General features: G+C 38.6%; 7 protein-coding genes, 4 long non-coding RNA genes and 3 other non-coding genes across 20 annotated transcripts; 9 read left to right on the forward strand and 5 right to left on the reverse strand.

Annotated features, from left to right (window-relative positions):
* Window positions 1-21181: 21181 nt before the first annotated feature.
* TRNAV-CAC (transfer RNA valine (anticodon CAC)) lies at window positions 21182-21254 on the forward strand. Its single transcript has one exon. It is a non-coding gene; the product is annotated as a tRNA-Val (tRNA).
* Window positions 21255-21319: 65 nt separating this feature from the next.
* On the forward strand, window positions 21320-21392 carry TRNAV-CAC (transfer RNA valine (anticodon CAC)). Its single transcript has one exon. It is a non-coding gene; the product is annotated as a tRNA-Val (tRNA).
* A 14138-nt stretch (window positions 21393-35530) lies between these two features.
* Window positions 35531-97955, forward strand: LOC149589743 (glutamate receptor ionotropic, NMDA 2A-like). Of its 2 annotated transcripts, none has more exons than XM_089861781.1 (6): window positions 35531-35692; window positions 49065-49225; window positions 93981-94162; window positions 94691-94926; window positions 95612-95832; window positions 97249-97955. In XM_089861781.1, the coding sequence occupies exons 1-6, from the start codon at window positions 35573-35575 to the stop codon at window positions 97361-97363; spliced, it is 1035 nt and encodes a 344-aa protein (XP_089717907.1). In that variant the 5' UTR covers window positions 35531-35572; the 3' UTR covers window positions 97364-97955. The 2 variants fall into 2 exon arrangements, with proteins under 2 accessions (XP_089717907.1, XP_089717906.1); XM_089861780.1 differs by having other exon boundaries at window positions 97228-97953.
* LOC149589744 (uncharacterized) lies at window positions 56079-59391 on the forward strand. Of its 3 annotated transcripts, none has more exons than XM_089861763.1 (9): window positions 56079-57091; window positions 57152-57338; window positions 57415-57787; window positions 57928-58092; window positions 58162-58348; window positions 58409-58654; window positions 58722-58887; window positions 58956-59104; window positions 59173-59391. In XM_089861763.1, exons 1-9 carry the CDS (start codon window positions 56482-56484, stop codon window positions 59361-59363), a joined length of 2274 nt encoding a protein of 757 aa, XP_089717889.1. In that variant the 5' UTR covers window positions 56079-56481; the 3' UTR covers window positions 59364-59391. The 3 variants fall into 3 exon arrangements, with proteins under 3 accessions (XP_089717889.1, XP_089717890.1, XP_089717891.1); XM_089861764.1 differs by having other exon boundaries at window positions 56951-57091; window positions 57423-57787; XM_089861765.1 differs by lacking the exon at window positions 56079-57091 and having other exon boundaries at window positions 57109-57338; window positions 57423-57787.
* On the reverse strand, window positions 59360-59869 carry LOC149589745 (uncharacterized). The gene is made up of 2 exons (XR_016379550.1): window positions 59737-59869; window positions 59360-59668 (listed from the first exon to the last, which is right to left on the reverse strand). It is a non-coding gene; the product is annotated as an uncharacterized LOC149589745 (long non-coding RNA).
* LOC149589746 (uncharacterized) lies at window positions 60090-60925 on the reverse strand. Its single transcript, XM_089861769.1, has 3 exons — window positions 60871-60925; window positions 60380-60755; window positions 60090-60312 (listed from the first exon to the last, which is right to left on the reverse strand). Exons 2-3 carry the CDS (start codon window positions 60643-60645, stop codon window positions 60090-60092), a joined length of 489 nt encoding a protein of 162 aa, XP_089717895.1. The 5' UTR covers window positions 60646-60755; window positions 60871-60925.
* Window positions 62311-65733, forward strand: LOC149589747 (uncharacterized). 2 transcript variants are annotated; one of them, XR_016379560.1, is made up of 3 exons: window positions 62329-62897; window positions 62967-64694; window positions 64773-65733. It is a non-coding gene; the product is annotated as an uncharacterized LOC149589747 (long non-coding RNA). The 2 variants fall into 2 exon arrangements; XR_016379559.1 differs by having other exon boundaries at window positions 62311-64694.
* On the forward strand, window positions 78515-80819 carry LOC149589748 (uncharacterized). 3 transcript variants are annotated; one of them, XR_016379563.1, is made up of 4 exons: window positions 78515-79226; window positions 79296-80266; window positions 80345-80582; window positions 80679-80819. It is a non-coding gene; the product is annotated as an uncharacterized LOC149589748 (long non-coding RNA). The 3 variants fall into 3 exon arrangements; XR_016379562.1 differs by having other exon boundaries at window positions 78515-78950; window positions 79049-79226; window positions 79296-80582; XR_016379561.1 differs by having other exon boundaries at window positions 79296-80582.
* LOC149589749 (uncharacterized) lies at window positions 79966-80914 on the reverse strand. The gene is made up of 2 exons (XM_089861773.1): window positions 80689-80914; window positions 79966-80614 (listed from the first exon to the last, which is right to left on the reverse strand). Exons 1-2 carry the CDS (start codon window positions 80912-80914, stop codon window positions 80058-80060), a joined length of 783 nt encoding a protein of 260 aa, XP_089717899.1. The 3' UTR covers window positions 79966-80057.
* LOC149589750 (uncharacterized) lies at window positions 85174-86509 on the reverse strand. Its single transcript, XR_016379564.1, has 2 exons — window positions 85751-86509; window positions 85174-85657 (listed from the first exon to the last, which is right to left on the reverse strand). It is a non-coding gene; the product is annotated as an uncharacterized LOC149589750 (long non-coding RNA).
* A 7736-nt stretch (window positions 97956-105691) lies between the features above and the next one.
* Window positions 105692-110812, reverse strand: LOC149589751 (uncharacterized). The gene has a single exon (XM_089861784.1). The coding sequence runs from the start codon at window positions 110810-110812 to the stop codon at window positions 105692-105694; it is 5121 nt and encodes a 1706-aa protein (XP_089717910.1).
* An 18740-nt stretch (window positions 110813-129552) lies between these two features.
* On the forward strand, window positions 129553-129625 carry TRNAV-UAC (transfer RNA valine (anticodon UAC)). The gene has a single exon. It is a non-coding gene; the product is annotated as a tRNA-Val (tRNA).
* Window positions 129626-140032: 10407 nt separating this feature from the next.
* Window positions 140033-141081, forward strand: LOC149589753 (uncharacterized). The gene is made up of 3 exons (XM_089861785.1): window positions 140033-140384; window positions 140438-140596; window positions 140717-141081. Exons 1-3 carry the CDS (start codon window positions 140033-140035, stop codon window positions 141079-141081), a joined length of 876 nt encoding a protein of 291 aa, XP_089717911.1.
* Window positions 141082-141096: 15 nt separating this feature from the next.
* LOC149589754 (uncharacterized) lies at window positions 141097-142203 on the forward strand. Its single transcript, XM_089861786.1, has 2 exons — window positions 141097-141656; window positions 141843-142203. Exons 1-2 carry the CDS (start codon window positions 141097-141099, stop codon window positions 142201-142203), a joined length of 921 nt encoding a protein of 306 aa, XP_089717912.1.
* The last annotated feature ends 1420 nt before the right edge of the window (window positions 142204-143623 follow it).

Here is a 143623-nt window from a genome sequence, read left to right on the forward strand (position 1 = left end):
AGGTATTTGTAGGTACTTGTGGGTGCTTGTAGGTACTTGTTGGTACTTTTGGGTGCTTGTAGGTACTTGTGGGTGCTTGTAGGTACTTGTAGGTATTTGAAGGTACTTGTGGGTGCTTGTAGGTACTTATGGGTACTTGTGGGTGCTTGTAGGTATTGTGGGTATTTGTAGGTACTTGTAGGTACTTGTAGGTATTTGTAGGTACTTGTGGGTGGTTGTAGGTACTTGTGGGTGGTTGTAGTACTTGTGGGTGCTTGTAGGTACTTGTGGGTACTTGTGGGTGCTTGTAGGTACTTGTGGGTGCTTGTAGGTACTTGTAGGTACTTGTGGGTTCATGTAGGTTCATGTAGGTACTTGTGGGTGCTTGCAGGTACTTGTGGGTGCTTGCCCCGGGTATTTGTGGGTGCTTGCCCCGGGTACTTGTGGGTGCTTGCCCCGGGTACTTGTGGGTGCTTGCCCCGGGTACTTGTGGGTGCTTGCCCCGGGTACTTGTGGGTGCTTGCCCCGGGTACTTGTGGGTGCTTGCTCCGAGTACTTGTAGGTACTTGTGGGTGCTTTTAGGTGCTTGTGGGTGCTTGTAGATACTTGTGGGTGCTTGTAGGTACTTGTGGGTACTTGTGGGTGCTTGTAAGTACTTGTGGGTACTTATGGGTGCTTGTAGGTACTTATGGGTGCTTGTAGGTACTTATGGGTACTTGTGGGTGCTTGTAGGTACTTGTGGGTACTTGTGGGTGCTTGTAGGTACTTGTGGGTGCTTGTAGGTACTTGTAGGTACTTGTGGGTTCATGTAGGTTCATGTAGGTACTTGTGGGTGCTTGTAGGTACTTGTGGGTGCTTGCCCCGGGTACTTGTGGGTGCTTGCCCCGGGTACTTGTGGGTGCTTGCCCCGGGTACTTGTGGGTGCTTGCCCCGGGTACTTGTGGGTGCTTGCTCCGAGTACTTGTAGGTACTTGTGGGTGCTTTTAGGTGCTTGTGGGTGCTTGTAGATACTTGTGGGTGCTTGTAGGTACTTGTGGGTACTTGTGGGTGCTTGTAAGTACTTGTGGGTACTTATGGGTGCTTGTAGGTACTTATGGGTGCTTGTAGGTACTTATGGGTACTTGTGGGTGCTTGTAGGTACTTATGGGTACTTGTGGGTGCTTGTAGGTATTGTGGGTATTTGTAGGTACTTGTAGGTATTTGTAGGTACTTGTGGGTGCTTGTAGGTACTTGTAGGTACTTGTGGGTGCTTGTAGGTACTTGTGGGTGCTTGTAGGTACTTGTAGGTATTTGAAGGTGCTTATTGGTACTTGTAGGTGCTTGTGGGTACTTGTAGGTGCTTGTGGGTGCTTGTGGGTGTTTGTAGGTACTTGTGGGTGCTTGTAGGTACTTGTGGGTATTTGTAGGTACTTGTAGGTATTTGTAGGTACTTGTGGGTGCTTGTAGGTACTTGTAGGTACTTTTGGGTGCTTGTAGGTACTTGTGGGTGCTTGTAGGTACTTGTAGGTATTTGAAGGTACTTGTGGGTGCTTGTAGGTACTTATGGGTACTTGTGGGTGCTTGTAGGTATTGTGGGTATTTGTAGGTACTTGTAGGTACTTGTAGGTATTTGTAGGTACTTGTGGGTGGTTGTAGGTACTTGTGGGTGGTTGTAGTACTTGTGGGTGCTTGTAGGTACTTGTGGGTACTTGTGGGTGCTTGTAGGTACTTGTGGGTGCTTGTAGGTACTTGTAGGTACTTGTGGGTTCATGTAGGTTCATGTAGGTACTTGTGGGTGCTTGCAGGTACTTGTGGGTGCTTGCCCCGGGTATTTGTGGGTGCTTGCCCCGGGTACTTGTGGGTGCTTGCCCCGGGTACTTGTGGGTGCTTGCCCCGGGTACTTGTGGGTGCTTGCCCCGGGTACTTGTGGGTGCTTGCCCCGGGTACTTGTGGGTGCTTGCTCCGAGTACTTGTAGGTACTTGTGGGTGCTTTTAGGTGCTTGTGGGTGCTTGTAGATACTTGTGGGTGCTTGTAGGTACTTGTGGGTACTTGTGGGTGCTTGTAAGTACTTGTGGGTACTTATGGGTGCTTGTAGGTACTTATGGGTGCTTGTAGGTACTTATGGGTACTTGTGGGTGCTTGTAGGTACTTGTGGGTACTTGTGGGTGCTTGTAGGTACTTGTGGGTGCTTGTAGGTACTTGTAGGTACTTGTGGGTTCATGTAGGTTCATGTAGGTACTTGTGGGTGCTTGTAGGTACTTGTGGGTGCTTGCCCCGGGTACTTGTGGGTGCTTGCCCCGGGTACTTGTGGGTGCATGCCCCGGGTACTTGTGGGTGCTTGCCCCGGGTACTTGTGGGTGCTTGCTCCGAGTACTTGTAGGTACTTGTGGGTGCTTTTAGGTGCTTGTGGGTGCTTGTAGATACTTGTGGGTGCTTGTAGGTACTTGTGGGTACTTGTAAGTACTTGTGGGTACTTATGGGTGCTTGTAGGTACTTATGGGTGCTTGTAGGTACTTATGGGTACTTGTGGGTGCTTGTAGGTACTTATGGGTACTTGTGGGTGCTTGTAGGTATTGTGGGTATTTGTAGGTACTTGTAGGTATTTGTAGGTACTTGTGGGTGCTTGTAGGTACTTGTAGGTACTTGTGGGTGCTTGTAGGTACTTGTGGGTGCTTGTAGGTACTTGTAGGTATTTGAAGGTGCTTATTGGTACTTGTAGGTGCTTGTGGGTACTTGTAGGTGCTTGTGGGTGCTTGTGGGTGTTTGTAGGTACTTGTGGGTGCTTGTAGGTACTTGTGGGTATTTGTAGGTACTTGTAGGTATTTGTAGGTACTGGTGGGTGCTTGTAGGTACTTGTAGGTACTTTTGGGTGCTTGTAGGTACTTGTGGGTGCTTGTAGGTACTTGTAGGTATTTGAAGGTACTTGTGGGTGCTTGTAGGTACTTATGGGTACTTGTGGGTGCTTGTAGGTATTGTGGGTATTTGTAGGTACTTGTAGGTACTTGTAGGTATTTGTAGGTACTTGTGGGTGGTTGTAGGTACTTGTGGGTGGTTGTAGTACTTGTGGGTGCTTGTAGGTACTTGTGGGTACTTGTGGGTGCTTGTAGGTACTTGTGGGTGCTTGTAGGTACTTGTAGGTACTTGTGGGTTCATGTAGGTTCATGTAGGTACTTGTGGGTGCTTGCAGGTACTTGTGGGTGCTTGCCCCGGGTATTTGTGGGTGCTTGCCCCGGGTACTTGTGGGTGCTTGCCCCGGGTACTTGTGGGTGCTTTCCCCGGGTACTTGTGGGTGCTTGCCCTGGGTACTTGTGGGTGCTTGCTCCGAGTACTTGTAGGTACTTGTGGGTGCTTTTAGGTGCTTGTGGGTGCTTGTAGATACTTGTGGGTGCTTGTAGGTACTTGTGGGTACTTGTGGGTGCTTGTAAGTACTTGTGGGTACTTATGGGTGCTTGTAGGTACTTATGGGTGCTTGTAGGTACTTATGGGTACTTGTGGGTGCTTGTAGGTACTTATGGGTACTTGTGGGTGCTTGTAGGTATTGTGGGTATTTGTAGATACTTGTAGGTATTTGTAGGTACTTGTGGGTGCTTGTAGGTACTTGTAGGTACTTGTGGGTGCTTGTAGGTACTTGTGGGTGCTTGTAGGTACTTGTAGGTATTTGAAGGTGCTTATTGGTACTTGTAGGTGCTTGTGGGTACTTGTAGGTGCTTGTGGGTGCTTGTGGGTGTTTGTAGGTACTTGTGGGTGCTTGTAGGTACTTGTGGGTGCTTGTAGGTACTTGTGGGTGCTTGTAGGTACTTGTGGGTTCTTGTAGGTACTTGTGGGTTCATGTAGGTACATGTGGGTGTTTGTAGGTACTTGTGGGTGTTTGTAGGTACTTGTGGGTACTTGTGAGTGCTTGTAGGTATTGTGGGTATTTGTAGGTACTTGTAGGTATTTGTAGGTACTTGTGGGTGCTTGTAGGTACTTGTAGGTACTTGTGGGTGCTTGTAGGTACTTGTGGGTGCTTGTAGGTACTTGTAGGTATTTGAAGGTGCTTATTGGTACTTGTAGGTGCTTGTGGGTACTTGTAGGTGCTTGTGGGTGCTTCTGGGTGTTTGTAGGTACTTGTGGGTGCTTGTAGGTACTTGTTGGTATTTGTAGGTACTTGTAGGTATTTGTAGGTACTTGTGGGTGCTTGTAGGTACTTGTAGGTACTTTTGGGTGCTTGTAGGTACTTGTGGGTGCTTGTAGGTACTTGTAGGTATTTGACGGTACTTGTGGGTGCTTGTAGGTACTTATGGGTACTTGTGGGTGCTTGTAGGTATTGTGGGTATTTGTAGGTACTTGTAGGTACTTGTAGGTATTTGTAGGTACTTGTGGGTGGTTGTAGGTACTTGTGGGTGGTTTTAGTACTTGTGGGTGCTTGTAGGTACTTGTGGGTACTTGTGGGTGCTTGTAGGTACTTGTGGGTGCTTGTAGGTACTTGTAGGTACTTGTGGGTTCATGTAGGTTCATGTAGGTACTTGTGGGTGCTTGCAGGTACTTGTGGGTGCTTGCCCCGGGTATTTGTGGGTGCTTGCCCCGGGTACTTGTGGGTGCTTGCCCCGGGTACTTGTGGGTGCTTGCCCCGGGTACTTGTGGGTGCTTGCCCCGGGTACTTGTGGGTGCTTGCTCCGAGTACTTGTAGGTACTTGTGGGTGCTTTTAGGTGCTTGTGGGTGCTTGTAGATACTTGTGGGTGCTTGTAGGTACTTGTGGGTACTTGTGGGTGCTTGTAAGTACTTGTGGGTACTTATGGGTGCTTGTAGGTACTTATGGGTGCTTGTAGGTACTTATGGGTACTTGTGGGTGCTTGTAGGTACTTATGGGTACTTGTGGGTGCTTGTAGGTATTGTGGGTATTTGTAGGTACTTGTAGGTATTTGTAGGTACTTGTGGGTGCTTGTAGGTACTTGTAGGTACTTGTGGGTGCTTGTAGGTACTTGTGGGTGCTTGTAGGTACTTGTAGGTATTTGAAGGTGCTTATTGGTACTTGTAGGTGCTTGTGGGTACTTGTAGGTGCTTGTGGGTGCTTGTGGGTGTTTGTAGGTACTTGTGGGTGCTTGTAGGTACTTGTGGGTGCTTGTAGGTACTTGTGGGTGCTTGTAGGTACTTGTGGGTTCTTGTAGGTACTTGTGGGTTCATGTAGGTACATGTGGGTGTTTGTAGGTACTTGTGGGTGTTTGTAGGTACTTGTTAGTACTTGTGAGTGCTTGTAGGTACTTGTGGGTGCTTGTAGGTACTTGTGGGTGCTTGTATGTACTTGTGGGTGCTTGCCCCGAGTACTTGTGGGGGCTTGCCCCGGGTACTTGTGGGGGTTTGCCCCGGGTACTTGTGGGGGCTTGCCCCGGGTACTTGTGGGGGCTTGCCCCGAGTACTTGTAGGTGCTTGTGGGTGTTTGTAGGTGCTTGTGGGTGTTTGTAGGTGCTTGTGGGTGTTTGTAGGTGCTTGTGGGTGCTTGTAGGTACTTGTAGGTATTTGAAGGTACTTGTGGGTGCTTGTAGGTACTTATGGGTACTTGTGGGTGCTTGTAGGTATTGTGGGTATTTGTAGGTACTTGTAGGTACTTGTAGGTATTTGTAGGTACTTGTGGGTGGTTGTAGGTACTTGTGGGTGGTTGTAGTACTTGTGGGTGCTTGTAGGTACTTGTGGGTACTTGTGGGTGCTTGTAGGTACTTGTGGGTGCTTGTAGGTACTTGTAGGTACTTGTGGGTTCATGTAGGTTCATGTAGGTACTTGTGGGTGCTTGTAGGTACTTGTGGGTGCTTGCCCCGGGTACTTGTGGGTGCTTGCCCCGGGTACTTGTGGGTGCTTGCCCCGGGTACTTGTGGGTGCTTGCCCCGGGTACTTGTGGGTGCTTGCCCCGGGTACTTGTGGGTGCTTGCTCCGAGTACTTGTAGGTACTTGTGGGTGCTTTTAGGTGCTTGTGGGTGCTTGTAGATACTTGTGGGTGCTTGTGGGTGCTTGTAGGTACTTGTGGGTACTTGTGGGTGCTTGTAAGTACTTGTGGGTACTTATGGGTGCTTGTAGGTACTTATGGGTGCTTGTAGGTACTTATGGGTACTTGTGGGTGCTTGTAGGTACTTATGGGTACTTGTGGGTGCTTGTAGGTATTGTGGGTATTTGTAGGTACTTGTAGGTATTTGTAGGTACTTGTGGGTGCTTGTAGGTACTTGTAGGTACTTGTGGGTGCTTGTAGGTACTTGTGGGTGCTTGTAGGTACTTGTAGGTATTTGAAGGTGCTTATTGGTACTTGTAGGTGCTTGTGGGTACTTGTAGGTGCTTGTGGGTGCTTGTGGGTGTTTGTAGGTACTTGTGGGTGCTTGTAGGTACTTGTGGGTATTTGTAGGTACTTGTAGGTATTTGTAGGTACTTGTGGGTGCTTGTAGGTACTTGTAGGTACTTTTGGGTGCTTGTAGGTACTTGTGGGTGCTTGTAGGTACTTGTAGGTATTTGAAGGTACTTGTGGGTGCTTGTAGGTACTTATGGGTACTTGTGGGTGCTTGTAGGTATTGTGGGTATTTGTAGGTACTTGTAGGTACTTGTAGGTATTTGTAGGTACTTGTGGGTGGTTGTAGGTACTTGTGGGTGGTTGTAGTACTTGTGGGTGCTTGTAGGTACTTGTGGGTACTTGTGGGTGCTTGTAGGTACTTGTGGGTGCTTGTAGGTACTTGTAGGTACTTGTGGGTTCATGTAGGTTCATGTAGGTACTTGTGGGTGCTTGCAGGTACTTGTGGGTGCTTGCCCCGGGTACTTGTGGGTGCTTGCCCCGGGTACTTGTGGGTGCTTGCCCCGGGTACTTGTGGGTGCTTGCCCCGGGTACTTGTGGGTGCTTGCCCCGGGTACTTGTGGGTGCTTGCTCCGAGTACTTGTAGGTACTTGTGGGTGCTTGTAGGTACTTGTGGGTACTTGTGGGTGCTTGTAAGTACTTGTGGGTACTTATGGGTGCTTGTAGGTACTTATGGGTGCTTCTAGGTACTTATGGGTACTTGTGGGTGCTTGTAGGTACTTATGGGTACTTGTGGGTGCTTGTAGGTATTGTGGGTATTTGTAGGTACTTGTAGGTATTTGTAGGTACTTGTGGGTGCTTGTAGGTACTTGTAGGTACTTGTGGGTGCTTGTAGGTACTTGTGGGTGCTTGTAGGTACTTGTAGGTATTTGAAGGTGCTTATTGGTACTTGTAGGTGCTTGTGGGTACTTGTAGGTGCTTGTGGGTGCTTGTGGGTGTTTGTAGGTACTTGTGGGTGCTTGTAGGTACTTGTGGGTGCTTGTAGGTACTTGTGGGTGCTTGTAGGTACTTGTGGGTTCTTGTAGGTACTTGTGGGTTCATGTAGGTACATGTGGGTGTTTGTAGGTACTTGTGGGTGTTTGTAGGTACTTGTGGGTACTTGTGAGTGCTTGTAGGTACTTGTGGGTGCTTGTAGGTACTTGTGGGTGCTTGTATGTACTTGTGGGTGCTTGCCCCGAGTACTTGTGGGGGCTTGCCCCGGGTACTTGTGGGGGCTTGCCCCGGGTACTTGTGGGGGCTTGCCCCGGGTACTTGTGGGGGCTTGCCCCGAGTACTTGTAGGTGCTTGTGGGTGTTTGTAGGTGCTTGTGGGTGTTTGTAGGTGCTTGTGGGTGTTTGTAGGTGCTTGTAGGTGCTTGTTGGTGCTTGTGGATGCTTGTTGGTGCTTGTGGGTGCTTGTTGGTGCTTGTGGGTACTTGTAGGTGCTTATTGGTACTTGTAGGTGCTTGTGGGTACTTGTAGGTGCTTGTGGGTGCTTGTGGGTGTTTGTAGGTACTTGTGGGTGCTTGTAGGTACTTGTGGGTTCATGTAGGTTCATGTAGGTACTTGTGGGTGCTTGCAGGTACTTGTGGGTGCTTGCCCCGGGTACTTGTGGGTGCTTGCCCCGGGTACTTGTGGGTGCTTGCCCCGGGTACTTGTGGGTGCTTGCCCCGGGTACTTGTGGGTGCTTGCCCCGGGTACTTGTGGGTGCTTGCTCCGAGTACTTGTAGGTACTTGTGGGTGCTTTTAGGTGCTTGTGGGTGTTTGTAGGTACGTGTGGGTGCTTGTAGGTACTTGTGGGTATTTGTAGGTACTTGTAGGTATTTGTAGGTACTTGTGGGTGCTTGTAGGTACTTGTAGGTACTTTTGGGTGCTTGTAGGTACTTGTGGGTGCTTGTAGGTACTTGTAGGTATTTGAAGGTACTTGTGGGTGCTTGTAGGTACTTATGGGTACTTGTGGGTGCTTGTAGGTATTGTGGGTATTTGTAGGTACTTGTAGGTACTTGTAGGTATTTGTAGGTACTTGTGGGTGGTTGTAGGTACTTGTGGGTGGTTGTAGTACTTGTGGGTGCTTGTAGGTACTTGTGGGTACTTGTGGGTGCTTGTAGGTACTTGTGGGTGCTTGTAGGTACTTGTAGGTACTTGTGGGTTCATGTAGGTTCATGTAGGTACTTGTGGGTGCTTGCAGGTACTTGTGGGTGCTTGCCCCGGGTACTTGTGGGTGCTTGCCCCGGGTACTTGTGGGTGCTTGCCCCGGGTACTTGTGGGTGCTTGCCCCGGGTACTTGTGGGTGCTTGCCCCGGGTACTTGTGGGTGCTTGCTCCGAGTACTTGTAGGTACTTGTGGGTGCTTGTAGGTACTTGTGGGTACTTGTGGGTGCTTGTAAGTACTTGTGGGTACTTATGGGTGCTTGTAGGTACTTATGGGTGCTTGTAGGTACTTATGGGTACTTGTGGGTGCTTGTAGGTACTTATGGGTACTTGTGGGTGCTTGTAGGTATTGTGGGTATTTGTAGGTACTTGTAGGTATTTGTAGGTACTTGTGGGTGCTTGTAGGTACTTGTAGGTACTTGTGGGTGCTTGTAGGTACTTGTGGGTGCTTGTAGGTACTTGTAGGTATTTGAAGGTGCTTATTGGTACTTGTAGGTGCTTGTGGGTACTTGTAGGTGCTTGTGGGTGCTTGTGGGTGTTTGTAGGTACTTGTGGGTGCTTGTAGGTACTTGTGGGTGCTTGTAGGTACTTGTGGGTGCTTGTAGGTACTTGTGGGTTCTTGTAGGTACTTGTGGGTTCATGTAGGTACATGTGGGTGTTTGTAGGTACTTGTGGGTGTTTGTAGGTACTTGTGGGTACTTGTGAGTGCTTGTAGGTACTTGTGGGTGCTTGTAGGTACTTGTGGGTGCTTGTATGTACTTGTGGGTGCTTGCCCCGAGTACTTGTGGGGGCTTGCCCCGGGTACTTGTGGGGGCTTGCCCCGGGTACTTGTGGGGGCTTGCCCCGGGTACTTGTGGGGGCTTGCCCCGAGTACTTGTAGGTGCTTGTGGGTGTTTGTAGGTGCTTGTGGGTGTTTGTAGGTGCTTGTGGGTGTTTGTAGGTGCTTGTAGGTGCTTGTTGGTGCTTGTGGATGCTTGTTGGTGCTTGTGGGTGCTTGTTGGTGCTTGTGGGTACTTGTAGGTGCTTATTGGTACTTGTAGGTGCTTGTGGGTACTTGTAGGTGCTTGTGGGTGCTTGTGGGTGTTTGTAGGTACTTGTGGGTGCTTGTAGGTACTTGTGGGTTCATGTAGGTTCATGTAGGTACTTGTGGGTGCTTGCAGGTACTTGTGGGTGCTTGCCCCGGGTACTTGTGGGTGCTTGCCCCGGGTACTTGTGGGTGCTTGCCCCGGGTACTTGTGGGTGCTTGCCCCGGGTACTTGTGGGTGCTTGCCCCGGGTACTTGTGGGTGCTTGCTCCGAGTACTTGTAGGTACTTGTGGGTGCTTTTAGGTGCTTGTGGGTGCTTGTAGATACTTGTGGGTACTTGTGGGTGCTTGTAAGTACTTGTGGGTACTTATGGGTGCTTGTAGGTACTTATGGGTGCTTGTAGGTACTTATGGGTACTTGTGGGTGCTTGTAGGTACTTATGGGTACTTGTGGGTGTTTGTAGGTATTGTGGGTATTTGTAGGTACTTGTAGGTATTTGTAGGTACTTGTGGGTGCTTGTAGGTACTTGTAGGTACTTGTGGGTGCTTGTAGGTACTTGTGGGTGCTTGTAGGTACTTGTAGGTATTTGAAGGTGCTTATTGGTACTTGTAGGTGCTTGTGGGTACTTGTAGGTGCTTGTGGGTGCTTGTGGGTGTTTGTAGGTACTTGTGGGTGCTTGTAGGTACTTGTGGGTGCTTGTAGGTACTTGTGGGTGCTTGTAGGTACTTGTGGGTTCTTGTAGGTACTTGTGGGTTCATGTAGGTACTTGTGGGTGTTTGTAGGTACTTGTGGGTGTTTGTAGGTACTTGTGGGTACTTGTGAGTGCTTGTAGGTACTTGTGGGTGCTTGTATGTACTTGTGGGTGCTTGCCCCGAGTACTTGTGGGGGCTTGCCCCGGGTACTTGTGGGGGCTTGCCCCGGGTACTTGTGGGGGCTTGCCCCGGGTACTTGTGGGGGCTTGCCCCGGGTACTTGTGGGGGCTTGCCCCGAGTACTTGTAGGTGCTTGTGGGTGTTTGTAGGTGCTTGTGGGTGTTTGTAGGTGCTTGTGGGTGTTTGTAGGTGCTTGTGGGTGTTTGTAGGTGCTTGTAGGTGCTTGTTGGTGCTTGTGGATGCTTGTTGGTGCTTGTGGGTGCTTGTTGGTGCTTGTGGGTACTTGTAGGTGCTTATTGGTACTTGTAGGTGCTTGTGGGTACTTGTAGGTGCTTGTGGGTGCTTGTGGGTGTTTGTAGGTACTTGTGGGTGCTTGTAGGTACTTGTGGGTGCTTGTAGGTACTTGTGGGTGCTTGTAGGTACTTGTGGGTTCATGTAGGTACTTGTGGGTGTTTGTAGGTACTTGTGGGTGTTTGTAGGTACTTGTGGGTGCTTGTAGGTACTTGTGGGTGCTTGTAGGTACTTGTGGGTGCTTGTAGGTACTTGTGGGTTCATGTAGGTACTTGTGGGTGTTTGTAGGTACTTGTGGGTGTTTGTAGGTACTTGTGGGTACTTGTGAGTGCTTGTAGGTACTTGTGGGTGCTTGTAGGTACTTGTGGGTGCTTGTATGTACTTGTGGGTGCTTGCCCCGGGTACTTGTGGGTGCTTGCCCCGGGTACTTGTGGGTGCTTGCCCCGAGTACTTGTGGGGGCTTGCCCCGGGTACTTGTGGGTGCTTGCCCCGAGTACTTGTGGGGGCTTGCCCCGAGTACTTGTAGGTGCTTGTGGGTGTTTGTAAGGGCTTGCCCCGGGTACTTGTGGGTGCTTGCCCCGAGTACTTGTTGGTGCTTGTGTATGTTTGCAGGTGCTTGTGGGTGTTTGTAGGTACTTGTGGGTGCTTGTAGGTACTTGTGGGTACTTGTGGGTGCTTTTAGGTACTTGTGGGTGCTTGTAGGTACTTGTAGGTTCTTGTGGGTTCATGTAGGTTCATGTAGGTACTTGTGGGTGCTTGCCCCGGGTACTTGTGGGTGCTTGCCCCGGGTACTTGTGGGTGCTTGCCCCGGGTACTTGTGGGTGCTTGCCCCGGGTACTTGTGGGTGCTTGCTCCGAGTACTTGTAGGTACTTGTGGGTGCTTTTAGGTGCTTGTGGGTGCTTGTAGATACTTGTGGGTGCTTGTAGGTACTTGTGGGTACTTGTGGGTGCTTGTAAGTACTTGTGGGTACTTATGGGTGCTTGTAGGTACTTATGGGTGCTTGTAGGTACTTATGGGTACTTGTGGGTGCTTGTAGGTACTTATGGGTACTTGTGAGTGCTTGTAGGTATTGTGGGTATTTGTAGGTACTTGTAGGTATTTGTAGGTACTTGTGGGTGCTTGTAGGTACTTGTAGGTACTTGTGGGTGCTTGTAGGTACTTGTGGGTGCTTGTAGGTACTTGTGGGTGCTTGTAGGTACTTGTAGGTATTTGAAGGTGCTTATTGGTACTTGTAGGTGCTTGTGGGTACTTGTAGGTGCTTGTGGGTGCTTGTGGGTGTTTGTAGGTACTTGTGGGTGCTTGTAGGTACTTGTGGGTGCTTGTAGGTACTTGTGGGTGCTTGTAGGTACTTGTGGGTTCTTGTAGGTACTTGTGGGTTCATGTAGGTACTTGTGGGTGTTTGTAGGTACTTGTGGGTGTTTGTAGGTACTTGTGGGTACTTGTGAGTGCTTGTAGGTACTTGTGGGTGCTTGTAGGTACTTGTGGGTGCTTGTGGGTACTTGTAGGTGCTTGTGGGTGCTTGTGGGTGTTTGTAGGTACTTGTGGGTGCTTGTAGGTACTTGTGGGTGCTTGTAGGTACTTGTGGGTGCTTGTAGGTACTTGTGGGTGCTTGTAGGTACTTGTGGGTGCTTGTAGGTACTTGTGGGTGCTTGTAGGTACTTGTGGGTTCATGTAGGTACTTGTGGGTGTTTGTAGGTACTTGTGGGTGTTTGTAGGTACTTGTGGGTACTTGTGAGTGCTTGTAGGTACTTGTGGGTGCTTGTAGGTACTTGTGGGTGCTTGTATGTACTTGTGGGTGCTTGCCCCGGGTACTTGTGGGTGCTTGCCCCGGGTACTTGTGGGTGCTTGCCCCGAGTACTTGTGGGGGCTTGCCCCGGGTACTTGTGGGTGCTTGCCCCGAGTACTTGTGGGGGCTTGCCCCGAGTACTTGTAGGTGCTTGTGGGTGTTTGTAAGGGCTTGCCCCGGGTACTTGTGGGTGCTTGCCCCGAGTACTTGTTGGTGCTTGTGTATGTTTGCAGGTGCTTGTGGGTGTTTGTAGGTACTTGTGGGTGCTTGTAGGTACTTGTGGGTACTTGTGGGTGCTTTTAGGTACTTGTGGGTGCTTGTAGGTACTTGTAGGTTCTTGTGGGTTCATGTAGGTTCATGTAGGTACTTGTGGGTGCTTGCCCCGGGTACTTGTGGGTGCTTGCCCCGGGTACTTGTGGGTGCTTGCCCCGGGTACTTGTGGGTGCTTGCCCCGGGTACTTGTGGGTGCTTGCTCCGAGTACTTGTAGGTACTTGTGGGTGCTTTTAGGTGCTTGTGGGTGCTTGTAGATACTTGTGGGTGCTTGTAGGTACTTGTGGGTACTTGTGGGTGCTTGTAAGTACTTGTGGGTACTTATGGGTGCTTGTAGGTACTTATGGGTGCTTGTAGGTACTTATGGGTACTTGTGGGTGCTTGTAGGTACTTATGGGTACTTGTGAGTGCTTGTAGGTATTGTGGGTATTTGTAGGTACTTGTAGGTATTTGTAGGTACTTGTGGGTGCTTGTAGGTACTTGTAGGTACTTGTGGGTGCTTGTAGGTACTTGTGGGTGCTTGTAGGTACTTGTGGGTGCTTGTAGGTACTTGTAGGTATTTGAAGGTGCTTATTGGTACTTGTAGGTGCTTGTGGGTACTTGTAGGTGCTTGTGGGTGCTTGTGGGTGTTTGTAGGTACTTGTGGGTGCTTGTAGGTACTTGTGGGTGCTTGTAGGTACTTGTGGGTGCTTGTAGGTACTTGTGGGTTCTTGTAGGTACTTGTGGGTTCATGTAGGTACTTGTGGGTGTTTGTAGGTACTTGTGGGTGTTTGTAGGTACTTGTGGGTACTTGTGAGTGCTTGTAGGTACTTGTGGGTGCTTGTAGGTACTTGTGGGTGCTTGTATGTACTTGTGGGTGCTTGCCCCGAGTACTTGTGGGGGCTTGCCCCGGGTACTTGTGGGGGCTTGCCCCGGGTACTTGTGGGGGCTTGCCCCGGGTACTTGTGGGGGCTTGCCCCGGGTACTTGTGGGGGCTTGCCCCGAGTACTTGTAGGTGCTTGTGGGTGTTTGTAGGTGCTTGTGGGTGTTTGTAGGTGCTTGTAGGTGCTTGTGGGTGCTTGTGGATGCTTGTTGGTGCTTGTGGGTGCTTGTTGGTGCTTGTGGGTACTTGTAGGTGCTTATTGGTACTTGTAGGTGCTTGTGGGTACTTGTAGGTGCTTGTGGGTGCTTGTGGGTGTTTGTAGGTACTTGTGGGTGCTTGTAGGTACTTGTGGGTGCTTGTAGGTACTTGTGGGTGCTTGTAGGTACTTGTGGGTTCATGTAGGTACTTGTGGGTGTTTGTAGGTACTTGTGGGTGTTTGTAGGTACTTGTGGGTGCTTGTAGGTACTTGTGGGTGCTTGTAGGTACTTGTGGGTGCTTGTAGGTACTTGTGGGTTCATGTAGGTACTTGTGGGTGTTTGTAGGTACTTGTGGGTGTTTGTAGGTACTTGTGGGTACTTGTGAGTGCTTGTAGGTACTTGTGGGTGCTTGTAGGTACTTGTGGGTGCTTGTAGGTACTTATGGGTACTTGTGGGTGCTTGTAGGTACTGTGGGTATTTGTAGGTACTTGTGATATTTGTAGGTACTTGTGGGTGGTTGTAGGTACTTGTGGGTGCTTGTAGTACTTGTGGGTGCTTGTAGGTACTTGTGGGTGCTTGAAGGTACTTGTGGGTGCTTGAAGGTACTTGTGGGTGCTTGTAGGTACTTGTGGGTGCTTGTAGGTAATTGTGGGTGCTTGCCCCGGGTACTTGTGGGTGCTTGCCCCGGGTACTTGTGGGTGCTTGCCTCGAGTACTTGTGGGGGCTTGCCCCGGGTACTTGTGGGTGCTTGCCCCGAGTACTTGTGTGGGCTTGCCCCGGGTACTTGTGGGTGCTTGCCCCGAGTACTTGTAGGTGCTTGTGGGTGTTTGTGGGGGCTTGCCCCGGGTACTTGTGGGTGCTTGCCCCGAGTACTTGTAGGTGCTTGTGGGTGCTTGCCCCGAGTACTTGTAGGTAGGGTGCTTGCCCCGGGTAATTGTGGGTGCTTGCCCCGGGTACTTGTGGGTGCTTGCCCCGGGTACTTGTGGGTGCTTGCCCCGGGTACTAGTAGGTACTTGTGGGTGCTTTTAGGTGCTTGTGGGTGCTTGTAGGTACTTGTGGGTGCTTGTAGGTACTTGTGGGTACTTGTGGGTGCTTGTAAGTACTTGTGGGTACTTATGGGTGCTTGTAGGTACTTATGGGTGCTTGTAGGTACTTATGGGTACTTGTGGGTGCTTGTAGGTATTGTGGGTATTTGTAGGTACTTGTAGGTATTTGTAGGTACTTGTGGGTGCTTGTAGGTACTTGTAGGTACTTGTGGGTGCTTGTAGGTACTTGTGGGTGCTTGTAGGTACTTGTAGGTATTTGAAGGTACTTGTGGGTGCTTGTAGATACTTATGGGTACTTGTGGGTGCTTGTAGGTATTGTGGGTATTTGTAGGTACTTGTAGGTATTTGTAGGTACTTGTGGGTGGTTGTAGGTACTTGTGGGTGGTTGTAGGTACTTGTGGGTGCTTGTAGGTACTTGTGGGTGCTTGAAGGTACTTGTGGGTGCTTGAAGGTACTTGTGGGTGCTTGAAGGTACTTGTGGGTGCTTGAAGGTACTTGTGGGTGCTTGTAGGTACTTGTGGGTGCTTGTAGGTACTTGTGGGTGCTTGTAGGTACTTGTGGGTGCTTGTAGGTACTTGTGGGTACTAGTAGGTACTTGTGGGTACTTGTGGGTGCTTGTGGGTACTTGTGGGTGCTTGTAGGTACTTGTGGTGCTTGTAGGTACTTGTGGGTACTTTTGGGTAGGTGCTTCGCCCGGGTGCTTGTAGGTGCTTGAGGGTAGGTGCTTTGCCCGGGTGCGTGTAGGTGCTTGTGGGTACTTGTAGGTGCTTGTGGGTGCTTGTTGGTGCTTGTGGGTACTTGTAGGTGCTTGTGGGTACTTGTGGGTGTTAGTAGGTACTTGTGGGTTCTTGTGGGTGCTTGTAGGTACTTGTGGGTTCTTGTGGGTGCTTGTGGGTGTTAGTAGGTACTTGTGGGTTCTTGTGGGTGCTTGTAGGTACTTGTGGGTTCTTGTGAATGCTTGTGGGTGCTTGTAGGTACTTGTGGGTGCTTGTAGGTACTTGTGGGTACTTGTAAATGCTTGTGGGTATTTGTGGGTTCTTGTGGGTGCTTGTGGGTGTTTTTAGGTACTTGTGGGTGTTTTTAGGTACTTGTGGGTGCTTGTAGGTACTTGTGGGTGCTTGTAGATACTTGTGGGTGCTTGTAGGTACTTGTAGGTGCTTGTGAATGCTTGTAGGTACTAGCCCCGGGTAATTGTAGATACTTTGCCTCCTCCATAGGATTAACATTACACTAAATTTTGAAAGCTCGTAACTCCGGTTATATTAGAGATACGGTGACATCCTTTGACTATGTAATAGTCCAATTTGCTCCTTCCCTCCTTCGTTAACATTTGCTCCATAGGATACTTCATATACGGGAAAAACCTGGAAAACTCAGGGAAGTATATGTGGAAAAGCCTGGAAATCTGAGGGAAATTTGTTTTCCAAAAGTTATATGAACCTTGTTATGGAACATATCATATAAACTTATGGTTTTAGTTATATAAAGTTTTACCAAGAAGCGATATCTAGTTTACTAGGGAGAAGGTATAAGATGCCTAAGTATTCGCGCGCCATAGTCCCAGTCCCAATTTCAAAATACAAGGGGGGACATAAAAAGGCTAGGCTATATCGCCTCTCCTCAGTCGGAAAATACGTAGTTTTTGTCATTCGCGTCGCGTTTACGTCAGTTTTCTGGACCGTGACCAAATAAGAATTTTTTAAACTGGAGATTAGGCCAGCGACTTTCCTGGCTTGGAATAAATAAACTGGTCCGTGACCATTGACCAGAGCACGTCGTCTGCTAAACTAAAGAAGTGGAGAATTAAAATATTAAAATTTTAATGTGTGGGGTCTGGTTACCCTTGAACTTTCTTAGTAGTCTCGTGGACCACTGACCCCCCCTCCGATTTTATTTTTGAACTGGACGAGGCAATTTTAAAACTGGTCATTTGCCCTGTGTCACCGCCTTATTTCCCACGCTGGCGCGAGTTGCTTTGCGTTGTCGAGTGCGTGATGGAGTCGGCTATGCCTGGAGTCCCAACCTTGAAGGAGAGAGGAATGGAGTGGAAACCCCCATACCTATAGCGTTGCCTGTGTACCCCCACCTACGGCACCATAGTCCTCCCAGCATCCTCAGCGTACTGGACGAAATTGTAAAGGGCTCTCCCTCTATCTTAAAAATAGAAGCTAGTTCTCATACAAATAAAATGGGGCTACGCGGCAGCACTTAGCAATCGCCTACCGAAGAGTAGGGGCTTGCGCGAGGTACATTGGGAGAGATACGGTGCCGCAGGTCGCCCATCATCATTTCCAATCCATCTCAACTCCCTTATCCCTGTCCCAACCCCCGCGACTTCCAACCACTAGCATAGCCCACTCGATCACGCTCTCTTTTCCCCAGATGGCACTTTTTAGGCGTATTAACAATCTTGGATCATCTTTGTGAACTTTAAGGGTAGCCCTGACTATATTTTGTTTAAGGTTTTAAGCTTAAATTCAAAAAGACGTTAGTTTATGCTACAAAATAGTTTGAAATTGACAATCTCGGATCGTCTTTGTGAAGTTTTAAGGATATCCGAATTTCATATTGGGCTTATGACAATTTTGAGCTAAATGTTAAACGGACATAAATCAGCATTTTAAAGAATTTTCTAAAATTGTCAATTTGGTTCTATTTCAGGAATTTTTAGGGGGGCGCCTCGCGTATCAATAAATGATTGTAAAATTATATTATTCTAATTACAATAAGAATACAAACTTTTAATGATTTACGTTTTATTTTTGAAGTATCATTATAAATAAATGTCTGATTTAGCTAAAGTTATGGTCCCCTTTATATATGTTTCTGCTTAGTGCAGATTTTGAAAATGTAAAACAGTTTCTTAACATTCTTAATTAAAATGAAGACTGAAGGAACAGATATTAATCAAAAATGTCTTGATTAGAATCAAGACCTAAAAAGTATCGATAAGACTGAGGTTATCACTTGTCTGAATGATCAGATATTAATTTTTCTTTTTAATTGAAACTTAAATGCATGCTTGAGAAAAAACAACGTTCCATTACCGTTTTCCGTTGAAATAAATTATTTTACTGGTAATCAATTTCAAAAATTTACTTATCTCGGCTTTTCGACCACAATTCCATTCCCCGAAAACATTTTATCTTTACATTAATTACTTTTGGGAGATAACGTGTCAAAATAGCCTATAAAAGAATAAAAAACTGTAATAGCGGTCTGTTTAGCCACGATAACAACCATTTAAAAGTTGCAAGCACTATATAACCCTTTCGAGACTAACTGGACCTGAGAAAACTATAGCTTAACCTGCTACTAGTACGACCAGATAGAATTCATGTAATCTGGAGTTGAAATTTCATCATGTGCGACCTGCGGCCCTGAAACTCTCCCATAGTCCCAATGTGTGTAGAACATAATTTTTTCGCTGTTATCTACCAAAATCAATCTTTCTAGGTAGTGCCGCCTCCTCACTTGAATTTTTCATGATATAATAAGGTTTGAATGAACAAAATTCTAGATTACTATTTTCACTACTATGTCCCTCTGCTAACTTGAAGCAAACTTTCCTCTCTTTCTGCTGCTCATTACCGGTGCCATTCCCTTGACTTTCTGTTCGTTATAACTACTATCATGAATTTATTTATTTCAAACCAAAATATAAAAAAAAGGATTCTTTTACCTTTTGTGCTACTTAGAATTTTCAAATGTATATAATGTTGTGCCGTGCCATATCAAATAGTCTCTAACCATTGTTAGAAACTAGAGAGAGAAATTGGGCAGTAACACTGATCATGCCCTGAACTATGAGAAAGAACAATACGACGGTTGACTAAAGTACACTTGATATTACATCATTTTGCAAAACCGCGAGTAAAAATCTTACTGTCCCTATTGAATTTGGGGCCATTGGTTTTAGAATAATTAAAATGTTCCACTGCGAAGCGTGCCGGTCACAAATGGGGATGTAACGTCTTTAGGAACCTTTTAAAACGCAAAACCATACACGTACTCTCCCAAAAGTAATTAATGTAATGATAAAATGTTTTCGGGGAATGGAATTGTGGTCGAAAAGCCGAGATAAGTAAATTTTTGAAATTGATTACCAGTAAAATAATTTATTTCAACGGAAAACGGTAATGGAACGTTGTTTTTTCTTAAGCATGCATTTAAGTTTCAATTAAAAAGAAAAATTAATATCTGATCATTCAGACAAGTGATAACCTCAGTCTTATCGATACTTTTTAGGTCTTGATTCTAATCAAGACATTTTTGATTAATAAAATAATTGATCTGTTCATTCTCTACATCGAACTTCTGTTTTACTACAAAATTTTTCATCAAATATTTTTCAATTTCTAATAGTTTTAACTGTTTGATATGATGTGTTCTTATTAAGCTTTGAATATGTTATCATAACTTTGTGTTCACGAATAAATACATATAAATTATCTAATTACCTGATTATGTTGTGAGAAGTAAGTTTTTTTAGAACATAACCTCCCTCTACAGTGTTTGGGAAAGGGCACTTTATATAGTTAATCGCATAGTTGAACAAAAGTGTGCAAAGATGAAAAGCGTCATTCTTATGTTATGACGTTAGATGGCGAACTTATAATTGAGGCCAACTCTGGCAATTCGCGTTACCGTCCGGTAGGGGAATGGCAGCAAAGAGAATAAAGGGAGGAGTGGAAGCTCCACCGATCCGCAGAGTAAATTAATTTGTTGCCCCTAAAAGTCTTAAAAATAGAACTGAAGGTACGAGAGTGTTTCTGGCTTGCTCGATTTTGATTTGTTTACCTACGATCAATGTGTTTGACGTCATAAAAGGAGACTCCAAACCACTGCACCGTGCGATAAAAAGGGAAACAAAATTTTTCCGATTTTCGACTCTCTGATGGTAGAAGGGTTGTAGCAGCTACTGCTTCTAGCGGACTCCAGTTGTCTTACGGAACGTAATTAGATCTTCGGGGGCAAGGGACTACTTCCTTCACTGTTAATATCTGCCCCCTCCCCCAATTTCCGAACGACAAAAAAAGGGTTGCGTTTCAAAAATCGGCTTGCACAGCCGAGAGACAGAGTAGGCTATCCATTCTTTATCCATGGGGAAATCATTTGGGCAATCCTGAGTGACTGGTTCAAAACCAATCTATAGACGAGTTCCATTACAGTCTTAGAATCGTAACTATATATATGATAGGTAGGTAGGCCTATATATCTGCAATTTCTAACACACGATTTCGTTGTTTTAAATTTTCGTCCTCCATGCTTTGGTACGGACAACGTTTAAGTTAAAGCATGGTTTTCACTTGTTTTAAATTACGACTTTCTGCCCGACCTCAAGCGACAACCGATAATAAAAATGGTCACGCTGGACCGAAATTAAGTTGAGTGTAGCGATATTAGCTTTCTATTTTTTTTCGGCCGCATTCAACGTTAACGCTCTGCCCGAACCAATCAACAATAAGCTTGAGTCGTGGTGTCATTTTCGGACCTTGCGTGTTCGGAAAGGAACGTCCGCGGCCCGCCATATTTTTATTAATTTAGTTTCTAATCGAGTCAGTTACTAGTACAAATCCCTGAGAATTCCTAAGTTCAATACTGAAAGTTTGATTGCAGAGGTTAGGAATATCTTTATGATATTAGACAAAGATTGCAATGACTAAAATAAGAAAGACCGCAATTGGTGCAATGTTCAGTTCATCTGGTAAGCCTTGGTTCCATTATTTGCGGGAACTACGCTAAATGAAAACGCTATAACGCTGGGCGACAACGTAAAAACAAATATGACGTTTGACATCTAGCTGCAAAGTAGTTTTTTTTCGGACAAGTGAAAACTATGCTTTAGGAACTCAATCTGACACTTAGACCCTTTTGAAAAGAGGGGACGCAGTATTGTCTGCTCGATTTTAGAGTATATCCATAGACGTTACGTAAGAGCTTCAAAGTTACCAGTCCACCAAAGTACTCTTGTTTGAAGCCATCTAACGTCTTTGTTTTTAAATTACCGAATGATCGGCATTAAGAAGAAATGTGCTCAAACACAGTCCATTTTAACCTATCTTAATTTTGCCAATGTAACCTTTACCTTGCGTCTGATTTATATTCTACAGGGCCGGTAGGCCCTTGTAGATATGACTTGATACCGTTTTGTAACGTTAAAGTAATATTCACCCGCTTTTGCTAATTTCCTATGGAGATTAACATGGGTTTTTCGTGATTTTTCCCCACCGATAACTTAAAAACTACAGCGAAGATACTTTTCGGAATTATCTTAAATTAACAATTATATATTCAGGTGTGCTATCGGCCAGCTTGATCAAAACAATTAAGTCTAAGTATGTTAATTTTACTTAATTACAGAAGTACGGCTTTGACCATCGTGATTGGACATAATAATTAGCTAGATATCTCTTGGAAAACTCAGTGTCAATACGTATCTGTAGTGTGGTGGTTATCACGTCCGCTTCACACGCGGAAGGTCCCAGGTTCAAGCCCTGGTAGATACATGTTTTGACCATCGTGATTGGGCAAAAGAATTAGCTAGATCTCTTGGAAAACTCAGTATTACCACGTTTCTATGGTGTAGTGGTTATCACGTCCGCTTCACACGCGGAAAGTCCCAGGTTCGAGCCCAGGTAGGGACATGTTTTAACCATCTTGATTGGACGTAATAATTAGTTAGATCTCTTGGAAAACTTGGACTTGTGGTGTAGTGGTTATAATATATATTTAACAATTATTTCACTTCACTTGGTTTAATAAGGTGACATAGGTAGCGTACTTTTTCCCTACTTTTAAAACCATTAAACTAAGTAATATTAGAAGTTCAATAGATTGTCTAAAAAAGATGGTAAAAGCCACTGTAAATGGTGCATAAATGCTTAATATTTCCTTAATACTTGCAAATAATATTAGTAAATGGCGCGAATTGATCATAGAAATGGGGTTAAAGTACACCCTAAATGATGTCTTTTATGGCACTGGAAAAAACAGCATATATGGTGTTTGAATGCACCATTATATTTTAGAGTGCAAATGTATGACGGTAAAGCAAACATTATTATTCAAAATTTAATTACATTAAGACTGAAGTACAGATATTATATAAAAACGTCTTGGTTTGGACCAAGGCCGAAAAAACAAACGATATGTGTGAGGTTTATCAATTGACTGAAGTTTCAGATATTGAAATATTTTTCTAGTTTTTTTTATCCACTCAATCCTTAATCAATATTTAATTCAATCAACTGATTTTACTGTTAATCGATCTAGTCCCTCTAAATTAATTGAAAAAATTACATATCTACCCTTTTTCAAGAACAATTAATTTCATGATAAAATGTTTTCGAAAATGTAATTGTTCTTGAAAAAGCGTAGATATGTAATTTTTTCAATTAATTTAGAGGGACTAGATCGATTAACAGTAAAATCAGTTGATTGAATTAAATATTGATTAAGGATTGAGTGGATAAAAAAAACTAGAAAAAAATTTCAATATCTGAAACTTCAGTCAATTGATAAACCTCACACATATCGTTTGTTTTTTCGGCCTTGGTCCAAACCAAGACGTTTTTATATAATTCAGTTAGCACTATTGTAGTTGAAATTCTACATTATTGTTTTGGTAGGGAATTTCGCAACAATAGGAAATTCTTATGAATCTTATCATTGCCGCGCAAGAGCAATTTGCAACTACTATATTCCTATTTCATCGAAGTAGCATATAAATTTTAAATTTCATGAAATCCGAATTTCACATGAATTTGCAACTCAAAGAGGTTAAGCTTTAGAGTTCAAGAGCGGTTTGCAACCATTAAATTTTCATCAAATGCGAATACCATACAAGCTACCATAAACAACACTCGCGGTATTTTAAGTTTTGCGAACTACTCTTGAAGGTCTATGGAAAATACTCTTTATATCTCCCACTTGCATTGTTGGAGTTTCAATATCTTTTAACATCCATTGTTTTGACAAAATTATAATAAGTATCAACAACGGATATTTAACAGCGACAAACTGAAACAAATTTTTCTAATCAATAAATAAATTAGGTTACTTAAATATAAATTAAAACTTGCATGCTTTCATAGCTTTTCAATAATAATGTAAATTTTTTAACACTATTAAATAGATATTTTTTAAATTTCAATTTCGAGAAAAAATTTGTAAAAATTCCCAAACAAAATAATTATTTCTTGATTAATTCAAATTCTTATTACTTAAGAGAAAAAACTATTAATTAGATATTTTTAAATTTAAATTACGAGAAAAATTCAGTAAAAATTCCCAAACAAAATAATTATTTCTTGATTAATTCAAATTCTTATTACTTAAGAGAAAAAGCTATTAAAAAAGCAACATTAAAAGTAAATTTTAATTCATGTTTATTTAAACAAGAAATTTATTTACATTCAAAAGCATTTGAACAAAATATTTCGAACAATTAAAGTTGTAAATTACATATCTTAAGAGGTTGAATATTACGAAACAAATATAAAGAAGAAATAATTAATCACATTTAGTGTATTATTGAAAACAATTTTAAACGTTTTAACTTCAAAAATAAAAAATCAGCTTAAACGTTATTTTCCTTGCCTTCTTCAAGAATGTTTTTCGCGAACATATCGAAAATGCTTTTGAATAACCTCTTGGTAATGTCTGGTTGCAACTCCTTATAGAAATCTGAGGCTAATACATCATCCCAATGGGCAGCCACAAACTCATGGCTGCTTTTTGCAAAGTGTTTGATTCGTATATTACCGCCGATTGAAGTACGTAAGCGGCGTTCTCCACGGATATAATTGGCACTATGCTTTCAACACACATGGCCTTCAAATCGCCTAAAAGACAGAGGTGGGCGGCTTCGAGCAATCCAAAATGGTTGTCACCAATGTTGGGTGGTTTTTGACCGGTGTAGAGGAAATGCAACAAGTCCTTGACCACTGAGGCGTCAAATACCTCAGTCCAGTCGACGCAGTTAGTTTGACTTTCCTTCATATTCGTTTGAAACATTTTCATGAAATACTCGGAATGCGACGCCAAGACGAACTTGTGACAAGGAAATTCCGCATCGTTAGTTTTGATGATCGTGTCTCTTAAAATTCCGTCGTCCAACCAGGCCAGTTGCTTTTCGAAAAACGTATTTTCGTCGCACGAAGCAATGGTCAGAATGATTTCAATTTCTCTGTCATATCCATAAGAACCTTGATAACCGAGGTGGAAAATGAAGGGAAAGTCAAATCCATTGAACCTTGGGCCTTTCGTGTACCCCTTGCGAATCGTTGATTTTTCTTCGTTCATGAATATGTCTACTTGGCAATAACATCTTTCGTAACACAGGTTTCCATTGAGTGCAGAACCACTCAAATTCAGGAACCATTCATAATCCTTGCGAGTGTACGAACTGTTCATTTTCCACTTGTGTAATTGATCTCCATGTTCATCATGTCCTTCAACATTAACCGTCCATTCATCAGTACCTTTTATTCTTTTGCGAAACGTTTGTTTTCTAATATGAAAGATTCTTTTTGTTGACGTGGCTTCAACGGTGGACATAATTACCTCTCCGAGTGACGTATGTCACGAAGAGGTTCTAATTTCGACGTGTCTGTCTGTGTGTGTGTCTGTCTGTGTGTCTGTCTGTTGTTATTGATTTACACCCCAGGGGACCGCGTTCGCAGTTTTCAAATCGGAGCAAACGTTTTCCCAAATACCGCACCGCATTGACAGTTCCCGGAAATTTGGAAAATTGTATTCCACTTACCATAGCTATTATCCATTACCTGTCTAACACCACCATCCTCTGGCCATTTGTCCATCTCATATGGACACCAGTCTTTACTCACTGGCTTCTATAGTCCACCATCATTGGGGCTCTTTTTCCATGCCACATGGACACCAGTCTGTACACACTGGCTTCTACACACCACCATTTTCTGGTCTTTGTCCATCCCACTTGGACACCAGTCTGTACACACTGGCTTCTACACACCACCATCTTCTGGTCTTTGTCCATCCCACATGGACACCAGTCTGTAAACACTGGCTTCTAATCCCCACCATCTTCTGGTCTTTATCCATCCCACATGGACACCAGTCTGTACACACTGGTTTCTACACACCACCATCTTCTGGTTATTGTTTTTGTCCATCCCACATGGACACCAGTCTGCACACCTGGCTTCTACTCCATCATCATCCTTAAGGTTAAGACATACTCGGCGATCGGCCAGGGTTACGAGAAACGTCCGGCCTCCCTAAGGCGGGGCTTCCACCAAAGGTTCACGCAATTGCGCTGTTCTTATCCATAGCTGCGATTCGAAACCCTTATATACTACCTATTTGAGTAAGGCGAAGCAACCGGCGTATGCTTCATTTCAAACGCCAATATTAGTCAAGTCTCTCAAGAATGTTTAATTGTTCTTTTTTAAAACGATGTAACGTTCAATAAGGCGAATATCTGACGAAGAAAATATTAAATATTGATTATATTTATTTTAATATTTAAGATAATCTTGTTTCTCAAATCAAAATTAATACGGAAAGAGTTAAAAAGCAGTCTATGTTTTTGTCTGTGTGTGTCCGTCCGTTGTTACACTAGTGCGCTGCGTTAGAAGTTCGTTTTGTTTTGATGTGTAAAGAAATCCTACAGAACGATAATATTCCCTTTATCCTTAATATAAAGTGAATATGTGGAAATATTTTTCGTAATTATGATGCATTTAGTACTTTTGTAGCTTTAAAGCTCTGTTTCATTTTGATTTTCCAAAGATTTTTCTTAATATTATTATTTGAAATGGCTGTTTATATATTACTTAAGCTGTACTACATCTGTATATAGAATAATCCTTAGTTTAGTGATTTCATGAAGAAAGCTAAGATCTAAACTTCGGCGGTTATGTCTAGTATCACCCGCAATAGGCTTAGTGAAATAAAGAGTAAATAATTGAGGCCTGAGGTGAAGTAAACTTTGGGTTTTGATTTTCGTGTCTGAAATGAAGAGACATCAACGGTTCAGAGTGAGCCGAAAGTTAAATACACTCTTAAATAATCAGGTTAAGATTTTATAATAGAAGAAAAGATCATGGTGGCAATTAGATTAGTAGGGCTAAGCTACAGAGTTTTTATTCTCTTTATGGTGCTCATTGACTATCAGTGCGTCTAGCTACAATTTAGCTTTGGTATTATTTAACGTTAACACTCATGTTGGCAAACTAAGAATATTGTCGAGGTGAGACGAGACGATAGTGTTTACACTGCTAACCAGTTGTGAATGTAGCTTTCAGAATATAGGGTAAACAGCTGAAGAGTAGACTTCATTTCCTGTTCTTTTTGCCATTGACTGATTTCCATGTGTCCAAGATTTATCCTTATTGGATGTAAAATGTCGTCTGCTTTACTGTATATTCGCTATGCTTGGAATACTGCTTCAATATTTCGTAAATTTTACTTCAAAAAAGAGAAATAATTCCATATCTAGGTAAATAACTTTGTAGTAGTAGACCTCTTGACTCGGAGAGGTAATATTTTGGTTTTCCCAACTTGTTCGATCTTGACCTTAACCTTAACGTCTTCAAACAACCTCTTTCAGTGAATTAATAGCGCCTATTTGTTTTACCAACCGTACAAGTGCAGTAGTAAACTTATTCTGAGCAGGCTAGGCAGGTTTTGACGAGATTTTATGAGGCTTTATTTTTTTCCCCCCAAAGAGTAAAGATTACGGACTAGAAACATTGCCTTCGGTGTAATTTCATGGTATATTAAAGTCTAAGAATGTTTATATCGAGTCCATGAAAATGTAATCTATTTTGAAATCACTGCATCAAGCTAGTAACATCGGAAGTAATGCGACATCGATTTAATAGCTTTTAATATTAGGCATTTTGTGGGAGTACTTTATATTCCTTAAACTCTTTTCTTTGTTGAAAATTTTCCACTGCCCGATTGTTGACTTCATGGCGAGTCTACACCCCCACAGTGGGAGAATGGGGGGTCGAAAGCTGTTAATTTGGTTCTTTCTTGTCACATCGGTTACTGCAAAGGGGTATAAAGGGGAACTCCTCGGGGGAACCTTCAACCTCAATAATTGGCGCAAAAAACGTGGGGGCCGTTGTTTAAGTTACAAAGTATAAATAAAACGTTATCCAGACTAACATTTGTGCAAAGTTCAAATATAATGCCACAATATTTTTTAAGAAATGAAACATTTGCGGTAAATTTTGGATAATATTTGCGTAAAAAACTGAACGAGTTTTAACGAGTATACTCACTACACGTGGGAGGCTAGCTAACTGGCTCTTCCTCTGAACGAGTTTTTGTGATCTTTTTGGGTCATAAATAATTGTCATTTTTACTAGAAAAGTTCACACGTAGCTACTTTCAAACCGATTTGAATCTGAATAGCTAATGCTTTATTAATTTTTCACGGTCATAATTTAAAATTTTAATTATCGATCTCTAAGGTTGAAAGCAAAATTTTGCATTTCAACATTTCTTAAAACTTTGATAAGGGTTTTCAAATGTCTTGTGTAAATCCGGCTTATTTAGTGCATTAGGAAATAATTTTTCCATGAAACTTTTTGTTTTCCCCTCTTCTCTGATGTCGGGGGGGGGGGGGTATACCAAGGAGAGCAACATTAAAAGTAAATTTTAATTCATGTTTATTTAAACACGAAATTTAATTACATTCAAAGCTTTTGAACAAAATATTTCGAACAATTAAAGTTGTAAATTACATATCTTAAGAGGATGAATATTACGAAACAAATATAAAGAAGAAATAATCAATGACATTTAGGGTCTTATAGAAAATAATTTGAAACGTTTTAACTTCAAAAATAAAAAATCAGCTTAAACATTTTCCTTGCCTTCGTCAAGAATATTTTTCCTGAACATATCGAAAATAGTTTTGAACAATCTCTTAGTAATGTCTGGTTGCAAGTCCTTATAAAAATCTGAAGCTAATACTTCATCCCAATGGGCAGCCACAAACTTCATGGCTGCTTTTTGCAAAGTGTTTGATTCGTATATTACCGCCGACTGAAGTACGTAAGCGGCGTACTCCACGGAAATAATTGGCACTATGCTTTCAACACACATGGACTTCAAATCGCCTAAAAGACAGAGGTGGGCGGCTTGTAGCAATCCAAAATGACTTTTGTGAATATTGGGTGGATTTTGACCCGTGTAGAGGAAATGCAACAAATCCTTGACCACTGAGGCGTCGAATACGCCAGTCCAGTCGACGCAGTTAGTTTGACTTTCCTTCATATCGGTTTGGAACATTTTCTTGAAATATTCGGAGTTCGACGCCAACACGAACTTGTGACAAGGAAATTCCTGATCCTTGGTTTTGATGATCGTGTCTGTTAAAATTCCTTCGTCCAACCAAGTCTTTTGCTTTTCGAAAAAGGTATTTCCTTCGCATGAAGCAATGGTGAGAAAGATTTCTATTTCTTTGTTATATCCATAAGAACTTTGATAACCGAGGTAGAAAATGTTGGGAAAGTAAAAGCCATTGAACATTGGGCCTTTCATGTACCCCTTGCTAATGGTTAATTTTACTCTGTTTATGAATACGTCTATTTGGCAATAACATCTCTTGTAATTCAGGTTTCCATTAAGTGCGGAACCACTCAAATTCAGGAACCAATCATAATCCTTGCGAGTGTACGAACTGTTCATTTTCCACGTGTGTAATTGATCGCCATGTTGATCATGTCCTTCAACATTAACCGTCCATTCATCAGTACCTTTTATTTTTTTGCGAAACGTTTGTTTTTTAATATGAAAGATTCTTTTTGTTTAGGTGGCTTCGACGGTCGACATAATTTCCAAACTCTTTCAGTCAACTAAAGGCGCCTTTTCGTTTTATCAACCGTACAAGTTCAGTAGTAAACTTATTCTGAGCAAGCTAGGTAGATTTTGACGAAGTCTTTCGAAACTTTATTTTTTCTCCCAAAGAGTAAAGGTTACGGACTAGAAACACTACCCTCCGTGTAATTTCATGGTATATTAAAGGTTAACAATGTTTATATCAAGTATCTATTTTGAAATCACTGCATCAAGCTAGTAACATCGGATGTAATAAGACATTAATTTAATAGCTTTTAATATTAGGCTTTTTGTTTGAGTACTTTTTATTCCTAAAACTCTTTTCTTTGATGAGAATTTTCCACTGCCCGACTCATGGCCAGTCTACAATCCCATAGTGGCAGAAAGGGCGTTGATTGGTACCTTCTTGCCACGTGGTTACTGCAAAGAGGGTATAAAGAAGTAGAGTTTAAGCTAGGAGGGTACCGTTTATCAAAGCATTTTAAGAGTTGTCTATCTTCTTTTTTATTTATTGTTTTATATTTTTCTTCTAATATCCGGTTCACCGCATTTCAACCAATAAGAGGGCCGAGAAATTTGCGCGCGTACACCGAAAGCTTTGAGGTAAACTTTCAAAGCGAGAACACTCCAGCCAAACCTTCTACTCCGCCTCTGTATACCCTCTTTGGTTACTTGTCTGTTACCATGCAGAGCTACTATTTTTGCGCCCTCTCTCCAACACAAGCTGCACCATTTTAAAAACGTCGCGTACTAAGGATTCTCACTAGAGGGCAGTTTATAGTGTCAACTGTGATGCCGCGGGGGTTTTCAACATCCTCGTTTGTTCCGCTGTGTGAGCTAGAATTTTCGGTTGTCAGTCTAAATAGCGTGTTTAAATCCTCTCCTTTTATACTCCTAACTGTATGCGTTAGTTTATAGCGTTTTCCATTGGTATTTTACATGGAGTAAGTTTATTAGAGTGGAAATTAACTTTTCCTATTACAGCTAGCTCTACTTAAAATTTCTCCATGATGGGCAAATACAAGCAGTAAATTAAGAACGGCATTACTAAGCAAGTTTCGGCTCATTTTTATTTATATTTAACAATTACATTCTTACTAAACTATTACTATGATACGGAAAAAACGAAATAAGATTATTTAAATTTATTTTAAACATGAATCCAAAGTTACGACATATATTCAAAGCTTCCGAACAAAACATTTCATTATTATTTCACTTTTTATTTTGACATTTTGAAAACTTTATTCATTTAAAATTCGTAAAAACTGAGTAGTAATAATTTTCTCAAGATAATTTCCGAGTACTTGAAAAACATCGCTAAGCAGTCTCGACTTCAAACTGGCACGAATTTCTCGGTATGAGTCCGTCTCCAATACTAGTTCGTAGTTAGCAGCCACAAACTTAATTGCAATTGCTTTCAAATCTTCCAATTCGCAAATCTTTGACATTTCAAGCACTCGACCAACGTTGTTCACATCTATATCTTCCCGAATTTTGTTGGCGCAGATGTCTTTTAACTTTGGTAACAGACAAAGATGTGCGGCTACCAGTAACTCAAATTTATTTTCCCCAATATTGGGTGGGGTTTGACCGGTGTAGACAAAATGCAATAGATCCTTGACCACGCTGGCTTCAAATACATCAGTCCACTCGAGAGGAGCTCGTCCGTTTTTCTTTCATGTCGGATTGAAACAACGCCCGGAAATATTCGGATTCCGCTGCCAAGATTACTTTATGGCAAGGGAATTCTTGTTTCTTGGTTTTGATCACCATGTCCGTTAGGATAGCTTGATCCAGCATGGCCTTTAGTTGTTCCATTGATTTCGGCTTATTACTGGTGAACGAAGCGATGGTGATACAGATCTCCATTTTGCACATTGTACTGCAAAGTTCACAACTGAGGTTAACATACGTAAAGTCAAATTCATTGAACATCGGGCCTTTCAAATCTTTCTTAATGATAATTTCTTTGTCTTTTCCATTTCGACAGATTTCCACTTTGCAGTAGCACCTTTCGTACCTCACATTTTTATCGACTGCGGAACCGCTTAAATTTACGAACCAATTATTAGTCGATACGTCGTCGTCTTGATCTCCGTCGTCGTCCTGATCTATTTTTACGCAATTATACGAGATATCCATTGTCCACGAGAACACTTCCTCTCCATGTTGATCATGCGCTTCAATATTGAGATTCAGTTCTTCAAATTCGAATAATTTTTGACGAAATGTTTGTTTCCTAATCTTGAAAATTCTTTGGTCTTGCATAATTTGACCTTAAATCTTAACTTCAAAGAATTACTTCTAGCCTCTTAGTAAAGAAATAACTGCGGTACTTTCTCCCACCGTTCCTTTCTCGAGTCGGATTCAATCTGAATGCCAAAGTTGACTTATAATATTTATGATTTCGAGCTACAACATGTTTTAAAAGAAGCCGAAATTTTCATTCAATGATTAAAAATCAATGAATGGAAATTTCGACTTCTTTTAAAACATATTACATATTATTTGGAAGCCTTAGAACTCATATTCAATTAGACTTTAGAAGTGAACGGTGGGAGAAAGTACCGCAGTTATATCTTCACTAAGAGGCTAGAAGTAATTCTTAGGAGTTAAAATTTAAGGTCAAATTATGCAAGACCAAAGAATTTTCAAGATTAGGAAACAAACGTTTCGTCAAAAATTATTAGAGTTAGATGATTTGAATCTCAATATTCAAGCGCATGATCAATATGGAGAGGAATTGTTCACGTGGAGATTGAAGAGTTCTCATTATAGTTGCGTAAAAGCGGCTTTCGTAGATCAGTACGATGAAGGATTGCCTTTATATTGGTTCGTAGATTTAAGCGGTTCCGCAGTCGAAAAAAATGTACAGTACGAAAGGTGCTACTGCAAAGTTGAACTATGCAGAATTGGAAAAGACAAAGTCACTGTCACTGTCCGTAAAGAAGATTTGAAAGGCCCGATGTTCAATGAATTTGACTTTACGTATGTTAACCTCGGTTGTGGACGTTACCGTAGAATGTGCAAAAAATTGAGATCTGTATCACCATCGCTTCGTGCACCAGTAATAAGCCGAAATCAATTGAACCGCAAAAGACCATGCTGGACCGAGCTATCCTAACGGACATGGTGATCAAAACCAAGGAACAAGACTTCCCTTGCCACAAAGTAATCTTGGCAGCGGAATCCGAATATTTCCGGGCCATGTTTCAATCCGACATGAAGGAAAAACTTACGAGCGTCGTCGAGTGGACTGATGTATTTGAAGCAAGTTTGGTCAAGGATTTATTACACTTTATCTACACCGGACTAACACCACCCCATACTGGGGAAAATATGTTTCAATTACTTGCAGCCGCGCATCTTTGGCAGTTACCAAAGTTGAAAGACATCTGTGCCAACAAAATTCGGGAAGATATAGGTGTGAACAACGTTGGTCTAGTGCTTGAAATGTCAGAGATTTACGAATTGGAAGATTTGAAAGCAATTGCAATTAAGTTTGTGGCTGCTAACTACCGACTTGTATCGGAGACAGATGCTTACCAAGAAATTGATGCCAGTGTGAAGTCGAGACTGCTAAGCGATGTTTTTAATGTACTCGGACATTAGTAATATAATATTAAATTCATAAAATTTAGCATAAGCATTGGTAATTTCACTTCTAGATAATTAATTAAATAGTAAGCCTTCATACTAATTAAAATGATTTAAGGCTTTTATTGTATTTCATAACCTTGCATGTTTTGAAGTGAATTATTGAAATCTTTCATTCGGAAGCTTTGTATTTATTTAAAATTTTCGGATTCAAGTGTAAAATAAATTTAAATTATCTTATTACGTCTTTTCAGTATCATTCATTCACATAGCTTAATATGAATGTAGGTGTTAAATATAAATAAAAATTAGCAGAAACATGTTACGTAATTTACTGCTTGCAATTACCCATCAAGAAAACGTTACGTTTTACCAGTTTTACTCTAATAAAATTAGGTATGTAAAATACCAATGGAAAACGCCAAAACCTTCTACATCCAATCAGGAGGAGTAGACTGCCAACCGAAAATTTTAACCCCAACAACGTGACAAGCATGGACAAAGCAAAACTAAAGTACTGATAGCAGAGGGAAAAAGTTGAAAAATACTTGTTAATTCGCCTTCTAGCGGCTGATAGTAGCAAACCGGATAGTGGGGTCATATGGGGGTATAAACGTTCTAGAGAGGGAAGCAACTAACGTCTTACTTTGTCTTGATGGCGCTAGCTTTTTACGGGACTTGACTCAGTATTTTTCATAACCACCTTTCAATTTGGTGCTGGAAAGTGTAAAATCCAGTGATTCTTCAGTACGAAAAGTACATTTTGATGTTAATATGTGTTAATTCAGAGCCAATATAAACCAAGTCGTGAGGTTTTTCATATTTTAGCGCTACGTTAAAAGCGACTTATTAAATGAATACCATTGAGCTGTCCAAAATTTGTATTAAAAATTTATTTTAATTACTTTATGTAAAATTAGTAATATAAGAGATATTTTTACCTCTCCGAGTGACGTATGTCACGGAGAGGCTCTAATTTCGACGTGTCTGTGTGTCTGTCTGTTGTTACACCCACGTGACCGCGTTCACAGTTTCCAAATCGGAGCAAACGTGTTCGCCATTTCCGAACTGCTTTCACAGTCACAGAAATGGCTTCTCTACTTGAGTTTTCACACCACCATCTTCTGGCCTTTGTCCATCCCACACGGACACCAGTTTGTACTTACGGGCTTCTAATCACCACCATCTCTTTGTCTTCGACCATCCCACATAGACACCAGTCTGTATATACTGGCTTCTAATCACCACCATCTTCTGGTCTTCGTCCATCCCATTTGGACACCAGTTTGTACATACTGGCTTCTAAACACCACCATCTTCTGGTCTTTGTCCATCCCACTTGGACACCAGTTTGTACATACTGGCTTCTAAACACCACCATCTTCTGGTCTTTGTCCATCCCACTTGGACACCAGTCTGTACATACGGGCTTCTAAACACCACCATCTACTGGTCTTCCGTCTATTCTACATAGACACCAATCTGTCTCATTGGCTTCTAACTCCATCGTCATCGTTTGGTTTAAGACATTCGCGGCGATCAGCTAGGGTTACGAGAAACGTCTAGCCTCCCTAGGGTGGGTTGTCCACCAAAGGTTTTCGCAATTGCGGTTGTTCTTGCTTTAAAGAGTAGTTCGACACCCTTATATACTACCTATTTGAGTAAGGCGAAGCAACCGGCGTATGCTTCATTTCAAACGCCAATATTAGTCAAGTCTCTCGAGAATGTTTAATTGTTCTTTATCAAAACGATGTAACGCTCAATAAGGCAAACAACTGACGAAGAAAATATTTAATATTAATTATATTTATTTTAATATTTAAGATAATTTTGTTTCTCAATTCAAAATTAATACGGAAAGAGTTAAAAAGCAGCTTATGTTTTTGTCTGTGTGTGTCCGTCCATTGTTACACTAGTGCGTCGCGTTAGCAGTTAGCCTTGTGTTGATGTGTTAAGAAATCATACAGAACCTTAATATTCCCTTTTTCCATAATATAAAGTGAATATGTGGAAGTATTTTTCGTAATTATGATGTATTTAGTACTTTTGTAGCTTTATAGCTCTGTTTCATTTTGATATTCCAAAGATATTTTTTAATATTGTTATTTGAAATGGCTGTTTATATATTGCTTAAGCTATACTACATCTGTATATAGAATAATCCTTGGTTTAGTGACTTCATGAAGAAAACTAAGACCTAGACTCCGGCGGGTGTAACAAGTAATATCCGCAATAGGCATAGTGAAATAGAGTGTAAATAATTGAGGCCTAAGGTGAAGTAAACTTTTGGCTTTGATTTTCGTGCCTGAAATGAAGAGACATTAACGGTTCAGAGTGAGCCGAAAGTTAAATACACTCTTAAATAATCAGGTGAAGATTTTATAATAGAAGAAAACACTGTGGTGGCAATTAGATTAGTAAAAGGGCTGATGCTAAACGGGTAGTAACTACAGACTTATTTTTCTCTTTATGGTGCGCATTGACTATTAGTGCGTCTAGCTACAATTTAGCTTTGGTGTTATTTAACGTTAACATTCATGTTGGCAAACTAAGAATATTGTTGAGGTGAGACGAGACGATAGTGTTTACACTGCAAACCAGTTGTGAATGTAGCTATCAGAATACAGGGTAAACAGCTGAAGCGTAGACTTCATTTCCTGTTCTTTTCCCCATTGACTGATTTCCATGTGTCCAAGATTTATCCTTATTGGATGTAAAATGTCGTCTGCTTTACTGTACATTCGCTATGTTTGGAATACTGCTTCAATATTTCGTAAATTTTTACTTCCAAAAAGTGAAATAATTCCATATCTAGGTAAATAAGTTTGTAGTAGTAGACCTTTTGACTCGGAGAGGTAATATTTTGGTTTTCCCAACTTGTTCTTTTTTACTTTGCAGAACCTTTCGATACGTTATCATGGCTAATGATTTTATTGGTCAGCATTCACGCCGCTGCTTTCATTATTTTCTTCTTCGAGTGGTTGAGTCCAGCTGGGCTGGACATGAGATCTAAAGCACCTAAAGGTCAGTATTACGTAAGAATCGTGTGTATCCAATTCTCGCGTCGTTCTGGAACTAGATTTCATAATTATAGAAAGTGTCGTACTTATAGAACACATATTATAAACTCATGGTAAATAATTTTTTTATTGTAAAGCACACATCTACTCTAATGTTATCACAAGGTCAAACTTTTAAATCAAATAGGTCAAGCCTAAAAAAGTTGTTGCTAGACGCTAGTACTTCTTTAGCACTAACATTTGCGAGTGTGTCTTTTATGGTAACAGACCATCGTTTCTCGGTGTGTCGCGCTAACTGGTTGGTTTGGACTCTGCTCTTCGGCGCCGCGGTCAACCTCGACTGTCCGAGGGGTTTCACAGCCCGGTTCATGTCCAATGTCTGGGGATTCTTTTCCGTCATATTCTTGGCCATCTACACTGCCAATTTGGCCACTTTCATGATCACGAGGGAAGAGTTCTACGAGCTAACTGGCATTGAAGACAAACTGGTACGTTACTTAATTATAAATACAGTGCTTTTGTCCTTGGCACGCCATGTTTTTCTTATATAGGAGAAAGTGGTTTGTTATGCACAGTCACAATTCATTAGCAAATTAGATCAAACTGCGTGGTTGGTATGAGCAGGGATCCATGTAAAGGCTCTTTCAGACGATCCAACTTTTTGACTCAGCTTGATGGGTCAACTCGCGTTGAATCAACTAGTTGGATCGTGTGAATAGACGCTGGATGAGTTGAGTGACCAAAAAAGTAGGCTAGGAAAAATTGGATCAGTGATCCAATTTTTGCTGACTCAACTCTTTAAGTTCATTTCTCCAGGCAATCAAAATGAATTACAAAAAAGCCTTTTTCGCGGGTTATTTCGTAAGTGCCAAGGTAGGTGGCGCTTAAAAAGTTCCATTTGGCGGTGAAAGTTTAGTCGTGTGAAAAGGAAGGATTTACTTTACTTTTCCCTTCAAAAGTTGGGCAAGTTGATACAACTTTTTGACCCATCGAGCTGAGTCAAAAAGTTGGATCGTCTTAAAGAGCCCTAAGTTTAGAAGCTGGAGTAGAGAACGGTTAGCCTCTCCTTCAGTCCGACTCATGACCCAGTATAGAGCTCCTCCCTTCAACGCGGAACGAAAATTTTAAATGATCTTATTGGCTCACTTAAACTACGTTTTGATGACGTTGCTGACGGGGACGGCGAAAAATACGTAGTTCCTTTTTACCTCTGTAGCTATGACCCGCCTCTTATTTCATACCCCTTCGTCCATGGGAAGAAGGTCCCAAATTCCACTGTTCTCTATTCCTGCTTCTAAAATTACGTGGATTCCTAGTATGAGTAACTCTAGTAAAAGCCTTTTAGAATTGGTATGGTCATGGATATGAATGAATACTAACGTATTATGCGTTATTTTGATTAACCCTAAAGTGTTATTAAGTTTCATTGAAATGAAAGGTTAATTTCTTAGAGACCAACATCATGACAATTGATGACAGAAATATCAGAAACGCCCTGTAGAGCGTGCTACAGGAATTTCGCTAATAAGAAAGCACTGCGTTTCGCGATTGGTCAGAGGTGCTAATTTCAAATTATCAATATGAAATCTCAAACTAATTTTAATTCGAAAATCATTCGAAGGTATTTCCTATGCAGATTGATCTAATAATTAGTACCAGAATCGATTAAAAATCGCTTGATTTTCCTTTTCATCCTCCCTTTAACATACTTGATTCTTACTTACTGTTATTTTATTTAGTATAATAACTGAAATATGCTAGATGAAAATTAATCAAGATGCAATTACTTACATCTATTTTCTCTTACTCGGTAAAAGTAGGCAAACAGCATCAGCCAAGAGCAATTAGCTCGCTCGTAAAACAGTAAAACAATCTCTTGCTCTCCTTCAAGCTCATAAAGCCAAATTTGTCTGACCCCTTTTCGTCCTACAGGCAGTTTGAAATCTATTATATCCCATCTCTTGGACGGACGGTAGCAAACTGTTTCCAACTCCACGTTAATTCTATTTATAATAATAATAACAAACCCTCCATCACTTGCCATTCATCTGACTCTTTCCATCTCTTTTAAATTTCTAGAAAAGTAAATTCACTCAAAGCTATTTCTGATCGCAAGCTTGACAGATATTCTCTCTAACAAGCTTTATCTACTTTTGACTTTATGATATGGACTAGGAATACACAGATTTTTGTCTCTTGTAATCTTTAAAGGCCGACTTTCAGCGAAAAGGGTTCTAGCGAACTGAAAACCGAGCATCGAGACTAACAATGCCGCAACCGTGCCGATTTTACCGAATCCCCGCTGGGGCAAAAGTTGGAAACGTTCTATCTAACTGAAAGCCGTGTAAGGTGGTTCTAGCGAACAGAAGATAAACAATAGAATTCCTTTTTCCTCCCAAATTATTGGGTCTTCTCTGAAGGACATTCTCCATTGTTCATCTTCAGTTCGCTAGAACCATTTAGCACGGTTTTCATATAACTATAAGCCTTCCAACTTTTGCCCCATACAGCGGGGATTTGAAAATCGGCACGGTCGCTCCATTGTTAGTCTCGATGCTCAGTTTTCAGTTCGCTAGAACCCTTTTAATTGGAAGTCGGCCTTTAAATTGCCATTTTCTCGGCAAACCAAAAGCATTGCCTTCTGTGATTGTGACAGTACCCGTAACTGAATGTTTTCACGAAGATGGCGCTGTATTCTCTTTAATTTAGACTCATGGACAATGCTGATACTAAAGCCACCAGGCATAGACACACTAATGTATTATAGGGTTATGGAAGTACTCATTTGTAATCGTAACAAACTAACGTAAATAGGAAACTGGGTCAAACAGACTTAGTTTATGCAATAGATAAACAGGTTATCGGCGTGAAGTACTTAATATGAATTTAGTTACAAATGTTTGTTCCTTCCGTATTTCACTGATTTTATCATTTATCCAGCACTTTCCAGCATTTGAATTTATACAATTTTAGAAGTATGTTATTTCGACATTATCAAAACCACGATAATTCAAAACATTCTAAAAGGTTACTGGTATTAGTTAGTATAGGGCGCTGTGTTTAGTTGTGGCATAGTCTAGCCACCACCTCTTTATGCATTGTAAAGGGAACCACATGTAAATAAGTCCAAGGCTTAGTGTGGATATTGTAACAATAATTTATTTGACCTCCCTAAAAATCAATGTAAATATCGCGTTAGATGTTTTTTTAATATGTTAGCAAAACAAACTAACCCTTTATGAAGGGCCCCTTTTTTTACTGGTTCTGGTCGCGTTTGGTTTTTTACCTGGTCTCGCGAAATCACACTCGCGACGTTAAAACGCGGGCACGAAAAAACTATAAACCTCGCGAAATCACATTGGTGACGTCAAAACGCGGGAACGAAAAAACTATAAAAGGAGGGGGCACACAATGGCTCTCTCTCTCTTGCTCTGCTCGCTGCCGCCACGCCGACCGATGACCATCGCTCCAGGACCCGAACTCTAAGGACGTTAGCCGCAAGGCCCCGGGATGACCCGAGACGATCCAGCCGCCCAAGGAAGGATCATGTTGGCGCCAAGACTTCAACGCTGCTAGTGCGCGCAAAATACTTTAAATATCGTGTCGAACAAAGGGTCCGGTAGGCCTGGAAATTTAACGCGCGGGACAACTATGTCGGAACGACGGGCAACGCCTCTGCAAGAAACCATGGTATCGTACTTTCGATTTACTTAACATAAGAGCTCTTCGCGATTATTGACCAGAACCAAACCAAACGTTTATAGTGAATATTTTAGTAGTACTATGTTAAACTGTAACTTCTTAATTTTATCAATGCTGACACTGTTAAATATTAAATACTAATTCCCCTAGACAAACGACCAAAGTATTCTTATTATTAAACTTATATCCATGCATAGAAATAGTGTCGCATTATGGGGGTCCGTCCGGGATCAATAATTGAACCCCATTTTAATTTTAAACGTAACGCAAAGATTAATGTTTTGTAGAAGGAAAGCTAGATAGCATGTTTTAAAATAGTAATTTGAAGTGATGCCCCTATTCATAATTTTTTTTGTTGTTAGTTAAATTACGTGGTTAACGTAGGATTTATTTTATACGTGGTTAACGTAGGTCTTTTTTTACATTGTTAAATTGTTATACGTGGTTAACGTAGGTTTTTGTGTAGTTTTTTTTATAAATCTTGTGGTAGGGTAGCATAACTTTAAAGATTATTACTTAGGCGTTAATAGTTGGTCACTTCTTTTAGAGCATTGAACAGCCCCGTAATTTATAGGTACCCATGGTCATATGGTTTATTTCGCTTATCCGAGTTTTTAGTGGGTCAAAATTGCCAAGTTTTTTTTGTCTAAATTTAGTAGTTCGCAAAATTTTATTCGCAGTCTTATGATGATTCATGTCAGATCACGCCTTTGTAAACCAGTTTTAGGTAAATTTTATGCTTGTTATCAGGTGCATATAGCTCAGCAAATTAGTGCCCGAGAGTCTCGATCCCTTAAACGCAATTTAAATCAAAGCACAATGGCCGCCGGAGCCAGCAATGCGGCGGGAGCAACGGGAAACCCCAATAGTGACCCTAACGCAGCCATTATCAGAGATCTACAAGATCAGATAAATCAGTTAACTGCCCTTTTAGCCAATCAAAACAGCGCGAATAGCGCGCCAAATAACCAAGCAGGTGCAGGTAGTGCTAACGCGGGAAACGTGGTCAACGTGTTGCCTTCTTCATGGGCGCCCCCAATTTCAACCCCCTCTTTCTCTGGTAGTTTCAACGAAAATACCAAAGAGTTTTTGCTTAAGGTTAGGCAGGTATTGGCGTCCCGCGATTGTCCAGAAAACTTGTTTGTTAAACACTGGATCCCAACAATGCTCACAGGTGCAGCTCTCGAATGGTTTCATACAAAACCCCCCTTTGCCGATTTTAACTCTTTTTCCACCGAGCTTACTGCCGAATTTAACGCGTATGCGAATGATGACGTAATTTTAGAAAGGTTAGATTATCGTATCCAAAAACCTGGCGAACCAGTCGCTAATTATATAGAAGCATTGCAAGGTATAATGAGAAAACTAACTGAGCCTCTCTCGGTTGCTGCTCAAATTCGCGCTATTAGGAAAAATTTAAACTAAGATCTTAGGGTTAATTTAGCAACAAAGAAATTTACTTCAGTTAGGGAACTTCTAGCTGATGCAGTATTGATAGAGCAAGCGAAAAACTCGCGTAGAACCGAAAAACCCAAAAATGAATCGGCCGCAAACAACACCCCCTCTAACAATGGTCAACGCGCTGCAGGTACCCTCGAATGCTTTAAATGTGGAGGTCCTCACTTTCAGGATAAATGTAAGAGATTCAATAGAAATTCTTGGGCTCCAAATTTGTATCAAAACAACCATAGGCAGGATTATAACAGGCAAACGTTCTACCCTAGTCAAAATTTCACCCCCCGTTTTAACAACCATAGAAATGGTGTAGTGTGTTATGAGTGCAATGAACCAGGTCATACCAGGACGAGTTGTCCAAAACTAAGGGAATCGAACAATACCAATCGAAACACCCCCCAACCACCTGTACAGGGAAACTCCCAGCAGGGAAGGACTCCAAACCCGGTTCCTTCCCAGCCTCGACAATAAACCCTTTATCTTGTTATACGGGATCCTCAAAGTAAAACACGAAAACAAATTCTAAGAAATCAACAACAAATCCCAATTCAAAATTTAAATTGCAAGCTAATAAAATTAATAGTAAAACTACAACACTAAATCCTAGTTCAGATGATCAGAAAAACCCTTGTTTAGCAAAAATTACAATGAAAGTTAATGGTTTAAATTGTGTAGCACTTGTGGACCCCGCATCAACTTTTATCCCTTATAGATGACCAGTTTCGTGATAAAACAACAAACATAGTTAATAAAACCAGTAGAATTAAGTTAGGTATAAAACTTGCGAATAAGACTAGAGTGACTTCCACAGGTAGTGGCATTGCGCAACTTCAACTCCCAGGGAAAACTACGTCATGTACTGATTATTTTGTTAAGAATTTAATTTTTCCATGCATTCTGGGTATGAATGTATTACATACGGATGGTATGATTTTAGATTGTGGTGAGATGACGTTTAGTTGGAAAAATTCCCCTGGAGAGAAGTTTCAGTTTTTGCGCGATTACCTCAAACACTTTCCCAATAGTTACTTAGAATCTAAAGTAGTCTCTCTTAGTGCTGAAGCGATAGAAATAGATGAAACCGAGCTAGAAAAAGCCTTGTCATTGGCAGAGGTTACGCCCACACAGGGGTCAGAACTTGAAAATTTAGTAAATGAATTTAAATGTTTATTCGCTAAGAAACCTGGTATAACTAATATTGCAACCCACTATATCAATACAGGTGATGCATCCCCCATTTCATGCGCCCCCTATCGGTACTCTCCCCTTAGACGAACGCAAATAGATAACATTATAAACGAAATGCTAGCCGATGATTTAATAGAACCTTGCTACTCCCCTTGGTCCTCCCCTTGTATTTTGGTTTCCAAGAAAGATGGATCTTTTCGCCTGTGCATAGATTACCGCCCACTGAATAACGTAACAATAAAAGATAGTTACCCCTTGCCACGAATAGACGACATTCTCGATCGCCTAAAAACCCCTAAATACATAACAACATTAGACATGAAGGCAGGGTACTGGCTAGGGATGGCGAAAATTCCGGAATTCCGGAACATATCCGGAATTTTCAGAAAAATTCCGGTACGGAATTTTCCAAGTTGAAAACCGGAATTCCGGATCATACGGGATACCGGTTTGTACGGAATTCCGGGTCATACGGAATTCCGGGTCATACGGAATACCGGTTTGAACGGAATTCCGGGTCATACGGAATACCGGTTTGAACGGAATTCCGGATCATACGGAATGTTTTCAGCCAACATTACTCAAGAATCAAGAGTAAGACACACCACTATTGTATTCAATCTTCATCTCTTCAAATTATACAAATGGAAACCTTCCATAAACGGCGTCACACACTTAAGGGGGGAGGAGTTTCTGAATTTGTGACGGTCCGTGACAAGGGGGGGATTGGCGTAATGCTATTCGTGGCGCCACATTCAACTTTAATTTTGTTAGGAAGTCGGTGTATAAGAGGGGCGGATTGGCTCTCTTTCGTGATAAAATAATAAAAATAAAATTCTAAATACCACCGTTGAAGCCGGTTTTAGTCCAGAATTGAAACCGTTTTGATTCCGGAATTGAAACCGTTCTGATTCCGGAATTGAAACCGTTCTGATTCCGGAATTGAAACCGTTCTGATTCCGGAATTGAAACCGGATTTATTCCGGGATTTTTCGGAGTGTAAAAAGAATCCGGAATTCCGGAAAATTCCGGATTTGACATCGTCAAATACCGGTTTCGGAATTTTCCGAAAACCGCCATCCCTAGTACTGGCAAATTCCCTTAGATGAAGGTAGTAGAGACAAAGCAGCCTTTGTTACCCATAGAGGCCTCTTTAGGCCAAAAGTCCTTATGTTTGGTTTGACATCCGCTCCAGCAACCTTTCAACGAATGGTTGATAACTTATTAGGCCCACTAAGAGATCTTGGTGTTTGGGCATACCTCGATGATATCATTGTAATATCACCCACTTTTGAGAAACACCTGTCAACCATAAAAAAGGTATTTTCCACCCTTCAACAAGCTGGTCTCACTATAAAGGCTAGCAAAACAAAGTTCTGTCAGAAAGAGGCAAAATTTTAGGGCACGTAGTTTCGGAAGAAGGAGTGAAAGTAGACCCCGAGAAAACCTCCGCCATTAGCGAACTCCCCGCACCCAATACAGTAAAGCGGTTACGTAGTTTTCTCGGTATGGCATCATACTACCAACGTTACATTGAAGGCTTCTCCACCATAGCTGAACCTCTGAATACCCTCTTACGCAAAGACACCCCCTGGAATTGGACTTCGGTCCAACAGGAAGCCTTTGACCGTTTAAAAACCCTACTAACATCCGCCCCTATACTATGTCCCCCTGATTACACACAATCGTTTCAGGTCCACACAGACGCTAGTAACACCGGTCTAGGTGCAGTTCTTAGTCAAACAATCAATGGTAAACCAGTTGTCATTCAGTATATAAGTAGTACCTTAAACAATGCAGAACGCAATTATTCGGTAACCGAGCGTGAATGCTTGGCAGTGCATTGGGCAATTAACAAATTCCGACCGTATATTGAAGGTAGTAAAGTAGAGGTCTTTACTGACCATTCAGCTTTGCAGTGGTTACGAACAGCTAGGGATCCCACGGGCAAATTAGCTCGCTGGCGCTTAAGCATAGAACCTTATATTTCGGCCATACGTCATGTGCCCGGTAAGCTTAATGAGGTAGCGGACGCGTTATCTCGTTCTTCGGAGGAGGAGACTGACTCGCTGGTCGAGAAAGAATCCAACCCCGATGACGCACCTATCCTGGCATCTGTCGCGTGCAGCGAAACCGCCATTGACTTTGAGGAGGACGTCATCATCAAAGCTCAATCGGCTGATATTAAAATTAATGCTATTAAACTTTATTTAATTAATCAAACCGAACCCACGGACAGTAAGTTGAAGGAATATGTTAAGACCCACGCACCCAAATGTACGATTATAGAGGAAATTGTTTATCGTGATATTTTAAGGAAAGGTACCTCGGACAGCTCGTATAGAATTTGGATCCCAAAGGAATTAGTCCCACTGGTGTTACAGTTGAACCATGATTTAAAGATTTCAGGGCTTTTAGGAATATTTAAAACGTTGAAAAGAATTCAGTCCCGTTATTATTTTGAGAATATGACTCATTTCGTTACCCATTATGTAAGATCTTGTAAACCATGTCAGGCGAATAAAAACTCCCAACGCGCTCCAGCAGGCCTTATGAAATCAGCCGAACCGTCCGACCCATGGCAGGTAGTGTCAATCGATTTGAAAGGACCGTTTCCTGCTAGTAAAAGAGGAGCTACCCAATTGTTAGTAGTTTCTGACCTTATGACCAAATGGGTTGAGTTATTTCCCTTAAGGCGCGCTACCACGAAAACTATAGTTTCAAAATTAGTCGATGAAGTTTTTACACGGTTTGGAATACCCTCTACAGTTATTAGCGACAATGGTAGCCAATTCGCTAGCAAAATTATGACTTCCGTTTGTAAAGAACTGGGTATTAACCACCGGTTTACGTCATTTTACAGTCCACGCGGAAACCCAGTGGAAAGGTTTAATAATACGTTAGGTACTATGTTGGCAACATATGTTGAAAACCATAGGGAATGGGATGTCGGCATTTCGCAGCTCGCGATGGCATTACGTACCGCACCCCAGGAAACAACCAAGTTCACGCCTGCATTTTTAAATTTTGGGCGCGAACTCCGCACCCCTTTTGATATAACCCCAGCAGTCGACCCTCACTTAAATACCTCTGAATCTAATATTGTTGAGCAAGCCGCAAGTATTCAGGAACGTGTAACGTCCGCACTTGAGCAGGCAAAGGATAACATTTTAGCAGAGCAGTCAAGGCAGTCTGCCTATTTTAATGAGAAAAGAAGAGATGTTGAATTCTCTGAAGGTCAATTGGTCTGGCGTAAGAAGCATAATCAGTCTTGCGCAGGTGAGAGAATAGCTGCCAAATTATTAGCTAATTGGGATGGGCCTTTCAAAATTCATAGGAAATTAAGTCCTCTCACCTATAGATTAGCTACCATACGCAATGGTAAAGTTTTAAAGGGCACGTACCATATTACGCAATTGAAGCTCCATAATTCTCGCGATAGCGAGATGGAACCAGTTCATGCCCCTGAAGTTAACGGCGGTGAAGCCGGCGATCTTGTTCGCACTATTCAGTCCCCCAGGTCTAGTTCCCCCGATTCCATGATAAGTGACCAACTATCGTATCGCAGGAGGCTTAGGCCTAGGAATAGGATAACTAATAGAGTAATTAATACTCGGAATAATTAAATATAATTCATGTCGGATTTACGAAATTTTGTTTTAGTATGATTTAGAGTGGTTTTCTCTTGGTATAATCAGATAATTTAGTGATATAGAGTGGTTATCTCTAGGTGTAATTTAGTATGATTTTTTTTTCTACTGCAGTATTGTATAATTTTTAATAGGATCCTTGTATATAATATCATGATTTGTTTAACTTATTCTTAGTTTTTGCTGTGCACTTCTTTTCGATGTTAATTTTTTTTTGATATTTTTTTTTGGCATCACTTCGTGCAATTTTTTTTCTCTCTCGAACTGTATAAGAGTTTTTTTTGTAAATATGTTTTCTTATCGAACGAGGTCGTTCGAAGCCTAGTGGAGGGGAATGTAACAATAATTTATTTGACCTCCCTAAAAATCAATGTAAATATCGCGTTAGATGTTTTTTAATATGTTAGCAAAACAAACTAACCCTTTATGAAGGGCCCCTTTTTTTACTGGTTCTGGTCGCGTTTGGTTTTTTACCTGGTCTCGCGAAATCACACTCGCGACGTTAAAACGCGGGCACGAAAAAACTATAAACCTCGCGAAATCACATTGGTGACGTCAAAACGCGGGAACGAAAAAACTATAAAAGGAGGGGGCACACAATGGCTCTCTCTCTCTTGCTCTGCTCGCTGCCGCCACGCCGACCGATGACCATCGCTCCAGGACCCGAACTCTAAGGACGTTAGCCGCAAGGCCCCGGGATGACCCGAGACGATCCAGCCGCCCAAGGAAGGATCATGTTGGCGCCAAGACTTCAACGCTGCTAGTGCGCGCAAAATACTTTAAATATCGTGTCGAACAAAGGGTCCGGTAGGCCTGGAAATTTAACGCGCGGGACAACTATGTCGGAACGACGGGCAACGCCTCTGCAAGAAACCATGGTATCGTACTTTCGGCTTACTTAACATAAGAGCTCTTCGCGATTATTGACCAGAACCAAACCAAACGTTTGTAGTGAATATTTTAGTAGTACTATGTTAAACTGTAACTTCTTAATTTTATAATGCTGACAGTGTTAAATATTAAATACTAATTCCCCTAGACAAACGACCAAAGTATTCTTATTATTAAACTTGTATCCATGCATAGAAATAGTGTCGCAATATCCATTCATTGAAGATACGAACAATTAAGGTTACCGTAATGAATTTACAATATGCGTTAGACTTATCTGCCAAGCCCTGGGGAGGACCCCCTATTGGTCGAATAGTACCACCTCACGGATTCGTCAAATAGGAGTAGTCCCCAGTGCTTCGCGGAGAAGCCTAACGCGTAGTGTCCATTACGGAAACCTAAATTCCTTGTATCTTCTTTAATAGACCCAACCAACAATTAAACAAGTTGGCTTCGTCTCGTCTCCTTCTAAGGGATAGGATCACGTGACTAATAAAGTTGACTCTATAGTACCATCTGTCGTCGAGCGACGAAAATAAATCTGTTAATTTTCTGATTGGATTAGAGTCTGACTCTTGGGGTAAAACCGAGGGGGTAGACACTTTGGATCTCTGTGTACACCTGAGTTCAAAAGAGTTCAGCTTTGAGAGTGCATTGAGTTCAAAGCCTTCGGAACTCAGAGTTCAGCTTTGAGAGTGCATTGAGTTCAAAGCCTTCGGAACTCAGAGTTCAGCTTTGACTGTACATTGAGTTCAAGACATATTGTACACCTGAGTTCTCAAGTGTCTACCCCCTCGGGTAAAACAGGTTCTGCGCATGGCAAATCTCCTCTCTGGCAAAATCAAGCCAATCCATTTAACCCTTTCTTGCCTCAAAAACCGAGAACGAGATCTGTGCCGTTTTAAAAATTCAAAAGATTTGTTGGTTGGGTCTATATTGTGGATAGAAACGTGGTTTCAGTTGATATATTAAGAGTTCTAGCCCTGGGTATCATTTTAAGAAACGTATTTTAAAATGGTTGAATATGAATATGTTTATTGCTATCTTCGGATTCATTTACTTTTAGTTACAAGTAGATTAGAGCTAGAGGCGGGGAACGCTACTGTTTAGTTTCACTGACGGACCTTCCGTTCATTAATCACTAATTGGTTCCCCTTAATTATCGTTTTAACTAGTTGCTATTGAATATAGATTCGAAATTCCATTCTATTGTATTGTTACAATAGGCGATTTGAATTAATTACCTTTGATCAATTCCAATACTGATTAATTAGCGGACTAATGGAGTTAATTAGATTGTGGTTAGATTCTGAAGTACGCCTTAAATAGCTTTCATGCTTTTTAATAGATATCTTCAATATTATTCTACTACTTGCGCCCTTCATAGATATCTTATATATTTCAGGAAGTTTGTATGTTTGTTCCTTTTACACAATCGCAATTAGTTACCAAATTTGAAAAAATTTCACGGTTAATATTTGCAGAAGTCAATAATACTTCTCTTCGAGAGAAGTGTACCACAAAGCGGGGCAATTGTAACATGATTCTTCCCAATTTGACAAAACGTCACTGTTAATATTAGCAGAAGTCTACAATACTTCTCTTCGAGAGAAATATACCACAAAGCGGGGCAATTGCAACAAAATTCTTCCTCCTAACATCAGATTAACATTTGGAGCAATTTTACTAAACCGAACCACATACGCGATAAATAGTTCCCTCATCATTACTCTATTAGCGCTTGTTTATTTTTGTTCCACGTCAAGACAATCAAGGTTTGTGGGTTGATTGTTGAGGATTTAGTACCGAACAGCCATAGAATTCACCCTAGCACGGTGCGATGCCCATCTTAAGTTTGATGAGCAGGAGAGCAAACAAAAATGGGTGAGCCTGGGATGAATCCTGTTACACAACTAAAGTATTAAGAGGATACAGTGTGTCATCCTTCTTCTATTATAACCTTCTGGTCTGAGGAAGGTTTCCTCAAGGTTGGATCCGCGAACCCCTTGCAATTAAGCCTCTTAAAAACGTCCCATTTTAGACCCTTAATATTTTAGTTTTTTTTTTAATAACCCGTTTTATTGAATTTAAGGTTGTAAAAAAAGATGAGTTACTTAATAAGACTGTAATGAGACACTTTATAAGGGTGGGCCCAAGCCTCAAAGACTCTTTACAGTGTCTACATGGAGAGAAACACTTAAAACCACCTGACAACCTGATCGTGAATGATCGGATACATTAAAATATATAATTTTTTTACACATTTTATTAAGTTTTATTTTTGTTATAAGGAACTTCAATATTAGGTCAGTGATAGATTTAATTTTAGAAGCAGGAATGGACAACGGATTTACTTCAGTCCGACTTATGGCCCAGTATAGAGCCCACTCTCTCCAACTCGTAACAGAAAGTTTAAATTATCTTATTGGCTCACTTAAACTACGTTTTGATGACGTTGCTGAAGAGGACGGCGAAATATACGTAATTCCTTTTTTACCTCTGTCGCTATGAACCGAGGGGGTAGACACTTGAGAACTCAGGTGTACAATATGTCTTGAACTCAATGTACAGTCAAAGCTGAACTCTGAGTTCCGAAGGCTTTGAACTCAATGTACAGTCAAAGCTGAACTCTGAGTTCCGAAGGCTTTGAACTCAATGTACAGTCAAAGCTGAACTCTGAGTTCCGAAGGCTTTGAACTCAATGTACAGTCAAAGCTGAACTCTGAGTTCCGAAGGCTTTGAACTCAATGCACTGTCAAAGCTGAACTCTTTTGAACTCAGGTGTACACAGAGATCCAAAGTGTCTACCCCCTCGCTATGAACCGCCTCTTCTTTCATACCCCTCCGTACCGGGGAAGGGGGTCCAGGACTTTGACGCGCGCCCACATTACTCAATTCTCCATTCCTACTTCTAAAATTAAATCTAAATCTATCCCTGATTAGATCAATAAATTTGGAATTTTTATTTTGATAGCTTCAAAATCCGTATCTGGTGGATCCAGCCTTTCGCTTCAGCACCATTCCATTTGGAAACACGGAGGCAGTTTTGCGAGACAATAAACCGGAAATGTACGCTTACATGAAAAGATTCAACCGTTCGACCGTCAACGAGGGCATCGCGGCTGTCAAAGAAAGGTTAGAAACATTCTTCAAATTTCTAAAAGTTGGGCTGAGTTGAAAAATATTCGCATCTCAAGCCATTTAAGAGGTTTGTGACATTTTGACGTCTTTAGACTGTCACACACCAAAAATTAGATCCAAGTATGTTTTAATTTTAATTTATATTTCTAATAAACCAAAGTTCCTTAGCCATCCTGTGATATTAAAAATTGTCAGTGTTATAGTTTTGACTGGCAATATCGTGTAGTCATAAAGCTGTCCCCAAATTCCCATTTAAGAAAGTATATTTTCGTTAAACTAAGGAACAATTTCTTCAAATAACCCTATTGTATAGGACTCAAAATTTTAGCTGCTTGAAGACGCTATTTCCAAAATAGAGGTAGCAGTATCGTCTGCTTAGTTTAAGGTTAAGATAAAAAGCTGGACTGTGAATGGGTCCAAAGACGTTAGATAGCACTTCAAAGTTACCACTCCTTCGTTATAAAGCCATATCTATAGTCTTTCTTGTAAACATACCATCTTATTAAATCCTAATTAACCCATTTTACTTTGTTTAAAACACCCTTAACTAGAATTGATCCGATGATCGTACATTGTATTTATTACTTCACTTAGCAATTGAGAGATTTACAATCAATATCTTTTGCATATTGGCTTAAGTTCATAAGATATGTTCCAAAATTTTGTCACTGGTTACAAATTAGAGCTTGTCATTAAGTGACGTAGGTCATAGCTTCTCGTAAAGCGACGCCTGGTGAGACGCTGTTAAAGACTTACTACAGACTAGAAAGGAAGATGGACTGTAAAACCGCGTGAAATTATTCTCACTTGTAGTTCTCGAACTAGCTCGAGCTGTAAGTCTCTAGTATAGAGAGCTTTCGGTTGGAGGAGGAGCTGAGTCTCGTGACATAATTTACGCTGCCATATTGGTGGGTTCAAAGCAGGAATGAAGCTGAGACCACCCAATATGGCTACCAGAACAGCGGTAAGACTTGGGAGGGTGTGACGTACTACTATCCCATCTGAAAGCTCTCTATTACGAAGTATAGGTAGTACGTGTCATACTTACGGAACATATCTTGTAAACTTAATATCAAATCAATCGTGAAATTAAATCGGAAAAGCTATGAGCAATGACCCCATTATCTAATATTCGACCTTTAACCCTTCCATCCCTGAAATTACGGAAATTTCTGTTAATATTCAAATATGTGTGGGAGTTGTGGCTAGAGGTAATGGGAATTCTCATTCGGAAAAGTTAAAGATTGGGATTGGAATCGGAATCAACTTTCAAGAGTCAAGTTTTTGAATAATAAAGCAATAAATTGAACCTCACTTGCCAAGGATAATTTTCCAAATCGATGCCGGGCGCGAGCCCAGGGTGGGGGGGGATGTGCTCCCAAAATCTCCAATACTTAGAGGACCTTTAAAGCCTTGTTCACACTCGCCGGAGAAATTTCGCCGGATAAGTGTGAACAAAATATAGTAGTGTCAGTACTACGTATACAAACGTCATATCCTTCTATCTCTTAGCTCAGTGTCATCCCCCTACTTGGCGCGTACAGTATCCCCACTTACAAGAGCGTGCCTAGATTGAAGGTTACAGTCTACACCCCATTTTTAATGACACTATAGTCGCTCGATCTATTGTCATCAACAAAACTAATTACAAACGCGGTGATTTGAAGTTTCTCGTGAATCAACTTGAGCGGGCTTTTAGACAAGTTTCCAAGTACTGTTGAGGGTATTTTTCACCCGGAATGATTTAGCAGACAGCACTAAAAGAAATTTCTTAAAGTTAAAAGTCAGGCAAGAAAACGCAAGTCGTTAAAAGGTTTCGTACGGGCAAGTCCCATAATCCTTGCTAATATAGCTATCCTTGCTAATAGCTTAGATATATATCAAGCTAGATATAGAGAGGGTTTCAAAACTATATGTGGGAAAACCAGTTCTGAACCGTTACGGCGATTCCAATATAAGTGTGAACATGACTTAAGGCTCGGCTTCACAGACTCCGCTCGATAAGAAGTGGCAAACTCGTCACTGCTCATTGGACAAGGAGTAATCATGCACGGAAGTGAATAAGAGCGTAAACGGGGCATTTCAAACGTTTAATTTTAAGCCAAATGTCAAAATTAACTTTTTTTACTGAAAGGTAGTAGAAAAACCACGGAAATCTTGGAGACAAATGTGGTGACTTTTTATTTATTCGAAAAACCCGTCGCGCTCATTGGGTATGACTAAAAAATTCCCTTACTATAATTGAAATTAAATTAAGGCCACGATTATAAAAGCAAGGTTTAACTGATATAATTGTAAATTAGATGTTTTAAGGCAAATTAAATTATATTGGTTAATTTGTAGCCTATACTGGGCTCTTTTGAAACTATATCCAGGCTGAATGTACTCTGATTTGTAGAGAGCTAAAAACTTGATCATACAAGTGAATTCTCGATATTATCTTTTACTAAATCTTCCGATTTCATGTAAGTTTTTAAACTAGGATCTTTTATCTTTATTGTTAACAATTACGGATTAGTTTTTCTTAATTAAGAAATATGGCAAGTTATGTTCCATAAGCATGACACTACATATACTTCGTAATGCAAGAGACTTACAGCTCGAGTTAGTTCGAGAATGATACTCGGTTTTGCAGTCCGTCTTCCTATTTAGTCTGTACCAGGGATAGATTTAATTTGAGAAGTAGGAATGGAGAACAGAGTAATCTGGACGCGCGTCAAAGTCCCGGATCCCCTTCCACGGTACGGAGGGGTATTTAAGAAGAGGCGGGTCATAGCGACAGAGGTAAAAAGGAATTCAGTATTTTTCGCCGTCCCCGTCAGCAACGTCATCAAAACGTAGTTTACGTGAGCCAATAAGATAATTTAAACTTTTCGTTACGTGTTGGGGGGAGGGGCTTTATACTGGGCTATAAGTCAGACTGAAGTAAATACTAACCCTTCTCCATCCCTACTTCTAAAATTAAATCTATCCCTGTCTGTACTAAGCCTTTGACAGCGCCTCACCAGGCGTCGCTTTACCAAAATCTATGACGTTTCACCTACGTTGTCACTTCATGACAAGCTCTCACTAACCAGTGCAAACTTCTGGAAATCATCTCGACTTGGAGAGGTTCACTTTGCCCTGAAGACCATAAAGTTATTGTAATTATACATTAACAATTGATTGATTGATGGACCAAGGTAAACGCCTGTCGTAAGCTTTTAGCTGCGCGAACTCTAATGGGCTGTTCACAAATTACTTATTGCGGAGAGCGGGGGTTGGGGTTATCTTTGCGTAAGTGCTACTATTTATAAAGAGTCGTAGTGAAATTGCAACGTGACGAATCATGTTTTACTACATTATACAGCATAATTTAATATAATTGAAGACTTTTACCGGAATCTCCGTTCTATTTACTATGAATAAAAGCATAAGTTTATAAGATATGTTCCATAAGTATGACCCGAGGAAGGACGCGCACCCAGATTACTCTGTTCTCCATTCTTGCTTCTAAAATTACTACTATCCCTGATATAATATAAAGCAGACGACGTTTTAATCAATTAAAAATTGCCTTGTATAGAAGGCCATTGGGATTAAAGCGGAAATTAATTCTCTAAATTTTGAAGGGATTTTATATTACCATAAGTTTATAAGGTATGTTCCATAAGTATGACGCTTCCTATTCATAGTAATGCTAGAAGAGACTTACAGCTCGAGTGAGTTCGAGAACGACAAGCAGGGATAGATTTTATTTTAGAAATAGTAATGGAGAACAGAGTAATGTGAGTGCGCGTCAAAGTCGCGGACGGATGGATATGAAAGAATAGGCGGATCATAGCGACAGAGGTAAAAAGGAATTGCGTATTTTTCGCCGTCCCCGTCAGCACCGTCATCAAAACGTAGTTTAAGTGAGCCAATAAGATAATTTAAACCTTTCGTTACGTTTTGTAGGGAGGGGGCTCTATACTGGGCTATGAGACGGACTGAAGTAAATATTAACCGTTCTCCATTCTTCTTCTGAAATTAAATCTATCCCTGATAATTGTTAAGGAGAAACTCTATTAAACAGGCTACATATGTTCTAAAAAGTAAGAACAGCAGAAGCTATAGACCAATTTTCAAAAGTCGGTGGTTAGATAAAATGTTACATCAAGATAAGCTATACTGCGCCTCTTTTTTGCAAAGGGTGTATTTCAATTTTAGTCCCATTATTTTTGTCACACACAAATGTTCTTCTTTCTTTTCAAGTATATTGTTGAAGAATAGCACTTTTTTGCGTCACGTAATTTTTGAATAACGTCTTATTTGTTCGCTGAATGCACTCCAGTGTTATTAACTCCTGGTTAAACTTAATTCAAAGCGAGACTCCACCTCTGAAAATCCTCCTTGCCTCAAAAAATGTGCACGAGCGCTTTAAGCCTGGTTTTCACTGCCGAAATTTTCACGGAACAGAAAAGAAAAATCCGCAAAATTTTGCGGAAAAGTACTTAAAAAACGGCGGCAAAACGTTTTCACCAAACTTGTAATATCATGAAAGTGTGCGAGCTCGTGGAGACCAAGGCTTACCAGTTATGTTGAAAATGCACTAATAGCAACCTATCGATTTTCTTAGACTTTATTGTCTTTGTAAAAACGTTCAATTTTATCGTGTAAATAACGATTAAGCCAAATTTCTTTAGCAAATCGTTAACAATACATTTTTACAAATTTAACTAGACAACAGAAACGTCTTGAATAAAGAAAAATGGCGTCGAAGAAAAGCCTCGCGAGCTGACCAAAACCAAGCCTATGACGTCACGCATTCGTCGATTCCTATTGGCCACCGCTTTCCTTTCCGTATAAATTTGCGGAAAAATAGAAAACCAATTTCATGCTTGCTGCCCAGAAAACGCGAAACTTTGCGGCAAGTTACCTCTAAAAAAACGGCGCGGAACGCGGTTTTTCCTGCGTTTTGGGCCAGTGAAAACCAGGCTTTAGAAAACTATAAACTTCGACATAAGGTACGCAAAATACACAAACTATCGACTAAAGCCCGAAAAAGAACATCCCAATGGGAATCAACTAAAATTCCCGGTTACCCTTCCTTCCTCAAACACGAAATTTTCCAAACGGTTTTAATTGAATTTCATATCGGGTTTTCCCGACCCCCATTGTTGTGTTCCTCTTCCACTCTCAGTAAGCCTAATTGTCCCCAAGGGAACGTCCTATAGATGGCGCTGACCAAACTCCCTTAATCTAAAGTTTGTCGTTTTAAACATAGATGGCGCAGTTAAGCATAACTGGTATTGATCAGAGTATGGTTCTGAAGTCGATACCAATCTAAAATGCACCGAATCCAAATCTACGTGCGGTGTTATACAGCATTATAATATACAGTATTGATGGAAGTAGTCTGAGCATATTTAAGGTGGGATTGAATGTCAGATTCGTTTCGTTATCTATAATAACACGCGCGGCTTTTCTGAAGTAGATTACGACGAAGTTATTAAATGCTGTTGCTTCAATTTCTGAGTTGCAATCGGTTTTTTGGGTATTCATAATCCTTTAATTCTACTATGATTCTGTTACTATGAATATTCTCTTTTGGATTATAGTATTACCATTATCATGATAAAACCATAGCAGTAGGTAGAAAAGGCCGATTCAAATTCACTTGGTATTCAATGGTATCGATGGTATTCAATGGTATTCAATGGTATCGACGGTATCACGATGGTATCGACGCCATTTTTTTCTCTGTGGTATTTTTTTCTCGGCGCCATCTTGTTTTTCTCTGACGTCATTCTCGGCGCCATTTTTTTCTCGGCGCCATTTTGTTTTTATTTGGGCTCTGACGTCATCGTTTCTTCTCGGCGCCATTTTGTTTTTATTTGGGCGGGAAATTTGAAAATGTTAAGCCTTATCGGACTTCAATCAAGACCAAAGTTCATTGTGATTTTCAAAATCCTGAGTTTGCTGATAAGGCAAGCAAAGATTAGGATGTTATACTACAGTTATAATATATTAGGAACTGAACGTCTTATATACTAAGATATTTTGGGAATGGTGACAGACGGCATACATTCTGATTCAAACCTTAATATTAATTAATGTATACCATTAATAATAATTTTATTGACTTAACAGGGTGCAACGCACGCTAACTTAAATAATTGTCGAAGAAAATAATTAATATTAATTACATTTATTTAAATATTTAAGAAAAACTGGAAATTCAAAACACTTCAAAACTTTGACACGAAATTTGAAATTGTTAAGCCTTTGCGTGGGTAATTTAAATCTCGGGTATAAAACCAAACCAAACCTAACCTATTCTAAGCCTATCGCACTGCGAATATTCTATTTAAATCTCTACACTTATCCCCTAAGTTGATATTTTCAAATCTCGCGCCAAAGCGGAAATGGGATCGGAATTCCTGCTGTCTGTCCAAAATGTTTGTTTAAGAGAGTCTAGTCGAACTTGGGATGAAGCCAATTAACTAATATATAGTTATTTATTTAAATATTTAAGAAAAACTGGAAACTCAAAACACTTTCTTCAAAACTTTGACACGAAATTTGAAATTGTTAAGCCTTTGCGTGGGTAATTTAAATCTCGGCTACTAAACAAAATCAAACCTAACCTATTCTATCGTGCTTAAAAGTGTTGTTAATTGAATGAAAAGTCGTTGAAAGTGTTGTTAAATTAATAAAAAGTCGTTAAAATGGCTGAGAAAAAAGAAGTTTGAATGCGCTTATAAATGACTAAAAAGTGGTTGAAAGTGTCTTTAAATGACTAAAACATTAATTAAAATGTCGTTAAATGCCTAAACATGATAGAAAATGTCGTTAAATTACTGAAAAGCTGTTGGAGGTGTTGTTAAAGGGCAAGAGAATCGTTTTGTACATACTCTCCAATTATAATGAAAATGGTTTTAACTTACACTTTCGAATCTCTTCTTCCTAAATTTCATACTTTTAGTTTCATTTAAAATTTATTTCTCTACTTAAAATCCATTTAAATATCGACATAACTCCTCCCCCAACTTGACGCCAGTTATGTCTTAGCCAACTTGTTTCACATGTTTGTTACGTAGAGAGCGCGAAGCGCGAGCCATCTATGAACCGAACTTTACATTAAGGTCAAGTTTTTTTTTTGCGTCATTCCCGCATAGATTCCGTTTTTTCAGTTTCTTCGTGTCTCTCGTGTGGCCAAGGGTTGTACCTTTTCAAGTGCTCGACAAATTTTAAACAATCATTAATCAAAATAATTGTAAACGGAAGTTATGCCTAGACCGTCTGTTGTTTGCGTCGTTCCTGGGTGTAAAAATAACAACACCAACAAGGAGATATCTTTTCATTATTGGCCAAAAGACCCTTCTTTAGCTGAAAAATGGTTGCAAAACATTGATAGACCTAATTGGACACCAAAAGAGAGATCCACTGTTTGTTCCAGTCATTTTACAAACGATTGTTTTGTTCACAACCCTGATGTGTTAAAAAGCTTGCAGAAGAAGGTTAAATTGAGCTTGACTAAGTCAGCGATCCCAACACTTTTTCCTGGCGATTGTCCCATAGAGAAACGCGAAAAAGTACAAAGTCCCACCCCTAGTTGTTCTACCCACACAAATGTGGATTTATCTATTGATGTAGTAATGCCACAACGTAAAATCCTACATAAATCGGGTTTTAGTAGCGGTGAATTGATCCAATCATTTGTTGAGCCTGCTGAGTCTACTTTGTCTAGTTATGACAAAGAGACTTCACTAAGAAAGCATTCAATTAAAATTAAGAATCCCACAATTGAAAATTGTAAAACTAAGAACAAATATATACAAGTGTATAACTGTGGCAGAAGTATAGGTGTGCAAACTTGTAGAAAATCACGAAGTAAAGGTATCATAATCTTTGAAATCTGAATTGGCGAATGAGTTTTAATTTGTCCTCATTTGATAGGCTGTCAAACCCCCCAAGATGTGAAGGTAGATATTGGGATTCAAACAGAAGCAGAACATCTTAGTTCTACTATTATAGAACAAGATGATGATGGATCTGACATAATTGATGTCAGTGAAACTCTTGACCCCTTGGATACAAGTTTCACACCTTCAACTCTTGGCTTGGGAGATACAAGTATCATTGAGTATGGTTTGCATGTTAAACACATTCAAAGAACTTTACACATTTAAGTCTTAATGCTATTAACTTATTACAAATAGTTTCTCAGACCACTTGGATCCTGTTGATGATGTAGTATCTGAACCGAAATATATAATTTTTCAATCAGCGCTACTACTGTTGTTCAAATATTGCTTTTCCTGTTTGGCACCGTGCACTCAAACCTTATCTGTTATTGGATCCCTGATTACTGTTAGAGCTGTTTGTGAAAATAAGCACACATTTATTTGGCAAAGCCAGCCCAAAATAACTCGAAAACCACTGGGCAATCTCTTAATTGCGGGAGCTATTCTTTTCGCGGGATTAAACCCCTCCAAAGTTTTGAGAATGTTTAGGTCAATTGGTATAGTCATGATTGGCAAAAGGGCCTATTGCAAACTCCAAAAAGCTTATCTTGTTCCCTCAATAAGAGAGGTAAGTATTAATTTTTTAATTCAGAGTTGTCACAAGATTTTGAGATTCAAATTCCATGACTTTTAACTGACCTGTGGCAACCATGTTATTAAATTTACCAGTCCCTCGTTTAAATTTCAAAAATTATTTTCCAACTGAAGGCTTGGGTACGACAGCAAGACGAGTTATTAACGGCATTAGAAGGTAAGACTATAAAAATTGGTGGAGACGGAAGGTGTGATTCACCCGGTTACTCTGCGTTGTATGGGAGTTACTGTTTTATGGAAAGCACCACCAATAAAATAATACATCTAGAATTGGTCCAGGTAAAGTCTAAATTTATTTAAAAGTCGGGCAGTGGTTACATTTAAATACCATATTATTTACTTTTATAGTCTAGCGAAGTTAGTAGCAGTCAAGCCATGGAATTGGAAGGTTTACGGAGGGGCTTGCGTTACTTATCATTGAGTGATGTCACGGTAGAAACTCTTGTAACTGACCGACATAAGAGTATTCGCCGTTTCATGAGAGAGGAACACCCTGCCGTAAAGCATTTATTTGATTGCTGGCATCTTGCGAAAGGTATATAGCACTTAAACCTTATTTAGCAAATCATAATAAATTTTATTTATTTGTTTTTAGGAGTTAAAACAAAAATTGAGGCTGCCGGGAAGGCCAAAAAATGTGAAATACTCCTAAAATGGAAGCGCAGTATTGTTAATCACGTTTATTGGTGCGCAGTATCAAGTAACGGAAATGGGGAGTTAGCGAGGGACAAATGGCTTTCCGTGCTACGTCATGTTACCAATAAACATAGTGGTCATGATGGATTATTTGAAAGGTGTGCACATGATGAAATTACCTCACCCAAAGACTGGCTTGAAGAATGTAATTCAATAACATAAATGCACTATATTATATGATATTTACTTGGGTCTAATAATAATCATTTTAGCATCAGAAGCGTATAATAAGTTGGCCTATATTGTCAAACTTGCCAGCCGTGATATAATTCAGCTATCACCCATTGTTCAAACTTCAAATGTTGAAGCGTACCACAGTGTAGTATTGCACTTTGCAAGCAAGAGTGTGTATTACCCTTACATAATAATGGAGGCTAGGTAAATTCAACATACATTTCAATTTCATAGTTATGTAAAACTCTAATTTGTTTTATGTGGTTTTCCAGATTGACCCTTTCCGTTTTACATTTTAATGAAAATTCAAACAAACTCCAAGCTCGTAAAGCCGATGGTACTTTACGCTATAGCGTTTCATTTCCTAAATCTAAACAAGGAGAATATAGTGTCAAACCTATTAGGGAGCCATCTACATATGGTAATTTTAATTATATAAAAGTTAAATTAAAAATAACTCTAGTTATTGAAATGTAAACAATTTTTTAGACTACGTAAAAAATCTCTTTGGAATGGTACTTGAAAGAGCGGAACTTACTATGACTGACGCAATAGATTTATACGAAAGAGAATTAGATCCGCCTACAATCCCACAACCACTAAGTGCAAAGTATGTTCATCCTGACAAGTCGGATGCAATTGAAACATACATGCAGAAGAAACGATTCAAATCAACTTGAAATAAAAATTTTTTTAATAAACAATGAATACTGCAGTTTATTTATCAAGCTCTATCATGGCTAATATCTAGAAAAAATAGTTGTGAGATCCGGTAACTGGCATATTTTATCCTCATATATAGGCCCATAATAATTTCGTCTGTCACGTGTATCTTTCCTCGCTAATATTTATGAATGAAATTTACATATGTTATTTAAAAAATCCTGAAAATTCTTCTGATGTGAAGATTCTTCTAATTGGTCAGCTTTGGTGTTGTAGCATATTCTGAATCCATCGTGTAAATTTCCGATAGCCAATATGTGTTCTAAAAGTAATATAAAGGACTATGAAGGATACAATTTATCAAGTTTATAATAATTATAAATAAATTACAATTAAATATGACGACTGATTAAATAAACTAATTGTGAGACATTTTAATTAGTCAGTTATCAACTTATCACGTTGTTCTCTCCGTAAATTTATTTAATATTTCAATTTTTGTAATTTATTTATAACTATTCGTCAAATCGTGGATAGCGAAATCCGGAATATTCTTCTGATGGAAAGGATCTTCTGATTGTGGTTAAGACGCAGCTTGGAATAGGTCGTCTTTGACGTCGCCCTAGCCTTTTATGAATCCATCTGGTAAATTTCCGATAGGCAATATAGCGGTAGGTTCTAAATGTAACAATAATTTTAATCAAATTTGACTCTATAAATTAATAATATTATATAATATACTATTACTTGTGAATTGTGGCATCATTTGGGATAACAAAGTTATTATCACAATAGTCATACACCGCCGCCTCCAAGGCATATATGTTCAAATAAACACAATCTGTTGCTGGGTGTTGAGTAATGCAGCTATCGCCATCCCTTACTCTATTCCAAATCTTTGGAACCTCTTGGCAACAAAGGCTCTCTTCAATAGAGTTCATCGGTTCACATTTTCCACAAGAACACCTACATAGTAAATTTGTGTATATTACCAGTTAGCCACACCGTTACCTTGATCATTTTCACTGCTTACCATGTGTTGTTATTTAGCCTTTCATGGCCTTCTACTTCAATTTCAACATTTTCATCTTGCACAGGTGGTGGAGGAGCATCAGGCTCAAATTGATAAGGCTGAGCACCGAGGGCAAGATTTCCTAAATTTCCTAAAATCCTAGGCCTAATAATTCCCCCATCCGGCTCTTCATCCTCAGAAACCGAATCACTAAATGCTATCGAATAATCAGACAGATTTACTTCATTCTCTGAATCGCTGCTAGAGCTGGACGCCGCGGTTGCCATTTCTTAATAATTTTAACCACGAAAAATTGAAACAAACACCTTATATACAATCAGCTGTGATAACAAAAACTGTCAGTAGTACAAGGCGGTCTCCACAAGTCAATTTCTGACTTGATGTACCAAACAACAATAAATAAATAAAGAAATAAATAAATAAAGAAATAAATAAATAAATAAATAAATAAATAAATAAATAAAGAAATAAATAAAGAAATAAATAAATACATAATTGCACAACGCTTAACTGAATAAGATAATTTTTTTCATCGAAGTTTCAACGCAATGACGTGACGTTTAGGAAATCCTACTCAATGACATTGGTAAACAAAATCTAGAGATACGTTTCTAGGCTTAAATTTTTACAAGGGGAATAAGGGGGCATCATTATTTTAAGGTGTATCTCTAGGAAAGTCATATATTCCAAGATCTATGTTCCCTCTACCGGTCTCCTCTAGAGGCCTAGCCAATCACGAATATACATGTTAGTTACGTCACAAGGAAAATAAAATGGCCGACCATTTTCCCAACGCGATTTGAAATTAATAATGTTTAAATGAACTTTACGTAATAACTATTAGTGTTAGAGCAAAATGGTTGGTAAATTTGAATTCTCTATACATTCTCCTAAGTATTCTTATACAAATTAACGAAAATGTAAACGACGATTCTCTTACCCTTTAAATGGGTAAAATTTGGTTGAAAGTGTTGTTAAATGACTAAATCGTGCGTGAAAGTGCTGTTAAATGAATAAAGTCTTTGAAAGGGTTGAGAAAAAGATGGTTGAACTTGTTGATTAATGACTAAAATGTGGTTGAAAGTGTCGTTAAATGACTAAAATGTAGTTGAAAGTGTCGTTAAATGACTAATACATGATAGAAAATGTCATTAAATTACTGAAAAGCGGTTGGAGGTGTTTTTAAATGGGTAAAATTTGGTTGAAAGTGTTGTTAAATGACTAAATCGTGCGTGAAAGTGCTGTTAAATGAATAAAAAGTCGTTGAAAGGGTTGAGAAAAAGATGGTTGAACTTGTTGATAAATGACTAAAATGTGGTTGAAAGTGTCGTTAAATGACTAATACATGAGCGACAGTGTCGTTAAATTACTAACACATGAATGGAAACTTCGTTAATTGACTATTTATTTAAGTGGGTGTTGCTTGCCTCGGAAACAAAACATACGAATAATAAGAAAACTTGGTAAGAACTGTTTGTAAATTAATCAAAACGCGTCTTGGATTTAACCAAGACCTACAAAGTATCGATAAGAACAAGGTTAATCACTTGACTGAATGCGCAGATATTGAAACTTTTTTTTTAATTAAAACTTACATGCTTAAGAAAGTATGTTCCATCACCCTATTCCATTGAATAAACTTACTTTACTGGTAGTAAATTTTTTCCCTCTCAATAATTTGAAAAATTTACTTATCTCGGGTTTTCGAGCACAATTCCATTCCCCGAAAACATTTTATAACTACATTTATTATCACTTTTAAGAGAGTACGTGTATGACATTGTGTCGTTAATAGGTTGCTAACATATCCCCGTTTATGCCCTGAACGCTCCATAGTGAAACCTTTTGTTAATTTTAGTGCAAATTTCAACAATGGCAGCACATTCAACATGGACGTTATGATTTTTACTCTTGGTTAAACTGAGTTATGTTAATAGACCACTTCGACATGGGAAGACACGGGGGTAAAACTTTGCCTTCCATCTCGCTCGAGTGAGTCGAGTCGATGGAAAGATCATAAATAGAGCAGAGACGGCGAGGGGTCAAACCCCCCCCCCCCCTCCCATATGTCCCGATACTAAGGATTGACATCTCTTTTTTACGTAAAAAGGGTCTATAGCAACGGTACGACAGACAATGTTCAAACGGTTCTGCCATGGCGTTTCTATGGTTCGCAAGCAGTAGGGGCGTGCATGATATTCGTAATTTTTTGATTTTCTTTGTTGTAATTGTTAACTTAAGCGTGGTCGTAGCCTGAAATTTATGACTTGGTTATTTTGAAAAATAGCCTGCGTTCACCAAGTCGCGTGATCTACGACGCTGTGGCTCGACTCTGCTACTTAGTCTGTATATCTTCAGGAACAAGGATAATGCATTAACGGTTTTTAAAGGAATATGGGATTTTTAAACTTGTCGCTGCGAATCTTCCTATAGTAAATGTTGTATTTCTAGTAGCCCCAGAGACTTCTGGTAGCACTCTTTATGCATTTGGTAGAACAGTTTTATAGAAATTGAAATGGTAGAAGATATTTATAAAATAAGATTTGTTCGAATATTTAAACTTCAATTTGGTCGAATTATTTCGTAGTTGTCCTATTTCAAGGCGAGGAATGCTCTCAAAAACAATTACTATTTGCTGACGAATACCTTAAAAAGTGATTCACACAGAATTCTCGAGCAGCTTAACGCGTAATTGAGTGGGCTATTGCCTTGGTGACGAGGCCAGCGAAAGACAAGGCATGAGAATGGCACAAGGCGTACTTCTATCAAGGGGGGTATACAACTATACATCCTCCTTGTTCGTATCGGGCGCAGCAGAAGCTAAAGCAGACTACCCCCTAATCGTTTTTTCATTGTTACGTGTAGTTACTAGTTATGAGGTATTTTTCCACACGAAAACTCTTAAAAGTGATAATAAATGTAGTTATAAAATGTTTTCGGGGAATGGAATTGTGCTCGAAAACCCGAGATAAGTAAATTTTTCAAATTATTGAGAGGGAAAAAATTTACTACCAGTAAAGTAAGTTTATTCAATGGAATAGGGTGATGGAACATACTTTCTTAAGCATGTAAGTTTTAATTAAAAAAAAAGTTTCAATATCTGCGCATTCAGTCAAGTGATTAACCTTGTTCTTATCGATACTTTGTAGGTCTTGGTTAAATCCAAGACGCGTTTTGATTAATATCTGTTACTTCGGTCTTAATTTTTATTAATTTTGCGTACATGCGGTGGTGATTAATTTATTTCAGTGCTCATTCCCGCTAGCTGCAGAAAAGGAAATAGTTTGTCATTCAATAGACTGAGAGTTATTAGCTAAGGGGACGTCACATCAATATTTTTAGTCTTAATTTAAGCTGATGAAATTCGTAGATATACGAGGGTGTGATGTCATGACAAAGATTTTAGTTCGACTATTTCTGATGAACCCAGACCAGAATATACCAGTTGCTTTCACGTTAATTTTGAACCCCATTTCCAATGTCATTGTGTCAACAAGATCTTATTCAGAACGGATATTTCTCTTAACCTTTACACGAGATTCAACATATAGATTACCATCTTTTGTGATTAACTTTAACCTAATTTAAGAAACTAAAATAGTAATTTTTTTTGTTAAAAGTGGCATTAAATAAGACAACTAGCAATAATTTGGCAATATTTCAGGGGAAAAGAAATACAATTTTGTAGTGTTTTGGAAAAGCTGGCAATATCATAATAATTATAATATAATATAAATATAACGCGTCTTAAAAAGATTTTCTCTTCCGTATAGTGTGGTAGTTTGGCATATTTTATTTTTCGCTCTGTCCTTAAGTACAATTTTAATTGGATTTAGCCATTGGGATAGATGATAAATGATTAGCCAGCGTACTACGGGAGTCTGGCAATGGAACTGTGCTTAGATTTATCATTGAATATAGGAAATAATAGGATCAACAAATTATTTAGTAGTATTTATGAAACTAATGGTAACTATTTTACCTTTGATAAATAAAGTGAAATGAGAGTTACAGTAGTTTATTGATGACAAAAGTTAGGGTTAATAGTATTATTTATTTTATATAATAGTTAAAATATAAATTGTAATTTTTTAAAGTTATGGCTGTTCAGTAATTACTTAAAAGTCATTAAAACAATAAATTGCTTTAAGAATATTTTTGTTAAACTTTTTTTCAAAGTTAAAACACGTATGATTATTATTTTATTGGCATGTGCTAAAGATTTATTTTAAAAACACATTTGGTTTGATAATTGCTACATTTATTTATAGGACGCAATTTGGAATTGAATTTCCCTGGTTGTTATTTATTTATGGTATTCATTATAATTATTTTCCAGTAAATAAAAATTTTATTTTCACGTTTAAAGCTAATAGTTGCGTATTTTTTAAAGGGTTTCATTCGTAACTTTATAAGGAAAATTATTTTGGACACCAGAAAGGCTTTTGAGAATAATTAGTGATAGCGTCCTAACTGTCAAAAAATAGACCTTAACAGGGAAAAGCTAGGAATAACTATAATTAATTTTAACTGAATCTAAAATGTAAGTTTCACTATGAATACATGAGAGGGATTAAAAAAATGTTCAAAGAGAGTCATACGTGAAGGTTGGATTTAAAAAGTGTGAAAAGTTCAACATTAACGTTAGAGCACCAATAATCATTTTGTTAATCTCTCAAGTGAATAATTCAATGATGAAAAAATATTTATACACATGTAATCCTAGGACTGTAAAATTGAGAATATATAATAGCCAGAAAAATAGTAAGCATGGGTTTTAATGTTAAATTATTTTAGGTATAAAAAAGGGAAGGGGGAGTTTGTTAAAATACTGCTAATATACTTAAAGATGCTTTTTAAAAAGGGTAGTGATTTGTTGGTGTAGAATCTGCAGTTTAGCTCAGAGAGTTAATGAAGCGCCTTGTATTTCGTTAGTGACATCTTCAATCCAGTTGATTTATTTTTTTTTCTATATTTAATACTATTGAACTAAGATGGCGTTAGTGGTTAATGTCATTAATTGGTAGCTTTTTTTACTGGTTCCATCGCGCTTGGTTTTGTTTTATTGATGTAGAGTCTGCAGTTTAGTTCACAGTTAATGAGGAGCCTTGTGTTTCACTATTGAACTAAGATGGCGTTAATGGTTAATTTCAGTAATCGGAAGCTTTTTTACTAGCTCCATCGCGCGTGATTTTGTTATGTTAATGTAGAATCTGCAATTTAGTTCAGAGAGTTAATGATGTGCCTTGTGTTTGGTAGCGACATCTCCAGTCCATTTTATTTTGTTTTGATATTTATTACTTTTGAACTCAAATAGCATTACTGCTTAACGTCATTAATTGGCAGCTTTATTTTACTAATTCCATCGAGCTTGTTTTGTTTGGCAAACGTCCGTAAAATAACGTTCATAAGGCGTTTCGATGGAAATTTAAATTGAAGTCCAAGGTGATTAGGCGGTTAATCACAGTTGGGTTTTTTAGAGGTACGAGTGAAGTACTTGAGGTTTAATCGGGTGGTGAAGGAGGGGGGATTTGGGGTATTTCACCAGCCGCGGACACGGGGTAGTCAGTTCCTGTAGGGTAGGCATGCTGACAAGTCCCTTATTCCCTCAAAACTTTGTCGCCCAGAAGCTTGGCTTACAGGAGTGCGCCCAAACTCCCAACATAGTAAAGTACATAATTTTAGTAACAAACCATTGCTGTTCTAAATTTTAATAACGTTGAAGCAACTTTTGTTCAAAAAAGTTTTTTTAGCAAAATCATATCTGTTATGAACTTCTATTGTGTTGATGAACTTGAAGGCAAGGCTTGCCAAGTCGTTATATAACTATGCAGGGAAATTAAATAATTGACACGTATTATTTGGCCTTGGTACAGTTTGACGTTCTATAGACACTCACTCAACAAATACGAGGGTTATTTCTTTGAATATCTTTGCTGTTTTTAATCCAAAGTCGCTCTCATTCTTTGCACACGCCAGTCTAAAGTGTCTGTTATTTCGGCATAGAAGTTGAATATTTATATTTCTTGATCTGTCTATCGAAGTCTTGTGGTGTTGTTTTATATAATGATGATGTTCATACTTTTTGGCTGTGTAGTTTTAATCTTTTATTATACTGGTAAAGGCTATGATGAATTCGAGGGGGAAACCACTAAGAAAATTTTGTACACCTGATTTCAGATTTCAAATGACTTCAATTGAACTATCATAGACTTCATTTGACTTCAAAGACTTCACTAACTGTATTTGATTTCAGATGACTTCAATAAAATTTATAAAGACTTCAAGTGACTTCAATATAATTTATAAAGACTTCAAGTGACTTCAATACAATTTATAAAGACTTCAAGTGACTTCAATACAATTTATAAAGACTTCAAGTGACTTCAATATAATTTATAGACTTCAAGTGACTTCATTACATTTTATAGACTTCAAGTGACTTCAATAGAATTTGTAAAGACTTCTAGTGACTTCAACATAATTTAAAGACTTCAAGTGACTTCAATAGAATTTATAGACTAGAGCCGATTTCTATTTTTTTCTCAAGACTTCATTAAATTGTAATAATTAAAAATATCTATGTACTTCGCTATTAAGTACTAAGGTGCAGCGCAACCGAAAGCAATATATCTATGCAGAATTATTTGGCGCAGATACAAGCCCGGATAGTATACTGATCCATTTGATCGTCGCTTATGTCTCAAGAATTCTGCGACGTTTCACGCGGTAAACTATGATCACGTGATCGGCATAGATATGTTAAAAGGGTAGATAGATACACAATTCTTAGACCTTTTCACACTTATGGCCGCGCATGAGCAGTTGCAAGTTTGTTGCCACGAGTTTTACACTTCTATGGAGTTAACGTGTAAAATAAACTACGATGGACGTGTTTTAAAACGTTTTGTAATTTAATACTAAAATAAAATGCCTAGTATTCAAACCGAGAGAGTAAAATTAAAACCATGTTAAGAAATAAACAGTGTTTAAGTTCTAATGGGGACGGTGCAAAGATAATAGTTGGTTAAAACTCACTAAGCCTCGGCGATCGTATGGGATAATCGCTTCATCGGCGGACATCGCCGATGCCGTGCCGTGCCCGGCCCCGAAAGCGCCGCGAATAACACGCTCGTAAGCCTTAGCGCCCAATTTGGTCTCTAGAATTACTAGAATATTATAAACTACCCCAATTTTACGTCTATCAATTGAATTCGATAAAATTTCACCTAGGAAGTTCAATTTATACTTTTACAACCATTAATACAACACTGTTTTATAAGAATAAACTCGAATGCCTAACTAGTAAGGTAAAAGCAATGGTTACATAAATACGACTGGCAACAAACATCGTTTCTGCGCTTGCTCACCTCTCGAGAATTTTACCCCCTTTTCACCCTCGCTCTAAGTGTGAAAAGGTCTATTCAGTAGTTTTTGCAAGGGGTCGGTCATTCATGAAATTCCGTACGCTACCCGCGAAATCCAACTTAAGAAATCTCACAAAAAATCCGAAATCAATAACGAAATAACAAAACAGTAAAGAAATCACAAAATCAGTAGAGAAATCACAAAATCAGTAAAGATACCACAAAATCAACAAAGAAATCACAAAATCAGTAACGAAATCGCGAAATCCATTAGAAAATTCACGAAATCCAAGCTCAAAAGAAATCACAAAATCCAACGAAAACAATTGAAATATCCCAAAATCTGCCGAAATCATGGAAAAAATCCGAGGAAATCACGGGGAAAATTGCAAAATCCGTTGCATTTTATCGAACTTTGAAATCAAACAAAATCCGACGAAATCAATGGAAATCCGACGAAATCAAACGAAATCCGAAGAAATCAAATTGGATTTCGAAATCCCGTACACTTTTTCCAAAACGTTTGACCCCTCAGGTTTTTGAAACTGATTATCGTCTGATTCATACTCGAATTCATAGTTCAGAGAACTAGAAGACACAATTTTTAAATTGGCTGCTTGTATGCTGTATTTTGAAGGTTCCCAATTTAGTTAAATAGTAGTTTAAATTAAGCCAATTAAACTTCGCCACAAACAAAAATATATAGATTTTACGAATATTCTTTGAAAACGGAATGATTAGCAGACGACAATAAGTCCAAAAAGGAAAAAATTCTGGGGAAGAGTGTCTGGCACAAGAGTCTGGTAGCATTGCACCTCCGAAAACGGCTGAAAATTGAGGGATCAAGACCAGGGCCCCCCCTGTTTGACTGGAAAATTTATAGGACATTGTCCACTGTAGTGTGGAGAAATAGTATCACATCTCCATAGTCAAACTATCAAAACTTCCAAAATTTTATTGGTCAAACTGTCCAGTGATCCCCTTAGTTTTTAACAAAATTATGGCACATTTTAAAATTCCAGTGTCCTATGCTTATTTCCGGCCCTGATCAAGACTATTGAAAATAAAATTTGAAGAAAAGGAAATTTCCACTTATGAAAGACGGAATTTCAATAGACTTCAAGGGATTTTTCTAGCACTTCATTTGACTTCAAGAGATTTCCAACGGACTTCGTATGACTTCTAAGAGACTTCAAGAGATTTCCGAGAGACTTCAAGAGATTTCCAAGAGACTTCAAGAGATTTCCAAGAGACTTCAAGAGATTTCCAAGAGACTTCAAGAGATTTCAAAGGGACTTCGTATGACTTCAGAGAAACTTCAAGAGATTTCAAAGGGATTTCGTATGACTTCAAGAGACTTCCGAGAGACTTCGAATGACTTCAAGCGATTTCCAAGGGACTTCGCATGACTTCAAGGGATTCTCTAGGGACTTCCTAAGACTTCCGAGATTTCAACTAAACTTTGCGATTTATAGAGACTTCAAAAACAATTTATGGACTTCAATTGTGATTTCAAAAATTTTGTACACCTGATTTCACAAGTGGTTTCCCCCTCGGATGAATTATCTTTCTGTTGAAGCTTAGCAGCTGGCACGTGTTGATACAATACGCTTGTAGTTGTACGAAAATAGTCTTTAAATTGCATGTTTCAAAGTTGAACATATGAACTGCTCGTAGCATTTTTGTCGAAATAATTTTGTTCTTCGGTATATTAGTTATGTAAAGGGGCGGAGGGGGAGGAGGCGAAAGAAAACTTTACCATTTACTGGCTATTATATGTTCATTTAAATATGAGATTTTGAGGGTCAATTTTTATAAATTATGTCAGGCAACTCTTAGCTTTAAGTTTGAAAACAGTGCTGCTAGAACATGACAATTATTGTTTTGCGCGTGGGTTACCAAAGGGACAATGAAAAGGTTATAAAATTTTGAAGAAAAAAAATTATTCCAAAAGGCTTTGCAAATTCTACCCCTGTTGGTTTTAATCAATGGCACCCGTCACTCAGACTACTCCAGCTGGTGAGAAACACAAAGAGAATATGCAAAACTTCCTGGAATATTAATTGAAAAAAAAATGTTTTAGTTATTTTATTTACACGGGTAATGTAATATATATATATATATTTTTTGGTAACCGCAATTGGGGAAATAATTCTCAAACTTTATAAAAACAAATTATCCAACAATAGTAGGATATTAGTTAGTGGGACAAATTAATAAGTTCATATGGCTATTAAATACTTTAAAATAAATTTTTGTAAGTGGTATTAGATTGGGTCGGGTACACATTATTGATAAGTTATACAAAGAAAAGGTTATATTAATAAATAATATTTAAACACAAAATCTTCGCTACAGGGGTTGAAATTAAAACAGTATGATATTAGATTAAATTAATTTTGTTTATAAAATCTCGTGGACTTTTTTTGGAACGGTTTGAAATTGTTAATGCAAAAAAAAAATTATGAGCGTCTTAATGTAAAAAAAATATAGCGCGCTTAAAAGAGAAAAATGGTAGTTGCGAAACTGATATTTAGAGAACTCTTGGAATATATTAATTTTAATCAGTATTTATTTAAAATTTGGGTACGAGTGTCTAAATCTCAGTTCCAAAAATCTGTTCAATGTTAACTAATAATATGAGTTTGTCTCAATAGTAACACCAGCTTATTAAAGAATTATATTTAATCACATAGCATTACCAACAGGGGCTACGTTTTTAACTTGTTTTTATATAAAATACCATTGGGGCAAGGCAAAACCCTTCACTAGAAAATTTAAAAATTAATTCAAGAATCATCGCCTTTTTTCGAAACAATAGCATGGCCCTACAATCCTCCTTCCTCTCCCATTCACGGTTATTATAGTCTGGGCAACATCAAAATTTATCTCCAACCATTGTAAACCTTTAACTTGCTCGAGAATTAACAAATTTACCCAATCATAAATTACTTTAAAGGGAATATGAAACTATTAGTATATCTTTGACAGATATGATGCTCCTTTCTGGTACGAATATTGAAATTTTAAGCTTTACCCGGGGTAAATTTGATATGGATTCTTCAATCACGTTAGATCCTTTAATGTGTCTGGACTTTTTCCAAGAGCAGAACAGTGACGTCAGTCAAGTTACTGACGAATCTCTCCCTTTTTCTGATTATTGCATCACTGACCTCGTACCAGCCGTTGTCTTTTCTCACAAAGTTCACATAATGTCCCTCGGCCAACGATTGACCTTTATGAATAATCACCCCTTTAGTTTTAAAAAGCATCTTGCTCAAAGTGACATTTTGATTTTCAAAACTTGATATTTTGGTCGAAATCTTAACGGGACGACCATCTTTGTAATCGCCACGGAGAAGACACAAAAATACGTACTTCCCGCTGGATATCAATACATCACGCTCTAGTATTTTTGGGTTGTTACAAAATACGCATGGCACCTCTGTTAATCTCATCCTTTTTTCTAGAGATTTCCAATCAATTTTATCTCGGTTTTCTAGTGGAAGATTGAAAATGTTGCTTTCAACAATATTTTCCGAATTTTGTTCAACTTGACATTTGGGGCATTTGGTAAAGTTTCGCGACTTTGACCAAAAAAGATCTTTTAGAGCCTTAGAGTAATTGGCTTCCATTTCTTGACTTAGTGTCGTCAAGAGCACCATCAAAAATTCACTGGCGTCTTGTTGAACGTTTTGCGTAAAATGATTTCCGACAGCCATTCTCAGTTCCAACCCTTTACGACTGAAACTTCCTTGAGAACTCTCGATGTCGTTTATCGTGTCATGGAGGCAACGTAAAACTGGTTTTTCAACGAATGATCCATTGTAAGATTTAACCAATTCTCTTAATTCCGGCACTAATAAGAGTAGTTGCAAAACGCTATTAGAATAGCACGTTACTTGATCATCGTTAGCTAAACCTTTCAAGGGAAAACTATCCAAACTCTGTTGGGCTTTCCTTTTCTTCTTCGGTGTTTCTTCACATCTCACTTCCTCGCCTTCTAAAAGGCTTTTAGATAGTGTAGGCGCACTTCTTTTCCCACCTCTACTTTCTTTCGACTCCGTTATTTCCAAAAGAGGCAGATCTGGCCTATATTTTTTGCGAAGCCTGTTATATTCCATTATGGCTCGTCCATCCGCCTTAATTTTAGTCGGATCGAACTGTAATAGATGGAGTCCGGCTAAGGACGTCACTCTCGATAAAGCGACGTACGCCATGCCCGTTCCAAATAAATTCGGACCCAAATCCATAATGGCGCATTTTAAACTCATGCCTTGGCTTTTGTGTATCGTAATTGCGTATGCCAGGATGACGGGAAACTGGGAGCGCTTAACGTAAATGTTTGTCATGAGCAAAAATTTGACGCAAATTTTCTCAACTAAAAAGTCAGTGTTAGCGTTGTCGTTGTCGTTATTCGGTTCGCGATCTACTCTGAGAAAAATAGCAACAACGTTTCCTTGTTCGTCCTTCTTGAATCCAGTTACGAAACCCATCGTACCATTTACAACGCCTTTTTCAAAACTGATATTCCTTCTGACCATTATACGGCAGCCAACGCAAAGAATTAACTCGCTCTCCAAACCGCCCGTTTTGGACGGTTCGTTTTTTAGACTTTGAAGTCTCCTCAAAATGTTTTTATTCATTTTTTTTCCATAGTCAGCGAGTCTATCCTGGCAAGGAATGACTTCAACTTTCTCGCCGTTTTTTCGCAGCATTTCGCCGTTGAATTTTTCGCACATGGCTAATTTAGGCATCAAACAAATTGGGCGAAACCCTTCATTGGACAGTTTAATGAAAAGGTCCATAGCCACCTCGATGTTTTTTCCTCGAGCAACCAATCTACTTTCTAAGGTTGCAACATCAGCTTTAGAAATATTTCCAATTCTAACTCTGCTTAAAATGTCGCCGTAACTTTGGTCGTTGGCTTGTCTAACATTTTGCGTTAGTTCATCGTATTTAAAAAACTTCCAAAGATCACTTCCTCCGATGCAATTGAATCTAAGTCTGGCTTCTTCGGAAGTGATTTTGATGAACGCGGGATTTCCTTGAACCGGAGGCAATTGGAAAAAGTCACCCAAAACAAGGATAAATACAACTCCACCAAATGGTTGGTTCATTTCCCAAAATTCGTTCAGCCTCAAGTGAACGTGAGTCAGTAACACCGACGAGACCATGGAAATTTCATCAATAATTAACAGTTTTAAATTTCCCAAAGTTTCTTTCATAATGCTCATATTGTCAGAACTTAGGGAATGGTATTCGGCAATACGCCCATGATCTACCGGCAACATTAGTAATCTGTGTAATGTTACGCCATTAACATTCAACGCTGCCAAACCCGTTGGCGCGGCAATTGCCACGCTAGCAGGATTTTGAAAGCGTCGCCTTACTGCGTTGGCGAGAGTGTCGATAAGAAACGATTTGCCAGTGCCACCAGGTCCCGACACAAAAAGGCACTTGTTTCCAGATTTTTCTCCCTCTTGGGAGAAGTGATCCATGACGTGATCATATATTCGCCTTTGATCCGAGTTTAGTAACGCCACATTGTCATCATCAGTCTCGAAATTGATTTCCATGGCAGCTTCCACATCAGCCATCGCGTGTTCAGTTTCGATAACAATTTCTTTCCCTTGTAGCGCATTTTCATCGTCTTCACTTTCGGCCTCCGATACTATGGTTTCTAGCTCGTTCGCCTTTTTAGAAGCCTTCCGTTTCTTTTCAACTTCTTTGGAAACCGACAGCTTCTCGTGATATTCTCTCATGTCTTTTAACACCGAAAGCGAGTTTTCGAAAGCATCGGCGTATGTTTCAAAATCGCCCAATAGCTCAGTTTCGTCACGCCACGGTTTGAAGAGGATCAGTAGAGCGTGACAATACTGTTCTTTCTCCTCCATCGGGTCGTGAATAAAGTGCTCTATTATGTACGGCTTAATTCTCTTTCTCATGAAACCCAGATTGTTTTTCAACTGGATGAGATTCGCATTTTTCTCGACACCCTCGGAGCGCATGGCATAATCGTAAAACTGACCAAATTCCCGCAAACTAAGATTTTCCAAGCTGTCGGGACGATTCGGATACTTGTCGTCGACGAACCCTTTTTGGCAAGTGTCCTTGCTTTCGGGGTCAGTTTCCCTCAAACGAGCGAGTTCCTTGTAACCTTTCAAAATTCTCGATCGGTTTTCTTTCAAGTTAGTGTTTATAAATTTAGTGCTGTCAGACTTGTTGTAAAGGTCTTGGCCCAGCATCATATCGAGAGCTTCATAAATTCCTATTTGCTTGCACGTCAAAGATTTCAATCTATAGGCAAATAATTTTTTGGACAAACTTTCGTTGCCTAACTCGGCAAAAGTTTGGTCCATGTCAGCCCGGTCTCCCTTTGTCACGTAAGCCGTAACATAGTTTGCCACTATTTCCGATTTGTCAGCGACAAATTGCAAATCCATGTTGGCTTTGGAAGCCAATAGTAGCGTTGGATTATAATCATTTATTAATTCTTCGTGCTGTTTTCTCGGCAAGTCGTACAACCGTTTCTGCACCTTTTTCATTTTACGGTGACGAGTAACTGATCTAACGGAATTCATAGTCGCTACGTTTGTTACGTTACGAGGGAAACCGTAACGACACACTCTCGATCCTTTTTTAGAATTTTTCACCTTCTTGTAACAACTGGAGGTGCATTTGTGAAATTGAAATTTTTTTACCAGCCGGTGCAATTCTGGACTTATCGATGCGCTTGGCATCGAACACGTGACGTGTTTTTGCACGTAATCCAAAATAGTCTCGGGCGAAGAAGTTCCAATCTTTGGAGCGTCCTTGGCCCACAAAAGCATGTGGTAGTGAGGTAAACCACGAGATTGGTATTCAACCCGCCAAAAATGATGTTCTATCATGCCAAGAACTGGATTTTGCTTACACAAGACAAAGTTGTTTAGCAGCGACCTCACTTTGTTGTGAAAGTGCAAATTTACGCTAAGCGGATCCAAATTCAACAATTCAGCCACCGTCATCGACTCTATTCCTGGAACGTCTGAATTCACTTTTCTCAAGTGATCGTGCAGTTCCATATCATCGTATTCGGCCGGATTAAAAGTTAAAAGCCAGGTGGGAGGACCAAATTCCCGAATCATCGCTAAAACGTTTCTAAGAACTTTATACCAGTAGTCCTTAGTTCCTCGAATATGACCCAAGAAAGTAGCTAAATTACTCTCAAGTTCTTTATCGCCAGATTCAACGCGACTGAGCAAATTTTCAACCCCAATAGGCATGGGTTTTTTTACACGAAGAACGTAGTTCAAACTGCTAGAAATCGCTTTCATTTCGCATTCTTGATAAGAATGGAACAGATAGGCGTAATCTCGTCTAAAAATTGGACTCTTGTTCAAAAAACGGGATAAACGATACTCGGTTTCCGTTATTTTCCCAAATGGTCTATCATCGTGCTTGCCAAAGCGACCCTTAGGGAACAAATGAACAAAGCTCATGTATTCCAAGTTTTTGTCCCAAGTGCTAACTGGCTCGGCTTCGACGCGCTTCATTTGGTAAGCGCCCAGTAAATCTTTCGGTGGTTGAACGTTCACTGGATGAATAGAGTAATGATCGTACAGATCATTGGCTTCACCCTCAGATAGTTTTCGCAACAAAGCCTCGGGCTGTGTTAAAATTTTGTAGGCGTTGCCTGGTGCAAGCCTAGACTGATTTTCATCCTGCTCCTGTATGTTCGAAGCGTTTTGGTCACCTTGGACGTCGTGACTACTATCCGCTGGCCCTTCTGTTTGAAGCGCAGCGGAAGCGCGTGTCAACGCATCGGATACATCATTAATTAACGCAAGTGGATCTGTTACGCTCAGTAATTCTTCGGGAGTCAATGAATTTTCATTTCCATCAATTTCTTGCGTGCCACAAATATATTCCTCATTCATTGTCGAAATATCAATGTCTTTGTAAAAAGGGTTTATCTTTTTCAGCACACTGAATGCTTTCAACACTTTTTCGAGGCAAACAACCTGTTGCCAAACTTTTTTGTCCGCTGTGGGAACGCCATTCACCAAGATATGCAGTTCGTGATTTTTGGGCACCGTCTTGGGAATCATCTTCAAATTTTTCTCCACGGGTATTGGAAGATAAATTACTCTTCCCTTCAAAGCTTTAACCGTGCCAAATTGCATGTTGGAGTTGGTTTTAGTGCCTAACCGCACCACAGTGTGGAAGGCTTTCACAAGTTGAATTAAAACTTTCTCGAACATGTTTAAATTGGTGACATCTGGCGGAGGATTGTCAACTGCCAAGTTGTTCAGAAAACTTCTGTTGGGAACTTTACCCTTTCCCAAATCCGTAGCGCAGTAACGACATAGAAGCATGTCCGCTTCTCTAGCGTCCGAATTATTCATTATCCAGCCAGCTCTTAAAATCAGATAGGCCTCGTTCTCAAAAACAGCACTGTTTACCAATTTTTCTACTGCTCTTAAATCAAATTTTTTCAATAATCTTAAACAGCAGTCGCAGGGCGTGTCGTGAAACTCGTTGGTGTTTAGCATTGCCCGAGCGAATTGATTCTCGTAAAGACTCAAGATTTCACTTTCATCGAGACTCGGCCGAGGAGCGTTAACGCTTCCTTCAGGAGCATCGTTTTGTTCCTTATTTAAATTTTTCCCACGTGTAGCAAGGGTTTTCCTTAATTCCGCCATGACATTCGTCACAGACTCGTAATCACCACTTTCAATTTCAGTTGAGATTTTAGTTAACGCGTTGAGTAACGCTTTGACGTGATAAATATTATTCAGAATATTTCTAATTCCCGAATAGTGAGGAGCCAGTTCAGCGAAAGCACGCAAATAACTTTGGCACTCTTCGCTATCAGCGCAGTAAGCAGTGTGTCCTAGGAACGGAACTATTCTCACAACTATTTCGTCTCCATCTGGTGGTATAAACACGTTTGATTTTTTGCAAAATTCTTTTCTTAATTCGCAAAGGTCCAAATCAGACTCAAAAATTTTAGTCAAAGATTTTTCATTCGCATTGGCAACTGTGTTTACGAAAGCTAGTACTTTTGCAATGGCTCGAGTTCGAACATTACAAATATCACTGCATTCCCAATATACAGTTTTGTTTTGGGTTTCAATAAACCCACCTTCATTGATCACAAAATTTGCTTTTGGATTCTTCTCTTCAGTTTCAACAATGTTGAAAAGATTCGTAACATCTCCCGATTCATTAACTTGTAAAACTAGTTCAACATTACTAGTTGCGTTATTGTTTTTCATGTCAACGATATTTCCCATTTCGTCAACAAACAATTCTTTAGTCGAAGTGGTAACACGGTCTCTCAGAACTTTTCGTACACGACCATCAGAATCCAATTGAAAAATTTTGCCGTAATGTGACTCATCGTCATTTTTCAATATTTTACCATTATTTCCAATCGGATAATAGGTAGTTTCATGGAAATAGGCCTCTTTCATGCTACTGTGAAGCCTTTTACCACCCACAACTTCTGTCAAATTGTCACAAGTGACTGACCCAATTTCTTTGATTTTTTTGACAAAATCCTTAAATTCACTAACTATCCTCGTTACTTGGGCGTGGTAAGCCGAATATAATTGCCTTTTGAAATGCAATATTCTACCAGCTAGCACTTGGCATTTTAGGTTGTGAGAGATAGACTTCGTGCGTTGTTTTTTAGTCTCACCGTTGAAAGACTCTGACGCCGCCAGTCTTTCAGTTAGACGTTTGACTAGAAACCTTTTATAGCTTTCAGCTATAATTTTTTTGTTTTTCGTTTTGAAAATTCCCGCATTGAGAAGCTTTTTTGCAAAACCAAACTTATCTTGTTTAGTGGGTTTCATATATTTTTTTTTATTTTTTGATTGGGAACCCACATTAGTAGTGCCACCACGTGGTTTAGTCCAATTTTTTTTTTCGCAATACCAAGGCCAGATTTACGCGCAACTTGATTATTTGCGTATTTTCTCTGAAAGCACTCCTTCTTTTTCAAATAGTGCTTTTTAAGGCAAAGTTGCCTACTTTGCTTCTTTTGCAAAGCTTTACTTTCAGCTTGCAATTTTAAGTTAGCTTCTGTTCTAGATTTCCCCATTGCAAGGCGTTTTTTTTTCCGCTTAGCTTGTTCTCGAGTAACCATTTTAAATAGTCAAGAATGGCTGTCACAATAATGTATTTAATAATATATTGCAACGGGTTTTGCAAATATGTTTGTTACACCCAGCAGTTCACAAGGAACTTTTTAAGAACTCTTTGAATTGGCAAAGGTACACACAGAACCCTTTAAATTTGCAAAGGTACACAAAGAAACCCTTGAATTTGCAAAGGTACACAAAGAAACCCTTGAATTTGCAAAGGTACACAAAGAAACCCTTGAATTTGCAGAGGTACACAAAGAAACCCTTGAATTTGCAAAGGTACACAAAGAAACCCTTGAATTTGCAAAGGTACACAAAGAAACCCTTTAAATTTGCAAAGGTACACAAAGAAACCCTTGAATTTGCAAAGGTACACAAAGAAACCCTTGAATTTGCAAAGGTACACAAAGAAACCCTTGAATTTGCAAAGGTACACAAAGAAACCCTTGAATTTGCAAAGGTACACAAAGAAACCCTTGAATTTGCAAAGGTACACAAAGAAACCCTTGAATTTGCAAAGGTACACAAAGAAACCCTTGAATTTGCAAAGGTACACAAAGAAACCCTTGAATTTGCAAAGGTACACAAAGAACCCTTTGCAAAACACTCAGATTTCAACGATGTAGGTAATAATGAAATGTGAGTAATAAAAAATAGGCTTATCATAAACTTTAACAAAAGGAAAATTGGAAAGAAAAAAATAATTGAGCACAAACGATGTATGAAGTTGGTTTAAATAACCAACTTATTAACCCATAAAATACTTCTAAATATAATTTGAAGTAATAGATATAATTAAATACAGGTTTTTAATAGAGGAATACGAACCTTAAGCCTGGCTTCGGAAAGTTGCCGCCTAAAAGTGAACTTTGAAGAGGCAGAGTTCGTAAGGGTGTAGCCCACTCGATCACGCAAGTGCGTGCAACTTGCGTGATCGAGTGGGGCAGTGAGCTCAAAAATAGGATAATGTGCTCCCTGAGTGGGGTGTGGTAAGGGCGAAAAGCCGAAAAAAAGTGAACTTTAAAGAGGGGGAAGGTGCCCTATTAAAAATCAAAATTGCGGCTGTATGTAAGGAAGTTTTACTAGTTAAACCTTGTTTAAATCTATCACATAAGGGTAGTTTTTAGGTTTTAACGGGCAAAATTATAATTACATTTATATCATAGAATTGAACGTTGTTGAACAAACGATTATTCTCCTTTTGGAGTATATAGAGTTTGTAGAAAGTGGCAGAAAGAGATGTTAGTGGAAAGAGCCCAAGTCTTAAAGTATAAGTATGCAGTCATAAAAGGGAAGAAAACGGTTTAAAAATTAAAGCAATTTGCTTGAAAACAATGACATGAGGTGAGATGTTTGTTTGAATATTTTTGGAAATTTCAAAACATGCTCCTGCAAATCTGTGTTTTATGTCAGGATTGGTTATAAACCCAGATTTCCCATTCATGGGAGCTTCACCTGATAACAAAATTTCTTGCGAATGCTGCGGTCTTGGATTATTAGAAATCAAATGCCCTTATTCAGTAAGAGAAATAAAAATAGACGAGTATGCAACTACGAAATCTTCATGCTTGGAATATTGTTAACAAACGAAGAAGTATAAACTGTCCTCTAGTTACGCTTACTATTATCAAGTACAAACCCAAATGATGATCCGTGATAGAAGTTATTGTGATTTTTGTCATTTGGACACTGAATGAAGTCAAAATTGAAAGAATTTTACCTGACTGAACTTTGGGAAGAAATAATTCAAAAATGTACAAAAAATTTTTACAAGTGCATATTATTAGAATTGGTTTGTAAGCATTTTAGAAGAAATGTTCTCTATAATGGCATTAGAGAAATTCCAGTGAACTCTCTAGCCGCAATTGTAAAAATCTGGTCAATAAAAAGTATTGTTATTGCGGTAAAGGGGAAGAGGGGAGAATGATAGCTTGTGATAATGAGAACTGTGATAGAAATAGTTTCATAATAACTTTCATTACATATCTTTAAAAATTACAAAGGCCCCAAGTACAAAATATTTTCTAAAAACCAACCCAAAAACCGAGGTAGAGGTAGACCAGGAAAGAAAAAGTGATAAAACTTAATTTGTGATAATTTTTATTCCTTCCACCTTAATTGTGCAATAAAAAATTTAAAATTTGCAAAAATATACTATGAACATCTTAAATCTAATCAAATGGTACTACAGAATTGATGGAAGGCAAGTATAATAAACGGTCCTCGTTTCATTTGATTGTATTTTTTGAAGTCTTCATAAAAATTTATATTTTCTATGGTTAGATCAGTTTGAATTTCGGCAGTTTTGTATGTATTATTGCTTGTCTGACTCGATGCCTCCACCATTTTAACATTAGCTTGAACAGATGCATTTAAAAAAAGTGGTACGCATTGACAAGCAACTTCAGTTCTTCCAGAATCTTCAATTCTGTCTTCAAGAATGCTTATTTCCATAATCACAGAATCATCTAGACTGTCTACCGTTAACACAGAATCATCTTGACTATCTTCCGTTAACACAGAAACGAAGAGATCATTTCCCAATGATGACATTGAGATCGCATTTTCACTTTTTGATTCCAATTCTCTCTTCTTCTCAGAACGCTCTAAATACCGATTATGTAAATCTAGTCTAGATTTTGGAGATCTTAAGCTTTGCACACTTCTATATCCCAGGAAAAGTGATGGAACCCAATCAGGGTGCGTCTCATCCTCCAAATTTGATGGTTTTCCTAAATTAAAATACATTGCATTAATGAAAAAATTTTAAAACTTGTACCATTTCTTTAATTTTAGTATTTCTTACCTGAAATAAAATGACGACTACATATTCTATGCCATTTCTGTATTAGATCAAAAGTTGAAAATTTTTTTTCAAGATGAAGGGCGTTAACCCAAGCCTGCCTTCTTTTACGCGAAAGTTCTTCAATATAAGGCCCATATTTCTTATTTACACAAGGAAAACAGTAAAACGAAATCCCCTTATCTTTTTCCGTGCGACTTTTACACTTAAAAACTGAACAATAAACCATTTTTAACTAAAATATTAATTAAAATTGCTAAGCCTGTGCCACTCTATGAGGATTTTAAAGGAAAACTCATTTGTCGTCTGCTACGTCAGACTCACTCAGAATCTGGCAGCCCGAAACCGGAAATAAGCACAGGACAGTGGACATTGTCCAATAAAATTTTAAAATGTCCCATAACTTTTTTTTAAACTATGGACAGTTTGACCAATGAGTATCCCGAAATTTTGATATCTTGACTATGGAGAAGCGAGAATATTTTGGCACGCACACTCCAGTTACAATGTCCTATAAATTTTCGAGTCAAATAGGGGGTCACTGGACACACGTCCTATAAGAAATATTTCTTATTTCCAACCCTGATTGCAAACCAGCAAAAACAATTTTGATTGGTCGGTTACGAAAGTTCTAAAGACCACCACTAACCTAGCTAGCGCTGAAGACGAATTATTGGGGGCAGCACTGTAGAGCGTCTTTTTTCAAAAAAATTAATAATCATAACTGTCAAAAAATATAAATTTAATAAACCAAAACTTTTTAAAATGTATTAAACCAAAAATATTTAAAAATGTAATAAAACAAAAAATATTTAAAATGTAACAAAATAAACATTAATAAAACTTGTTAAAAGTGTTTGAGATAAATTATAAATCTGGGGTCCATTAGTTAACAAAATAAGGTGTGCTGTCATTACTTTCCTTGGAAAATCACTGTTAACGACAGTGCTTTTTCTTATGTTTAATAGTTTGCAAGGTATAAAAAGATGTTACGTTGGCGAGAAATATGTGGATATCTTCTGTAGAAAGCGTGGTTTTTCATAAAGCCTTACCTAATTTAAGATTTTAATCATTTGGGTAGAATTATTAGTTCAAAATATTCCTAAATCCAATTACAGTCAAAGCTTCCTGACATTTAAAATGTAGTTTGGTCTAAAAGCTATAAGGAGCTAACAACTGGCTAGGGGGAACAGATAGTCTGACGTCACACAGCCCCTCTCTGGTTGGAATTTTTGCGAGTAGAATACTGTTTCCAACCGTTAGGGGGGATGAAACTCCAGTAAGAGATAGAAGGGTGTGACGTTTCAGGGTCAGAACTGTTAGCTCCCTATTGTCTCCGTCATGAGTTCCCATATCAGAAGGGGAAAAGAAGTATTATATTCTTCCCCATAATATTTATCAAATTATTATTAATTTATTAATTTCTTTATCAACTTGCGTTAATCATTTCCTTCCTAACATAACTAATTAAAAGATTATTAATTTCTTTATCAACTTGCGTAAATCATTTCCTTCCTAACATAACTAATTAAAAGATTATTAATTTCTTTATCATCAACTTGCGTAAATCATTTCCTTCCTAACATAACTAATTAAAAGATTATTAATTTCTTTATCAACTTGCGTTAATCATTTCCTTCCTAACATAACTAATTAAAAGATTATTAATTTCTTTATCAACTTGCGTAAATCATTTCCTTCCTAACATAACTAATTAAAAGATTATTAATTTCTTTATCAACTTGCGTTAATCATTTCCTTCCTAACATAACTAATTAAAAGATTATTAATTTCTTTATCAACTTGCGTTAATCATTTCCTTCCTAACATAACTAATTAAAAGATTATTAATTTCTTTATCATCAACTTGCGTAAATCATTTCCTTCCTAACATAACTAATTAAAAGATTATTAATTTCTTTATCAACTTGCGTTAATCATTTCCTTCCTAACATAACTAATTAAAAGATTATTAATTTCTTTATCATCAACTTGCGTAAATCATTTCCTTCCTAACATAACTAATTAAAAGATTATTAATTTCTTTATCAACTTGCGTTAATCATTTCCTTCCTAACATAACTAATTAAAAGATTATTAATTTCTTTATCATCAACTTGCGTAAATCATTTCCTTCCTAACATAACTAATTAAAAGATTATTAATTTCTTTATCATCAACTTGCGTAAATCATTTCCTTCCTAACATAACTAATTAAAAGATTATTAATTTCTTTATCATCAACTTGCGTAAATCATTTCCTTCCTAACATAACTAATTAAAAGATTATTAATTTCTTTATCAACTTGCGTTAATCATTTCCTTCCTAACATAACTAATTAAAAGATTATTAATTTCTTTATCAACTTGCGTAAATCATTTCCTTCCTAACATAACTAATTAAAAGATTATTAATTTCTTTATCAACTTGCGTTAATCATTTCCTTCCTAACATAACTAATTAAAAGATTATTAATTTCTTTATCAACTTGCGTTAATCATTTCCTTCCTAACATAACTAATTAAAAGATTATTAATTTCTTTATCATCAACTTGCGTAAATCATTTCCTTCCTAACATAACTAATTAAAAGATTATTAATTTCTTTATCAACTTGCGTTAATCATTTCCTTCCTAACATAACTAATTAAAAGATTATTAATTTCTTTATCATCAACTTGCGTAAATCATTTCCTTCCTAACATAACTAATTAAAAGATTATTAATTTCTTTATCAACTTGCGTTAATCATTTCCTTCCTAACATAACTAATTAAAAGATTATTAATTTCTTTATCATCAACTTGCGTAAATCATTTCCTTCCTAACATAACTAATTAAAAGATTATTAATTTCTTTATCAACTTGCGTTAATCATTTCCTTCCTAACATAACTAATTAAAAGATTATTAATTTCTTTATCAACTTGCGTAAATCATTTCCTTCCTAACATAACTAATTAAAAGATTATTAATTTCTTTATCAACTTGCGTTAATCATTTCCTTCCTAACATAACTAATTAAAAGATTATTAATTTCTTTATCAACTTGCGTTAATCATTTCCTTCCTAACATAACTAATTAAAAGATTATTAATTTCTTTATCATCAACTTGCGTAAATCATTTCCTTCCTAACATAACTAATTAAAAGATTATTAATTTCTTTATCAACTTGCGTTAATCATTTCCTTCCTAACATAACTAATTAAAAGATTATTAATTTCTTTATCATCAACTTGCGTAAATCATTTCCTTCCTAACATAACTAATTAAAAGATTATTAATTTCTTTATCATCAACTTGCGTAAATCATTTCCTTCCTAACATAACTAATTAAAAGATTATTAATTTCTTTATCATCAACTTGCGTAAATCATTTCCTTCCTAACATAACTAATTAAAAGATTATTAATTTCTTTATCAACTTGCGTTAATCATTTCCTTCCTAACATAACTAATTAAAAGATTATTAATTTCTTTATCATCAACTTGCGTAAATCATTTCCTTCCTAACATAACTAATTAAAAGATTATTAATTTCTTTATCAACTTGCGTTAATCATTTCCTTCCTAACATAACTAATTAAAAGATTATTAATTTCTTTATCAACTTGCGTTAATCATTTCCTTCCTAACATAACTAATTAAAAGATTATTAATTTCTTTATCATCAACTTGCGTAAATCATTTCCTTCCTAACATAACTAATTAAAAGATTATTAATTTCTTTATCAACTTGCGTTAATCATTTCCTTCCTAACATAACTAATTAAAAGATTATTAATTTCTTTATCATCAACTTGCGTAAATCATTTCCTTCCTAACATAACTAATTAAAAGATTATTAATTTCTTTATCAACTTGCGTTAATCATTTCCTTCCTAACATAACTAATTAAAAGATTATTAATTTCTTTATCATCAACTTGCGTAAATCATTTCCTTCCTAACATAACTAATTAAAAGATTATTAATTTCTTTATCAACTTGCGTTAATCATTTCCTTCCTAACATAACTAATTAAAAGATTATTAATTTCTTTATCAACTTGCGTAAATCATTTCCTTCCTAACATAACTAATTAAAAGATTATTAATTTCTTTATGAACTTGCGTAAATCATTTCCTTCCTAACATAACTAATTAAAAGATTATTAATTTCTTTATCATCAACTTGCGTAAATCATTTCCAATCAAAAGATTATTAATTTCTTTATCAACTTGCGTAAATCATTTCCTTTCTAACATAATTAATCAAAAGATTATTAATTTCTTTATCAACTTGCGTTAATCATTTCCATCTATTATTATTATTATTAGTTCCAAACCATTGTTTGTTGGATGGCTCACTAATAGTGGTTTTGTTCGAAACTGAGCTTCATTCATGAAATATTACATATAACCACAATTAATATAACTTGTTAAAAGTGTGTTTGAGTTAAATTATAAATATGTAAACTATTAATTAAGAAAATAAGGTTTGCTGTCAATACTTTCCAGAAAATCACCGTTAATGGCAATAGTATTTATTGTATTTAATAGTTTACAAGGTAAACAAACGTGTTACGTTGGTGAGGAATATGTGTATAAATCTTCTGTAGTGAGCGTTGTTTTTCATAAAGCATTACCAAATGAAACATTTTAATCATTTAGGTAGAATACAAGGTTTTAATTAATACAATGGAACCCTGATTTGAGTAAATAAATAACGGCATTTTTAACTATCACTACTGTTACCTATGCTTACGAAATAAATAAAGCATAAATTCATAGCATAATACAAAGCAGACTTCGAAGACAGAGCATATATGAGGAAACCAGGATGGGAAATAAGATTGACGGGCCTGGTGCACTATGGATATTGTTTTGACCAAGGCTTAGAGAAATTAATTCACCATGGCTGCGCACCACGATTAGAAGCATTAAAGGGGCTGAAGCGACCAAGGCTTAGCGCAATTTCACGGGTTTCACCGCCTTAAAAAAAGTGGCAAGTTTAGAAACAGATTGTGGGACAATAGAAAGGTGGAAAATTATGAAATTAGGCTTATATTAAAACTTGAAACCTACTTTATATTATATTTAAAATCTATCCATCAGCAAATCCTCAAAAAATATGAAAATGACAACGATAAAGGACCCACTCTCAAATTTTTTCCCCTTAAAAAAATGGCGACCACAAACGGGGTATTTGTCACGGCGGCAATATTAAAGCAGTCTTATCTCACTACCGATAGGGCATTTCAACCAAAAGGCATTAAGAAAAAACAATCGGATTAATATGACGCAACTAAACGCAAAAAAAGGCCAATTTTGGTCGCGCTGCAATTTTCTAGTAAATCAGTCTATCCATGCTTAAATAACGCAGATTGGGGTAATTTTGAAAATTTAAAATTAAACATACTTAAACTTAAAATTAATCAATGAAAGCTGGAAAGCACAAATACTAAATATGAGGCTTTCATTTGAAACCGTTTTCAAATCAAACAAACGTATAGTTATTTCATGACGGCTTCCACAAAAAGGCTATCTGTTAAATTTTTCCCATGTTATTTCTATGGAAAATTTCATGATTTTCATCAAAATATCGTAAAATTTTTATGGAAATGAAAACCACCCTTAGCAACTTTATTTTTTATAAGAAAAACTAATGGATGGATCTTTTTGAAATTTTAACCACATATTTAGGTCCCGAATTGTAGTTCTGTGGAATTTTTTCAAAGCAGTTAATACGATACAAAAAAAGTTATAACCAATCAAAAAACCATCCTTATACATTAAAGTCGGTATGAGGTCTTATCTAAGAGAGCTATCGCTCTCCTAGAATATAAGTTATAAGCTGAATATTAAGCCTCGGATCTCTCTGTTTACTGTATATGGTAACCGATATGCAGCATTTCACCTATAAAATAAATTCAACTTACCATTTAAAACCATTCCGGAGGAGAATTAAAATGTTTAGACTGGTTTACATGTGGTGGTGGTTTTAAATATCTAGATATGTGAATGGACACGTTGCCGGCGATAAAAAAAAGAACCGATAAGAAATATGGAATCTTTTATCGATAAGATATGTTTCCACGTGGAAGGAAAATTTCCAGATAGTAAACTAGAACCGAAACTAGAACTATTTATCGATAAGATATCTTTCCACGTGGCGACGGAAACCAGAACCGAAACAAGAACTGTTTATCGATATATTTCCACATGGCATGGTAAACCAGAACCGAAACTAGAACTATTTATCGATAAGATATATTTCCACGTGGTGGGGGTAAACCAGAACCGATAACGGAAACAAGAACTGTTTATCGATATCTTTCCACGTGGTGGGGAAAAACCAGAACCGATATCGTGCTATTTCCAAACTTATCGATGTGTTCATCGAGTGTTATCAGACTTATCAAAGGTCTTTGAGTTTATCGGGCATAAAAACTCAGGCACACGATGATAAGATCATTCTCCGGCTAACCCAGCTCTCTCCAGCAACTTAAGTACCAGCAGGACTCTCTCTCTCACCGCAGGAAACTCTACGCTAATGTAAGTACACTCTCCGGAGTCTAAAATTCTATCCTTAATCAAATATATATAGAACATGACTTAGACATTTGGAATATTTCTAGAGATTGGTTTAAATTATGTGTGTGTGTGTGTGGATTTTAATTAATTTGTTTTTCTCTAATTAGGGACACCACCAATATATTCGAAATATCATCCACGAAGTCCGTCTCGGTTACTCCTGACTGTAAAGTTAGACTAGGCTTAACGGACGGTTCAACCGGCATCACGTTGACGGAGGCTGAATATTATCAACTCTACGGAATGCGGGAACAAGTAACCAACTATTTCCTGAATGATGGTGCTACACCGTCGTCTTCGTCCTTTGATAGGTCGAACCTGAAACGTATCGAACTGAATATGTACCAGGATTGGAAAGTACTCAACATTCGTGAGATGAGAGCGGGAAGTGGTGTAAACTACGGAACACTCTACCCGACCAGGATTGGGTTTGCAATTGGAGCCGTCCTTTGGGCGAAACTTTTGGAGAAGCACGATCAAGTGGTAACATTTCTAAACGCCGCTAAGCGTGTGTCCTCGGAGGTCGACGAGATTGTTAAACAACAACTGACCAAGTACATAAAGGATGCCTGCAACGGTTGTATCATATCCCACGGATCTCAGCTACAACACGAGTGCATGACTATGGACTGGATTGAACGTGTGAATTTACATTACGAAAATGCTGTTAATAATTTAGATATCAATGTAATTATCCAATTGTTTAATAATTCAACATTTTTAAGTATGGAATTTTGTAAAAGAATTGCTTCAAATGTATTATGTTATTCAAAACTTGCTTTATGAATAAAACTTGAGAAATATTTAACTCTTATCATTTATAATGAATAATTAAATAGGTTAGTTTAAATTAGGCCTAATTATTTGTAAATTAGAAGGTTCGCATCCTCGAAATGACTAAAAATGTAAATTTCGCACATTTTATTAATGTTTTACGGGGTCCATCACCACATGTTATCCAATAAGGGCTACAATTATATCGCGGACTTTCTATAACTACGTCTGACCTCGATTTTCCAAACGTGAAAGATTTATATCAATATAATATGGTTGAAAATGTATTTACGACGAGTTGTATCTTTAAAACCATTCCGGAGGAGAATTAAAATGCTAAGACTGGTTTACACGTGGTGGTGGTTTGAAATATCTAGAAACGTGAATAGACACGTTGCCGGCGATAAAGAAGAACCGATAAGAAATATGGAATCTTCTATCGATAAGATATGTTTCCACGTGGTAGGAAAATTTCCAGATAGTAAACCAGAACCTAAACTAGAACCATTTATCGATAACATATCTTTCCACGTGGCGGGGGTAAACTAGAACCGAAACTAGAACTGTTTATCAATATATTTCCACATGCCGGGGGTAAACCAGAACCGATAACCGATATCACTCACGCTATTTACAAACTTATCGATGTCTTCATCGAAACTAGAAATCTTATCGGGCTTATCGATGTCTTTATTGAGACTAGAAATCTTATCGGGCTTATCAAAGGTCTCCGGTTTATCATGTATAAAAGTTCCTGCACGTGGCGATAAGATCATTTTACGGCTAACCCAGCTCTTTCCAGCAACTAAAGTACCACAGCAGCGGAATTCAGCAACTATAGTCCCGCAGGAAACTCTACGTTATAATGTAAGTACACTCTCTGGAATCTAAATTTCTTAGTTTGTAATTATATACATATAGTGCATGACCATTGTAATTTAAATTACTTAAATTAATATATATTAAATTATGTACGACTAAAATTGTTCCTAAATCATCTTTAATGTAAGTATGATTTTTTTATGTTAAACCTGATATTTACGTATAACGTCTATTTCTTTCGATATTATATTTTGTTCTCTGAGTATACTATATACTAGATCTTTCTCTCTCAATATTATATTTTGTTCTCTGGGCATTTTATATACGATATCTTTCTCTCGATTTCAACAGGGATACACTCAAGGAAGAGATGGAGAAATTGGGATTCGGCACTGTACCCGTTAGTGGGGAATTGGAGTGTCCCTATTGCGAGGGCGAGTTAAAGGAGTCCCCCGATTGCGGAAAACTTAACCACTATTGCATTTCACCGGAATGTAAAAGATTTCGGAGGGTCGTCCTTGTCCAGAGGAAAAGTATCCTGAAGATTCCAACCACCGCCGAGTCTCGGCACTTATTGGACGCCCGGAACCATTGCGCTGAATGCGGGCAGTATAAGCGCGTCATTAAAAGTATTTGTCCATGTCGGGAATGGGTAGAGGAAAACGAATGATGTATTTCAATTGTTTTGATTAAAAAAGAACATTTTGCACCGTCCTTAATGTGTATGCATACATTTTTTTTTTAAACTATTTTAAATCTGATGTTTTCATGGTTATTTACAAACATTCCATATCTACAGCTTAACACAGCACAGCCGCATTTATCACGATGTCAGAGATTAGGCGTATTTAAAAAACATTTACTCCTGACTTCTATTTCAAAGCCCAATAACCTAAATTTCTATAAGATGTTTTGGTGCAAACCCTAAGGCTTGACAATGAATTCCTAGAAGAGACGCCTTACTCTTAACCGAGATACATTAAAAACCTATAAATTTCTGATTTTACAATGTTTTTGTTTGGTGCGATGTAGACTATAGATAAATTCATCAACCCACTTTAAAGGTTTAGGAAAAACGAATGTTCAAGGTGGCAGGTGCAGGGTGTAAAACGGGTGATTTGAATGCTCAAGCTAAATAATACAAAATCGTTGAAACACCATACGTTTAACATTAATTTCCAGTTTTATATTATCGCAGTTTGGTTTCCAATTAATTTATGGGGATTTGTGTAAGAGACCACGTTGTCAATTGACTGAAATGCGATTGATTTAGTTCTTAAGAAACTTAAAAGCGATTGAAACTGACATGAAATGACTACAGCTCAATTAAGAGTATCAGCAAAACTATTAAAAACTACGTTCAAGCTTCTTTAAATGTATTTATGTTTAATGACTAGTGGTACGGTAAAAAAGTGTTGCTATCCTACTTAAATGTTGTTAAAACGATGTCAAATAAACAAATTTCAATAAAACGTGGAATGACTAACAATGCAGATGAAATTTTCGCTATTCATTCTACTTAAAATTTACCAATGTTTCACATATTCTTCTAAACAAAATGGAATATCAAACCATTAATGACTGATATGCCATAACTCTGGCACACTTGGGAGATACAGAACTTTATTCACAGTGTATTTGGAATAGAATAGGTTAGGTTTGGTTTTCAATGGGGTTAATTTTCCGAAAACCCAAGAAATGCCACTGCTCAGGGATAAAAAGGTCAAGTCTCTAAACCTCAAGGCTGGGAGGGCCGCCGCACGCGTGTTTTTGTTATTCGCCGGTGCGTGTTTTATTAGGCGGCCCCCCTTAGCGTTCGTGGTGACCCCCAATGAAGTTAAAGAAATATACATTTACATATACAGTGACTTCGTATTTTCGATTAACCTTGATACACCAGAAAAAGTTCAGATCGTTATTTAGTTCTCTTTTAACCACATATTTTCTTGACCCACATGGTTCGTAATATCATATGTTTATAAGATACTAGTTGTTGCCCGCGGCGTCGCTCGCGTGTATTAAGAACTTCCATCAAAATATAAAAAGAATGGATAGATTTTACCATAAGTTAATTATGCCTCTAAGTACACAAATCGCTTCCACTTCTATGGCAATAGTGTTTGTCTGGCTCCCTTTAATGAAACCCTATACTCTCTCCGTATCATTTATCACCTCAACTTCAATACAAAATTGTACCGCCTAGCCTAGCGTTTCTTTTATCCCTTTTAGAATGTTTCAGTACTGAAACCGCCTCTATCTCACGAGAGACAGGGATTTGGGGTTGCAAGTAAAATTCGTTCCCCCCCAGTGCCTGCCTATACGAAACGTAAAAATCTCCTTTATTCCACTGGATGATTTTTTTCGTCTCGACCGCTTGGTGGCTGCACCGCGACAGAAATTTCAAAATTTTCTCTCTTCGGATCTTAGCGCTATACGAGTTCTGACGTCACAGAAGCCTGCAGAAGATGCCCAGTTTTAACCCGTATTTGTGTACTTAGAGGCATTATTAACTTATGATTTTACTGATGAATAATATTTTTGTAGCACCCTAGGAGCGAAGGCACTCGGCGGTGCCCGTCATTACTTTTATTACTTTTCACGCGGAAATTATTCCATAAAGAAGGGTTAATTTCTGGCCGCCATTTAAAAAGATGGCAACAAATTGAACCCAAGCGACCATTCAGCCCGTCTATAGGTTAAAGGAATCCAGTGTACGAAATATTTGCGAAATCGGTTGAAACGCGCGGACTTTGTTGCATAAAGAAGATTTTTTACATTTCTGGGCGCCATTTATTAAGATGGCGGCAGATTGGAAAAATCTTTCTTAGTACGCGCCTACTACTTATGAGTAACGTTCCTGCAAATTTTCAGTCAGTCAGTCAAGACTTTGATTTATATAAATATAGATTATTATTACTTACTTGCCTTATGCAGTATCTATATTTGAAGCCCAAAATATATAAGAATAAGGGCGATAGATGACGAGCGCGAGTTTTGAAATTATAAGCCACTCCCATCAAATATACACAGTAGTCGAGGATGGGTAGGGAATTTGCTAGGTTCAACGTTCTTCTTACATAAGTCCGTTTTTGGTAATATCAAGCTCATTTGACATTCTCTAGTAATTCTGATCTAATGAATACACAACCTACTGCAACACCCTGTAAGAGATTTGGTCCACGAATTCGAAGCACGTGATTAAAATGTCTTTTTAGATGACAGTATTACCCTTTTCTCGAAACACTGAAATTTCTCTCGAGTTTTAGTTTAGAATAGATTGTCTTAGATGACTGCAGGGGCGTCAGGCTGTTTCCTTGCCACATTGGGGAAAGCAAAGTATCTTTGACATTTATATGAGTCTACGAATGTGAGAAACAAGCTCCGTGGAATCCCTAATTGCACCGATCACTCGTTTGTTTGAGCTGGTGACGACATCGGAGAAGCGGATTTTGGGCTCCTATAAACCGCCATAATCCTATAAAACTCTACATAAGTATGGGTCTGTCGTTTAGGCCTATAGCATGGTTTCGTTTAGGCTGTGTTGCCAGATTTTCAGAACAACATTGAGCCTTTGGGTTACATAAAATAAATGACTGAAAAAAGTTTATAAAATATGTATCATTAGTATGACGCTACCTATACTTGTTATGCTAGAGACTTACTGAGGGCTATTTCAAGAACGACAAGCGAGAATTGACTATACAGTCTTTTTTGCAGTCCATCTTCCCATTTAGTTTGTACTAAGCCTTTGAGTGCTCTTCACTAGGCGTCGCTTTACGAGAATCTATGACGTTTCACCCACGTCACTTAATGACAAGCTCTCAGTACCTAGTGACAAACTTATGGACCATATCTTATGAACTTATAATGTAATGCATATCGGTCAAAATTCAAGTTACGTTTTGGAATAATCGCCACCGACTACAGACAGTGCTGCCAGCTTGAACAAGGACTATACTTTAAAATCAATAATTTATTGGAATACAAATAAATAGTTTCGCTGTCTCCAGTGTTCTTGTTTAACACAGGTTATAAAATCATATGTTTATCGTGCATGCCACGAGGTAGTTTTAAGTCAGTTTCGATATGACGTTTTATATATTTCTACTTCAAATCGGAACAGAATAAAAGCATAGCCTGCTGTGATTTGCTTTCCTTGGTTCAGTGTGGTTGGCGTAGATATAGAGTTACAGTAGGCTATCGTGGTTTCTGTTTCTGGTAAATCCGACACAGGTGACACGCCCCTCTACCCTTTTATGAAAGATACGTGTGCCTAGCAAAGATACTTATGGAGAGTATTATAGGCTTATGATACAGTATAGAGTCCCTATTGTTGATCGACGGTCCTCAAATATTTGCATTGCCAACCAACGCCATAAGGAGCTGACCCTAACTGCTGCAATGATGCGGCGGGATGGGTGGATAATACACGCTCCTAAATGTTAAAGCTAATCTGTCAGACGCTACGCTGATATTAAATGAACGTTTATTTTCCGATCAAAGAGAAAGACTTGTTGGCTAAAATGTGTTGGAACTAAGTGGTTAGTTAGGTTTCAGGCTGCCCCAGTTTTATATTAGGTATTCCGAATATCTTTCGATTTTCAAATAACAAAATTGTAACTTATAAGCTGTATCAGAAATAAAATAAGGGACCAAATTCTTCTCATGGCGAAAGTGAATATTCTTGATAACACACCAACGGTTGGCCCTCTGGTAGCGGTTTCTAAATTTTCCCTCCAAAACGTGAGACGCTCGCGGCGGTAGACGGCCGAACTAGGTTCAAGCACCGGCGTCCGTGTTCCGCGGCTTTAGGTTGAGGGTAAGGGGGTAGGAAATGTTTTTGGAACTCGACCAATTATTTTTCTCTCTAGTGTAGGCGCGATGGAAGCGGCATAAAATCCTCAACTTTGTTGACTAGTGCCAGGATCTATTACCAATGCTATAGCACTTTACTTCTAGTCCTTTATCTTACTTCTGACAATATTAAAGAAGATATGAACAATTAGGTTTCCGAAATGGATAATACGCGTTAGGCTTACCAGCCAAGCTCTGGGGTGCTTGAGACAAGCTTGTAAGCGCAAATCTATTTGCATTAACTACAGCATTAAGTTTTTATTTATTTCAGATCATTGGATGCCTTTATATACGACGCAACCGTACTAGAATATCGCGTGGGTCAAGACCACGACTGTCGTCTGCTGACAGTGGGTTCATGGTACGCCATGACTGGTTATGGCTTTGCCCTGCGAAAAAACTCTCAACACCTCGGAAAATTCAACAAAATGATGATTGAATACAGAGAAAATGGTATTTATAATCAAGGAAGGTCAAGTTGGAAGGAACAGAATTAAGAAAAGGTCCATCTTTCCAAAAACATTAGTGAAGCATGATGGCGTTGGACGTTTAGGTTAATTTTCGTCGTGTTCAACCCCAAAAAGGCTGTTTATAGATACACAGGGAATAAGTTTATTACTAGTAAAATCGTTTGAACAGTAAAGAAGACTTTTACATGTCTGGCCGCCATTTTTCAAGATGGCCACGGATTGGAAAAGTCTTTCATAGTGCATGCCTAATACTTAAAAGTAACGTGAGGGGCTCTTTACTGGGCTATGACTCAGACTGAAGTAAACACTAACCATTCTCCATTCCTACTTCTAAAATTAAATCTATCCCTGGTTAGTAGTATTGATGTCAATCATTATATGAGGTAGAATTAATTCTGTAACGCGGTTTATGAAGAGAAGACTTCTCATCCTTCCGACAGATCTTCCTTGTTATAACCTGCTGAGATTGCGTAATACGATGGCCTTTGACCTTTCATATAACCTTTTCAAGGTGACCTGGAACGCCTGCGTAGTTTCTGGCTTCAGGGTGCTTGTAAACCGAAGCAGGACAAAAGCAATGCCAGTCACCCCTTGGACGTTAATCAATTCATGAGCGCCTTTCTACTGTTGGGTTGCGGCATTTTATTGACGGGTGTCCTACTGGGATTGGAACATTTTTACTTTCAGTACATCGGTCGGCTACTTGCCAAAACGGACAAAGTTGGTTGCTGTTCCTTAGTCAGTCGAGTAAGTATCTTATAGGGCCATTAATATATTCAAATATTTATTCGAATGGAGGTTGGTGTTCATTCGTTAAAAGCCAACATTACCACCCACAACCAATGGCAAATAGAAATAGTAGAAAAAGAGGCAGTAAGAATATAGGGCGTAAATTTCACTTCGCGTTTTCTGCCGACTGCCCCTTTCCACAATCAGGAAAACTTACCTATGAATGCTAATGCGAGTACTTAGGCATCCAAAAACTGCCTTTTTACCTCTCCGAGTGACGATAACGTCACGCAGAGGTATTACACTGGGCAAGTCGGTGTGTGTCACCACGTTCGCAGTTGGCAAATCGGAGCACACGTGTTCGCAGAAAGCAATTTTCGGTTTCTACTCTCATCGTTAGGATTAAGAAGTACGCGACGATCGGCTAGGGTTACGAGAAACGTCTAGCGTCGTAATGGCAGGGCTTCCACCAAAGGTTCACGCAATTGCTGTCTACGCAATCAAAGTTAGCGTAGTATTAAGCTAGAGCGCTGATTGGTCGACCAATGAGGTTAGAGGAAAATCTAGAACTCCGGTCGTAACGTCATACTGGGTACTACGAAAGGCTTTTATCCACACTACTACCTCACTCTTTACTATTTATATTTAATTTGCCTATTCAAGAAGGTTTTTTTACAAGCATCTTTTTTGCGCATGTTTTTAGAATATGGCTGCTCACAAAGCGTCTCTAGAGATGCTCGATACCAAAGCAAACGATGAAGAAGAGGGTATCAATAAACCCATATCCACTATCTCCAAGAGCATTTCTAGCGGCAAGAAAGGATGTACTTGTGAAACGTGCGATTTGGTGCTCAAAATTATCACCAAAGAGTTGGAATTGGCCCGGAAACAGACTGTAGAACTTGAAAAGGAGCTAGAAAGCGGGTCAGTTTGCTTGTTTAGATTCCCCCTTAACAAGAAGCGATATCTAGTTTACTAGGAAGAAGGTATAAGATGCCTAAGTATTCGCGCACCATAGTCCCAGTCCCCCTTTCATAATACAAGGGGGGACGTAAAATGAGGCCGGGCTATTTCGCCTCTCCTCAGTCGGAAAATACGTAATTTTCGTCATTCGTGTCGCGCTGACGTGAGTTTTCAAGAACCAATGAGATGCTGGTTGTAATTTAGAGGCGGGGATTAACTCCGAACTTACGTCTGGACTGGAGATAAAGCTAGAAATGCATCGAATTTATATCTTCTCCCTCGTAAACTAGATATCACTTCTTGCCTTTAATTTTAAGTGCTATAAGATCATGATTGAATAGATTTGAATAGATTATAATATAATTGCACTTTGTTAGCATGTATTTACAATGTTTTGGCATCTTGGTTAAGTTACGAACTTTTTACTGTTTTTTTTTGCTTCGTAATCATTACATATTTGACTGTTGCATGGTTGGTTTTAGCAGAAGTGTATAATATTTCTCTTTGAGAGAAGTGTGTTCCGAAAGGATATTTGTTGTTGGAATCCTTCAAAAACATTCAGGGAGCGAATTTACCAAAAACGAAAACCATCGCCTACTGTGAACTCCATCTCTACACGAGACCAAAGATGGAAATTACACTAGGCCATGACTCTATTCCGTTAAGGTTTGAAAATTTAAAGCTTCAAAAGTTTAAACCACGATGGTGCAGCAGTCTCTTTAATTCCGTCTCGCATGTAGAATGCTTAAAATAAAAGCCCTACGGCAGACCCATACTTACTAAGAGCATTGCATGGCTATGCCAATATATATTTCTAAATGCACGTATTTAATCAACTTAATACACTTTTATGTCATTTTTGAATGACCTTGTTTGCAATTGAAAAAAATGCAAGAAGGGAAGTTTTTCAGTAGGCCATGACTCCGTTAAGGTTTGAAAATTTAAAGCTTCAAAAGATTAAACGAAGAGGGCGCAGTAGTCTCTTTAATTCCGTCTCGCATGAAGAATGCTTATAATAAAAACCCTACGGCAGACCCATACTTACTAAGAGCATTGCACGGCTATGACAATATATATATCTAAATGCACGTATTTAATCAACTTAATACACTTTTATGTCATTTTTGAATGACCTAGTTTGCAATTGAAAAAACGCAAGAAGGAAAGTTTTTTATTTATCCCTGGTGTCCTAGACCACTCTCTCTTTAAAAAGTATTGATTTTTGCATTAGCCATTTTAGTAATTAACATAATTATGAAAACTGCCTAACAAACCTCTTGGGGAAACTTGCACGAAAACCATCTTTTGAAATTACTCTCATACCCCTCCCTTAATTCTTAATTGCCGTTTTCACAGAATTCCCATTACGGGAATTAGTCTTTTGAAGGAAAAGAAACGCAAGAAATGCGCCGGCAAGAAAACTCCGCCTCAGTTGCCAAGCCCGGCTACAGATGGCAGCACCTTCATCGCCGAGATTGAAACGGCCCTATAATAGACTCAATATTGTTAACACACCGCACGTGTATCTCAAAATAAGCCTAAAATTATAACCAGGGGTAGTTAACTTAAATCTTTTAATTGTTAGTACGAAGGAAAGTAGAGTGATGTCCCATGAGTGCCTCATTTCAGTTCATGTTAACTTTTTTCGGAGGTCGACACAGAGAGACCGTAGACCATTATTACATGACTTCACTTAAAGCGTCTGCTTTATTATCACTTGGCGTTGTTGAGCGTGAAAGTGTTTTAGTGACGTAATTGCTACGTCATTAGTTTTGTAGTAGAATCAAACCTTTATAACATTGAAAGCTCCCCCACTATGATGTCCAACCCCATCTAGCCAACTATCCTTAAACTCCATAAAATTCTCCGCCATTTTACCTAAAAAGGGGAGGGGCTATCATTGGGTGACATCCCCCAGCCCTCTCCCTATAGCTGAGAAGAAAATTATTTAATGGGTGATTTCCGTTAGTTTAAACAATAGCAGACGACGGTTAGGTATCATTACTATTCATTAGGAAATGTAAAAAAATCCCATAGGATTAAAACGTAGCAGTGTCTCTTGAAACGAAAATTGCTAAATCTAGATGAATCCACCTTATTCCCTATCGCCGGAAGTTAGGCTTAGCTCGGGATTCATGGGGGTGAATAACGGGAAGAAATTCTTCTGTCGTCTGCTACATAAGCAAAAAAATATGTACTGTAGCGGACGACAGACCAATTTATTCCCGTTACTCGCTCCCATGTATCCCGAGCTAAGCCTAACTTCCGGCGAAAGGGAATAAGGTGGATTAGGAATTTAAGACTAATAGATTAAACATTAAGCGCAGTGCAGAGAAATAGTGGAAGCAGACGACAGTTGTTTGGCCCTCCTTTTTTCGAATGTGCAGTTTGACCTTATTTTCAAAGAACGACTTTTGAGGTTGAGCTTCAACTCTTTTACTCAACAGATTTGCCACGTTGGCGTTGAAAGAACATAAGTTATTGCAGAAATGTCATACTTCTGGAACGTCACTCTACTTTTGATATAATAAATCTTAAGAAATGGGACAAATTTTTGCTGTTGACATATAAAATATTGCTTCAAATTTAAAAACGCAAGAATGAAAATAAAGATGTTTTTTGTATAAATATGAAATTTAAAAAAGAAAACATAAATTTGAAATGTTTAGAGAAAAACCATTTCTTGGTAATTAAGCATTAAAAAATAATATTAAGGAAATTACTGTTAAACGGCCGAGCTTAATAATAGGAATATTTTAAAAGAAAAACAAACTGTTTAAACAGTTTTATTAACTATTCAAATCGCTGCCTTTATGGATTTTATTTCGCTATAAAATTAAAAATTAAAACGCGAAAACTCAAAAGAAACATTGCCCAAATAGTTAAAAGTCTAATTCACGCATTTTCGTGAAACATGATGTTTGTAATAATTTTGTTTTCAAGTATAGAATTACGAAAATATTTCAGGAAAATGTTGTAGAATGTTTTTGAAATATTTTGTGTAGGGTTTTAATTTTTTTTATATACATATAATAAGAAAAACATCAAGGTGCCAAAACATTGTAAAAACTAATTAAAAAATAACAAATTGTTGAATTTTTATATGAAAAATAATTTATTATAGTTTGAATTCAATTTAGTTCAGTTCAGTACAGTTATCTAATGTGCCAATTGTTTCTCTGTTAGCTCGTCGGCGCGTCGTCATTCAATGAACATGAATTTGCTGCGAACGTGTTTTTGGAATCACTTGCGTGACTTGCGTCCTAGGCCTTTGCAGTTTTGTACTGATCAAAATTTCAAAACCAAGAATTGTTCAAGGATTTGCGATTAATCTCTTTGGATGATATCTTTGGAAGGTTTCTAAATCAACGGAGGAAATCAAGTAATGTACTTTTTCTTATTTTTTAAACGTATTTGTAGTGTTAGTGATATTTTAGCTATTGTGTTAAGCCTTATCAAAATGATAATCAACACAAATTCACACTAGTAATAGAAAAGTGCGTAGGCTACTGATGGAATTAACGATTTATAATAGTACTTCACAATGGTTTTTAATTTTGATAGTAAGCGCTCTTAAATTTTATTGTACATGTTACTTGGGATGATATTCAGCGAATTTTATTTAATAATAGAGGTTGAAAACTGTGTGTGGGGCGTTATAAGGTAAGCCTTGGCAATATTGCAAAATCTGGTATTGTTTTGGCGAACAATTATTATTATTATTTTTTTTTTTTCGGTTTTCTTTTTGGGAAATGTACTTAACTAAGACATACTTTAAATAACATTACTAATTGGGGTTTACACCTACTCAGTTTTAAAATTTTCGTCGTAATTCTATTGAAATTAGTTCCGATTTATTTGGATTATTTAACTAAATTAACCACGTGTAAAGAAATTTGGTGCTTACACCTAATCAGTTTCAAAATTATTATTTACTTTTTGAAATGAAGATTGTGGGTTTTATAGTGTAAAAAATGCTACGGCCATCTTTAGGCATTATTACGTACCAATTACACAGACTTTTATTTACTGAAATTTAGTTCTTCAGCCTATTACCAAGAAGCGATATCTAGTTTACTTGGGAGAAGGTATAAATTTGCCACATTTCTAGCTTTATCTCCAGTCCAAACGTAGGTCCGGAGTTAATCCCCGCCTCTAAATTACAACCAGCATCTCATTGGTTCTTGAAAACTCACGTCAGCGCGACGTGAATGACGAAAATTACGTATTTTCCGACTGAGGAGAGGGGAAATAGGCCGGCCTCATTTTACGTCCCCCCTTGTATTATGAAAGGGGGACTGGGACTATGGTGCGCGAATACTTAGGCATCTTATACCTTCTTCCTAGTAAACTAGATATCGCTTCTTGTTAAGGGGGAATCTAAACAAGCAAACTGACCCGCTTTCTAGCTCCTTTTCAAGTTCTACAGTCTGTTTCCGGGCCAATTCCAACTCTTTGGTGATAATTTTGAGCGCCAAATCGCACGTTTCACAAGTACTGGGACTATGGCGCGTGAATACTTAGGCATCTTATACCTTCTCCCTAATGAACTAGATATCACTTCTAGCTATTACCAAAATATTTTTCTTTCACTTCATGAAAACCAATTTAGTGTTCACACCTAATTAGGTTTGGAAATTATGATCTTAATTTTAGTGAAATGCAGTTCGTTATTTTTCATTTATCAAAATTGTATGGCCTGCTACAAACACACGGAAAAATTGCACAACCCCTTATTTACATATCTGATCATTTTTCATTTCCATAACTATATTCATTTCCATTTTTAACTCTGAAAGAAAAACACTGTGGAATTTTAATTCAGTCTTGCAATGAAACATTCTCTCATAAAACGCTTTAAGCATTACAAAGCCATTTCAAAGCCCCATCTAGTCGACACTGTATTTCTTTCGAAGGCATTCATCCTTTATTAAACGGTTTCAACCAGCCATGGAAATAAGGTTTTTTTTTTCAACTAGTCCTCGGGACCAGTGACCCCGACATCAACAATATTCAAACTGGTCCCTGAGACCAGTTACCCCTGTGCGATTTATTTTACTACTGGTCCCACTTTAAAATTATTTATAAATATAAAATTACATGGTCCCAAATCATTTTTAATAATTTTATTTAGCCATCTTTGACTACATTATCGTACGATAGCCAAAAGATTATCGATTTTCAACCAAAATTATCGTACGCTCCAGCGGTGTTCTGATTGACCTTGCAATTATACTAAAATCGGTACAACTTAATAATATTTACAAGGGTCCTGAAGGAGATGGACAAATAACGTCTCCAAACGTTTCTTTCATCCTGCCTTTGGGCTTAAAACATGAATAATTTCATCCTATTTCACCTTTTCCTTCCTCTAGCGAGCCTTTTGTGCCCAGATTAGTTAGATTTCCCTCTAAATTATCGTACAATTATCGTACGCCGAAGCCGAATTATCGAATTTAGCCTACTAGTACAGCGTCATAATTATAGTAACTCTTAAAATTATCGCATTGTACTATAATTATCGTACGTCTGGCAACGCTGTACTGATTACTACTAACCTGACACTACGACTAGGAGTAGGGATTCTCCTTACAATGAGAAAGGAGTCGAAATTTGACGAAAACCTTTAATTAATAAACTGGTCCCCTTTCAATATTTATCAAAGTTTAGAATTAATAAACAAGTCCCTAGGACTCGTGACCCTCGGTTTTTGAATAAAAAAACTAGTCTGAGTAATTAATAAAGTGGTTTTGGACCTGTAAACCTGTGTTATTTCCATGGCTGGTTTCAACTAACTGGTGCGTGAAACTGGTCGCCTCTCGTCTCTGAAAGAACTATTGCTGAATTCCTCTTCTGCTGGTACAATTCTTTTTTTCGGAGTATCGCGCCTTTTCTAAGAAACTATTCTTCACCGTGAGCATTCCAAAGAATCGCTATTCAATGTAAACCTTTTTTCAATGCACCAATAGTGTTGCTAACTTAGCTAAGCCTCGGCACTTGACAATAGTTGTTGTGTTGCTATAGTGGAGCATCTCTTGTGACTTAGGAGCATGGTTTACATTGCTTCTTGTCCTTCCTTTTCTCTAGTCCCTTGAGACGGTTTTTTTTCTTGGACTAGGGACAAGTCAAAGAAGTTCTGGAATAGATTATTGAAGGACAGCTACATAGAAAGGTTCCGCTATTGGTTGTTTTTTGCTCATGATCTCTCTGCCATTTATGACGAACATACTGGGTGTAAGTTGTAACTGATAAGTCTGTGATAAATTGAAGGGCGTGTTCTTTGGGACAGTGCGTCAAAAAGGGTGGAAAGTGTCGAAGAACATGGGTTCTACATCATTTATTTTTGGAGATATTCGCTAACAAACATGACGTCATAACTGTATTCGTGCAAATGAGATAGTGGTGTTAGTTTAGTTTACCATAGGGTTATGTTGGTTTTAAATTCGAGAAATTACGCCTAGTATTGAATTTAGTTTTGTTATTTGTTATATAAAAGATTCAACACGCCATCTAAGAGGCCGAAAACCTCGTAACTGTGTCGCCTTCTGGTGCGAAAAATTTGCACCTCACCGTAAAGTTTAAAAAAAATCGAATCAAGCGTACTATAGAGTAAGGGCAGTACTACGTATGCAAACGTCATGCCCGTTTATCTCTTAGTTCAGTGTCATTCCCGTACTGGTCGCGTACAGTATCCCCTCTTGCAAGAGCGCGTCCAGAGGGAGGGATACACAGTGTACACCCCTGTCTACCGCCACTAGTCTATACATATTAGAGATGGGCCGATACCGATACCATATCGGTATCGGTACCGATATTTGGCTTTAACCGATATATCGGTATCGGTTAAAAATGAACCGATATTTCTACCCGATATTTTTTGAAGAAAATAAATACTTATGTTGAGAGTAGATGGCGCAATAAGACCTAAACTCTGAGACAGCACAGTTTTTCATCTATTTTTGGATAACGTAACTAGTGTCTAAAATGGGTTTTTCGTATGAAAAGCCAGTTTTATAGTTTCAAGTACCGAAATTGGATCGAGAATCATCTATAGAGATGGGCCGATACCGATACCATATCGGTATCGGTTTGAAATCGGTTTAATCGAAGGATCGGGTAAAATATCGGTATCGGTACGTATCGGTTTCCCAAGTATCGGATCATATCGGTATCGGTTTAAACTGGTATCGGCCCATCTCTAATACATATGATTTCGTAAGTTCCAAAAACCAAACCAAGGCTTAACAATAAGGCAAAAGAGATAGATGGTGGAAAACATTGAGTAAGATAAAATAAGATAAGTAAGTCCCGCCTCCGTTTTAACCCCCACCATTTAGGGGGGATTGTCGACTATCACGCGAGCACCGGACGAGGTTTATGCCTTCTTATGGTATATTTCTTCTTGGATAAAGGATATTTTTATATAGATGCGTATTCGATCTAGATTTTATAGTGATCGATTTTAACGGTGCTATATATCCTTAAAATTAGCTTCCTTGTGTAAATCGAAAAGCATTGTATCGGAGGGAAAAGTTGTATTGTATTGCTAGATCAAACATTATCTTTAAAATGGAGAGGCCGGCCGGCGTGGTTTTCTCTCCCAGCAAAGAGTCCCAAGGGTAAATCAAGCTCCCCAATAGCTTTTAAAACTAGACATGAATTGAGGAACATGGGGAGCTGAGGAGAGCAGAGAGAAATAGGATATATTTATATAAGGATGTGTCGTTAATAATTAAAAACCAGAGTTACATTGCCACTCCATTTTAAGGAATTTGCTAATTCGAAATTGTTTCCACCTTTTTAACGTTTTCTAGAAAGCTTACGCTGTTTGTAACAAGTGGTGCTTAACCCTTTTTAATACTGAAATTACAACCCTGTAATGTTTCTTACCCGGCACGTGTTTACTGATATCACATTTTGGTCAAATTACGCTGTATAAAAGGCAATTTAACCTTTATAAAACGAAAGTGCAATCAAGTCACGTGATATAGTGATGTTTAGTGTATTTACTACAAGATTCTTGGCCAAGGCTTATTTTGTTTAAAAAGAACAGGCGCTAAACCTTTTGTAGCGAATGCGCAGCCCAGTCACGAGATTGTTATAGTGTTATTTAGCACATTTCCTGAATGATGCCTACCACAAATGTCTTTAGATAAAACCCAACTATTTATGTTGTTATAAGATAAAGATATCTTCGATAAGTTTGTCACTGGTTACTGAGAGCTTGTCATGAAGTGAGGGAGGGAGGTCATAGATTCTAGGTAAAGCGACGCCTGGTGAGACGCTGGCAAAGGCTTAGTACAGACTGAATAGGAAAAGATGAACTACAACGTTAACCGAGTGTAGGACTTCAATTCTCGCTTAAGTTGTTCTCGAACTAGCTCGAGCTGTAAAGCTTTGTCCACATTGAACTCGCGCTCGCGTGTTCGCGCCTTCGTCTATTTGCACTTCTGTTCTGATACACGGAAAAATTTTGCTTTTCCCATTCTGATAGCCAATATTCCTCTCCTCGGAGGTTAACCCTTTGGTCAAAAAACCCTAGTAGATATAAACGTATGAGAAGGAATCTCGAGTGACTTCTGTTTAAACCTCTGGACTGCTAACATGGAATAGAGTTTATCTGGGATTTTACCCCCATGGCTTTTTTAAATAAGTTTGTACGCGAACTCCAACAGCTTAGCCAACCGCTGTGGGGCCTTATGACCCCAAAGTCCGCTATAATAATAATTACAATACATTTTGTCTTTCTTCTTTAGTGAATAGCCCCTCGTTGTACTACCTTTAACATTGCTAAATAATTTGACAGCTCATACGTAATCCGAAGGAAACAAAAACAACGGCTAATTAATCAAGTAAACCAAAAAATTAAAACCAAGAAAACAAAAATAATAACCAAGTACACAAAAATAATAACCAAGTAAGCAAGCATAATAACCAAGTAGGCAGCATAGTAACCAAGTTAACAAATATTCATAAATTTTTTCGCAACTTTCCCAAAACATGCTGTAGTGGGATTTTGGCCGAGGGGCTGCTCAAGAGTGGGAGAGCTTAGAATACTTTAAAATTCCCGACTGAAAAAAAGAACTTTAAAGCCAATTTTATTCCTTTTAATAAAATTGAAGGGTTGGTCGAAATAACGTCGATTAGTAACATTCGGTGGAATAACAAACTGATATTGTATAAAAACTTAATACTTTAATACGAAATACAAAGAAAAAAAAAAAACTTATACACGGCGAAAGCGAAATTTTACCGTCCCGAGACGGGTAGAGGGAGAGAGGTCGGCCCGTGCCTTCCTCGTACAGGTAGATTTTTTGTACGACTAAAGTTTTCTCATCCATCGAAGTTTTCTCTCTTCGATGAGAAAAATTTGTCATTTTTGGGGGCTCTTGCCCATTGGGTCGAAGGGGTCACGTGCAGTACGGAAGCCGCTTAGCAACTCCATATAAGGAGCGATTTTTCCCTCCAGCGAGGTTGTGACGTCTTAAGGGTTGCATTCCGTAAACATGACTCACGAGAAAGTGAAAGGGGACTCTGGGCAAGAGAAACCCAAAAATGACTATTGACGATAAACTTTTAAAGGGTTAGTATTTTTAAAGGGTTAGTGAAATGAACATTGCAAATTAAATTTTGAACACGGTTACACACACAAATAGTTTTAAACAAATATGATTATTAAGCAAACAAATAGGATTATTAAGTAAACAAACAAAAATTAGTTTCGTTATTTAGTTATTTAGTTAGTTTAAGTTAGATTTATAATAAAATCATTTAACATACGCTCCCCCCCTTGAACTATCAGTTCAAGATAAGGTGCTCCCTAATTTAGCTCAAGGTTGTAAAGGAGGGGTATAGGTCGTTTAAGTCGAGTGCCGTTTGCAAGTCTTACCGAACAAGACCTTACGATACCGTCGCGTCCGCGAAAGACTTCTTCAATTACGGCCATCTTCCAACATAAACGGGGCACATTTTGATCTTCAATTAAGACCACGTCGTCTTTCTTTAATTCCGGTGTTGGAATCTTATTTAAGCGGTGGTGCGCAGAGCGTAATTCCAAAAGGTATTCGGATTTCCACCTCGACCAGAAGGTATCATTTATTCGTTGACGCAATTTCAAACGTCTGGTTAATTGAATTCGCGTAGCAGGAGTTGTAGGGTTTTGCGTAAACGACCTTGAAGGCAGTGCGGTGAGTCGACCTCCGACCAAAAAGTGCGCTGGGGTGAGAGGGGTTGGTTCACCAGCGTCTTGATAGACGTATGATATTGGTCGAGAGTTTATGACGGCCTCGACTTCTGTTAGGTAGGTCGTGATTTCGTCAATGGTGAGACGGGCCTGTCCCATGGATCTTTTAAGGCAGCCCTTAACTGAGCGGACTAGGCGTTCCCAGAAACCGCCCCACCAAGCGGCTCTTTCTACGATATAATGCCAAGATATCTTTAGGTTGCCAAAGTAACGACATACTTCCGGACTTCGAATGTTTTTGAACAGTTCCTTGAGATCCAGCTCGGCTCTTTTGAATGACTTGGCGTTGTCGGAATAGATGGATTTAACTATCCCACGGCGGGCAATAAATCGTCTAAATGCCTGAAGAAAGCTATCGGTCGACATGTCATTTACCAGCTCTAAGTGGCAAGCTCGAGTAACGGCGCAGGTAAATAACGCAATGTAGCATTTTTGCCCATCTTTCGTGTAAAGGGGTCCAGCAAAGTCCAGACCGCAAACTTCAAAGACCGGAGCTGGCGTTGTTCGAAAGGACGGTAGCGGCGCCATTTCGGCGGCAGAGGCTTTAATTCGAGTCCAACGGCAATGGTAACAATGATGTACCACCTTTTTAACCAGTTGCCGACCGCTAGGAATCCAAAAATGTTCGCGGACTTCTACCAGAGTATCGGTCACCCCAGCGTGAAGTAAACGTTCGTGCTCATTGTAGGCTATGAGCTCAGAAAGTCTATGTTTGGACGCGAGAATCCATGGATGGCGTTCTCTGTAGCTCAGAGAGGTAGAGGTTAAGCGTCCTCCCACGCAAAGTAAACCGTCATCGTCGAGGTAGGGGTGGAGTGAATAGATTTTCGATTCCTTTTCTAAGATTTGCCCGTTACGTAAGGCAGTGACCTCCGTGTGAAAGCAGTCTTCTTGGGATCTCTTGATCCAATATTTTTCAGCTCGTGTGAGCTCTTCCGTTGATAGTTCTTCAAATGACCTGTCTGTTTTCTTTTTCCTGCAGTTTTCAGTAAAACGATAGATCCAGGCTGTTATTCGATACACGGGTTTCAGAAAGCATGTACTGAATTTTTTCAGCTCGAATACCGGCTCGGAAGCAGGCTGGACAGTGACTAGGCCAAGATTAACAGACCGCAAGGAGTTTCTGAGTTCGTCTTGTACTTCCGGGTTGGATACTTGTTTAGTTATTGGTTGTTTTGGGTGAGCCTCGGTTTCTTTACCGAGCCAAGTAGGTCCCTTCCACCATAAACTATTATGTATGAGATCTGATACGGTACTACCACGCGTTGGTAGGTCCGCTGGATTGTCCTTAGTTCGGCAATGATTCCAATCAGCTGGATTTGTTAGGGTCTGAATTTCCCTAACGCGATTGGACACGAAAGGTTTCCATTCGGTCGCGGATCCTCTTATCCATTGAAGTGCTATAGTCGAGTCGGTCCACATTCTAATTTTTGTGGGTCGAATAGCAAAGGTTCCGAGTAGGTGTGAAGTTAAGCGAGATCCTATTACAGCTCCCATTAGTTCCAATCGTGGCATGCTTAGTTTCTTTAATGGGGAAACTCTAGTTCTGCACGAGACCAGCGCTGTTCCGATTTTTCCTTCGCAAGTCTTGAAACGGAGGTACGTGACTGCGGCGTATGCCTTTTCGCTCGCGTCCACAAAGGTGTGCAATTCGATTTCTAGCAAATTTTCTTTGCCCGTTTGGCAATAATAGTACCGTGGAACTTTTACTTCTCTCAGATTTCGGAGTTCTTCGCACCATTCGTTAAATTTCGACGAGAGGTCTGTCGATAATTCTTCGTCCCAGGTCGACCCGTTTTGCCAAAGTTCTTGGAAAAGGAATTTAGCCTTTACTGTAAAGGGTGCTAGTAATCCAAGAGGATCAAATATTCGGGCTACAGATTTGAGTACCCATCTTTTCGTGTTCTTCCGAAGAATGAGAAATTCCAATAGGTCATCCATGACGAAAATAAGGCAGTCAGATGTGGTGTCCCAGGACAATCCTAGTATCTTCAGAGTTGCTGAATTTGACAGGCTTTGTGTGGATTTCGCTTCTTCTGTCGTTGGGTTTTGAAGGTGCCATAGTTTTCGTAGTTCCGGTGAGTTGGTCTTGAACTTATATAGTTCCATCCCCGCTTGTTTTAAAATCTCAGTTGATTTGGTAGATATTTCGAAAGCTTCCTCGACGTGCTTTCCTCCCGTGACCAAATCGTCGACAAATAGACATTTATCAACTTTGTCACAGACTTCCGGTTCTTTCTCCTTATACTTTTTTACGTGGTGTCGTATCGTAGCTGCAAGCATGAATGGGCTTGAAGTAACTCCAAACGGGACCCGAGTCATTCGGTATACCAATAGGTTGGAGTTAGCATCTGGATTGTTTACATCAATCCACAGGAAACGGACAGCGTCTCGGTCATTTTCGCAGATCGAAATTTGTAGAAACGCCTTTGTTATATCAGCGGTAAATGCGATACGATTCTCACGAAATCGGATGAGAACGTCCAGAAGTTCTGGGTTCAGGTTAGGCCCTGCTTCCAGACAGTCATTAAGTGATGGACTTCCTAGGGCGTGTGAGGATGCGTCATGTACGACTCGAAGCTTGGTAGTTTCGCTGGCGACGCGAATCACTTCTCGATGAGGAAGGTAGTAAGTGGGGAGGTCCATTTTTAAGGTCATAGAGGTGCTAACTTTTTCGACAACTCCTGATTCCAACTGTTCCTTAATTACGTCGTTGTAATTCATGAATAGGACTGGATTTGATTGCAGTTTTCTTAGTAAAACTTGGGTTCTCTTTTTAGCGACGTTGAGATTATCGGCGAGTGTCAATTTATTTGGTTTCCAAGGGAACGAGACTTCATAACGTCCATTTTTGAATTGAATGGACCTTTCAAAAGAGGTTAGAACATCGCTGTGTTCTGGTGATTTTGAATCCGAGTCCCTTATACCAATTGAGTCGAGCTCCCAGAATGATCGGAGTTGCGTGGAGACTAATTCTTCCTCGGACGGAGTTACGGCGCTTATGTGCATGACTGAAGCCGTGTTTATGCCGATTGACGTGGACGTGACCATCGTTGGTCCGTTTATGACCCATCCAAAAACAGTATTTTGCGCGACGAGTTTGGAAGAAAGGCGTTCGAACCTTCCATAAACAATTCCCCAGTATTCATCTGAGCCCAAAAGCAAATCTATGGAAGAAGAGCCACTTTGGCCATCGTTGTCTTCAAGCGTGTCTACTAGACGGAGTCCTCTTTTCTTCATTTCTTCAACGACACCCGAACTTGGTACCGAGAAGACTGCTCCGCTTATCTCCTTCTTCGATTCGAAAGCTTCGATTGTGACTCGACGCTTGGGGTCAAAAGTGCATGCTAGTTCTAGGCGAACTTTTCTCCTTTTGCTGCGTATAGGTTCAGCTCCCTCAAAGGGGTATACGTCCAGTTCTTCTTCAGAGATTACCGGTAGGTTCAGGCTTTTAGAAACACTTTCCTTGATAATCGTTACCTGGCTTCCGTTGTCCAGTAGACAGCGCAGTTTCTTGGTGCTTCCATCTTTAGGGTTTTTTCCGACGGCCTGGGCCATTTGCAGCAGGACCATCTTGTTCCGACTAGGTTCGTTCGTCCCTACATGATTATTAGCAGCTTGAGTTGGGCTTGAGGTTGAAGACTCTTGGTTATACCCGCTTTCTTCATCTTTCCCTTCGCAAAGGGTAATGTGGTGTTTCTTCCCACAATTAGGACAGTTTTTACTGTTAGAGTCGCAGTTTTTCGTACGGTGTTTACTTCGTAGACAAATGAAGCAGCGTTGTCTTTTAAACACGAGGTCTTTTCTTTCCGCTAGAGTTAAGGCTTTGCACTCCGAGGTTTTGTGCTCTGAATCGTCACAGTAAAAGCAGGTTTTTACGTAAGCGCGACCTTTGTTAGTGCCAACCAAAAGAGCGGAGGCAGTAGATTGGGACGATTTTTGATTCCGATTTTTGTAACCAGAGGGGTTAACAAATATTGGCGGTTTTCTAGACTCTGATTCTTTATTTCTATTAGCTTGAGCTCTTTCGCGAAAACCGATTTCTTTCCTCAAAAAATATAGGAGATCATCTACGGAATACGACTTTTGATCGTAGTTACGATTAAAATCAATTGAAAGTTCTAATGGCAAAGTTTTAACTAATACATGGCATAATAAGACACCGTAAGAATTTGTGACTACACCGAGAGATTGTAAACTTCCCGTCGTAGAGTGCGTTCCACCAGGTGCGAGCGGTGGAGGCGTTTGAGGTACTTGAGGAGTAGGTGTTTGAGGTGGTTGTAAATTAGGTGTTTGGTAACCGTAGGTTAGAGGTGCCCCAGGTTGGGCGACTGCGGCGGCTGCCTGTTGCATCCTTATACCATCTAATTTCTCCAGGAGGCGTTTAGCTGAAGCACTAGCTTCCAAAATGTCGTCCGCGTACTTGCAGCAAACTTCAAAATCGTTCTCTTGTACCTCATCTCCATCGATTAGGTTTTCGATGAGATTATTTAGGTTTTCTAATTGCGACTCTTTGTCGTTTAGAAGTAACACACAGTTTTCTAGTTTATCCACGTTAGGTGTGGCAGAGTTCAGTTCAACTTTTATAGCGTTGATAGCGCGAGTAGCTGCGGACCGTACTGCACTACGCTTCTTAGTGTATTTAGATAGTTGTTTCGCGTTTTGAGTCGCCTCAACTACATCTTCGTTTTCCGCCATATTAAAATTTTTTTTTTTTTTTAAGTTACCAGTTTTAAGAAAATTTATACCGAGCGCGAGTGTTCCTTATATCGACGTATTTCCCGGGTTTCGGCACCAAAATGTAGTGGGATTTTGGCCGAGGGGCTGCTCAAGAGTGGGAGAGCTTAGAATACTTTAAAATTCCCGACTGAAAAAAAGAACTTTAAAGCCAATTTTATTCCTTTTAATAAAATTGAAGGGTTGGTCGAAATAACGTCGATTAGTAACATTCGGTGGAATAACAAACTGATATTGTATAAAAACTTAATACTTTAATACGAAATACAAAGAAAAAAAAAACAAACTTATACACGGCGAAAGCGAAATTTTACCGACCCGAGACGGGTAGAGGGAGAGAGGTCGGCCCGTGCCTTCCTCGTACAGGTAGATTTTTTGTACGACTAAAGTTTTCTCATCCATCGAAGTTTTCTCTCTTCGATGAGAAAAATTTGTCATTTTTGGGGGCTCTTGCCCATTGGGTCGAAGGGGTCACGTGCAGTACGGAAGCCGCTTAGCAACTCCATATAAGGAGCGATTTTTCCCTCCAGCGAGGTTGTGACGTCTTAAGGGTTGCATTCCGTAAACATGACTCACGAGAAAGTGAAAGGGGACTCTGGGCAAGAGAAACCCAAAAATGACTATTGACGATAAACTTTTAAAGGGTTAGTGTTTTTAAAGGGTTAGTGAAATGAACATTGCAAATTAAATTTTGAACACGGTTACACACACAAATAGTTTTAAACAAATATGATTATTAAGCAAACAAATAGGATTATTAAGTAAACAAACAAAAATTAGTTTCGTTATTTAGTTATTTAGTTAGTTTAAGTTAGATTTATAATAAAATCATTTAACACATGCATTATATAACCAATCACAAATGAATACAGATGCATTTCACATTTTCAAGAGTAAAATGCAAAAGTTCCCTCTACCTTGGAAATAACGAACGTGGAATTAGTATTTAGTAAAGTATGAGAATTTTTATTTAATAAGTCTATGTTAGAAGTTAATAAGAGGAAATCTATGTATAATCGAGATTGCAGGGGCATAGGTCTGTGTTGTAAACTAAGCCTGAGACTATTCCGCTTGGGGTAGTGCATCGGGTGGCTATTCACTCAAACGTTTAAAATAACTATCTATTCTCTGGGGTTATTTACTAAGCTCTGCTTCGACCTTATGACAATAGGGAGAGGGCGTTTGTCAGGGAGGGAAAGAACATCCGACGTCATTTTATACCTCTACTTAGGGGAGCGTTTGTAGGCGCGATACTGAAATTCCCCCGTTAGGGGGATGGAATCGAGGTAAGAGATATAAGCCTATGACGTGGCAAGAATGGGTTTGCCCTCTCTCTATATGTAAACTCTTTAAAATTTAACGTGAATTTATTAAAAGTAGGTAAGAAAACGTCGCCGAATTCCTCTCTAACTCTGAAGTAGCTCTGTCTTTTTCTTCACTCTTTTTGCTGTCCCTTTCTGGGTTATCACCCCCGGTCCTCCCCGTCTTAGTAGCGCCCTTAGTACACTCTTTTTTAGTGGAAAGTTTCTTTTCTTTCACAGTGCACTGCAGTGTTGCCAATGTGTGGGAAATTTCCCACATCGCGGGAAATTTTGGTAAGGTTTTAGGCTCTGTGGGACAAAGGTAATTTTTCCCAAAATCGGTCAAATGTGGGAATTTTTCTCTTTAAGTGTTAATAGTGCAGACATTGCAGTTAAAATTATTGTATTTTTATTATTTTAAATTCGGTGATTTTAAATTTGGCGCTGGAAAAAAGTAGCATATTTTGAGAATTTTAAAGCCTTATAGCGTTTTGGCGCATTAGTACATATTGTCAAAGCGATGCGCAGTGATATTCCATATTAAACCTAATAGGAGAAAATAGTACAGATAAATAAGACTGTAACTTTTCTACCATATTTTAGCTGGGGGCGGGGCTAAAAAGGGGGTGTGGGAAATGTGGGAAATTTTTCAAATGGAAGTGGGAAAATCCACTTTCAAACATTGGCAACACTGGTGCCCTGGCCAGGTATTAACCACCCACGAAGACCTCAAGGTAAAAGAGGGGAACATAACCCTTTAAGGCTACTCTATTCTAGCACGCTATAGCTTAGCAATTTTTCTAGCGGACAAGTTCAGCAACACACAATTTGAATACAATTTTACAAAAAACAATTTCGAAACAAACAAAATCAAATTAATTCCCACAACGTTATCGCAACAAGGGCTATTCACTCAAATCTATTAAGCCACATCGTTTGATGTACATCTAACGATGGAGGTATTAGTTTGAATTGGTCTGAAATTATATGAGGATTAGGGGTTACGCCTGGATTACGTTTAACCATCGAGTCACTCAACTTACTTAATCGAGCTTAATCGAGGTGCTACTCACTAGAAACTTGACGATTTTAAACGGAATTGGGATTAAGGTATACTTAGAGGTTACGGGTAATTATCTTAGCAGTGTTATAGAGGAGCCATTCGTTAATGGTAATTTTGACTCATTGGGGATTTTTATTAGTGATATTTAAAGGGAAATTGTTTAAGGGTTACTATGGGGTTGCGTGTATTGATTTTAGAAACGTTGAATGTAGCGCGTCGAGGGGCTAGTCACTAAAAAACTCATTGCCAATTTTAAAAGGTATTGAGAATAAGGTTTATTTAGTGGTTCCGGGTACTCCTTTTTTGCAACTTCAAAAGCAGCGCGTCGAGGGGCTATTCACGAATGAAGATTTTCTTTCATTGGGGATTTTTTATTGATGCTTTTAAAAGTGATGAGGATTCATTGGCGATTTAAAGTGGATGGGAATTAAGGGCAGCTAATACTTATTCCAAAGATAGAATGTTCTCGATAGATGGAGCCTTACAAAGGATGAGGCTCTATAATGTTAAGGATAATTCATTTCCAATAACGAAATTATAAAAACATCACAGGCTATGGGATATTATATTTTTAACTTAAATTTTAATGAAGCTTTTTATCGGACCAATTATTTTAAACATTTAACAAAAATATGAGGCTCCATTAAAGCTCCTTTTCGTACGACTTAAAAACAAGAGGAAGTTGAATAAATTGTCGTTATCACATACCTTTGTTATGTATAAATTCAGAATACTGCAAAGGTAGATTTCGGAACTTTCACCGCGGCGAAATTTTCCCCGTCTTAAATTTAAGTGATTTTCCTTAGCTCTGGAGTATAAAAAATAATAAAAAGTTCTTATCTAATATTCCAACCTAATTCTTGTATATAAGAAGCTACCGACGCAAATATTTTTGAACCGAAAACCGTTGGTCTTTCACACTTCCAACCTTTCTGCAGAGTGCAGAGTGACTATGCATACTGACAGTTTCTGAAGTAGTTCGCATATTTCTTTTCCCCCTGTTCATACGAGAATGGGTCTATCCGATTGGTATTAGTCATTTCAATTTCCTCTAGTCCTCTGTAACCTTTTCTTGGAAGCTACAAAATACTGGGACGACCTCAGATCCTGTTTTGCTTGTCCATCAAAAAACCTATTATCCACACCTGCGATGTACTGAGCAAAATTCGATACTGAGAAAGCCCAAAATTTTCCAATGGAAAGCCGGTTTTTCAATTAGAATATAGTATAGACCATTTCGGAAAATACATACCGAGAAACCAACACACAGGGGCGATACCGCCATGGGGTATTTTCTCTATCTTCAAGAAGCACCGCTATAGGCATCGCGAATTGGCTAGTCTCCCGCGTGTAGTGAACTCGCACTACTAGGGTTCTAAATCGGTAAATTACCATCGTAATTTACACGGTAATTTACCAGGGTAACTGTAATTTACGATTTTCCCGGGTAAATTACGAAAACAGTAATTACCCTGGTAATTACCGTGGTAATTTACCGTCGTAAATTACCACGATGGTAATTTACCACCGAATTCTCATGTCTATCTCTTGGAAAATGGTCTAAAAGCTCCATATTTTGCTCTAGCCGCGCATGCACACTTATTTCTTTTCATGAGACATGAGTAAGTCATAGAAATCGAACAGTAAGCGTGGAAAAAATTTGATTAAGGAAATGAAATTTTATTTTCTGGTCTATTCTTGTCGTCGAGTTCCTTTGCGTCAGCTGGAAACCCTGTAGTTAGAATTTTGTAGAGATGGGCCGATACCAATATCTGTATCGGTACCGATATATAGGTTTAAACTGGTATCGGCCCATTTCTAGAATTTTGTTCTAAAAACGTGAAATAGCAATAATTCACAAAATGGGTAAGAAGAAGAAAGTAGATGTAGCTGTTCAAAAGTATTATGTGAACTGCAAACATCAAAACTCGGTATTTAAATAATGTACGACACTATGCTTTGAAAGGTATAGCTATGTTCAAGTGGTATTTTTCAATATTTAGCTTAGAAACGATCAATATAATTCATTTTTGAATTTTCGTAAATTACCATGAACGGTAATTTACGCGGTAAATTACCGCGTAATTTACCATTTTCCAAAATTACCGTAATTTTCGAACCCTACGCACTACATCTGCTGTTATTTCTTGGCGCGAAGAAAAATACCCAATTGCGGCCTTGCCCTTATATGTAATTTCTGAAATGGTCTATTAACCAGTTCTATATTATAAGAATATTCTAAGGGAGCGGTAGCTCCCTTAGATAAGGCCTGATGACGGCTCAAATGTATAAGGAAGGTTTTTGGATTGGTTGTAACTTTTTTCGTATTAAGTTTATTGTTTTGAAATTTTTTTACTGAACTAAAATCCGGGCCCTTAATATGTGGTAAAAATTTCAAGATGATCCATCCAATAGTTTATTTTATAAAGCATAAAGTTGCTAAGGGTGGTTTTCATTTCCATAAATTTAATCACAGATTTCCGCGAAAAACTAGATAATCTCCATAGAAATAACATGGGAAATTTTCCAAACTTACCCATTTTGTCACTACCCTTACAAAAATAACTATACGTTTGATAGATTTGAAAACGGTCTTAAATGAAAGCCCCATTTTTATAGTGGGCGCCAATTTTTGTTTCATTAAGAAAAACAAAGTTTAAGTATTGTTTTTAATAGTTTTAAGTACCTGCTCCGAATTACGTGGTTTACCTTTAAACTGTGGAACTTAAGACTTTTTTGCTTGGGTTAAGTAATAAAGAAAGTCATTCTAGGACTTACGTCGTTTTACTTCGGTTAATCAAATTGGTAGGGCAATTAGCTAGCTTAATTGTCATTATAACTTTTGCGCGTCCAAATAATTTAGTTGCGAAGTACGGATTAAACTGAATTAAACAAAATATGCAATTAAATATAATTAAACAAAATAAGCAAATAAAGATAATTACCAATTATAGGTAATTAAATTTTTTTCACGAGTCTAAACTATAACATCTGTTTGTGTACAAGTCTACGGAATCTGTTTAAGCGCAGACCTACAGAATATTTTTGTGCAAAGGGGTATAAAATCCCTTTGTGCAGAGGCCTATGCAATCTTTTTGTGCACAAGTCAGTGGCATATTTTTGTTTCCAGGTCTATGGAATCTTTTCGTGCACAGGCCTATGAAATATTGTTTTACACAGGCCTATGGTATATTGTTTTACACAGGCCTATGGTATATTGTTTTACACAGGTCTACGGAATGTTTTTGTGCAAATCTGCATGGAATCCTTTTGAGTATAGGAGTATGGAATCTTCTGTGCACAGGTCTATGGAATTTTTTGTTCATGGGTCTATGGTATATTTATGTGCACAAGTTTGAAGAATCTTTATGTGCACAAGTTGAAGAATCTTTATGTGCACAAGTTGAAGAATCTTTACGTGCACACAAGTCTGATGAATCTTTACGTGCACACAAGTCTGAAGAATCTTTACGCGCACACAAGTCTGAAGAATCTTTACGCGCACACAAGTCTGAAGAATCTTTACGTGCACACAAGTCTGAAGAATCTTTACGTGCACACAAGTCTGAAGAATCTTTACGCGCACACAAGTCTGAAGAATCTTTACGCGCACACAAGTCTGAAGAATCTTTACGTGCATACAAGTCTGAAGAATCTTTACGTGCATACAAGTCTGAAGAATCTTTACGTGCACACAAGTCTGAAGAATCTTTACGTGCACACAAGTGTGAATAATCTTTACGTGCACACAAGTGTGAAGAATCTTTACGTGCACACAAGTGTGAAGAATCTTTACGTGCACACAAGTCTGAAGAATCTTTACGTGCACACAAGTCTGAAGAATCTTTACGTGCACACAAGTGTGAAGAATCTTTACGTGCACACAAGTCTGAAGAATCTTTACGTGCACACAAGTCTGAAGAATCTTTACGCGCACACAAGTCTGAAAAATCTTTACGCGCACACAAGTCTGAAGAATCTTTACGTGCACACAAGTCTGAAGAATCTTTATGTGCCCAAGTGAAAAATCGTTATTTGTACAGGTCTACGACTTCTGTTTGTGCACAGGTCTACGACTTCTGTGTGTGCACAGGTCTATGGAATCTGATTTGCTCATTTCTATGACATCTCTTTTTGCGCAAGTCAATAACATTTGTTTGTACAGTACACAAGACTAAAACATCTGTTTGTGCACAAGACTAAAATATCTGATTGTGCACAAGTCTAAATCATCTGTTTGTGCACAAGTCTAAATCATCTGTTTGTGAACAAGTCTATAACACCTGTTTGTGAACAAGTCTATAACACCTGTTTGTGAGCAATTCTATAACACCTGTTTGTGAGCAATTCTATAACACCTGTTTGTGAGCAATTCTATAACACCTGTTTGTGAGCAATTCTATAACACCTGTTTGTGAGCAATTCTATAACACCTGTTTGTGAGCAATTCTATAACACCTGTTTGTGAGCAATTCTACAACACCTGATTGTGAGCAATTCCATAACACCTGTGAGTGAACAAGTCTATAACACCTGTGAGTGAACAAGTCTATAACACCTGTGTGTGAACAAGTCTATAACATCTCTTTGTGCACAAGTCTATAACATCTGTTTATTCACAAGTCTATGACATCTGTTTATTCACAAGTCTATGACATCTGTTTATTCACAAGTCTATGACATCTGTTTGTGCACACGCGAGTGACTTCTGTCTGAGCAAGGGTCTACGGAATATTTTTGAGCACGGATCTTCGGATTATTTTTGTGGAAATGGGTTTGCAATCTTTTTGAGCATTAGGGTCTGAAATCTGTTTGAGCATAGGGGTATTGAAAATGTTTGTGCATAACTCTATGGAATCTGATGTGCACATGTCTATAACATCTCTTTTTGCGCGAGTCTACGACATTTCTTTGTGCACAAGCCTGTGATTTCTATTTGTGCACAAGTGTACGAAATATTTTTATGCAAAGGTGTACGGAATATTTTTGTGCACAGGTGTACGAACTGTTTTTGTTCACAAGTGTACGGAATATTTTTGTGCATAGGTGTACGAAATATTATGGTGAAAATGGATTTGGAATATTTTTGTGCACAGGTGTACGGAATATTTTTGAGAAAATGGATACCGAATATTTTTGTGCACAGGTGAACGTGATATTTTTGTGCAAATGGGTAAGGAAAATTGCATAGGGATATGGAATGTTTTTGTGCAGAGGTCCATGGAATATTTTTGTGTACAGGTATATGGAATGTTTTTGTGCCGAAGTCCGTGGAATATTTTTGTGTACAGGTATATGACTCATGTTTGTGCACAAATCTATAGAATGTTTTGTACACCGGTCTAGGACATATGGATGTGCACAAGTCTGTAGCATCAGTCTGTGCAAAAGTCTAAGGGATGTGTTTTTGCACAAACATTCGACATTTTTCACAAGTCTATGGTATTAGTGTGTGTACAGGTCTTCAAAATATATTTGTGCACAAATCTACGGAATCTCTTGTGCAAATGTCGATGACATCTCTTTTTGAGCAAGTCTATGAAATCGGTTTTTACACAAGCATGTGACATCTGTTTGTGCACAAGTCTATAACATCGGATTGTGCAAAACCGTGTGACTTTGCAGGTCCAAGGCATGTTTTTGTGCACAGGTCCATGGAATATTTTTGTACACAGGTCTATGTCACATGTTTATACAAAAGCCAATAGAATATTTTGTGCATAGGTCAGTGGAATCTTTTTGTGCACAGTTTTAGAAATATTTTTGCGCGCAAGGGACCGTCCATAAACTACGTCACGCAAAAAATGGCATTTTCTGAACCCCCGTCCCCCTCAGATCACGCTTCGTCACGTTTTCTAACACCCCTCCCCTGAAAACCACGTCATATTTCTTTAACCCCCCCCTCAACGAACTATGATTTGTCTTAATTTACCAATTCAATTCGATTAATTTAAAGAGATTCTTCTTGAGGCATGATATGGGTTCCACTCAGAAATGTTTTGCTCGACTTGACAGTCAAAGTTCATTTTTGTTTAAGCTTTAACAAATATCGTTTGCCCATGATTGAGCTTTAGAACTTTAATGTATGGATGTGCTTTTTCATATCCTTCCCAAATATTTCCATAAAGCGTAGTTAAAGGGGCACACTTCATAGTTTTCGACATTGTCACTTGAAAGCCTTAAGGCTAATCGAGCTAGGGATTCAGATTTTAAAAATGTGCGAAAAAAACGAAGCATTTAAATCGAATGGAGGATCCGATTGATCCTCGCTAATGCGAAAAAGCAGTGACATTAGAGAGTTTAAGCTGACACTACATTTAGCAGTCCTTATGCGTACGTGTAAGCTAGCTCTCCAGTGAAAGTGTCAATCGACCTCTAACTGACTTCGCAATGAAATTAATTTTAAATGTGACGTCACGCATCAAAGGACCCCTCCTCCCCCTTCGTCACGGACCGTCACAAACTTACAAACCCCCTCCCCCTAAGAGTGTGACGTAGTTTATGGACGGTCCCCCGGAGGTCTAGGGAATATTTCTGTTCGCTAAGGGTATGAAATCTTCATGTACCAAGGTCTATGGAATCTTTAGCGCGCAGGTCTAAGGGATCTGTTTGTGCACAAGTCTACGGGATCTGTTTGTACACAATTATATGACATGTGTTTTCACAAGTCTACGGGATCTGTTTGTACACAATTATATGACATGTGTTTTCACAAGTCTACGGGATCTGTTTGTACACATTTATATGACATGTGTTTTCACAAGTCTATGGTATCTGTATGTATACAGCTCTACGAAATATGTTTGTGCACAGACAGGGTGACCACAACAAAGCCTTGTAATAGTTATAGGAAAATAGGAAATTTACAATTGATTTACAGGAAATTATAGGAGACTAGCTGTTACCCGCGGCATCGCTTGAGTGTAGTAAGAACTTCCATCAAGTATGGGTACACTTAACTGATTCGACTAATATTTTTGTAGCATCCTAGGAGCGAAGACACTCGGCGTCGGCCATCAGCTCGTCGGGACATTTTTTATTGCTTTACACGCAGACATTCTATAAAGAAGGGCTATTAAATATCTGGTCGCCATTTAAAATGGTGACAACAAATCGATCCCGAAAGACATTCTGCCCGTCTATAGGTTAATGGAATCCAGTGAACTAAATATTTGTGAAATCGGTTGAAACGCGCGGACTTTCTAACAAAGAGAAAATTTGTCACATTTCTGGGTGCCATTTATTAAGGTGGCGGCGGATTGGAAAAATTTTTCTTAGTACGCGCCTACTATTTACGAGTAACGTTCCTCCAAATTTTCACCCTTGTGGGGCCAGCGGTTTGGGCTGGGCGATGATTATCAGTCAGTCTGTAAGTCAGTCGGGACTTTGATTTGTATAGATATAGATGTATAATTTAAAAAAAAACATGAAAAGACAAGAGAACTACTCTTGAAAAAAATAACAAAATATAGGTTGCAAATGCTTTGAAAGAAATAAGACAAGATTTACAAAAGAACTTTGGTTTAATTATAACCATAAGTTCGTAAGATATGTTACATAAATTTGTCACTGGTTACTGAGAGCTTGTCTCGAAGTGACATAAATGAAACGTCGTAGATTCTCGTAAAGTGACGCCTGATGAGGCCCTGCCAAAGGCTTAGTACAGACTAAATAGGAAGATGGAGCAGAAAATCGCGTGTAGTCAATTCTCGCGTCGTTCTCGAACTAGCTCTCATTAAGTCTCTAGCATTTCGAAATATAGGAAGTGTCATACTTATGGAACGTAATCTTAGAAACATATGCTATAACTTTAAAGCATCACGGACTTCCGTGACAAATATTTTTAGAGGCTTCCATAGCTTTAGCTACATACATCATGGAATACTAAACTTAAACTTAAAACACGATCGGAATATCTGAATCACAGAAGCGTTAGCCTGTATTGTAAATCCACGGTGGCTGATTGCTAGTAGCTAGTGGAAATCGGCATTACTTTCTGTCAAATTTCGGTTTTGAGTGATATATAACAAAACCAAAAGTGAGACTGCACAAAATATCTACAATTTCAAAACTAGGAAAATATAAGAAAATTATCGATATTATAGGAACTAATAGGAAGACATCCGAAAATAGGAAAAATTATAAAATTTAGGAAATATGGTCACCCAGCACAGGTCTATGGAATATGTTTGTGCACAGGTGTATAGATTGTTTTTGTACACAGGTCTACGTAATAATTTTTTAGCCTAAGTCTTCGGAATCTATATGTATTATTGCATCCACTTTGCTTTGCACATGAAAACGACGGGAAGGCAATTTGAGTTGGACTGGGCGTTGAAGCAATCAAGATTAATACTTCTATAATAGATGGTTAGGGCCTTGTTAGTTCAAACGCGGTAACTAATAAACGCGCAACACCACAAGACTTAAATGGAGCGCCTGATTTTCAGAATAAGTTTTAAAATACTAGTTTCTAAACAGTTTTAATTCATATTAAGACTGAAGTGACAGATATTAATAAAAACTGTCTTTGTACACAAAGACGCTAAAAAGGAAGAGATAAGTGTAGAAAATTAACTGTTTGAAGTAACAGATATTCAAATTTTCATTTTTGAAGACGTGATTATAAAACATCAATTATTTTAAAAAATTTCTTATCTTAGTTTTTTTCACAAAAATTTCAGAGAAACTACCTTAATACTACTTTTTATTTTCTAGAAACATTTGCTTCGAGGAAGTTCAAATACTCGGATATCTGAAAAATAGAGCTAGAAGAATTTATTTTTATATTTTAAAATTGAAAATATTGCGAACCGAAAATTACATTCGCCCTTTGACTGTGATGTAGTTATTAGAGTCAAAAGGATCTGTAGCTTGATCGTGATCATTTGAGAGATATACATCACGTCAATTTTTGAAACTTCGAAAACTTTAAAATTAACGAACACGTTTTGTTAAGTTTTCATGCTTGTTTTATTTTGTCTGCTATCAACGATTTTCTGTCCATTTTATTCTCATTATAGGCCCGAATACTCAAACTAACTCTAAATTTCAAAAACAAAATAAAATGCATACGTGTTCTATTTTTCAAATGATGAACATGTTTGAGGATAAAATATTTTACTTAAGGAATTTTGGTGAAAAAAACTAAGATAAGAAATTTTTTCAAATAATTGATGTTTTATAATCACGTCTTCAAAAATGAAAATTTGAATATCTGTTACTTCAAACAGTTAATTTTCTACACTTATCTCTTCCTTTTTAGCGTCTTTGTGTACAAAGACAGTTTTTATTAATTGTTAGTGTTGAAATCCGTCATTTTCAAACTCAAAGCAAAATGCCATACTTTGGCTATATATATAGAATATATATATACCGTCCGTAAATTACCGGTAATTTACCAAATACCGCGTAAATTACCGTTTTATATCTTACCATAATTTTACAATGGTAATTTACCGGTAATTTACCAAATACCGCGTAAATTACCGTTTTATATCTTACCATAATTTTACAATGGTAATTTACCGGTAATTTACCAAATACCGCGTAAATTACCGTTTTATATCTTACCATAATTTTACAATGGTAATTTACCGGTAAATTACGGCGGTAAATTACCGTTTTATATCTTACCATAATTTTACAATGGTAATTTACCGGTAAATTACGGCGGTAAATTACCGTGGTAAATTACCAAACATTTTTATTACTCATTAAATGTTCATTTTACAATGGTCAATCATTTCTGTCTTTACTTCCAAAATGACTAATCAGGCGCTATTAGCTAGTCAGTAATTTGAAAGTTGCGCTAGAAATTAGTCTTTTAATAAATCTTTAATTAAAAATCAGATTAGAAAGGCCACAGCTGCCGTCTTGGGAACAAAAGCCGCAAATACGCATAAAGCAGTCAGATAATGCTCACAATTAAACTTTGTTTTAAGCGAGGGGGAAATATTAAAAAAAAATTGGGATTATTCAACAAAAAGTGGGATTAATAATGACGAAGTAATCTCTTGGCGGTTAATTTGATATTAGGCAAGATTAAACTTTTAATTCGAAGATTCATTAGGATTAATAAGGTTTATCAAAATTTTTCTGGAATTCACGAAATATTGTGGTTTTTCTTGGAATTAACGGCAAATTTCAAGTATTAAGGGAGATTAATACGGTATTAACCTAAATTTTTAGTATTAAGGATCTCGATTATTTTGAAACTCTAGATTTTTCTTGAGATTATTAAAATTATCTTGGATTACTGAATTTTAATCGGGATTACTCAACGAGTGTACACCAGATTAAACAAGTAATTACCCCCTCGGCTTTAAGTAATGCATTGCATGCACAGGAAAATGTAAATTACCAAAACTTACCAACTGAACGGTAATTTTTGTTTTCCCTAAATTTCAATCGGTAATTTACCCGGTAAATTACCCTTTTTAAAAATTACGGTAATTTCACATCTCTACTCCCCACCAACAATTAGTTGTATTAATTCAAATCCCCTGCCACTCTGTTCACGTTACGAACAGTCCCTTAGACGAAAGAAAAACTTGACGGAGCAAATTTATGAAAGCGAATGCACGTTCTGATCGGAACTAGAAAACGAGTTGGGTACAACGAAAGAACGTTCAACTGGGATCGAAGGTATGGGCTGGCTAGAACTAATGTACATTCCAAGTCGAACGCCCGAGCGTGCAGCGAAAAATCGAAACAATGTTCTAACGTGAACGAAAAGGCGTACTCTTTGGAACAAATGTAAATTCTAAGTCGAACGAAAGAGCGTGCAGCGAAAAAACGAAATAATGTTCTAATGTAAACGAAAAAGCGTACTCTTTGGAACAAATGTAGTATCTAAGTCGAACAAAAGGGAGTGCAGTGAAAAATCGAAACATTGTTCTAATGTGAACGAAGTAGCGTGCTGTTTGAAACAAATGTAAATTCCAAGTTGAACGAGTGAGCTTTTGTTCTCAAGAGAACGGAAGGGAAGAATTTGAACGAATCGTTCAAAGTGACCAGCCCAAAGAACGCCATATTTCAATTTAGAACAGGCCGCTATTTTTTCAACGAGGCCTGAACGCATTTTTCTAACAGTGTATCGCAACTGAATGGGGCTGTCATGGAAGTGACCACGGAGCCGTATTTATTTGATTCCCTCGTGAATCCTATAATGGCAATTTGGCTTGGGATGTAAAGTTGGTTCGATCCTTTTAACTCAACCATTACTCGCCGATTTGGTTTGTACTAAGAAAACTCGACCATAGATTTAATTCTATGAGTTGCACCATCATCGTCGGTTGAAAATATTTTCAATAATTCCTCTGCGGAACCGTAACATCCGGGAGGTATAATTATAGAGATATTCCGTTTTTCGCCCACTTCGTCAATTGTTTCTTCTCTTTCACCAATGCCGGAACTATTGGTTTATGCTTGCTAACCACATGCACCATCAATCCGGCTAACCACACGCACCATGTTAGTGGTCCTGTACTAGAAAGTAGAATTAGATAGTGGAATGTTTAGTCAATAGAATGGTATAACAAAAAGATTAGTCTCTTGCCGTCCACCACGATATACAGTTAGTAAATGTTTTCACGATAAGTGCGGGTCGTGTGGGGTGTAATATTATGTAACCCAGATGTTATTTTAACAGAAGTTATTAGTTTTAATATTTTAATAAATTGTTGAGTTATTTTATAGACGTGGTGATTATTTATTAGTTAGAGCCAACGTAAGCCTCGGCCAACCTAATGACAGATACACCCCCTCTCCCGTTATAAGTGGTAGCAGAGCGTGATTTGGGTTAGATCGTGAAACGTTTCGGAAAATATATTGAGTCAAGTTTTAAAAATGGCTGAGGGATTTGGATCGGTACCGTTTAAAAGACTTGATGGTGAGAACTATGAACAATGGAAAGTTGTTATGAGAGCATGGCTATTAGACGGTGGCTTATGGAGGATAGTGGATGGGACCAAGGCTAAACCAGATGAGAAAACGGCAAAGACGGAGGAAATCGAGAGATATGAGAGGAAGCATGATCAAGCTTTATCACGTTTGACTTTGGCCGTAGATGATCAACACAAGCGGGTAATTAAAGAGTATGCCACCGCAACCGAAGTTTGGAAAGGATTAGAGGATCTTTTGAGCCTGAGTCATTGACTCGAATTGGAGCGCTTAGGAAGCAGTTCATCACTATGAAGTTTACACCACCTGAAACGATGGCCGTGTATTTGGCAAGGGTCAAGGAAGTTGCCAGGAATGTGGCGCTAGCAAAGAGACAGTTGGAGGATGATGAAATTGAATTCCAAATGGTTCATGGTCTACCAGATGAGTACCAAAGCGTAGTGCAATACCTGTTTAATTTAGGAAGCGCTAGTTTCACATCTGCTAAGGTAAAAGAACATTTAATTGCCGAGTATGATAGACGGAAGAGGACGATAGGACCTACACCCGTAGAAGATTTCGGTACAACAGCTATGGTTTCATATAAGGGGTCATATCAGAGATCTAGAGGCATTAGATCCCAAGAACCAGATGGTCGGCAAGGTTCATATTGCGAAAATTGTAAGAAGAAAGGGCATATGATAAAGGATTGTAGAAGGAACGATAGGTTCAGGGTTAATAATAATAGATCAGGTGGAAATGACAGGACGAGGGATGACAGATGTCATAACTGTAACAGAAGAGGACATTGGGCCAGGGACTGCCAGGATAGACATAGTCACAGAAATAATGGGAATGGTCAAAGGCCTAGGAACCGACTAAATGAACATACATTCTTATCGGCAATAACAAGTGGAGATGATGATTTGGAAAACTACGAAGTTACTGATGGAAGGATGGCTAACGGGCTAGCTATGTATAGTTCAATGGTAGCATGTCTGTCAAGCAGCAATGATCAAGAGGGATGGGTGTATGATTCAGCGGCCACGCACCATTTCTGCAATAAGAGAGAATATTTCTACAATTATTATAACGTAAAGACATCGGTAACGATAGCACAAGGCACGCCAAAAGCCGTGGGAAGTATAGTTTTACAGTACAAGAATAAACATCGTATTACATTTAGAGGGGTTGTATACGTCCCAGGCTATTGTAGAAATTTGATATCAGCGAGACTAATCGACGAGTCTGGATACAGTGCCGTGATTGGCAATGGAAAAATTGAAGTATTTACGAAGACAAGAGTGACACTAATGATCTCGTATTTAAGTCCGGATAGTAACCTATATATCGTAGATGTCCAGGTAACTACGGGTCTACCAGGAGTACCCAAGATACAAGCTAGATCAGAATGTCGTCCAGAGAGGCAAGTTAGTCACCTGAGTGAGGTAGATATGTGGCATAAGAGGCTGGGTCACCCGAATCCGAGAAGACTAAAGGAGTTGGAAGTAAAAGATATGGTGATAGGCTTATCAAAAGTTAAAGGGGAAATGGAACCGTGTGTACCATGCAAACTATCAAAGGCCACAAAAGCAATATCAAGGGCGATAAAAGACATTAAATCAAATGGGGTATTACAACTGGTACATTCCGACATCTGGGGACCGGCGCCTAAGGCTTCAATGGGCGGATTATCATACTTTATAACCTTTATCGATGATTATTCTCGGAAAGCCATGGTCTATTTAATGCGCTCAAAGAATGAAGCTTTCCAGAAGTATCAGGATTATAAGTCATGGGCCGAAAGACAGACAGGGGAAAAATTAGGGCACCTGAGAACAGATAATGGGCTTGAGTATACAGCAAGTAATTTTGAAGAATGTTGTAGAAATGATGGGGTTCAGGTAGAGAGATCCAATACATATTCACCCGAGATGAATGGAGTAGCGGAGCGGTATAACCGCACGCTCATGGATGGCGTAAGAACCTTGCTAGAGGATAGTAAACTACCACAGTATCTATGGGGAGAAGCACTATGCGCATTCAATTATCTTTCTAATCGTTTACCCCATTCCAAGATTGCGGACCAAGTACCGGAGGAGAGAGATGGTCGAATCAGAAACCCTCGGTACGACATCTAAAGCGATATGGCTGTTTGGCCTTCACCTATTTACCGAAGCAACATCGAAATAAGTTAGAAAATAGAGCGAAATTAGGAATTATGGTTGGCTATGCATTTCATACAAAGGGGTATCGTATTTGGTTCCCAAGGGAGAGGAGGACAATTGAAACCAAACACGTGTCATTCAATGAATATAAATTGGGGATTCAGGAGCACAATGATACGAAGAATGAAGAGTTTACATATTGTTTCTATATGCATTGGCCTAGTCATCATTTGGATACAAGTTCGGATGGTGATGACTCGGATGAAGATGGACAAGACCCCGAGCCCGGACGGAACCTAGAACTAATACAAGAACCAAGACTAGAACCAAGACCAAAACCGATACTAGAACCAATACAAGAACCAAGACCAAAACCGATACTAGAACCAATACGGGAAAGACTACGTTCACGAAGGGATTTACGAAAGCAAGAGATACAAACAGAGAACAATATGGAAGCGCATTGCATGGAGATACCAAATTCCTATGATGAAGCAGTTGGAAGTCCGGAAAATGACAAGTGGCGGGATGCAATGAACGTAGAGCTCGATACCATAACTAAAAGAGATGTCTGGGAGGTAGTACCCGCTCCAGAGGATAGAAAAATCGTTGGATGCCGTTGGGTATATGCCTTAAAGACAAAATCAACGGGTGAAATAGCAAGATTCAAAGCCCGGTTGGTCGCCCAAGGATTTATCCAACGATATGGATATGATTACAATCACACCTATGCTCCGGTTGTAAATTTCGCACTAGTTCGTTTGATGATAGCACTATGTGTAACGACTCTTGGATGGTTTCACAGACAGTTAGATGTAAAGTGTGCATATTTGTACGGCACGCTAGATGAAGATGTGTACAGTCGCCGCAATTAAAAACTTTCTCTCTCGCGACGTCTTGTTTCAATCATAAGCCGCAAATTATTGATCTGATACAATGGGTATAAAAAAACGTATCTTATTTTGTTGTTTCAATAAATTTTTTACTAAGCGTTTTTTTTTCCACTCTCCACTTTCCATTTCCAACTGCTAAATAGGGGGTTTTGAATGATTGGGATGATTTTAAAGAGAAGGTGAACAGTTGAGCATAGCTCGTCCGAATTACCGAATGACATTCCAGTAAAGGGAGAGTGATGTTAATTGCAATTTTCTGAATACACGTCCCCCACGGAATGAATGCCTTGAGCCATATTTTTATGGATAGAGATCCCCTTTAATGTTGCACAAATATATAATCAACAATTGTGGAATGAAACTTCAAATTTTCCTCCGGTGAAGATATGGCCACGGGTGCGACATTCTGTTCCACTATGGTTCGCAAATGCCAGGGGGTGGAGAAAGATTTCTATCTAGATTAGTGGGCGATTCTTGATGTCAGTTTCAACATAAGTCTGCACGAACGTTTGGTTGAAAACGGCGCATTTCGGAGAGAACCATCTAGAAATTCAATGGCCAACCAATTCCCTCAATATGTCACCCATTGAAAACCGCTTGGTGGAGGAAATACAGGTTCACTGAAAAGGAGAATACCCACATTCAAAGCATAGCATGGGTCACAAAGTGGTGCCTACATTTGAGGAAGTGGTTGTGTTCATTGTATTCAACTAATTGGGATTCGCCATAACGAAGATGACGAACCTTGCTCAAGAAACACTTTATTTACAATGCGAAATTAGCATTATACTAAAGTTCCACTAGTCTTAGCAGTGTATCCGATGGCAAATTATGGTCTTTTTGAGAATCAATGGAATCTGCTGAGCTGCACGAAGTATTAAATCCTTGAAGGTTAAGTAAGGACGCAATGTAGAGTGTGTATATATTTTATTGAGAACTACCCAACCAACATAACAAGTTAAATAAAGAATAAAGACACTTTGCTAATTACTATCGAACATTTATTCTTAATTATGAACATGGTTAGGATAAATACATTTATGCGTTTTCATTTTTAATTCTACAGGGCCGGTAGGCCCTTGTAGATATGACTTGATACTCTTCTTTAACGTTAAAGCAAAATTCACATGCTTTTTCCAATTTTCCTATGGAGATAAACATGGGGTTTTTCGTGATATTTAACCACCTCTAACTGAAAAACTACAGCGAAGTTACTTTTCGGAATACTCTTAATTTAACAATTAAGTATTCAGGGTGTGCGATCGGCTAGTTTAATCAGAAAAAATTAAGTCTAAGTATGTTAATTTTAGTTAATTACAGAAGTACTTGTTTCGACCATCGTGATTGGACATAATAATAATGCTAGAGCTCTTCGAAAACTCAGATTAACCAAGTATCTATGGTGTAGTGGTTATCACGTCCGCTTTACACTCGGAAGGTCCCAGGTTCGAGCCCTGGTAGATACATGACTTGACTATCGTTATTGGACACAATACTAAGCTAGATCTCTTCGAAAACTCAGAATAACCAAGTATTCATTGTGTAGTGGTTATCACGTCCGCTTTACACGCGGAAGGTCCCGGGTTCGAGACCTGGTAGATACATGTTTTGACCATCGTGATTCGACATAATAATAAGCTAGATCTCTTCGGAATCTCAGTATTAACTGGTATGTGTAGTGTAGTGGTTATCTCGTCCGCCTAGATACATTTTTTGACCATCGTAATTGGACATAATAATAAGCGGTAAAGAAAACATAATTACTCAAAATTTAATTACATTAAGACTGAAGCGACAGATATTATATAAAAACGTCTTGGTTTGGACCAAGGCCGAAAAAACAAACGATATGAGTGAGGTTTATCAATTGACTGAAGTTCAGATATTGAAATTTTTTCTAGTTATTTTTATACACTCAATCCTTAATCAATATTTAATTCAAGCAACTGATTTTACTGTTAATCGACCTAGTCCCTCTAAATTAATTGAAAAAATTACATATCTACGCTTTTTCAAGAACAATTACATTTTCCGAAAACATTTTATCATGAAATTAATTATTTTGAAGGGATTTCGTGTCGATGCTCACTAACTTGTGAGCATCTTGACCGACATAGTTTTAATTGTTGCTGGCTTGACAAATTTTCAAGTTTGCACCAAAAGAAGTTTAAATCTGTTTTAAGTTGTTGATAAGACTGTCGTTTAGAGTGAATGTCGTCTACTTAAGACAAAGCAACAAAGTTTATCCTGTGTGGTAAAGGGTAAAGATCACATGAACAGAAATACTTCTCAGACTTGTTATATTCATTTCCCGCGGAAATAATATGGTTAAACACATCATTCATTACTAGTTATGCCAAGGTCACATTTAACTCCGACACCCCCTCCCTTCCTCTATTTTCCCAATATATGGCATTTTATAATCACCAGTGGTTTCAGTGTATGGGTCATCTGAGCTGTCGCAACACGCTCAGCCAATATTACCATAGACTGAGTTATGACCAAGAAATTCTTAAGTACGGAAAAGGAAGTTCCAGTGCAACTTTACACTGTTAGAAAAAAAGGTGTTTCATGGGTGTTCGGAAATACCTTGAGGTGTTTATACACTCGTTTTGGAGTGTTTTTTAACTGAGATGGTGTTTTCTCCGTAAAAAGGTGCTAGTTGACTCTTTTAAGGTACTTTTTAAGGAAATCGTGATTCACTGGTACGTAGACACACCTTTAGGTGTTAATTGACCCTTATTAAATTGTTTTTTAAACGGAAATAGTGTTTTTAATATAAATCTGTTCGAATGGTGCGAATAAACACCTTTGGGCTTTACTTTACACATTTTTAGCTGATATGATATTTTTTTAAGTGAAAGGTTATTGATATGAGCTTAGAGGGAAATAATCTACTAATTCTACCTGCATAGTGAAGTATCCTAAAAATAACCCAAAGATTTTAAAAATCTTAATTATTTAACATTTCTTAGGACTAGCTTATTCTAATATTTGAAGGAATTTATACTTATTTTGATTTTTCAATCATTGGAAAACAATTCTCGAAGAGTTCAATATGCTGGAATGTCTTGGAATTAGAGTAATTAATAAAATTATCACTTGAATTTCCCCTTGACACAGGTTTTAATCTCTCCGAGTAACGATGACGTCACGGAGAGGTATAACACTGGACGTATCTTTGTGTCTGAGATAATCAAAGCTTTATAGCTACTCAACTACTAAAAGAATCGTAATGCCGTAAAATATTTCCATTTAATATTCTGCAAAAAGAAAATGTTATCGTTTTGTAAGAGATCTTATCATCCTACTCGCTTTATATTAACTTTGATATGCGTGTTGTGTCTCGATTCAGATGCAATCTTCATTACTCGTTCTATTTAAACTCTCTTTTTTTTGCCATTCCAAAGAAAGAAGTTTATCTTAAATAATTAAATAAATATAAGTGCTATGAATTATTTTAATTGTCAGTATTTTACGTTAATTATAGTTAGAACGGTTTAAGAAATTTAATTCCAAAAAATTTTTAAACATAGCTATCTATAAAGTTATACTTCTAGGAAACACCTATAACAGAACCTTTGTAAATTTTGGGTGTATAAGGTGATTGACTGACACTAAGAGATAAGAAATGCGCAATTGCGTGAACCTTTGGTGGAAGCTCTGCCATTAGGAGGCTAGACGTTTCTCATGTCACACGTGTGGCGTATGTGGTCAGAAGTGAGATGAGACTAGAAGTGAAGGGCTGGCACTAGTGAACAAATTTGAGGATTTTATGCCGCTTCCCACGCGCCTACACTACTGAGAAAAAAATTGGTCGAGTTCCAAAAACCTTTCCTACCCCCTCCCCCCCTTCCCCTCAACCTAAAGCGGCCGAACACGGGTTCGGCCGTCTACCACCGCGAGCGTCTCACGTTTTGGAGGGAAATTTCAGAAACCGCTACCAGAGGGCCAACCGTTCTTGTGTTATCAAGAATATTCACTTTCGCCGAGTGAAGAATTTGGTTAGCTCAGTACTTCTGGTCTCATCTCACTTCTGATGTGGTGTACACGAAAGACTAGTGCATGGTGTTGTTGTTAGAAACCATTAAATACCGGATAGCATTGGGTGAAACAATTGGTTGTTAGACAGCAGATGAAGGTTTAACGAATAGTTAATGAATGACGTTAAATAAGATGGATATAGCAAAGAAGTAACATTTTACGAATTTCTGTTTACTGCGAACGCGTTCCGGAAATTACGAACACGTTTGCTTCGATTTGCCAACTGCGAACGCGGTGACAGACAGACACACAGACACGTCCAGTCAATTGGAGAGAGGTAAAAATTCTACTTCATTACTCTATCGCCACACTTGTTTTTCTAGTGGTATATACCACATACACGCTAATCTGTACTTATTGTCTTCTGACAACGCCATCAAATAGTCTTCTGTGTATACCACATGCACGCCAATCTGAAACATTGGCTTCTACTCCATTATCATCGTTGGGATTAAAATGTACGCACGATCGGCTTAAGTTACGAGAAACGACCAGCCTCCCAATGGCAGGGCTTCGGCCAAGGGTTCACGCAATAGCGCTTATTCCTACCATTTGTGAATCAATCGCCTTATATACCCTAAATTTCGAAAAATTGTGAAAACGGTTTACGCTAGAAGTCAAACGTCAACAATAGCTATGTTTAAAATCATTTTAAGAATAACGTTCTTAAAACCACTTAACTAGAATTAAGGTAAAATACTGACGATTAAAAAAATTAATATAATTTAAATTTATTTAAATATTTAAGATAATTTTCTTTCTTCGGAACGACGCAAGTGAAAGTTTATATAGAACGAGTAATGACGATTTCATCTGAGTTGAAACACTACATGCATATCACGAGTAGGATAAAATTATCTCTTACAAAACCATAACATTTTCTTATTGTAGAATATTAAATGAAAATATGTTAAGTATGTTTCGGCATTACGATTCTTTTAGTAGTTTTGTAGTTATAAAACTCTTTTTCATTTCAATATTCTAAGAAGATCTTTTATATTAATATATCAAATTTGGTGTTTACTTTTTAATTCAGCTTTACTACATTAATATACAGAGTAAACATGAAATTTAACTTTCCTAGTTTCACTAAATGTTACTTCTAAATATTTTGGTAAGCGTTGTTCGGATTGGTTCCTTGAATTCGTGTGTCTTTGAGGAGGTCTTGACGGTTCACAGTGAGCCGAAAATTAAATACACATTTGAATGATGTAAATCAGGTCCTTAAATAGAACTATTGAGGATATACAGTAAAGGTTAAACGCAACCATTTCATACGCATATCAATTCTTACACGGTTGAATAAGGCTTACAGCAGAAAAAACGTTTACCCTTAATCCACTGGATTTGAGCAGCAGATTTTGAGCAGCTATTTTGAAAGACTAATCTATGGTAACTCATTTGTTTTGAAAAGAATAATTTCAAAAAAGACCTTTTACAGAGTTGATAGACACCTTTCTGGTATAATTATAATCCTCTATTAAGGGTGATGGTTTAAACCTAACAAGAATTAAAAAGCATCAACGTCAATGGAATTTAAAAACACCAAATTAGTCTCAAAAAGACCTTTTTTTTAAAGGGTTTATTAACACTTTTTCTGGTATTAATATACACCTCTATTCAAAGTGATTAAAACACCTCACAGGATATAAAAAGCACCTTCAGAGAAGGTATTATTTCGCACCGTTTTGAAAGGTGCGTATTGACATCCTCTCGAATGGTGCTTTTAAACACCAATAGGGGTGCTGCTGGGGATGCATTAGGAAACACCTCTAAAGGTGTCAAACAGTTAAATTTTTTTTAACAGTGTACCATCAAAGAGGCGACAATAGAAATGTAGCATTTCGATATACGAAATTAAATGTATGAATTCGCGCAACACCCTTGTTTGGCATCCACGATCAAATATTTACATTTTCCATTCGAGTTATGCCAAAGTTCGCTTGCTTTTTTTAGACATCCAGTAGAACATTTCAAATATTCAATACTGTATCCTCAAGATGATAAATTAATTTCATGATAAAATGTTTTCGGAAAATGTAATTGTTCTTGAAAAAGCGTAGATATGTAATTTTTTAAATTAATTTAGAGGGACTAGGTCGATTAACAGTAAAATCAGTTGATTGAATTAAATATTGATTAAGGATTGAGTGTATAAAAATAACTAGAAAAAATTTCAATATCTGAACTTCAGTCAATTGATAAACCTCACTCATATCGTTTGTTTTTTCGGCCTTGGTCCAAACCAAGACGTTTTTATATAATTTAATTATGCGATTAATATTTGATCATCTTACCGTTGGCGTTTACAACCTGTTGCATTCTCTGCGGCATTGATGAAAACAGATTGTTTATATAATCGGGCCGCTCACCAACCTCTTCCCATGCGGCCTGGATGATGGTGAAAAGTTCGTCCTTATCATTGGGAATTATATTGTTCTGGGATACAATCCTTTTCATAATCGCCCAGACGTTTTCGATTGGAGATAAGTCGGGTGAATTTCTTGGCCAGTTCATTAGATCTATTTCCGGATGATTCTCCTTCAAATACGCCATGGTTGCACGTGACTTGTGTATACTCGAATTATCTTGTTGAAATATAAATTTACCGTCCGGAAAATGATTGTCTACAACATGAGGGAAAAACGTATGTTCCAATACATCAATATACTTATCGGAATTTAGGTGCCCTTCTATTCGTGCTAAGGTGCCAATTCCATGTTTTGAAATATAACCCCACACTGGCACAGAAAACCGTCCGCTATTCCGGATTGAATGAATGTTAGCCGCATCATATCGGGTCCCTTTCTCTCTCCACACTCTTACGTGATGGTCCGTAGATGAACAAAATGTTGATTCGTCGCTGATGACAACTTCATCCCATTCGTTCCTCCAGTGCATGTGAGCGCGCGCAAATGCTAGGCGTTCTTGTTCGTGCTCTGGTTTGAGATATGGCTTCTCCGCGGCGATACGACTGTGTAGCCCAACGTCACGTAATCGGTTTCTAATCGTTGTTTCCGACGCTTCCAATTCCATGATGGATTTTACAGATCGAACAGTGGTGGTAGGATTATTCACAACAAGAGCAGCAATAACGTCGTCTTCTTCTGCAGTGGTAACGCGTGGAGTTCCAGGTCTTGGTTTGTCGGTCAATCGCCCATTTTCACCATAAGCGGCTAGCCAAGACCTCACGGTTGGCTTTGAACAGCCCAGTTGCTGCGCAATAAAAGGAACACCCCGAGCAGCCTCATGTAACGCAACGAGCCTATAGCGTTCTTCCTGTGATAATCTTAGCATACTGACTGGTGAGAGAGTGAGACAAACTGATAGTATTTATATAACAATTTATGGTAAAAAATATATGTTAGAATATATAATTGATGTATTGGAACATACGTTTTTCCCTCATGTTGTAGACAATCATTTTCCGGACGGTAAATTTATATTTCAACAAGATAATTCAAGTATACACAAGTCACGTGCAACCATGGCCTATTTGAAAGAGAATCATCCGGAAATAGATCTAATGAACTGGCCAAGAAATTCACCCGACTTATCTCCAATCGAAAACGTCTGGGCGATTATGAAAAGGATTGTATCCCAGAACAATATAATTCCCAATGATAAGGACGAACTTTTCACCATCATCCAGGCCGCATGGGAAGAGGTTGGTGAGCGGCCCGATTATATAAACAATCTGTTTTCATCAATGCCGCAGAGAATGCAACAGGTTGTAAACGCCAACGGTAAGATGATCAAATATTAATCGCATAATGAAATTAAAAATGAAAACGCATAAATGTATTTATCCTAACCATGTTCATAATTAAGAATAAATGTTCGATAGTAATTAGCAAAGTGTCTTTATTCTTTATTTAACTTGTTATGTTGGTTGGGTAGTTCTCAATAAAATATATACACACTCTACATTGCGTCCTTACTTAACCTTCAAGGATTTAATACTTCGTGCAGCTCAGCAGATTCCATTGATTCTCAAAAAGACCATAATTTGCCATCGGATACACTGCTAAGACTAGTGGAACTTTAGTATAATGCTAATTTCGCATTGTAAATAAAGTGTTTCTTGAGCAAGGTTCGTCATCTTCGTTATGGCGAATTCCAATTAGTTGAATACAATGAACACAACCACTTCCTCAAATGTAGGCACCACTTTGTGACCCATGCTATGCTTTGAATGTGGGTATTCTCCTTTTCAGTGAACCTGTATTTCCTCCACCAAGCGGTTTTCAATGGGTGACATATTGAGGGAATTGGTTGGCCATTGAATTTCTAGATGGTTCTCTCCGAAATGCGCCGTTTTCAACCAAACGTTCGTGCAGACTTATGTTGAAACTGACATCAAGAATCGCCCACTAATCTAGATAGAAATCTTTCTCCACCCCCTGGCATTTGCGAACCATAGTGGAACAGAATGTCGCACCCGTGGCCATATCTTCACCGGAGGAAAATTTGAAGTTTCATTCCACAATTGTTGATTATATATTTGTGCAACATTAAAGGGGATCTCTATCCATAAAAATATGGCTCAAGGCATTCATTCCGTGGGGGACGTGTATTCAGAAAATTGCAATTAACATCACTCTCCCTTTACTGGAATGTCATTCGGTAATTCGGACGAGCTATGCTCAACTGTTCACCTTCTCTTTAAAATCATCCCAATCATTCAAAACCCCCTATTTAGCAGTTGGAAATGGAAAGTGGAGAGTGGAAAAAAAAACGCTTAGTAAAAAATTTATTGAAACAACAATATAAGATACGTTTTTTTATACCCATTGTATCAGATCAATAATTTGCGGCTTATGATTGAAACAAGACGTCGCGAGAGAGAAAGTTTTTAATTGCGGCGACTGTACATAAGACAACCTAAAGGATATGAAATTCCCGGGAAACCTAATCATGTATTGAAGCTGAAGAAGGCGTTGAACGGCCTGAAACAAAGTGGAAGGCAATGGTTTGCTGAACTGGACAATCTTCTATTGAAACTGAAATATACTAGATTAGCTGGATGTAATTGTATCTATCGGTATGGTTATGACGCACTCATGATTGTATACGTGGATGACATCATTTTACGATCCCGAAATGAGGAGTTACAAAACGAGCTAATAAACCAGCTGAAGAAGAACCGGATCTAGGACCACTGCATTATTTCCTGGGGATACAGTTTCAGTTTGGAAACGGGAGAGTGAAGATTCATCAAGAAGCCTACATAGATAAAATCGCCAAGGATTTCAACGTATCTTCGGATGAGACAATCAAAATACCACTTACACCGGGGGTTATTTTAACAAAGAAAGATTCGGCGGTCAACGATAATTGGGAAACCCCATACAGGAAGTTATTCGGCGTGTTATTGTACCTGGCACAACGTACGCGACCAGACATCGCGTTCGTCGTTTCATCGCTCTCCAGATTTTCTACAAACCCCGGTCAAGTACATTATAGATATCTCATGAACGTGTTAAAATATGTTTGCTCAACTAGATCTTATGGACTAAATTACACCTCGGCCAACGATTTAAAGTTAGAAGCTTTCACTGATGCGTCATATGGATCGGATTTTGATGACAGTAAATCAACAAGCGGTTACGTAGTTTTCCTAGGAGAAAACCCTATTGACTGGAGATCGACGAAACAAGAATGTGTGGCCAGATCAACCATGGAATCGGAATATATGGCATTAGCCGAGACAGGAAAAGAAGTAGTATGGATGAACCGGATACTAAGCGAAGTTCTACCTCTTTGCTCACAAGTAAATAATCCGGAATTGTTGCCTGTCATTAAGTGCGATAATCAGTCCACCATACACTTCTCGGAGAACAGAATTGAAAATAGAAGATCGCAACATATAGACATTAAATGCCATTGGTTACGAGATTGCATTGAAAAGAAATTGTTTAAGGTGTCATATGTAAGATCTGATGAAAATGTAGCAGATGTGTTTACAAAGTTGTTAGTCCAAAAGAAATTTGAATATTTTGAAACTAGGTTAAATTTAATTGATTAATAGTATGTTCATGTTGTTATCAAGCAGGGAGAGTATTGGTTTATGCTTGCCAACCACATGCACCATCAATCCGGCTAACCACACGCACCATGTTAGTGGTCCTGGACTAGAAAGTAGAATTAGATAGTCAGTGGAATGTTTAGTCAATAGAATTGTATAACAAAAAGATTAGTCTCTTGCCGTCCACCACGATGTACAGTTAGTAAATGTTTTCACGATAAGTGCGGGTCGTGTGGGGTGTAATATTATGTAACCCTGATGTTATTTTAACAGAAGTTATTAGTTTTAATATGTTAATAAATTATTGAGTTAATTTATAGACGTGGTGATTATTTATTAGTTAGAGCCAACGTAAGCCTCGGCCAACCTAATGACAGATACACCCCCCTCTTCCCGTTACAGGAACCTTAATCTGTGTATTTTTCCATGCCATTCAATCCTACCGCACCGGTACCGCACCTTCAAACAATTTATCCCAAATGCGAACTATGCACTCCTGTTTTGCATTATGCCATGTTCTGGGATAGCTTATTTCAGCTAGAGCAACCTCGTGGGATCCCTCTAGTATTTTAGATTCTGGTAGATACGTTCTAAACTTGCTTATAGTATTTCCCCTGAAATGTTACGTTGACGAATCTGAGGGTAGCGTGATGTAGGAACTCATTTTACGTCAATTTCTTGCAACCAGGAATCAAATTCGGAACTATATACTTGCCAACGTACGGAAAGTTTCTTAGTGCCGTCAGGTTTTTCCCGTTTTTGTAATACTTTTTAAATTTTAAATTTTCAGTTTTCCAAGTCCTTGCCAACTTTCTGTATTTCTTCTTTGTAAAACACACCAGAAATGAGCTCGGACTTCAAATAATTCAGTTTATATACAGGTGGGTCTCTTGGAATGCGTTCTGTGACTTAGAATAACTCCTCAGTGTAATTGGGTAAGTACCCCATTTCAAACGTTCTTTTATTTTTGCTTATTCTAACTAAATCTTCCATTTCAAAGGGGTATGAAATTGGGGAGGGAAAAGCTAACTTTCCCGTATAAATTGAACCAGATTTGTTTCGCCTTTTCCTCTGTCACTTCAATGGGTTTGCATTTTATTGATCTGTGGAAGAGTTGTTATTATACGATTCCAATAAGTCAGGTAATACGTCAATGTATTTGTAGGTGTCGTTTTGCGTAAAATATCGGCACATCCGCTCCATCAAGGCTGGATTAAATCGTTCAACGACACTGCATTTTACTTCCGAGTGTAAGGCGAAAAACGTGATATCCAAACGTTTCAATTTGCGTTGTAGTTCTTTATTTAGAAATTCATTTTCATGATTCAGTTCGAAAAATAATCTTTATGCAGCGACTAAATTTATTCCACGTTGCCAAGACTTCGTTTTAGGATTGTGGGTAACGATCTCGTTTAAGCGATCACTTAAGATAGGGAGTGGACAACAATGATCTTATCGTACTTTCCGCAAACGGAAACCTAGACGATCGAGTGGTCTTATCCCACCATTGTTGCGCATGTGATTCCACCTAATACCCGGACTGCATCTGCATGGGCGACTAATTATCTAGGAGAATGGTTTGGTGCGCACGGACCTTAGCCAGTTGGCTACAATATGTTCTGACAATATGTATGTTTTGATATCGAAGTGAAATCTTCGAAAGAGTTCTTCGAGATGGGCCGAGCAAGATATACTGGGGTATTCCGGTTTCTTATAATTAATCGAACGGCATTTCTTAAAATGAAAACGGGATCTGTTTCATCTAGGCGGCCTGACTGAAGTTGGAAAGGAATCTCTAAGTATGCATAGCTTTGAGAACGAAGGTCATGAAGTGAAAAGACGCAGAGTCAAGTTCACTATTGGAAATATTGATAACTGTCAGATGGTAACGATTGAAGCACTAGAATCTCCGAAGATCAGCAGCGCAAGATTGAGGTTCCCCAATGAAGACATTATTGCAGTCGCTGAGGAAAAGGTAATCAGGTTGGCTGACACCTGCTATGACGTAAGAAGAGAGACTGAACATGAAATAGGCATCTTCGTGGGAGCTGATTTCTACTGGAAGGTCGCCACTTGCAACCTAGAAAGGGTTCAAGAGTCGTTGATGGCGATGGAGACGATTTTTGGATGGTGTCTATTGGGAGCCACTTCCGGTAGAAGGAGTTAGGAGTCTACAACGTATGTGTCTTGAGCGCTGTCTCGGAAGAAAATGAAGACGATCGAATTTCTGAAGGACTGAGGGCCTTTTGGGATCTCGATTCATTGGGCATTATAGATCAGCCATCGGATAACGCCACAAGGGAAAGGCTCATCAGACAAGAATTTCAATCCAAAATCAAGTACGACGGGCAAAGATATCAAGTTAGTCTGCCCTAGAAAAATGATGTGATACTCACAAATAATAATAGAACGATAGCCGAAAGAAGATTTGAACACCAATTGAAGAAACTTCGTAAAGACCCCGGTTTGCTTCGAAATTAATCAGAAGTCATAAAACGATATCTGGATGCTGGAATTGCCGAACCGGTCTACGGAGAAGGTTTACCAGGACGAACGTTTTACCTACCTCATCGTGAGGTATTTAAGAGAGATCGGACTACAACCAAAACCAGAGTAGTTTTCGATGCGTCGTCGCATGCAATTTGTTCACCATCCTTGAATGACTGTCTCCACGCTGGATCTGCGCTAAACGTTGACCTTCCAGGCCTTCTCTTCAAGTTTCGAAAACACAAGGTTGCCTTTACGGGAGATATAGAGAAGGCGTTTTTGCAAATCTCACTCGCCACTGAAGATAGAGACGTTACTAGACTCTTTTGGATCAAAGACAGCACGGATATAAAGCATCCATAAAAAATCGTTTTACGCATGACTCGAGTATTATTTGGGATAAACTCTAGTCCCTATTTACTTGCTGCTACGATCCGTTATCATCTACAGAAATACAAGGAGAAATACCCAGAAGGAACTGAATTATTGACGGATTCTCTATACGTTGACGACTCTCTTCGTGGAGCATGTGACGAAGAAAGCGCCTTAAAGTTAGCTCAGGAATGTCGTTATATTCTCGGAGAAGCAAGCATGCCACTACGAAAGTTTCGGTCCAATTCCACTGCGCTCTGCAACCAACTCGGAGATTTAGAACAGTCACAGAATGTGTTACCAATACCAGAAGGCGTATCTCTGAAGGTGCGTGGACTGACTTGGAGACCAGATACCGATACTTTCCTTTTCGATGTCAAAAACCTCCTCGATTTCCTTTGTCAACGTCAGGATTCTAAACGCTTCATCCTCCAAGCCTCGTCAAGAATATTTGCCCCTATTGGTTTTATAGCCCCTTTTACAATTCGAAAAAAAGTCTTTTCCAAGTTAAGAGGAATTCAGTGGGATGAAACCATACCATCAGACTTGAAGACTCGTTGGGACGAGTGGTGTTTGGAGTTACGATATCTGGAACAAGCTAAAATACCCTGCTACTATGGGATGACGAAAATCGATTGAATTCAAATCCACTGCTTCACGGATGCAAGTGACAAGGCGTTCGGAGCTCTGGTGTATATCCGAATTGAAAGCGAGCTAGGTGTAAACGTTAATCTATTGGTATCGAAATCAAGAGTAGCTCCTTTAAAGAAGATCACCATTCCCAGACTAGAGCCTATTGGCGCAGTTGTTGGAGCGAGGCTAATGACCACCGTGCGATCTTATTTTATCAAGGAAAATCCGACAATACAGTTTTGGAGAGATTCGACCATAGCCATTTCGTGGATAAAGGGTACGACGAAACAATGGAAACCCTTTATTAGTAACCGGGCTAGCGAAATTCAAAACAGTTACGACCCTGCTTTATGGAGATACGTACCTGGAGGATGGAACCCAGACGATCTTTTGACCGGAGGATTATGCGTCAACAACCTAATTCAAAACGATCTTTGGTGGAAAGGACCCGAATTCCTAAGGAAAGCGAAAGAAAATTGACCTGATCAACCAAGAACGCTACTCCCAGATGACAAACAGGAGAGTATTAACACTGAACGAAGACCCACGTCCGCAGAAACTACAGAAACCTTACTTGCCTTAAATACGAAGACAGAGGATTACTAAAGCTACGAGAGAGTATTGAGGATCGTCTCATGGGTCTGCAGATTCATACAGAACACTAAAGAGAAATCCATCAATCGACGACAAGGTGCCCTAACAACAGAGGAGCTCAAGAAGAGCGAATTCTATTGGGTAGTTCGATCTCAACAAGAGTCCTATTACGAAGAAATCTTGGCCCTCAAGAAAATCAGTGTCGTGGATCATCGGTCGAAGATATCTGATTTAAAGGCGTTCATTGATCCAGAGGGTCTTCTAAGACTAGGAGGGAGACTACAATTTTCTGATCTTAATTACGACGAAAGGCATCCGATAATATTATCTGAAGACCACCCGTTTACGCTCCTACTTATTAAAGAAAAAGTAAAACACATGGGAGTCAATGCTACATCGGCCCGGTTGATATCAGAGTTCTGGATTCCAAGAGGCAGACAAACCATCAAAAAAGTTAGTAGAAAAATATACGCGAGTAGATATATTTCATGTGTTCCTTAAAAGATCAACAGTCCGAGCCTAATTTCGGAAACCGAAAATCGACTGAATAATGGTAACGAAAAATTGCCAAATTATTATGTTCTTGAACATCGAAATATAATAAAAATAACTTGCTGAATTATAATATCAAAATTCTGATTAATAGCGATTTCCACTGACTGCTCGCGGAGCGCTCCCATGGAGCCATATAAATGGGAGAAGTAGTTCTCGGCTTCGTTAAAGACTGTTTTTGATAAATCAGGGTCTCCTATATTTATTGCTCCATGGGAGCGCTCCGAGAGCAGTCAGTGGAATTCGCTATAAATAAACCTGTATTTATACCATTGTAAATAATACACCCAAATAAACTCTCCCGTCAACGCCCAGAAAGCCCTCATTTGATTGGAAAAAAGCTCCCTTGTGAACGCTCATAACGCTCTCGTTAAAAAGCCAATTTAAACACCAAAAACAGTCACGTTTGAACGCCAATAATTCTCTTGTTTAAAAGCCAAAAACACTCTTGTTTGAACGCCAAAATGTTTTTATTTAAACGCCTAATGTATCCCTGATACACTGGGATTTTTTGCTTTGAGTCGTTATCCTTGATATATGTCCCTGGTTTTGTCATCCAGGACCAAAATATTATTATGTCGGGGTACAGACTAACATTTGGAGCCTCAACAGCGACTTGCGAAGTTGCAAGACAAGCTTTTCCTGCCTACTCTCGTTTTTTCGAATTAACGACGAGCTATGTCACACGGAAGAAAAAGAAACTTTTCGCGAGCCTACGATAAAGATCTGACTAGAAATTAGATTTAGATTTGTT

The sequence above is a fragment of the Phalangium opilio genome, unplaced genomic scaffold, assembly GCF_054372755.1.
Source record: "Phalangium opilio isolate 3A_F unplaced genomic scaffold, DU_Popi_V2 ptg000505l_1, whole genome shotgun sequence".
Taxonomy (NCBI): domain Eukaryota; kingdom Metazoa; phylum Arthropoda; class Arachnida; order Opiliones; family Phalangiidae; genus Phalangium; species Phalangium opilio.

What these genes read in the sequence shown, in the direction of transcription:
- LOC149589753 (XM_089861785.1), top strand. Translation starts at nt 140,033, where the DNA reads ATGCATAGCTTTGAGAACGAAGGTCATGAAGTGAAAAGACGCAGAGTC. An exon ending in TCTATTGGGAGCCACTTCCG is followed by an intron (nt 140,385 to 140,437) that starts GTAGAAGGAGTT and finishes CTGTCTCGGAAG; the next exon opens with AAAATGAAGACGATCGAATT. An exon ending in CGGGCAAAGATATCAAGTTA is followed by an intron (nt 140,597 to 140,716) that starts GTCTGCCCTAGA and finishes GAAATTAATCAG; the next exon opens with AAGTCATAAAACGATATCTG.
- LOC149589754 (XM_089861786.1), top strand. Translation starts at nt 141,097, where the DNA reads ATGACTCGAGTATTATTTGGGATAAACTCTAGTCCCTATTTACTTGCT. An exon ending in TTGAAGACTCGTTGGGACGA is followed by an intron (nt 141,657 to 141,842) that starts GTGGTGTTTGGA and finishes ATCGAAATCAAG; the next exon opens with AGTAGCTCCTTTAAAGAAGA.
- LOC149589749 (XM_089861773.1), bottom strand. Translation starts at nt 80,914, where the DNA reads ATGGTTTATTGTTCAGTTTTTAAGTGTAAAAGTCGCACGGAAAAAGAT. An exon ending in TAGTCGTCATTTTATTTCAG is followed by an intron (nt 80,615 to 80,688) that starts GTAAGAAATACT and finishes ATTTTAATTTAG; the next exon opens with GAAAACCATCAAATTTGGAG.
- LOC149589751 (XM_089861784.1), bottom strand. Translation starts at nt 110,812, where the DNA reads ATGGCGGAAAACGAAGATGTAGTTGAGGCGACTCAAAACGCGAAACAA.
- LOC149589746 (XM_089861769.1), bottom strand. Translation starts at nt 60,645, where the DNA reads ATGGCAACCGCGGCGTCCAGCTCTAGCAGCGATTCAGAGAATGAAGTA. An exon ending in AGGCTAAATAACAACACATG is followed by an intron (nt 60,313 to 60,379) that starts GTAAGCAGTGAA and finishes TTTACTATGTAG; the next exon opens with GTGTTCTTGTGGAAAATGTG.
- LOC149589744 (XM_089861763.1), top strand. Translation starts at nt 56,482, where the DNA reads ATGCCTAGACCGTCTGTTGTTTGCGTCGTTCCTGGGTGTAAAAATAAC. An exon ending in GGAGATACAAGTATCATTGA is followed by an intron (nt 57,339 to 57,414) that starts GTATGGTTTGCA and finishes TATTACAAATAG; the next exon opens with TTTCTCAGACCACTTGGATC. An exon ending in TACATAATAATGGAGGCTAG is followed by an intron (nt 58,888 to 58,955) that starts GTAAATTCAACA and finishes GTGGTTTTCCAG; the next exon opens with ATTGACCCTTTCCGTTTTAC.
- LOC149589743 (XM_089861780.1), top strand. Translation starts at nt 35,573, where the DNA reads ATGTCCAATGTCTGGGGATTCTTTTCCGTCATATTCTTGGCCATCTAC. An exon ending in GATTGAATACAGAGAAAATG is followed by an intron (nt 94,163 to 94,690) that starts GTATTTATAATC and finishes AACCTTTTCAAG; the next exon opens with GTGACCTGGAACGCCTGCGT. An exon ending in GCTGTTCCTTAGTCAGTCGA is followed by an intron (nt 94,927 to 95,611) that starts GTAAGTATCTTA and finishes GCATGTTTTTAG; the next exon opens with AATATGGCTGCTCACAAAGC.